This window comes from Phocoena phocoena, chromosome 11, assembly GCF_963924675.1.
Source record: "Phocoena phocoena chromosome 11, mPhoPho1.1, whole genome shotgun sequence".
In the NCBI taxonomy this organism is placed as follows: Eukaryota; Metazoa; Chordata; class Mammalia; order Artiodactyla; family Phocoenidae; genus Phocoena; species Phocoena phocoena.
Window position 1 is genome coordinate 12,326,815 of NC_089229.1, and position 143,252 is coordinate 12,470,066.

At 48.4% G+C, this 143,252-nt stretch overlaps 2 protein-coding genes and 1 pseudogene across 3 annotated transcripts; all 3 read right to left on the reverse strand.

The window, feature by feature from the left end:
* Positions 1-8,075: 8,075 nt before the first annotated feature.
* Positions 8,076-8,991, reverse strand: LOC136131123 (heterogeneous nuclear ribonucleoprotein A1-like; annotated as a pseudogene).
* A 10,185-nt stretch (positions 8,992-19,176) lies between these two features.
* TOM1 (target of myb1 membrane trafficking protein) lies at positions 19,177-65,598 on the reverse strand. Of its 2 annotated transcripts, XM_065888330.1 has the most exons (15): positions 65,482-65,598; positions 42,431-42,515; positions 39,275-39,353; positions 38,154-38,303; positions 37,727-37,861; positions 37,472-37,621; positions 34,802-34,918; positions 31,913-32,046; positions 30,220-30,253; positions 29,723-29,816; positions 28,864-28,984; positions 24,899-24,974; positions 21,091-21,150; positions 20,167-20,206; positions 19,177-20,087 (listed from the first exon to the last, which is right to left on the reverse strand). In XM_065888330.1, exons 1-15 carry the CDS (start codon positions 65,531-65,533, stop codon positions 19,933-19,935), a joined length of 1,482 nt encoding a protein of 493 aa, XP_065744402.1. In that variant the 5' UTR covers positions 65,534-65,598; the 3' UTR covers positions 19,177-19,932. The 2 variants fall into 2 exon arrangements, with proteins under 2 accessions (XP_065744402.1, XP_065744403.1); XM_065888331.1 differs by lacking the exons at positions 37,727-37,861; positions 65,482-65,598 and having other exon boundaries at positions 19,933-20,087; positions 42,431-42,507.
* A 5,494-nt stretch (positions 65,599-71,092) lies between these two features.
* On the reverse strand, positions 71,093-100,589 carry HMGXB4 (HMG-box containing 4). The gene is made up of 11 exons (XM_065887338.1): positions 100,524-100,589; positions 95,658-95,756; positions 94,861-95,009; positions 94,540-94,618; positions 92,799-93,754; positions 79,076-79,157; positions 78,061-78,125; positions 76,947-77,052; positions 76,004-76,173; positions 71,641-71,763; positions 71,093-71,137 (listed from the first exon to the last, which is right to left on the reverse strand). Exons 2-11 carry the CDS (start codon positions 95,686-95,688, stop codon positions 71,093-71,095), a joined length of 1,806 nt encoding a protein of 601 aa, XP_065743410.1. The 5' UTR covers positions 95,689-95,756; positions 100,524-100,589.
* Positions 100,590-143,252: the final 42,663 nt, after the last annotated feature.

The following is a 143,252-nucleotide window of genomic DNA, read 5'->3' on the forward strand; positions in this document are numbered from 1 at the left end:
ACAGAGCCCCGGGGCACATGCCCAGAGGAAGGGTCATCTGCGAGCCACGGAGAGAGGCCTCAGAAGAAACCAGCCCTGCTGACTGTTGCACCTCCAGCCTTCGGAACTGGGAGAATGAATGTGTGTTGCCACCCGGTCTGTGACATTTGGTCCTGGTATCCCTAGCAAACTAACATGGGGTCCCCGACTCCAAAACCTGGAGGGACCCTGAGAGACCAGACTTACCAACTCTGCCTTCCTCTCCTCTTCTCCCTTTCTCCCTTTTTATTGTGAAAGCATTTCAGACCTTCCAAAAAGCTGAATGGAACAGCATGGTGGGCACCAGCACACCCGTCCCTGAGGTCACACACTGATGACACTTTGCTGCTTTTGTTTCTCTCCCTCCTTTTCTTTTTTATAGGCAGACCTTGGAGATATTTGCAGGTTCGGATCCAGATCACCTCCATAAAGCCAAGATTGCAATAAAGAGAGTCACACAAATTTTTTGATTTTCCCAGTGCATATCAAAGTTGTACTATACTGTAATCTAAGTGTGTAATAGCATTATATCTAAAAAAGCAATGTATATACCTTAATTTAAAAATACTTTCCTTATCATACTAAGTGAAGTAAGTCAGATAGAGAAAGACAAATACCATACGATGTCACTTATATGTGGAATCTAAAATATGACACAAATGAACTTATCTATGAAACAGAAACAGACTCACAGATATAGAGAACAGACAGGTGGTTGCCAAGGGGGAGGGGGTCGGTGGAGGAATGGAGTGGGAAGTTGGGGTTAGCAGATGTAAGCTTTTATATATAGGATGGATACACAACAAAGTCCTACTGTATTCAATGTCCTATGACAAACCATAATGGAAAGAGTATTTTAAAAAAGAATATATATCTATAGATCTATATATATCTGAATCCCTTTGCCGTAAGCAGAAATTAATGCAACATTGTAAATCAACGATACTTCAACTTAAAAAGTTAAAAAATAGTTTCTGCTACAAAATGCTATCATCTGACAACACAGGGTTGTCACAAACCTTCAATTTGTAAAAAAAATGCTGTATCTGCAATCACAGTAAAAAGAGGTTTGCCTGCATTCTTTTTTGCAGCACTGTTATAACCCTTCACCTGTGAGAGAAAAGGCTCATGCTATCATCATCACACTAAAGAAGGTGACTGCTGACTCCATGACGTCCTTCACCTCTGTCCACATTCCATTTCCCCAGGGATCCCCAAAACAGCTCTTTAAAAGACACCTTCCTCCCCCATAACCCAGTCAAGTTTCACACCTTCCTTTTGCTTGTCATGTCTTTCTAGGATCTTTTAACAGTATCTTTTTTTTTTTTTTTTTTTTTTTTTTTTTTTTTGCGGTACGTGGGCCTCTCACTGTTGTGGGCTCTCCCGTTGCAGAGCACAGGCTCCGGACGCGCAGGCTCAGCGCCATGGCTCACGGGCCTAGCCGCTCCACGGTATGTGGGATCTTCCCGGACCGGGGCACGAACCCGTGTCCCCTGCATTGGAAGGCAGACTCTCAACCACTGCACCACCGGGGAAGCCCTTAACAGTATCTTTTGACATTAACTTGTGAAGAATTGTTTTGAAAAATTAGGTCAGTTGCCTTGAAAATGTCCCATGTTCAGGACTTTCCTGGTGGTCCAGTGGCTGACTCCTTGCTCCCATCGCAGGGGGCCCAGGTTTGAACCCTGGTCAGGGAACTAGATCCCACATGCTGCAACGAAGATCCCGTGAGCCACAATTAAGACCTGGCGTAGCCAAATAAATAAATAAATATTAAAAAAGGAAAACAATACTCCCATTTACCATTGCAACAAAAAGAATAAAATACCTATGAATAAACCTGCTTAAGGAGGTGAAAGACCTGTATTCAGAAAACTATAAAACATTGATGAAAGAAATCAAAGATGACATAAACAGATGGAGAAATATACCATGTTCTTGGATTGGAAGAATCAATATTGTGAAAATGACTCTACTACCCAAAGCAATCTACAGATTCAATGCAATCCCTATCAAACTACCCATGGCATTCTTCACAGAATTAGAACAAAAAGTCTTACAATTCGTATGGAAACACAAAAGACCCCGAATAGCCAAAGCATCTTGAGAAAGAAAAACGGAGTTGGAGGAATCAGGCTCCCTGACTTCAAACTATACCACAAAGCTACAGTAATCAAGACAGTATGGTACTGGCACAAAAACAGAAATATAGATCAATGGTACAGGATAGAATACCCAGAGATAAACCCATGCACATATGGGTACCTAATTTACAACAAAGGAGGCAAGAACATACAATGGAGAAAAGACTGCCTCTTCACTAAGTGGTGCCAGGAAAACTGGACAGCTACATGTAAAAGAATGAAATTAGAACACTCCCTAACACCATACACAAAAATAAACTCCAAATGGATTAAAGACTTAAATGTAAGACCAGACACTATAAAACTTTTAGAGGAAAACATAGGAAAAACACTCTTTGACATAAACCACAGAAAGATCTTTTTTGACCCACCTCCTAGAGTAACAGAAATAAAAACAAAAATAAACAAATGGGACTTAACTAAACTTAAAAGCTTTTGCACAGGGAAGGAAACCATAAACAAGACAAAAAGACAACCCTCAGGATGGGAGAAAATATATGTGAGTGAAACAACAGACAAAGGATTAATCTCCAAAACATACGAACAGCTCATGGAGCTCAATATCAAAAAAAACAAACAATCCAGTTAAAAAATGGGTGGAAGACCTAAATAGACATTTCACCAAGGAAGACATACAGATGGCCAAGAAGCACATGCAAAGATGCTCAACATCACTAATTATTAGAGAAATGCAAATCAAAACTACAATGAGGTAACACCTCACGCTGGTCAGAATGGCCATTATCAAAAAAGCTAGAAACAATAAATGCTGGAAAGGGTGTGGTGAAAAGGGAACCCTCCTACACTGTTGGTGGGAATGTAAATTGATACAGCCACTATGGAAAACCGTATGGAGGTTCCTTAAAAAACTAAAAATAGAACTACCATATGACCCAGCAATCCCACTACTGGGCATATACCCTGAGAAAACCATAATTCAAAAAGACACATGCACCACAATGTTCATTGCAGCTCTATTTACAATAGCCAGGACACGGAACCAACCTAAATGTCCATTGCCAGATGAATGGATAAAGAAGATGTGGCACATATATACAATGGAATATTACTCAGCCATAAAAAGAAATGAAATTGAGTTATTTGTAGTGAGGTGGATGGACCTAGAGTCTGTCATCTTGAGTGAAGTAAGTCAGAAAGAGAAAAACAAATACCTCCTGATTAGATTCTGGCGAAACATTTTTGGCAAGAATACTATGTGGTTATGTTAAACCTCCTCATAAGGTAAATAAGGAAACTGAGATCCAGTTAGCTGGTGGCAGAGTTTAGATGCTTTTTATTACCAGATTTTTAATTTGCCTTTATTAGGCCTATGACTGATTATGTAGGACTTTTAGGAAAAGTGCCTTTGTGTCAAGTGGGAGATGCTCACTAAACAAAGGGAAACAGACTTATAAACGATGCTATTCCTTCTTTATAAAGCCTGGTGGTTAAACACATCTAGACCTGGCTTTGAATCCCATTAGTAATAAGCCGTGTGACCTGGCCAAGTCTATTACTGTCTCTGTGCCTGGGTTTTCTTATCCGTAAAATGGGGATAATTATAGTATCTACCTCCTAGCTTGTGTGAAATCAAATTATCCATGTCAAATATTTAGCATTGTGCCTGGCTTGTTATAATTGTGCGATAAAAAGTAATTATTTCCGTGGATATGTTGTTTTAAAATTTGTAACTGATATTTTCTTTTTAATAAAAAGTGACATATAAAAAACAGTTTTTAAAAGAAGCTTTTCCATGTGATTTGTCAACTATTTTTTTCTCAATCACTTCATTCCTGTAAGCTATTCTTTTTTTTTCTGTTTTAATATTTAAAAAATTGAAGTACAGTTGATTTACGATGTGTTAATTTCTGCTGTACAGCAAAGTGATTCAGTTATACATACATATATACATCCTTTTTAAAAATATTCTTTTCCATTATGGTTTATCATATGATTTAAAAAATATATTTATTTATTTTTGGCTGTGTCGGGTCTTAGTTGTGGCATGCGGGCTCTTTGTCGCATTGTGCGGGTTTCTCTCTAGTTGTGGTGTGCAGGCTCAGTAGGTGCAGCACGCAGGCTCATTTGCCCTGTGGCCTGTGGGATCTTAGTTCCCCGATGAGAGGTTGAACCCGTGTCCCCCACATTGGAAGGCGGATTCTTAACCACTGGACCACCAGGGAAGTCCCTATCATAGGATATTGAATATAGTTCCCTGTGCTATACAGTAGGACCTTGCTGTGTATCCATCCTATATATAAAAGCTTACATCTGCTAACCCCAGCCTTCCACTCCAGCCCTCCCCCAACCCCCTCCCCCTTGGCAACCGCCAGTCTGTTCTCTGTGTTGGTGATTCTGTTTCTGTTTCATAGGTAGGTTCATTTGTGTCATATTTTAGATTCCACATATAAGTGGTATCGTATGGTATTTGTCTTTCTCTTTCTGACTTACTTCGCTTAGTATGACACTCTCTAGTTGCATGTGGATATGTTTTTATAATTATGATGATTGAGAAATGAGTGCCCTGGTCCTGCCCCCTGCTGCCTTCTCCTCTCCCTGAAGTGAGTGAGCAGGAGGGAGGTAGAGGTGGGGAAGAGCTGGAACTTGAGCGAACCCCGCACAGGAGGAAAGGCATGGCCTGAATCTGGAATGTCACAGGATTCTCTGCAAGGCACAGGACTCAGGGCTTGGGGACACTGGGGCGCAGTCCACGCTGTGGACCATGTGAAAGACATCTGAGGAGGTTGCTGCTCTAAGCCTGGAGCCATGATCTTCCCCCAGAGGCCCTGGGAGGGTGGGCATTCATTGTACACCTGAAACTAATACAAACTTCTATGTCAATTATATGTCAATAAAACTGGGGAAAAAATGAGTAAAAGAGTGGAGTGGCTGAGAGGAGGGATTGTTTCTTACCTCAGCATCACCCAGCGCATCCTGACTGGCGCCCCCGTAACCATCGCTGCTCTTTCCCAGGTCCCTCTTCTTGTGGCGGCTGCCTCATCTCTCCTTCCTCTCCGTCCTCGTCAGCCCACTTCCTTCCCACGCTCCTCCCCAAGTGACTTTCAACTTGCACACCTGCTGTTTCCTACACACGCGGGGGAGGGGACCTCAATTCTGCCTGCCGCGATGAGGACCCCCACTTTACAGATGAAGAACCAGGGCTCCCAGAGCTGGTGAGGCAACAGGGAGTCAAGGTTAGACCAGGGGACACAGGAATTGTGGCGAGGGGTGAGGACCGCGCCTCGTTCGTCTGTGTCCCCTTGGAGTGGGGCACGTCTGCAGCTGGACGGGGTGCCTGACTGGCCGTCTCCTCAGGTTTCCCAATGAGCCATCTGCTCGCCTCACCACACAGGCAAGTCCACTTGGCTGCCCATCAGCAGAGCCACTCCGGAGGTTCTTTGGAGGATTGCGGTGGATGCTGGGTGGGCCCCCTGAGATTCTAGATCTTTCTGGTCCCAGATGAGTTACTTACTGGGAAAGTCACTCTCCCTCTGGGCTTCATCAGACTCCTCTGTGACATAGAGATGTTGGATTAGATCAGAAATCCTGACCTCAGAGGCCTCCAGGGGGCCCGGCAGGCAATGTGAGTAAGGGAAGTTAAGGGGTAGGGACTGTTGGGGCCCATGGGTCCCGTCCAAAGGGAGCAGTTGGAACTCAGCTCCAGCCAGCTCTTGCCATGAAAGACACCCTCTTTTATTTATTTATTTTAAAAAGAGAAACGAGAAATTTCACAGGTTATTATTTTTTTTTTTTGGACATTGACAATAAACTCAATCGAAAAAAAAAATCCCCTTACAAGACTTGACATGGCCCTCGAGCTGCCAGTGTGAGCCCTGTGGGTTATCTGGGTCTTCCACTCCCTCCTGTTCTCCATCCGGTTCTCTGATTGTTTGGTGGGTCTGTGATTCCTGGGCGGGTCAGGTGGGGTTGATCTGGGATGAGATTTCAGAGATGGCAATTCCTGCCTCCTGTCCTTCCACACATCCCCACGCTGTCATGTGTCACCCGACATTCCCAGGAGGCCACACATTGCACCAAACAAACATTCCGTGTGCTGAGTGCTCAGGGACCAGTGTCATCCCGTGCCACTGTCACCATTCTACCCAGGTGAGGTCTTCAAGGATGAATCATTGTGGGCCAGCCCTGCAGGTTTCACGGAGACTGGAGCCCTGTAGGTTTTCACTAACAAAAAGAAAAGAAAACTTCTGATTGTTCCGTGTGTGTCAGGGAGGACGAGGGCTCTGACTTATTCCTTGACGCATCCTCAGAGCCTCAGAGCCTAGTACATAGTAGGCTCATAGCAGGGGAGGGTCACGGTGACTATAACCCCTGCGGGGGCAGAGGCAGGACTTGAAGGTGGAAATACTGAGCCCAGATTTCCGAGGCCTGAATGAAAGCAAATCAGGATCAAACAGCACGGGGCGCACTAAGAGTTTGCCTTAACTATTTTTTTGTTTGTTTTTAAAAAAATTATTTATTTGGCTGCATTGGGTCTTAGTCACGGCACGTGGGATCTTCGTCTCGGCGCACGGGCTTCCCTCTCGTTGTGGCACGTGGGCTTAGTTGCCCCGCGGCATGTGGGATCTTAGTTCCCTGACCAGGGATCGAACCTGTGTCCCCTGCGCTGGAAGGTGGATTCTTAACCACTGGACCACCAGGGAAGTCCCTGAACTCTTAATTATATATGTTTTTAGAGTAACCTTTAAATGGTTACTTTTAAAGTACTCAAAAAATGGTATAGATGATCTTATTTGCAAAGCAGAAATAGAGACACAGATGTAGAGAACAAACATATGGATACCAAGGGGGAAGGGGTGGGTGGGTGGGACGAACTGGGAGATTGGGATTGACATCTATACACTATCGATACTGAGTATAAAACAGATAACTAATGAGAACCTACTGTTTAGCACAGGGAACTTCACTCAGTGCTCTGTGGTGACCTAAATGGGAAGGAAATCCAAAAAAGAGGGGATATATGTATACGTATAGCTGATTCACCTTGCTGTACAGTAGGAACTAACACAACATTGTAAAACACTTATACTCCAAAAAAATTAATAAAAATAAATAAAAAATAAATAAAAGTACTCAAAGCCACACAAGCTTGTAAGTTTTGAAGCCCAGAGCACTTTTTTAAAAAAATTATGGTAAAACTACATAACATAAAATTTACCATTTTAACCTTTTTTTTTTTCAAGAGGGTATTAAATTGTTTATCTATTACACATGATAATGGATGACACACAAGCTTCATTCCCATCTATATCTGGTACCATAATCCACTTTAGACATATTGCATAGGATATGCCAACAATCATACATTAATAATCAAAAAACTCCGTGACCTGGCTTGGGTGACCCTTTTCACGGTGACCTCCAGGTCACAACGCAGTAACTGTCAGTTCAACTACACCAAGGTTTCGGAAGACAGTAGCTTCTCCACCAAAGCAGGTTGTAAATACATTTTGAATGGAACTGGGCATCACCCTGAAGGAATACTAACTTCACACTGTTGGGGTAGTTTACCAAAATGGCTTCAGGGTAGACTGACTTTACACAGCACATTTTAAAAAAAGACACGTTTATTCAGCGTCACGATCAGACTATTACGTTTAGCAATCAACAGCATGGGTGCAAAAAAAAAAATTCTACATTAAAACCCTTTGTTGGAATGCTTCACGCTTTTCACAGAACAGAAACTAAAATAAACTGTTACACAATTAGTCACAAATACAGTCCTCGAGTTTTTTTGCCCATATACATGAGTGTTGTGTAAAACATGTCTTCTTTGTAGCAGCTAGGCCCTGCCACCACTGTGCTTGGCTGAGTTCACAAATCTGTTGTAACCTGTAGCTTCCCTGTCACTTCTCTGGCTCTCCTCTCCTGCTAAGCTTTGTTTCCTGGCAGTCATCAAAACCTTCTGCCACTGCCGTAGCTCCTGCTGCTGCTGGAACCACCGTAGCCACCTTGGTTTTGGGGTTTGGCCTCCACCACCGTAGGGGCCAGAACTTCTGCCTCCAAAGTCTCCTCCTTTCATGGGTCCAAAATTTGAAGATTGATTGTTGTAACTGCCAAAATCATTGTAGCTTCCACCACCTCCAAAATGGCTTCCATCGTTACCAAATCCATTATAGCCATTTCCACTGCCACCATATCCCCCGCCACCACAGCTGCCACCAAAGGCACCTCGACCACTGAAGTTTCCTTCACGACCACCACCAAAGTTTTCAGAACCACTTCGACCTCTTTGGCTGGATGAGGCACTAGCCATCTCTTGCTTAGATGGGGCTTTCCTTACTTCACAGTTGTGGCCGTACACAGTGTGGTATTTCTGACCGACAGTCTTGTCTACAGAGTCATGGTCATCAAAGGTTACGAAGGCAAAGCCTCTCTTTTTGCCACTGCCTCGATCAGTCACGATTTCAGTCAGTTCAATTTTCCCACACTGTTCAAAATAATCTCTTAGGTGACGCTCTTCAGCACCTTCTTTAATGCCACCAATAAAAATCTTTTTCACAGTTGAGTGGGCACCAGGTCTCTGAGAATCTTCTCTTGAGACGGCCCTCTCCGGTTCCACAACTCTTCCATCCGCCTTGTGTGGCCTTGCATTCATGGCCGCATCCAACTCCTCCACAGTGGCATATGTGACAACCCTGAAGCCTCTGGAGCGCCTGGTGTCTGGATCCCTCATCACCACACGGTCTGTGAGCACTCCCCACTGCTCACAATGGCTCCTCAGACTGTCATCGGTTGTTTCAAAGCTCAGACCTCCGACGAAGAGATTCCTCAGCTGTTTGGGCTCTTTGGGTGACTCTGACTTAGACATGACGGTAGTGGAGGCGGGGGGGAGACGTCAACGATGCTTACTCGGCGGCGTCCACGGGCAGAAAGGCCATTTTAACCATTTTTAAGTGTACCTTTCAGTGGCACTAAGTACATTCACATTCTTGGGCAACCGTCACCACCATCCATCTCCAGAACTCTTTCATCACCCCAAACTGAAACTCTGTTCCCATTAAACAATATGCCAATTAGATCTTACGGGTTAATGATGGGTCGGTGGTGGGGGTCTGGTCAGGTGAAATGGGCTTCTATGGGAGTTGGTGGGTATCCCATCGCTAGAGGTGAGCAAGCAGACTGGTGTCAGATACAGGGATTAGCTGAATGGCACTAGTCTATGACTCTGTACTGGTCTTTACCAGGATTCTGTCGGAGGATGGGACAAAAAGCCTCACTTGTTGCTGAGGTGGGAGGTTTTGCTGTGTGGGTTTTTTGTGTGTCCCAGGGGACATGATTTGACCTGCAGTTTACCTGTATTAAAAAAAAAGCTGTCCAATAATGAGGCTCCATCATGCCTCACACAGCGCACAATCTCATCAGGCCAGTCTGAGTCCAGACCTGAGACATGGTGAGTTCATTCATGCTTCTGCCCATTCCATTCCACTTTCCAGAATACATGATAGCCCCCCTCCACCCCCGCAAGAGGGTGCAGACACTGTTGGCTGTCTACTTAACAGCCACCGCCCCGCCCCCTCGATGACAGACCTTCACTTTGCTCTGGATTCAGATGTACTCAGGGACCGTGCACCCAGTGCCAGGGCATGAATCATGATTGTTCTAAGGTGTGGACTCTGAGCCACGTTGTGGTTATTCCATTCCTCTTTGCCACTGTAATCATGGCGGTAAATTCCAAGATGGATGGATGACTTGGTCAGGAGTTCAGGAGTGGCTTGTCTGAGCTGAGCCCTGAAGGGTGAGTGAGTTAACTGGGGGTTGGGGTGGGGGTGGGGCAGTTCCAGAGAGAACAGCATGTACAAAGGTCCTGTGGTCAGTAGGGTATGAAACGTCTGAGGTGAGAAAGCCAGCCTGTATGCCTAGAGAGTGTGGCAGGGCCCAGACCCCAGAGGCCTTGTGGGACGGGCCAGGAAGTGGGCCTTTAACTCAAGAACAAGTGAAGGGTTTTAAGGGTGTGTGTTGGGGCTTGGGGGTGCAGGTGTTATAAAACCTGGTCAGATTCGCCTTTTGAGATTTATTCTGATTGTGTGTGAGGAAATCACTGGGGGGAAGGCAGAGTTGATGCTTTAATCTTCTAACTTTATGTCCAGTAAAAGTCCAAAATCCTCCACAGTTTCAGAGATCCCTGGACACGTATGCTTTCACCACTTCCCCTGCCATTCTTGCTTCTTCCTGAGCGATTTCTGCCCAGTACTGTGCTGACTCAGACATGAAACTTCACCCCTTCTCCATTTCCATAAAACCCTCCTCTTGACAAATACTGGTGAGTGGAACATAGATCTTGGGGTCATAGAGAGGGGTGATATCAGGTCTCACACAGAGGACACTTTACAGGGCATCTTAGATAAGTCTATTCTTCCAGACCTTTTGGGGATACTCTGTTCCCTCCCCTCCCCCAGTCCAGTAGTTCATCTCCAGATCTTTCCCCAACCCTTGGCCTGGTCACCCCGGCTCCTCTCTCCTCCTCCCCTTTGCTTGTCTCTCAGCTCCACTCCCCTCTCCCAGGGGGCATTGGAACTGTAGGATTCATCTCCCGCTGACACACAGGGCAATTCCGCTCTCCCCAGCTCCCTCTCCAAGCTTGCAGATCCCAAGTCACAGTTCACAAACCTGACCATGACTTCTGTTCATTTTCTCCTACGCCTGCCTTTGATGGAGCCCAGCCTCCTGTTTGCAGCCTTTTTGCAGCCTTTTTGACACCTCTGGCAGTTCTGTTAACTTTCTTACTTTCAAGCATGAAAAAGTCCAAAGTTAAATCTCACATCTGATTGAACACCCACCTCCTCAGTTCCCAGGGCCTTACTGGAGAGACTTGGAGGGGGTGGGGTGGGCTGCTCCTTTACCCCCCTTCCCCCTGTCCTTTGGGTCCCTTTCTTCTCTGGTGGGCTATGGTGGGGACAAGAAACACAGAAAGGGCCTCATCTCTTATCAGGTGGTGCTGCCGTGGTCCTTTCTGTGTGATGTCCCTGCTTCTGTGGCCCTCATTGGTGGCTCTGGTTGTCCCCTGTGTGGCAGGTGTCTATGCGGTCTGGATAGACGGGCGATGGAAGGAAGGAGGCTGTACTGGCATTTGTGTTGGATGAATGAGTGGCGGGATGGTGGATGGATTGGTGGTGCATAGATGAGGAGAAGGGACACCGAGAGATGGAGGAGGGAATGGAAGGCATTGGGCGTTCGCACCTGGAGGTCTCTGACTGCCCCTGTCTGGCCCTCAAGCTCCATGGCAACATCTGAGAAGTCTCAGCAGTATCCGTTCTTGATCCTCAGTGGGTGGGCAATGGGTAGAGAACATGGTGGGAGAGTAACCGGGGAGGGGTGAGGGAGAGAGGGGATGGGTCTTCTCACCGCAACTTGGGGTCTAAAAGCTAAGATTCCAAGTGCCAGGGAGGGTGGGGCAAATGGGACTCAAACAATTTGAGAGTCTGGGTTTGCAGGTGTCAGAGGGAAGAACAAATCTGACTCCATATTGGATATGTTTCCTTTAACCTGTGTATTCTTTTGCTTTTGCTACAAGTTAATCACTAAAAGAATGTTGTCTATAACCTGAAATATACGGGATAACCTATTCTCAAGGCTCTGACCTTTACAGGTATAACACTTTTCCATTCATATAGAGCTAAAAAGTTGCAGAACGGAGAATAACATTTGTCTTGTTGGAGGTTTATAGGAACATCAACCAGATCTATAAGCTGCAAGAATAACGGTTTCCGGCACCAAGAAGTTTACAACAACCAGCCACGCCCCCTCCCCTTTTAGTATAAAAGAAGCCTGAATTCGAACCCCGGTAAGACGGTTCTTTGGGACACTAGTCAGCATCTTCTCGTTCTGCTGGCTTTCAGAATAAAGTCACTATTCTTTGCCCCAACAACTCATCTCTCGAGTTACCGGCCTGTTGTGTGGTGAGCAGTATGAGCTTGGACTCAGTAACACAGAGTTGAGGTGGGAAGTGGGAGCAGACTGTGTCCACAAGGGAGAGACCAGTGCAGAAGCCAGGGGTCAAGAATGGCCATGTGCGCAGTGGTTGAGAATCCGCCTGCCAGTGCAGGGGACACGGGTTCGAGCCCTGGTCTGGGAAGATCCCACATGCCACGGAGCAACTAAGCCCGTGGGCCACAACTACTGACCCTGCGTTCTAGAGCCCGTGAGCCACAACTACTGAGCCCACATGCCACAACTACTGAAGCCCGCGCGCCTAGAGCCCATGCTCCACAGCAAGAGAAGTCATCGCAAGGAGAAGCTCGTGCACTGCAACGAAGAGTAGCCCCCGCTCGCCACAACTAGAGAAAGCCCACATGCAGCAACGAAGACCCAACACAGGCAAAAAAAAAAAAAGAATGGCCACGTGTGGTGAAGATGAAGTCCGAGGACTGTGGGAGCCTGGCGGGTGCCCTGGCCGATGGTGAGCTCAGCTGTCCTCATCCCCTGACCCTTTAGGTGGTGGGACTACCCCAAACAGTGGGCAGGCCCAGTGGGGCTGGACAAACAGGCTGTACAGTTAGTTCCCAAGAACGAGCTGCTGGGGCACATCTGGCTGGAATGAGAAACTGCCTCGGTAGGCGATGCAGTCCAATTACGATGCACAAAAGGTAAAGTATACTAACTCCCCATTGCATTGCAAAGTGCTCTGTAGGCAAAAAACCAAGACCAACAAAAAACGTGCAAATTCAGGTCCTGGGGAAACCGTGATAAAGGAGGTCCTTGGTGGGAGAAGGTTTATAACCTGCAGACCAGTTGGGGAGCATTAACATTCTGGGGGATCCAGGGGTGCGTACAAGGGGCCAGGAGGTGTTTCCACAGAGGGACTCTCAGCTACCGTCCTTTCCCCGCTCCCTGCTGGTCAGATTCTGTGGGGGACCTGGATTCTAGTCCTGATTCTGCCACAGATTTGCTGTGTGGCTTTGACCAAGTCTCTGCATCACTCTAGGCCTGAGAAGGGACCCTGCCCTGCTTCACCCTGGCAGACCCCTTCCTGCAGGTGGTCGGAAGCTCCTGCAGACTAAAGGGCACGTCTAGCCCAAGCTCCCCAGGGGGCAACTGGTGCGCTAGCAAGGAGGTGGCCCAGGGCCTTCCATGTCTGCTGACCTGGCCAGCAGGCATTTTCCCACTCCTGTGGCTCCTGCAGCGGGAGAAGAACCCTGGGACCCCATGTTGCCACTTCTGTTACGAGGATTTGTAGCCTCCCATTTTTTTTCCCAGAGGGAGGATTGTGGAATTTGGGGGTTGAGGGAGCAGAAGAGCAGAATGGGAGGAAGCCTCAGGGTCATTTAATCAATCTCCTTGGTTCATAGTTGGGGAAACTGAGGCCCAGGCAGGAAAGGGCTTGTCTCAAGTCAAACTGTAAATCAGTGGTGGTGTGGGCCAGAAGCTGTGTCTGCTGATCCCCCGCCAGGGCTTGGGGCCACACAGCCTCTGCTGGACAAATAAGGCCTCCGCCCTGGCCTCGCTGAGCTCTCGGGGTGGGCTGAGGGCTGCCTCTTCCCGGGCAGGGAGGCCCCTCCCCTCCCTGGGCCACTGTTTCCCTGTCTGTGATACCACAGTGGCCCAGCCTGGACTGTGGGGGAAGAGGGGTGCAGGCTGCCCTAGGGCAGGGGCAGGGAGAGGCCACAAGATTCCTGAGCCAGAGGCAAAGGGAGAAGATGGGGCCACGTGAGGCTGCTTCCCTAGCCTGGTCCTGCTGCCCAGGGCGGGCAGGAGAGAGCCCTGCCAGCTTGCTGCCTTGGATCTGCTCTGAAACATAGTAGGTGGCAGTGGGGACCAGGACAGCCCCTAGCCCCGGCTCTGGGTGCCCGTGGCCTCCTCGCCTCCACCTCCTTCCTGTTCTGCTCTGCTCCTGGCCCCAGTGGCTGGCCCTTCCTGGGCTCCCAAGGCCAGGTTGGCCCAAGGATGGATCAAACCACCCTCAAATCCCTAACAGGGGTGTGGAGGTGGGTGTTACATGTGGTCACTCCTCTGCAGAGCCAGTGTAGGTCAGAGGTGATGCTGTTCTAGGATGGGGTCCAGAGCAGAGTGGTCATGCCCTGGGAGGATGGCCAGAGGGGCCAGGACTTTGTATATCTGACCAACCGTGGACTGAACTGTGTCTCCCTCAACTTCAGCTGTTGAAGTCCTAACCCCTAAGACCTCGGCACGTGACTGTATTTGGAGATAGGGTCTTTAAAGAGGTAATTAAGGTAACGTGAGGTCACTAGGACGGGCCCTAATCCAGTATGACTGTGTAAGAAGAGGAGATGACGACACAGATACACACGGAGGGAAGACCACGTGAAGACACAGGAAGAAAACGGCCATCTGCAAAACAAGGAGAGAGGCCTCACGACAAACAGCCTGCTGGCACCTTAACCTCCTGCCCCAGAATTACGAGCTAATATACTTCTGTCGTTTAAGCCCTCAGCCTGTGGAACTCTGCTATGGCAGCCCTAGCACACTAATACACTGGCCAAGGACTTTTGTGGTGTTTTCTGATGCAAGAGGTAGGCAGGGGTAGTTTGGAGGTGTCAGTACTAGGTTTGCACAAACATTTGGATGGTTTGAGGAGACAGCGGGACTCAGACGTCACTTTGGAGTCTGATCATTCTTCTTAATGGGAAATCTTGTCTTCCTCTTCCACTTCTGTCCTGAATAATTGGTTTAAAGCCATCAGATGGGACCAGGCAAGGCAGGCAGCTGCCTTGAGGCGGCGCTGGGCTGCAGTGGCCCCTAGTGGGGTGTTGGAGACTGCACTGGGTGAGGAAAAGTCTGAGCCGGGGCTCCGGTGGTCCATCCAGGGATGTCGGGACCCAAACAAGGTGAGGACACCTACAGGGCCGGGGCAGCAGGGGCAGTGGGAGACTGGCTACTGATGGGACTGAGCAAGTAAGTCTGTACACAAAGGGCAGCGGGAAGCAGGCTTCTCAATGTTATCGAAGGGGGTCATAGGGAACGGGGAAAACGAGAAGGAATCTCTGATATTGGGTTGTGATTGGAGTTGTTGGTGTAAACTTGTGCTTTTCTGCCTAGACAGGTAGAACTAGACATACACAGGGGTCTGAACTCGGCGTCCGCTGAGCAGGCCCACAGGAACGAGTGCCCCCCGGGCTTTGCAGGAGGCACTCAGAGCTCCCTTTGGCCGGCCCTCCCGGCTTGTCAACTCGGTGGTGCTGGCCCCACTGGCCCTGCTACATGCAGCGCTGCTGCCATCTCGTGGTCGCTGTGGGACACTGTCCTGAGCCAGGGTCACCCCTGGAGAAGGGGTTGGGGGCGCTTCCCAAAGCTCCCCACTGTGCGTAAAGCAGAGCCCGATCCAGGACCAGCGGGCAGATCCTGCCTCTCTCATTGCCGGCATCAAGACACTCCAGTCCCACTCAGGGGCAGCAGCTCAGACCCAAGAGAGGGGCACAAGGGCCCTGTTGTTGGAACTGCTGTCTGGGAGGCAGCGAGCACCCTTGAGAGCTGGGAGAGCAATACCAGAGGCTGAGCTGGGGTCTCTGAAATTACCCAGGAGTTGGCGGGGCAGTGCCCCTGGCTGGGTGTCAGATGCAGAGGCCGTTCTGGATGGAGGGGGTACCATCCATGACAACATGTTTGGAACATTTCCTTGACAGACGTTGTGGTACTCGTCCTCGCAGTTAACCCTCATGACAACCCTATGAAGCAGCAACTGCTATTAGCCTATTTACAAGTGAGAAAGTTGAGGCACAGAGAGGTTAAGTAATTTGCCTAAGGTCACACAGCTCAGAAGGGTAGCATCATGATTTGCTGTTGTATGACAACTGGAGAGGCTGGATGTTGACACTGGGATTGGGGGGTGGGGTCAGCGTCCAGGCCCAGGCTTGGGTCTGGGCGGGGTGGTGGTGGTGGTGGTGGTGGTCAGGGAAGCCGGGAGGGTGCAAAGAGGGTGGAGGCCCTGCTAAGGGGCTTCTAGGTAGCTCTGGTCAGAGCTTCCTCCAGGCTCCAGGGACTGCCTCCCAGGTGGCCCCTCCCTACCCACCTGCCTGCCTCCACTCAACCTCGCTACACCCCTGGCCAGATGCCATTTCCGAGGCAGAGGGCCCTGCAGGAGCCACTCGTGCCTGGTTAATCCTGACGCGGGGGCCGCAGCCCAAGGCTCCCGCCTGCAGCTGGTCCTCTTCTACGTGGGGCCGCATGACTTCCCGCTGCTGTGACTGGCCCAGGACCTGTGGCCTCAGACACTGCCTGGTGCCAGGAAACCCAGCCTGGCCAGCACCGGTGGCTCCTGCCGGGGCTCCCTCGCCCAGCCCAGCCCAGCCCAGCCCCAGATGCCTTCTCTCTGGAGGGGTCCTCAAGGTGGGGCCGTCCAGAGCTGCGCCCTCCGGGGAAGCCTGGACACCTTCACGGCAGGGCTCTTTGGGCAGGCCTCACCTCACTAGCTTTGGGTCCTGGTCAGGGGCCCTCCCCGGCCTCCTAGCCCCTGTCACTTGGCATTAGTCTCCCTTTCCTTCATTTCAGAGAAGGTGGCACGTTTGCAACTTGCACCTGTCTATATTGCCCCCTTCCCTCCACGTGGCCCATTCACCAGGCCCATTCACCTCTGTATTCTCAGCACCTAGAACCATGCCTGGTGCGCAGCCGGCGCTCCTACCCACACGCAGCGAAGAACAGGTCACTCGGCAACTTTAGCCATTCACAGGCCACGAGCCCCTGGAGCCACCGACTGAGGGTTCCCTGGCTCGCCGTCGCTCACCTGGAGGAGGGGCAGGCAGAGGGGAGAGGCAACAGTGCCAAGAGGAACAGGTCCCGCTTTTCCCTTACTTAGGGTGTGACTGGTCCTGGCGTGCCCCGGCCTCAGTTTCCCACTTGTAAGCAGTGGTCAAAACCATCAACCCCGCAGGACCGTTGTGAGGCATGGAAAGGCGCAGGCCAGGTAGGGCCCACAGCAGGCATGTGGTGGAGATGGAGGGGAGGACCTGGGGGAGCTGGGGAGAGGCCCCCAGTCTCCCAGGGGTTCAGGTCAGGTCCCAGGACAGATGGCTGGAATGGCCGTGCGAGCAGGCGGCCCGGCGCGCCCCACCGCGCATGTGTGAGCGTGAGTGGTGGCCGTCCAGCCTAGCCAGCGGTGGGGGTGGGCAACACGCCGAGTATCCCCACAGTCCTCTCGTCTGACCCAGGTGCTGCCAGCCTCACGATACAGGTGCACATTGGGAAAAAGATGGTCGCCAAAGCCAGGTGCTTTAGGGACCTTCACAGGCTATGTAGAGTCAAGCACAGACTTCGGCTCTGGCTCCAGACGCTGGTGGTCTGATGTGTGGTGGCTGGCCGTCGGCCAGAAGCGGCCAGAAGCGGCCGGGGAAGGGGCCTCTGGAAGCGACCTGCTGTCATGAGTGCTGACGGGAGGAGGCGGCCGGGCCAGCTAGATAAAGCAGACTGGGGAGTCGGGCCGCGGTCCCCAGCACTCAGCCGCCTCTGCGTGACCTAAAGCAGAAGGCGGCGGGGGTGCTGGTGGCCGTGTGACAGCACGGTACACCAAGTTGGGCTTCTTCCCAATTTTGAGTCCCAGCAGCCTGGGCAGGGCTGGCAAGGCTCCACCACCTCGGCACAGGCGTCACTGCTGAGTAACTAGGCAAAGCTGGACCATGTCCAGGAGATGCTTAATACCTCGTTAAGACCACTGCCTTCCCCTTACCTGGGCGGACACAGCTAACTTACGCAGGATGTAGGCGGTAACCTTGAGTTTGGACCAGCTGAGCTTGTTATGACTGACGGGTGAGGGCCCAGGGCGCCTCCATCTCCTGAAAAGCTGTCCGACCAGGCCGATGGCTGGCTACCCAGGGGACAGTGATATGGCTGCTCCCCTTGGGCAGGGGTGGCGGGGAGAGGAAAAAAAGGTGGTTTAGGTTGGGGAAATGGGTCAGATGTCACGTTCAGCAGCCTTTCCTCCAGGCTGGCTCCTCTGCAAAGCTCTGAATCTCGGCCTAGACGATAAGGCCCCTCCTCCCTGCTTAGGGGACGGACAAGCCTCCCGTCCCATCCCGTTGTACCCGCCTCCCAGCTGCCTCCCTTGCCCCAGCTCCACCTGGAGGGCTGGCTGAGCCTGGTCTCCTGTGTGAACGGCTCTAGGCCACGCCTCAGAACGCACGTACAGCCCACCCGCTGCTGATGGGAGCTGGGGGCTGCTCAGAGACCCAGGTGAGCCCCACTCCAGCTTCCCAGGTCCCCTGGACCCAGGCATTCAGATTTCTGCTGTCCTTCATGGGCTGACCTTTCAGGCAGATCAACTGTTCCAGCCCCCTTCCCTCCCACCACCGAGTGCTGGGCCAGGGGGCACCAATGTGCCTCAAGCAGTGACTCCTGGGGAGCCTGGTGTGAAGATCCCAGACCAGAAAAGCTGGCACCCCGAGACCTGGGGTGGCTGAACTGCCATGGAGATAAGAACTGACACCGCGCCTGACCCGTGTGCCCAGGCATCCACACTGAGCCTCAGTGTTGTCATCTGAGAAATGGGGACGACGCACTGATGCGTGAGGGAGTGCCCAGCACCTGATAAACAGCTGCACCTGGGGTGGCTCACATGACCCACCGAGTCACAGACTCAGGCTCTGTAAAACAAGATGCAACTCTGCTCCGCCCAGGGTTGTCGAGACGATTCCACGAGCCCACGTGTAGCCTGGTACGGCGCCTGGCACCTAGGCCTCAGACGGGACGGCCGTATCCTCCCTGCAGGCCCACTGCCCCCCCATCCCCACACCTGCTCCGTCTCTGTGACCACAGTGCTGCTGCTGCTGGGCAGGAGCTGGCCTGAGCGCGGACAGCAGCGTGAGGTGCTGAGGCTGCAGACGCGTCACTCGTGGAGAGCAACGGGGCCGCCTGGCAGGCAACGCGTGGCTGGAGCCTGTGCCGGTGTGAGCCGCGGCTGGGTGCCCAGGCCTGCTGCTGCACCTGCCCCGCCTGCAGATGCCCATCTCACGGGCGGCCCCCAGCCCAGCCCAGCCCAGCCCAGCGGAATCCCTGCCTCCGGTGAGGCCAAGAAGTCACCTCCTCCTGGAGACTGAACACTGCTAGCAGGATGCTTTTCTACCTTTAATTGGGGATACAAAAGGCACCTCTCCCAGGACAAGAGGATCAACCAACAGGTGCGGAGGCCCAGTGCCTGGTGGAGCCCTGCGTGGGAGGAACAGAGGAAGGCCGGAGGGCAAGGAAGTGGAGTTCGTGGGGGCCACAGGTGCCCCAGGCATCCCTGGAAGCCTCCCCTGGCGGCCTGGGCCTGGTGAGGGCTCCCCCCACCACGTGCAGCTTCGTATCTGGACAGCGTGCGCTCAGCAGAAGCCACACGCCCTGTCCTCGACAGCTGGCCAAAGCCTTCGGGCTCCAAGGCAGGGCCTGCGGAATGGACCTGAGGCTGCGACAGAAACTGCTGCTGTCTCCAGCTCACGGCCAGGCCTCGACTGTCAGTGTGGGCTCGGAAGAGGGCTCCTCTGGGCGTGGGTCCAGGGAGGGGTAAGGGGGACTCACGCTGGGGCAACCAAGCAGCCGGCCTTGTCTGTCCCGGGGCCTCCGGGTTCTCAGCAAAGTCACAGTGGTCAGTTGGGGTGGGAGGGGAGGCAGGGTGTCCAGGGTCCCGAAGCGCGACTGACCTGTTCCCCCAATTCATCCGGCTGCCCCCCACACCCCCAGGCAGCGCGGCCCCAACCTCAAGGGGGAGAGAAGGGCATACGTAACAAGCCCCCCCAAAGCAGCCGTAACGCTGAAGGAGAGACAGGTCCCCGCGCGGGGTGTGGGAGCAGCGGGGGCTCGGGCTGCAGGGTGCCAGACCCCACACTCATAAGGCAAACAGCACGTCGTCATCCTTCTCCTGGGTCTTCTTTCGAGGGGCACTGCCAGGCGGGGGACCCGGGGGCCCCTCGGCGGAGGGGCTGGAGACGTTGGGCAAACGGTCGGCCACTTTGGCTCGTTCTTCCAGGAACTTGTCAAATTCTGGAGGAACGAGAGGGAGGCTGCGGGTGGGCTCGGAGGCTGGAGCGGGGCAGGGGTGGGCAGGGCCAAGGTCTACTACCTTCACTGGTGACGCCCTTGGGCTCCTCCGCATGGTTCCCCTGAGAAAGCAGAAGGTGAGGTTAGCTGCGGGCACTGTGGAGCGGGCTGGGGCGCAGCCTGACCCCGAGGGGTCCAGACCTCGGCCCCACCCCTTCCTGAGCCCCAGGCCTTGGCCCGAGCCACTGGACTTCTCTGAGTCTCACTTTTCTCCTTGGTGGCACTCACAGGGTTGTCGGGAAGCTATAACAGAGGAGTACTTGCAGAGGGCCAGGCGCAGGGTAGGGTGCCCGGTGGGCCCCTGACAATCGCTAGTCCCTTCCTTCCAGTGTCTAGAGGGGTGGGCAGACTCGCCCCATGGTGGAAAGGCTGACACCCAAGCCTGAGGCTACACGTGCTCACGCTGGGGGCTGGGGAGCGGATAAGCCTTCACCCACCAGATGAAACGGATGGACCTTCTCCTGACCTCGGGCAGAAACATGTTCTTGGCCACTTGCAGAAGGCGGCCTCTGGGCCTGGAAGTGCCCAGGCACTCGATCCTTGGTGCCAAGAATTGGGGTGGGGGCTCTGGAGACTGCCGCCCCCCACCGTGGGCGTGGCACCCCTCGCAGCTGTCTATCAGCCTCCCGACCCGCACGAGGGGGCTGCCGAGCTCAGTGCTCCCATGGTCCCGGCTGCCCTCGGCCCACCTGTCCTGCCCACAGTGGGACCTCGATCGGCAGCAGGCTCGGGGGAGGGAAGGCCCCAGAGGCTGCGAGGGGTGCGGGGCCGGGCCCTCCTCTAAAGGGAAGAGCCGGGGGAGCGGCAGGGGAGGGGACACCAGTCCCGCTAACGCCCTCTCCTCACCGGTCACTCATCCTGACCGCCCCCCCCCCCCCGCCCCGTCACCTCCTCATGAGAAAACGGGAGCCCCGGGTCAGGTGGGCGAGGAGGGGGCTGGACTTACGACGTCCGTGGACAGCCACTGCTCGATGTCTTCCATAAGGCAGGCCTGGGTGACGGGGATCTGGAGGGAAGGGCAGCGGGTGAGGGCAGTGCGCCTCGCCGGTCTGGGGCCCACCGGCCGCAGCCTGGGGCAGTTGCCCACCCCTGGGACTCCTCCCTCATGCGATGGGGCCAGTCGGACCTGCCCTGCGTCCCCGTCCCCGGCAGTCCCTCCAGGATGGCTCCTGCCCAGCTGCCTGGGACCCCAAGTTCTGCCCGCTGTGCCAGGCTGTGGGCAAGGGGGAGGCGGGGCCCGCAGGCTGAGCAGGGGATGGGGAAGGGCTCCTGACAGCTGGAGCAGGGCCACGAGGAGAGAACGGACCCCCGGCTCCTACGGGCCAAGGGTGCGGGCTTGGTGCGCAGGCCCAGGGCCGGGACCAAGCACAGGTGCTCAGGGGCATCTGACACAAGAATATTCACAGCCCAGGGAGCGGCCAGCCAGCAAGGCTGAGGCAGGGGGCACGACTGCAGGCCGTCCCCCTACACCTCCGCAGACTCAGCGTTCGTGGTGGAAGGGGGCAGAGGTGGGCCGGGACAGAGGGAGGGGTCGAGACCACCAGACGAGGCCAGGCCGGTGCATCCCGAGGGGCTGCGGCTATGCACGGGGACATGGCACTGTGGCTCCACCACACAGGCTCCTGCACAGAGGCGGGGGGCTGAGGGCTGGACTGGGGCAGGGCTGGGGCCCGGGGGCTTCCCACGCGAAATGCGTCTACAGCGGGAGAATCCAGCTGGAGGTTAGGGGCACAGACTCTGGGATCAGAGAGACCAGACGCTGGCCGGACCCCTGCGACTCGGCGCAGGTTACTCAGCTTCTCTGCCCCTCACTTCGCTCATCGTTAGAGAGGGTGACAGTACCTACCGTCCAGGCCCAGATCGCTGTGAGGAGTAAACGAGACGAGGGAGCTAAAGAGCTCAGCACAGCGCCTGGCACAGCGTAGGCGCTCGGGGAAACGCGCTTACCACTGAGCGACTTTGGGAAACAGAGGGAGAGCGAGTCTTTCTCCAACCAAAGCCAGGTCAGTCCCCAAGCCCCGTCCTCAGCACCGAGGGCCCCAGGGGGCAGCAGGAGCACCCAGAGAAGAGGCAGGAGCTGACTTCCCAGCAGCGGCAGCAGTGACTTCTCCGGGCTGCCCGCCTCAGCCCCCTCTGCAGGCACTCGGCTCAAGCCCAGGAGAGCCCCGGTCGCCTCCTGGCTGCCACAGGGGCTGCCCGGGCCTTGCTTCCAAGGCAGCACCGAGGGGCCATGGAAGCGAGAGCAGAGGGAGCCGGACCGTGCTGGGTGGGCACCGGCAGGCCCTTGGCTGCCCACCCTGCTCTCCACTGGTTCTGGGGGGCCCCCCGCCTGCAAGTGCCTGGTCTCACCATCCAGTCACTGAGGCTCTTCTCACTGCCGCCTCCCATCTGGGTGAGAGAGGGTCATGCTGAGGGTGGCGGGAAGGCCAGGGCCAGGGCCACCGGTGTGCTGGGGGCCTCCTCCAGCAGGGGCCTGCTACCGCCTCAGGAGCCTCTGTGCGCGCATGTGCGTGCACGCGTGCCCATGCTTGTGCTGGGCTGGTGGGCGGTAAAAGGGGACAGCAAGCAGCAGAGGGCGTCTCCCTGTGGGGACTCCGGAGTCCTGGACGGGCAGGGCAAAGCTTCTCCCCTACTCTTCACCCCAAGGGTCCCTGTGGGTGGGGAGCTGAGCAATCCTGGGATGGTGGAGTAGGCAGCCATTAGCCCCTCACTTGTTCTCAGGGGATTCTGATGGGCACCCAGGGTTAGGAGCACTGCTCTACCCGGTCCCCTCATGTTTACTGACGGGCAAAGAGGAGATCCCTAGGGCCCCAGAGCAGACCGACGGTGGAGGAAGCCTCGGGTCCTGGCTCCCAGCCCATCACCCTGTGACTGCCTTCCCCGCCTGGACAAACCCAGCCCGGGGCCTGTCACATGCCATCCAGCATCCCCACCTCCCAGGCCTCACTAACCCCGGGGGGCAGCCACTGGCTGCCCACAGAGTCGGCACTTGATTCCATTCTGTACATTGCTGCCTGGGATCATGTTCTGACAACCGAGAGGGAGAAAGCCTTACCCCCCAGCCAGACGTAAGCACCTCGGAGCAGATGTTCATGACCTGGTTTTAAGGAAGTCACACCCTGATTTGGGTGGAAGTCACTTAAATCTCCCAAGTTGTCAGAGATGAACGAGCAGAACTTAGCCAGCGCCTGCTTTTCTGCAGGCAGTGGTGTGTGCGTGTTTCTGCCCCGTGGCCGCCTGCCGGGTGGGGCAGCAGTCAGGAGACCTGCATCTAGTGCTCCTCATGCCCTTGTTGCCGTGTGCCCCTGGGCAAGCGATACCCGTCCTGGGCTGCAACGGTCAGCACAGCCGGGCTACTCGGTCAGCCTCCGCCCATGGGAGGTCAGGTGGCGTGGGAGGGAAGGGCTTCCTGAGTGTCCTGATTCATATGGAGTCCTGGAGCCAGAATGATGGCCCCTGGGAAAGGAAGGCTGAGCAGCAGGGGAGCACCTCTGCTCTTCAGAGCTCCACAGGCCGTCTGGGGTTCTCGTTACCAGCACTGGCTTCCAAGCTGGACAGACCAACAGCTGTGAGATCATGGGCAAATGACCTCAACTCTAAGCCGTGGTGTCTCCTCTGAGTGGGAAAAACCACACTGCAGTGATGGAAAGGTTAAAAGCTTCACTGCGTGCCGGGCACTGGGCGAAGGATGTGCCATCTGTGGTCTCCCTCAACCCCCTCTGTAATGAACCCGTCGTCTGTAAAAGGGGAACCTTAAGGGTTTGCGTGGCGCTCATTCAGTAAGCTGGGGCCGCAGAGTGCTTAGCCAGGGCACGGGCTCAACAAATGACCGCTTACGAAGAAAAACGGTGGGGGCTCTGAGACCGGGGCGTGAACGCGCTCTGCGAGGCAGCAGGTCCACAACGCACAGGAGGCATCTGAGTCCTTGCTGGTCCCACCTCCACAGTGTTCCAGGTCTTGCCCTGTCTGACTTGGGAATGACTCCCGGGATGCTGGGGACGTCTCTGGGGAGTCGCTGGGGATCCCTCCTGCACCCCCTGCCCCGCACCCCACTCCAGAAGACTGGGCAGCTTCCACGGCCTCCTGACCGCTCTCCCAGCTTCCAGGCTGGGTCCTTCAAAAACGGAAGCCAGATAAACGTTCCCCTCTGCTCAAGACTGCTCAGGGCTCCCACCTCACGTGGCATAAACCCAGTCCTCCCAGTTGCCCCTCGGGCTCCGAGCACCCAGTCCCACCTCGGCCTCTGAAGCCCTACGCTGTCACCAACCCTCTCCTCTGCCACGCTGTTCACTGCCCCTGCATCTCCAGCTCCCAGGTCCTGCACTTTCTAACAACCTCCCAAGGAGCTACTCGGCCCACTTACTGGGACAGAGATTCTCTCTTCCCTACAGGCACCCAGAAACAAATTCAAAGGTGCGAGAACTGTACTTGGAGCCCTTGCGAGGGGGAGGGGTCGCCCACAGCGCCTGCTCGGGCATGTGGCTGCCACTCCACACAGCCCAGAAGTTAAATGCAACAAAAATGGCACCCTTGGGTGCCGCCCTGTGGTCTTAGGGTCTGTTCTCCCGTCCGCCTCTGTCCACACTCCTGCAGATAACAGGTCTCTGGAGGGGCAGCGAGGCCGAATACTGACTCAGCTCCCATCTGCCCTCTCAGGCTGCCTATTATAAACCACCGTGGGCATCGCTGGGCAAGCATCCCCTGGCCCTCCTTCTGGACAGGCCCCAGGGTGGCGGCAGGGCCCCTCTGCTTACCGCTCCGGTGCTCTGTTGCCGGGCATCCAGGGCTCCAGCCAGGCCATCTGTTGCTTGAGGGGCTTCGTATTTTACCCTGAAACACAGAGGCCACCGTGGCCATTACGTGCCGCCCTTGCCTTACCAGGCATGCCAGCTGACGTGAGGACAGAGGCGGCTGAGTGGGGATGAGCTGGATTCACAACCTGTGTGGACTTGGGACGTGCCTGGGCACGGGCGGCTCAGACCTCAGGAAGTGTGCCAACTCTGCAGGCCTGCCTGAGGATGGTAGGAGGGGTCTCATTTCCTGCCTTTGGGAACCGGGATCAGACGTGTGACCTGCATGACAGGCAGAGCAAGGCTGGAGAGGGGAGGGAAGGTGTTGGGGGCCAAAGACCAAGACCACCAACCTCCTGTGACCAGATCTGGATGAGAAATAGCGTCACTGACCCCACAGCCATAGAGAATTTGCATCTAGACCCTTTTCCGAGCTGCTCCCATTGCATAATTTCAGAAATCACGGTTCTGTGCAAGGCTGCATTTGAAGGGGGATCCCATTCTGCAGCTGAAAACAAACGTGCAGACTGCGGGAGAGGATTCTGAATGTCCTCTGGGGGAGGCCGGCCGGCAGGTACTGGGAGGAAATCGGAGCTGATACCACAGCTTCCGGGCAGAGGAGGACGGGGAAGGAGGTGCCTGCGGTGTCTGAGGTGAGGTTGCAGGGGAGCGAGAGAATAAACCAGGAGTGGGAGGAAAACCTGTGCTAACGAGGGGGCTGGGTGTCTCTCTGACTGCTACAGAGGGGACGTCCAGGGGAGGCTTTGGGGACTCAGCCCCGGCACTGGGAAAGAGCAGGTATCCTCGCCCTGAGCTGCTGGCGGAGAGGAGGTGAGACCGGGTCAGTCACTGAGGCACAGATGAGGGCACGGAATTCTAGCCTCAACGGGAAAGCCGGTACGGATAGAGATGAGGGCTCTTCTTCCAGGTGGGGCGGGTTGGTGAGCATCTCACCCTCTGCTGGAGCCAGGGCTGGTCCAGCTCGAGGCTTCAGGAGCCGAGACCATAGCACGTGTGACTCTCGTAACGCCAACCTGCCCTCCTGGGGACTGGGTAGACTGGCACTTAAACAGGCCTCTTGAGTAAAAGCCCCAAATTCTCAGGCAGCCTCTCTGAAGAGCAGCCATCCGCTACTCCCACAGGACCTGGAGGCAGCCGGGAGAGCGCGCTCATCAGCGAGCTCACCGCCCCTCAACCCCCAACGACTGGCGCCCATGCAAGTGGGCTGCGGCCAAGCCGAAGGCCGGGCGGCGGGCGGGGCGCCCAGCCCTTCTGGAGGGCAGCTTAGCACCCCTGGCTAACTGGGGCAACAAGAGCTGGCGAGGAGGAGGAGATGCCGAAGGCTGAGCAGCGCATCCTGACCCGGGGAGGCCCGCTGACGCTGGCGTGGAAGTGGCCGTGCACCTAAGATACAGTGGGTGCGCTGTGGGGAAAGGCAGGGATGAGGCATGTCCAGCCCCAGGAATGTACAGAAAACGACGATGCCCTTCATTCAAAAGAACCATGTGCTCCTTCCTAATTACTCCCCACCACCTCGGCTTTTCCATCTCTCTCCTGCTCTCATACAGCCCCCAAGGCCAAATCCTGGCCATCCCTGGGGGCCGTGCCTGCAGCGGTGGGGCCCACACGATGCACACGGGACTGCCGGCCCTGTGCCCGGCACAGGAGGGAGGAGGGCCACCCCTCAGGTGGTCTCGGTGAGGCTGGGGGGCAGGGGCTGGACCTGGGGCCACTTGGGGTGACACTTGTCAGTGCCTGAAGGAGACACAGCGGCACTGGGGAGCAAGTGAGCGTGGAAGACGTTGAGAAAGAGAGCACCCTTGGGCTCCCCTGGTGGCGCAGCAGTTAAGAATCCGCCTGCCAATCAGGGGACACGGGTTCGAGCCCTGGTCCGGGAAGATCCCACATGCCACAGAGCGACTAAGCCCGCGAGCCACAACTACTGAAGGCCACGCGCCTAGAGCCCGTGCTCCGCAACAAGAGAAACCACCGCAATGAGAAGCCTGGGCACCGCAACGAACCCCGCTCGCCACTTAGCCTGCATGCAGCAACAAAGACCCAACGCAGCCAAAAATAAAAATAAATAAATTTATTAAAAAAAAAGAGAGCACCCTTGCTTCTGGCCAAACCTGGCTAAGGCGACCCTAACTCTGCTCACCCAGATGTCCCCATGGCTCTACTTGGCATCCTGAGTGGAAGAGCCTGGTCAGCTGGTGAGGCCGTGATTGTGCCAGCTGTGGTCGGCACAGGCCAGAGGGAGGCATAGGGCAGACACTCGGTGGGCAGAAGAGGTCTTGGAGGGTTCAAGAGCCCCAGGGTACAGGGCAAGGTGGGCAGTCCAAAGGCCAGCCAGGTGACCAGGACAAGAAGACCCAGCTGATGCATCAGAGAGGGACGGCCAGGGAGGCTGGCAAAGCGAAGAGGAGGCTCGGGCACACTCCCATCCCGCAGGGCGCTTTCTGCTGGGGTGGAAACCCCTCCCCAGGGAGGGCCTGCAGGAGGACCCATGACCTGAGACGGTACGTGCTGCCCTCGCAGTACGTCTTCCCTGGCCCTGGCGTCTCACATTCTCCCCTGTCTCTGACCCTTTGCACGTACTGTTCCATGGCCTGAAGTGGCCGCCTTGACCTCCCCACTGCGTGGTCCAGTCCTGAGTGCCCTCTGCAGGGCTGCACGCACCTCCTCCGAGTCCACAGTGCTGGGTACGCCCCTCCAGGACGGCACGCGGCACTGCACAGCAGCGGTCCGCATGCAGGTCACTCCCCCCGTGAGACTGCGGGCCCCAGGGGGCAAGCTCGGGGTGTGCTCTTCTCTGTTCTTCAGGACCCCGCTCCCCAGAGGAGTGACGGTGCAGCAGCAAACCTCAGCCGGTTGGGGCTCTCAGGTGGGCTGCCCTCCAGGCTGCAAGTCCCACCAGACTCACTAGCCTGCAGCAACACAGCAGCCTCAGTGTGCCCCTAACTCCAAGGTGACCGTGAGCCACTGGTCCTGGAGCACCTGGGCTTGGGAGTACAGGCTCTGCCCCAGCCTAGAGGTGCGGCTCACAGCGCAGGGCTGGTTAGGCTAGTGGGCAGGGCTGCGAGCAGGCTGTCAGGTTCCACCTGGATTGGCCAGGGTGGAGAGGGGATCCCTGGGCCCTCTGGAGGCCCATCAACAGTCCCCCAAGACACCAGAATGACCACTAGGGAGCTCGGGAGTCCGCTGGGAAGGTCCCTTAATCCAGAGCTTTCCTTGGCTGTACATCCTGGTTGCCCTGGGGCTATAAGCAAAGGGCTGACAACAACCTCAAGCAAACTACTTCCAGCCTGTACGGAGCCGGTCCCGGGAAGCTGGCCCTGGTGGACGCTCGGCCGCCTGCCTCGGCTGCTGAAAGCATCTCCCTGATGGACATGGACAGTCCCAGAGAAGGACAGAAGCCCAGCTCCAGTGCAGAGCAGGCAGACTTGGGTGGGGTAGCAGGACTTCTCTGGCTGGCTACGGAACAGCAGAAATGACTGGACCAGCCCCCGAGGGCTTGGTACACAGCCTACAGTGCAGTGGAGAGCAGGGCTGGGCTGGAGGCACTGTGCTTTGGAACCAGACGGCCCTGGGTTCCCAACCTAGTGCCTCCAAACGTTAGCTGCCTGACCTGGGGCAAATGACCCCAGCGTCTCGGTTTCCTCATCTGAGCGGATCATGTAGGATCCTGGCACCTAGCTGGTCATCAACCTACAGGCATCCCTCCCCCCATCCATCGCTGCCTGTAGGGCACAGGGTTCCCCGGGCCTCGCAGGATTGGCTCGGGGGAAAGAACTCTGCTATCCTGAGGGGGTGCAGGCAGGGGCTGGTGTGCCCACCAACAAACTGGGCTCAGGGACCTGGAGAGAGGCCCTCCCCTGATAGGGGGCGACCCAAACTGCAGGGGCCCAGGGCGGGGCCCGGCCACTCACTCTTTGCGTTGGTCAGCCAGCGAGCTGCCCCGTGTCAGCGCAAACATGTCAAACTCATCTTCCAGGCGGCCAGAGGTCTCCAGAGACTGCAGGCCAGCCCTCACGCTGCTGGAGCCCAGGTCTGTGGGGACAAAGAGGCCACGTGAAGGGTCTGCCTGGCTGTCCTTGGACACTGAGCCGTGGCTGAGCTGCTCCCTGCCAGGCCCAGGTCGGTTCTAGAGAAGCAGCGTGGCCTGGAGTGGTGGTGGGGTCGGGGTGCGTACGGATGGAGCAGGCCACCTGCTGGCTGAGGGGCCAGGGGCAAGTCACTTCCTCTCTCTCAATTACTTCCAAGGGCTTGGCGTGAAGCAGGCAGCCAATAACGCTAATCATGGTGACGACGGTGGCAATGGCTAACGCTTACCAGGAGTGCACTCTGGGCCTGGCCCTGGTCTAAGCCCGCTCTGTGCAGAAGCTTATCCAGGCCTCACGATGACCTGTGAGCAGGGCCCATTCCTGCCCCTGTTACAGAGGAGGAAAAGGGCCCAGGATGTCCAAGTGACGTGCCCAGGTTCACCAGATGATTCAGGCCAGGGGGAATCCACGGTGTTGATGGGAAATCACACAACAGTGGGATTTCTGAGATCTGAGGGGGCTCAGGAGTTGTGAGACTGCAAGGGAGGGTCCCCTGTGTTTTGTCCTGGCTGCTCAGCCTTGCAGGAAGATTCAGCACTGGACCCTGGCGAGGAGGGGTCTGGGCCGAGATTCTGCTCTTGGCACTCCAGCTGCAACTGTGCAATGGGACGGCACCGCCAGAGCTGCAGGGCTGTCCGCAGTATGTAAGGTACCCTCAGCCCAGAAACCCGCACGCTGCACTTACTCATTCCCGCCAGCTGGGACGAGAGGCTGCTGGTGGCTGCAGGGTCAGGGCCCATGTCGATCAGGTCAGCGGCCACCTGGGCCTCGCTTGGGGCCTGGGGGCAGGGGAGAGGCCACCGTCACCCTCCCAACCTGACCTGCAGCCTCATTCCCTTCTGTGAAGCACTGGCGCCTTCATTCTTTGCCTGAGGATCTGCCACCAGCAATACCCCCCCACCCACACACACCCCGTCCCTGCAGCAGTGATTGGGAGTCAGGGAGTCTTTCTCCCTCCCCTTGGCCTGTCTAGCTCAGCTGGAGGCCTGGGAGGCTCAGAAGACCCTGGGGCATCAGCTGGGGGCAGAACATTATCTACCCTAATGGCACAATGACATAAAAACTGAAAAGGGGCCCTGTTGGAGATTCTGGCTGAGAAGGCACATCCCAACCAGGATACCTGGGGAGGGAAGTGGGCCCAGCCCTCCTTCTTCCCATTATCACGGAGAAGCAGCCTCTTACCTTGGCGGTCTGGCCTGTTCGGAAGCGTTCAAACCTACGAGACAGAAAAGACCTGAGTCAAAGAGAAGGACTGGGTGGCCCCTTAGCACAGCCAGGCCAGAGCTTTTCCCACTGCAGGTCTCAAAACCAACAGAGTGGGTCACAGACAGGGTGATGACACGGCCTGGTTTACCCGGACAGATCCAGTTTATGCCTGCTGCCCCAGGGAAGTATTAGCAGGGCCTGTTTTTCACTTGCAAGTGTCCCGATTAGATTATCAATTATCTGGTCACCTTAGTCACCATTAGCATTAAATAAACAACAGGAATAGACTAAAGCAGAAAAGGAAACGGGGGTGCATGCACACAGCAAAGGTAAGTACTGTTTTTTGGAACTTGTTCGGTAACATACATTTGCATTTGCGTGTGTGCGTGTGTGTCTCTAAAGCGGTGTAAGGAAGACACACCTCTTACACTGCTTTATGGAGCCACTTAAAACCGCCCTAGACAGGTCAAGGGGCTGGTGGGCAGACTGAGGACTTCGGTCTGAGATCTGTTCCTGACCTGACCCTGTCCCTCACTGTCCCTCACTGTGTGACCTTGGGTAAATCACCTCACTTCTGAACTTCAGTCTCCTGTCTATTAATAAGCGGGTGACAGTGGAACCTGCCTCCCAGATGTGAGGATCAAGCGAACCACCCAACAAACGTAAGGTCTGATGAATAGGTGTCAGAGGGGTCCCAGTCACCCCCTAGATCGGGGCCCTTGGGCCACCTCACGGCCCGCACTGCAAATGGCAGGGGCTCCTAGTCCCACCAGGTCAGCGAGCAGGAGAGGCCTGGCAGCCGTGGCCTGCCACGGCCCCGCCCCCCTCACCTGATTCAGAATCACTCAGCAAGTGTTTGCTGATGGATTAAAAACACGAAATGAACCAGGGGCTGGAGGCAGCTGGCATAAGTGGTACCCTGTGCCAGACAGCCTGACCCCCGAGTGCTTTACAGGCATAACCGCACGGGCCCTCAGTTATCTACAAGGAACCATGAGCTCCGCTTTACAGATTCAGAGGAAGCGTGGGGGACATCAGTTCTGCAGGCCCAGCACCTCTCCCTGCCTTTGTAACTGCAGCTAGGTGCTCCTCGGGAGCTGCTCCCCCCCTTTCCTGTGATCCCGGCGGGACTGTGGTCAAGGGGGCCTGTTCCCTCCCACACCTGCATCCCACAAGGACGCTGAGCTAATCAGTTTCTCGTGGGGAGCTGACTCTTGGACAGAATGGTACAAGGTGGGCAAGCGTTTGGAACCCATGTATTCATGATGACACCCTGGGGTCATGGTCCAGGAGTTTCTGCCCCGGAGCCCCTGAACTGCCCTGGCATCTGTCCTTCCTGCCCCACTGGGAGGCCTGACTTTTATTCTTCTTTGGATTCTGAAAGCTATCCATTCAATAAAGGCTGTTCTCCTAATGACTTCTTTTTCTGCTTAAGTTAGAAAGCTTAAGCTGTGATCCTGGATGCAGGGACGCAGGCGGCAGGAAAGGAGGTGTGGGGTGAAGGGCGGGCGCTCCTGCCTACGCTGGACGAAGACAGCTGAGGGCATGTGTGCTGGGCGGCTGACCTGGTGTTTGAGAGGGACATGAGAAGTCAGAGGGTGTGAACAGGGGAGAAGGGAAGGAAGAAGGTGGGGCGGCTGGCCCGAGGCGGGGCACACAGCGGGGCTACCGTTCGTGGCGCAGGAAGACGTTGTTGAGGTTGTCGTTGACGATGAGTAGCTCCTCCGTCAGCTGCTCATTGGCGACACGGGGGATGAGCTCCAGGACCCGCTGCTGCATGGCTCGGCATGTCCGGTTGAGCTCCTGCCAGGGGAGGAAGTGAGACAACCACGGCTGCTGGACCCGGAGCGAGGCCGTCTCTACCGGACACCCGGCCCTGGGCGCACCTTGGAGGCGGAGAGGTTTCCAGACTGGACTTCAGGTTGCACAGAACAGCTTTTGGGGTTCTACGGACAAGCACTGGCGTCTCATTTCTAAGTGTTTAGCACACAGGAGACGACCAACATGGGGGCTGTGCTGTGGGTTTAACCTGGCTGTGCGGCCCTCAGGGTGAAGCTCCTGCCCTCACCTCTGCATCGCGGAAAAATCAAGACTGTGAGGTGGCTGGTGGAACACCTGCCACTTCTCTGGGTGCACTGAGGTTTTTTGTGACCAAAGCATAAAAAATAAACTGGATGATCCAACTATTATCCCAACTCTGAATGTCTGCCTCATTACTCTTTTTTTTTTTTTTTTTTTTTTTTTGCGGTACGTGGGCCTCTCCTGCTGCAGAGCACAGCCTCCGGATGCGCAGGCTCACGGGCATGGCCCACGGGCCCAGCCGCTCTGCGGCATGTGGGATCTTCCCGGACCGGGGCACGAACCCGTGTCCCCTGCATCGGCAGGCGGACTCTCAACCACTGAGCCACCAGGGAAGCCCTCTAATTTCTTTTTTAATGCTTTTTATTTTGGAATAATTTTAAATTTACAGAAAAGTTGCCAAGATAAGACAGCCCAGGGGTTCTTCACCCAGCCTCTCCTTAGTTTGGCATTTGTCAAAACTATGACATTAATGTGGGTACAATGCTGTTAACTAACTACAGACTTTATTCAGGTTTTACCAGTTTTTCCACTAACGTCCTTTTTTTCTGTTCCCACATTGCATTTAGTCACCACGTCGCCAACTGACTTTTAATCAGTTAGTGTTATGTATTTAAACTTGTTTGGGAAAAAGAAAAAAAAATAGAAGCCGAAGCATTTACAGGCTTTTCATTTGTAGGACTGAGTGCTTCCGTCCTCAGGTGCCTGCCATCAGGTGGACAGGGGCCCGGGTCACGGTCCTGAGGTCCCAACAGATGGTCGGGCACTGCTGACTGTGGCCATGCGCCAGCACTTTTCTCCTGGCACCATGAAGACCACTGATTTTGGTTCTTTTCAGACCCTGCTGCCCTCGCCTCCCCCCAGGCCAGACCCTCTCCCGGGATTTCCTCTCTTGCCTGAGCTGGGGCAGGGCAGGCCCAGGGGACTTCCAACATCCTGCGGGCCTCCCCTCTCCTCCCCCCATGACCAAGCACACCGCAGCTTTGTCCCTACTTCCTTTCCTGCCCCTCTTAAGAGCAGAAGAGCAGCTGGTGGAGCCAGGGTCCTGGGTTCATACCCCAGCTCTGCTGCTGACCAGCCCTGTGACCCTGGGGGCATCCCATGACCTCCCTTTGCCTCAGTTTGCTGACCTGGGATGTGAGGATAACAAGAGTACCTACCTCATGGGGGGGAGGGGGAGAATTAAGTGAGTGAATGTATATCACGTGTCCACATCAGAGCCTGGCACACAGGACATGCTCAGTGTGCATCAGCTGTCCCCGTGTCACCCCTGCCTGCCAGCCAGCCTTCTGAGTCCCCACAATCGCTCCTACCTGCAAGGCCTTGGCTTGGGACACCCAAAATTAACTGCGCTACAGCAATCCTGCCGCTTCCCAACTCACTCAAGCTTCTGTCATTTATTCTTTTTTAAAAAAAAAAAAAAATTTTATTTTTGGCTGTGTTGGGTCTTCGTTGCTGCACGAGGGCTTTCTCTAGTTGCGGCGAGCGGGGCCTTCTCTTGTTGCGGAGCACAGGCTCTAAAGCACGCGGGCTTCAGTAGTTGTGGCACTTGGGCTCTAGAGCACAGGCTCAGTAGTTGTGGCGCACAGGCCTAGCTGCTCCGCGGCATGTGGGATCTTCCTGGACCAGGGATTGAACCCGTGTCCCCTTCATTGGCAGGCAGACTCCTATCCACTGCGCCACCAGGGAAGCCCTGTCATTTATTCTTCACATTCGTGTGTTCACTCAACTGTGAGACTCTGACTTCACTCCCCTCAACCCTGCCCCCTGCTCCCACCATAAGGTGAGGACACCGGAGCAAGAACACTGTGTCAGCTTGGTCGGGCCCAGGGACAGAGAGATGAGCACAACCCAGCCTCGCCCTCCAGGAATGTGAGGCCCAGCAGGAATGACACAAAATGAGGTGATCATGCCAAGCCCTCTGTCCCCTCACAGGTTCAGGTTGACTCCTGGGTCTCGGGGGTCCCTAGCTTTCTTGGCGTGTCTAGGACTGACCTCTGTGGGGAGGGTGCCTTTCCCCACACACAACCCCCTCACTCAAGTGGGGCCCCAGCTGGGGGTGGCACCCTGGGGATATCACGTGACATACGGGAGCCCCAGCCTGCAGATCCCAGCTCAGGCCTGCCTGCTAAGTTTCATATTCTGAAAGGTGGACACCTCACCTTCCAGCTTTTCCTCAAGACCACTGATGGGGAGCTATTTGGAACCAGGCACAGGGAGGGTGTTTTACATGCAAAGCCTTATTTAATACTCAGGTCAAACTTGTACCACAAAAGCAAACTTACCGATGAGGAAACTGAGACAAGAGGGGCTATTCTGTTCAAACCACCAAGTGGTAGAGCCCCGAGTTCCTATCTGATGGAGCCCAAAGTCCCTGGCTTTATCATCTCCCATTGTGACCAAGGGGCTCAGAGTCCGCCATGGAAAGCACCGTGGCGGTGGCGGGGCCGGGAGGCTGAACCGGGCGACTGCTGCTCACCTGTAGCAGCTCCAGGTCTGCCGGCTCCGCCTGGGTGGGCACAAGCTCCGTCAGCATCTCCGACATCACCCTCACGTTCCCACTCACCATCTCCAGCTCACTGCGCAGCTTCCCGATCTGGAACACACGGTTGGCTCCGCTGAGAGAGGCCGGGGTCTGGAGCCTCTGCCACTCCTGGGACACAGCCTGACACTACCAGCCTGACCTGCTGGCACCCTCTCTAGGCTCCCGGGCCACAGCCCTGCGCCAAGAGGCCCATGGTAGGCTTGCCCTCACCCCCGCTGACCCCCTTACAGAGACGTTAGCAACTGTTACAAGGCGCCCAGTGCAGGGAGAGGCCAGGAGGAAAGAAGCTGAGGGCGGAGGCGGCCCTGAGTGTGGCTGGAGGGCTCTGGCATCTCCTGGGTGCTTGGCGCCTAACAAGGCCCTGGAGGGTGGGTTCCCCTGAGGGGAGAGGAGGGAGGCCTCCCTCCTAGGAGGACCCGGTTCTGTCTTGCTCCTGGTCTGCTTTGGTGCCCCAGACTCTTCCAAGGATGAGACCCAGTGCCGCCCCCCACCCTGAGTATGAAGCTGAGACTGAGCACTCGTTAAAGGGACGTGAGCAGGTTTTCGACGATCAGAGGGGTCCCAGTCTTGGCTTGGGGAACAGCTGTAAATCGAGTCGCACAGTCTCTGCACTCAGGTGCGGCGTCTCATGCGGCGGGCTCTGCGGGGCGTTTCCTGTCCTCATGGACAACGTGGACACTGTGAATGTCCAGGAAGGGACCAGTGTGGACGTTCCCAAACCTGATCTGGTTGATGAACCCTTTGATCGTGGGCTACCTCACGGGTCTAGGATTGAGCAGCCTACATTTTGGGAAATGCTGGTGCATTCTCAGTTGGCTGAACCAGCTGATTTCAGAATCAGTGTCACCATATAAATTCACGGCGCCTGCCTGTGAGGGCAGCTACCATTTTGATCACCTCTAAGGCCCAAGCACTTAATGTGTATTGCCACTTAACCTTGACCATAGTCTCATGAGGAAGGTATCACTGTCCAACCCTTACAGATGAAGAAGTGGGAGTGCAGACACAGGCCCACTACGGTTTGCCAGCAGCTTCCAGACCCGTAAAACGTTTGGTACATTTGGCCTGTTTAACAAACGCTCCTGGCAGAAGCAAGGGAAAAACAACTGATCACAAACCCAGCGTGTCCAGGTCAGATGGGACCTAATTACAAGGAGTCTGGGAGTTACATCAGTGCTCCTGAAAGCCTTAACGTGTCCCAGGAGACAGAAGGGGACTCTGAAATTAAACAGACTGCTTGGTCTTGTTTAGCGAGAACCTTCTTCCACTGGACATCATCAGAGTCTTAATCCACACAGGTGTCAGACTTCAGGCAAATTGGTTAAAATTATAACCAGGTTAGATCAGTTTTGGATCACGGGGTGACTTTACCACTTTTATGCACTTTTAATTATTGGGCCTGTTAGGAAAACTTTTCTAGTAATGTTATTTGTAACTCTGGGGGTTGATTTCTTAACTTGCTATAAGTACAGAGGTTTCTCTTTGAATAGGTTTGGGTATGAAAGGCTGTTGGTAAGTTTATTTGTTTGTTAAGACCAAACGATACCGTAGAAGTTTGTAAAACACCTCAAAAATAGGCACCCCCAGTGTGCAGGCCTCGAGCAACCCCGTCATCCACGACTAAAATGACCGCGCACCCAGGAAAGCCGGTCATGGCTGTGGACGTCCCTTGTAGGGCGGCAGCTAAGGCCGCCACAAACTGCTCGGCGCCAATGTGCAGGGCGCTGGCCTCACTGGCAGGAGGGAGGGGCTGAGGGACAGGCGGCCGGGTCTGAGGAAGGCAGTCTTGCAAAGCTACTCATGGGGCCCCAGAAAACGAGGCCTAGGCCCAGCCTCCAGGATCTTACACTACGCCTCAAACCTTCTTCTTGGGGCTTGGTGGGAAGCATCATGGTGCAAGGCAAGGGTTTAAATTTTTTTCTATACAGATGTTTTAGAAGTGTTTTTATTTTTTATTTTATTATTTTTTATTTTTTTAATTTTTTTGCGGTACGCGGGCCTCTCACTGTTGTGGCCTCTCCCGCTGCAGAGCACAGGCTGCGGACGCGCAGGCTCAGCGGCCATGGCTCACGGGCCTAGCCGCTCCACGGCACGTGGGATCTTCCAGGACCGGGGCACGAACCCGTGTCCCCTGCATCAGCAGGCAGACTCTCAACCACTGCGCCACCAGGGAAGCCCTAGAAGCGTTTTTAGCAAGAACCTCTGTCCAAATGAAATCTTACGTGAGACCCTGAGCAAACCCCAGCAAGGAAGTGGAGCTGCTGCGGCCGAAGGGCTGCTTGCTGGGTGCTTCCTCTCCCTGGAGCTGCCCGCAGGGCTCCACAGAGGGCACAGTTTGGAGAAGGGCCCAGGTGCAGGACAGAGCCTGCCTGGAGTCAGATTTGCGCTTGAATCCCAGCTCCGTCTCTGCTGAACTATGGGCTCTGGGCAAGTGAACTGATCTCTCTGAGCCTCATCTCCCAACAGGAAGGATGACACATGCCCTGTGGGGCTGCCCTGAGGACTAGGCAGAGTAATTTCCACACTGACAGGGGCCTGCCCTGACTTGTGGGGAGGGGGAGGCCCACGTCCTGACCTGTGTGGCTACGGCCCAGGCTTGTTTACCTGCTCAGCGGTTGGCGTTATGGGTGTGTCGCTGGGGAGTAGGGCCAAGGTGGGCAGCGGGGTGGTGTGCTGGCCGGAGTCCCCTTGATGACTGGTATCAGTGCCCACAGAAGAATTCTGTCCTGACGGTGTCTCTGAGTTGAACACGGTCTAGAAGGCAACAAGCTGAATCCGTGAGGCTGGCAGGTCGGGGCCACCAGGAAGCAGCACCTGCTCTGGGGGTGACTCCCGCCACCCCTGCCCGCCGCTCCTCACCCTCTGGGGCGTGTGGATGGGGGACAGCATGTCCAGGTCGGTCATGGGGAACTCCAGGCCCTTTCTCCGCAGGTCCTCGTAGACAGCGACCACACCTGTCAAGTCGGGGGAGCTGCGGAACGCGTCAGCCCAGGACTGAGAGGGGACAAGGGGACACGGCCGGTAACCATTGCTCGCCGGCTCCCCTGCGAGCCTGCCTGCCAGCCCCCAGGGAGCAGAAATTCCCTCCTGGACTCGCTGGTCCTTTGGTGTCATCACCTGGACAGCCCGCTCCACAGCAAGGCCCTCAGCCAACAAGGCTACCCCCGACCCCCCGGCTTAGAGGTCCCGTCAGCAGAGGAGCAAGACGGACCCAAGAGAACAGACGAGAGAGTAGCAGTGGCGGGGGCACCTTCCTCCCGGCCCGCCCCCGGCCGCCCGCGCTCACCTGGATGAGGGTGAGCACCTTGTCGTGCACGATGGTGGGCGGGTTGTTCTTGGGCAGGATGGTCCTCACCAGCACGCCCTCCACGAAGTCCTGGCTGGCCACCAGCACGTGGAAGCGGTGCCCGCAGTTCTTGACGCAGGTTTCCAAGACCTGGAGGCCGTGCGGTGCCCGTGAGCACCCAGCAGAGGAGCGGGAGCGCCCGGGTCCCCACCCTCACACCCCACCCATGTCCCACTGGGGAGGCCCAGCAGAGGATGCAGCTCCCTGAAGTGAGACCCAGAACACAGAGGAGCGGGGATCACACCAGATTTGGCAGCTGGTTGGCTGGGGTGGGGAGGGGGACTTGGGCGGGCAGAGGGCTGCGCGCTGGCTGGAGGCCCCTGGCTGAGTGGCTCTGGTGCCCACAGAACCCTGTCCCGAGGCCGTCTCTGAGATGAACACAGTCTAGAGGGGAGGTGGCTCTCCAGGTGTAAACCAGAGGACTTTCAATCAAATGGTGACTTCGCGGCCTGCGACAAAGGCGCCCAACTCCCCTCCCCGCTCCTGTCCCCGCTCCTGTCTCTCTATTCCCGGGCAGGAGCTGCCTCTGATCTTCAGTTGAGCAGACGGATCCAGATGTAAGCGCTGCCACGGGGGAGGCGGAGACAGAGTGCTCGCGCCCCCACCCCCCAGCCAAGCCCACCCTGACTGCCAGGCTGCCAACTCCTGCCTGCCCCGCCCTGCTGTGAGCAAGGACTGTCCTCAGCCTCTGGCCTTTGCTTTATGTTCATTTTTCAGGGCCAATTAGGCAAAGTGCCAACTGGAACTCAACTTGGGTACCGCCCCCCAGAGGCCTGGGTGCACTGAGCTTCTGTGTCACCGGCAGGTCCTCTGCCCACGCGTCCCATGACGGGCCCTTGAGGGATGTGGGCCTCAGTGTGTCTGCTCCCTGCATCGGTAGGTTAGAGGGAACTTTTCCAAATAGCCTCTCTTGCCACTCCTCGTTGGCCAGCCGTGTAGACAGGACAGTGCCTTGAAGGCTGACCACAGCCCTTGAAAGAGTAGCCCCAGGGTGGCTGGGAGCCCTGCTGGGCCCCCAGGGGACTGTGGTCCCGCCGTGGATGGAGGGACGGGGCACTCACCGTGAGAGCCAACATCACCTCGTGGAAGTTCTTATTCCCCACGATTCTCTTCTTCACTGCTCGGAAGGCATCTTTGGGGCTGGGAAGAAGGACAAGAGGAAGGACGGGCTGAAGCACGGAACCTCCTTATCCCACAGAGGAGGCTGCGCGCCTAAGATCGGGAGGCACTGGAAGACGGGAACGGCTCTTATTTACCCGTCTCCCTTGGTCCCACCCTGTTTTGTGTGCCCAGGTTCTAATCATATCAGAATCTTCCTGTCCCACCAAAATCCTCAGTAGATGACGACTGCTTGGCAGGGATTCTCAGTGTGCAGTCAGTCTCTGGACACCCTGCACCAGAATCCCTTAGTGGGGAGGTGTGAGTGCTTGTTAAACATGCGGAACCCCAGACCTGACCCTAGACCCCCTGAAGCAAGCTCTCAGGGAATCCGCATGCCCACCGTGCCCCTGGGGCTTTATTGCAGTAGTGAAGGTTAAGCACCCATAAGCTGCAGGCACAGAGTCCTTGTGCCCCATCCTGGCCAGCTCCTCTACTCACCCCTGTTTCCACCCAGGCCTTATCAGGCACCAGATGTGCCTACACCAGGCTGGGTGCTGGGACGCACTGGTGAATAAGACCCCTCGGCCTTGCTTCAGGGATCACATGTTCCAGGGAGACCCACATAAGGGAGGGAAGCAAGCAGGTCCCGAGGTAAGAGCGAGTGTGAGTGTGTGAGTGTGGGCGGGTGGGCGGGTGGGTGGGTGCCGGAGGTCAGGGAAGTCTTCTCCCAGGAGGTGGCACCACAGCTGAGCGTGAAGGATGGGATGCAGCCAGCTGCGGGGCGCAGGGCACGCGGTTCGTGGAGGCCGGAGCCTGGACCAGGGCCTGGGCAGGCGGGCAGGGAGGAGATGAAAGGAGGCCGCCGAGCGTTGGGGGAAGGTGGAGGGAGGGTCTGGGGAGGCCGCGTGGTCACGCGGGGAAGCCGGCGGCAGCCTGTTCTCCCCGCCCCATCGGTAACTCCACTGACGCCCCAGGCCTGCCGCCTGCACCCTTGCCGCTCAGCCCTGTACAGGGGAAACCCACGTTGCCCGGACTGTCCTAGCCTAGGAGTCTTCGTGGCCCCGCCAACTTCCACATCTACCGGGTAGAAGCCCAGCTAAAATCCGCTTCGCCCATGGCGCTTTCCCAGTCCTCCATCTCCTGGGTGCACTGACCCCGGGACTGCCTGGCTAGAGGATGCTCCCTAGAGGCCAGGAGTGGCGTCCTCCTCTGACACTTTGCCTCCCCAGAGCCCAGCACGCTATAGGAGCTCAAGCAACACTTCTTAGGCCGGGGAGGGCCTGTCCTGCTGTCTGCTGGGCATCTGTCAGACTGTCAGTGCCAAATCCATCAAGGGCAAGTCGACAGACTCGGGAACCCTGACATGACATGGGCCCCCCGACAGGAATGAAGGCGGCAGGCAAGGCTTTCTGGAAGAGACCTGCGTGGGGGTGGCTGTGATGGAGATGACACGAGGGGTGAAGGGCCACGGCCCCTGACGGGGTGGGACCCTGCCCCTGAAGTGTGAGGGTGCTTTTCAACCCAATGCCCTGGGGCAGCCCCTCACCCTCCGGGCTCCATCTCAGGGGAAGGTAGCTTCTGTTCCTGGCTTGGCCACTCCCCTGTGGTCACGTCAGCTCTCTAAAGGGACTTGTTTCCACTCCTTACAGAGTGACCCAGAAGTTCTGGCCTGTGTGCCACTACTGTGGGCCTACCGTGTGTCTAGTACTCTGCCAGGAGCACAGCACAAAGTGGGTGGCACGGAGGCCACACACAACCCAAGGTGGGAGTGGACAAGAGACTAAAGCTTAGATGACAAGCTCCGTGAGGTCAAGGGTCACATCTGCCTTGCTCACTGCTGGGTCCCCTGGGCCTCGTGCAGAGCCTGGAACCCAGGAGGTGCTCAACAATAGCACCTGAACAAGTCTGACTCCAGTTCTGCCGACGTTTACAAGGGAGATGGAGACTTGCTTCTCCAAGGACACAGCAGTGACTTTCAGCTCCGACATTCAAGAAGAGGCTCCGTGAGGTTTTCTGCCTCAGTCTTCTCTCTTGGTGGCCCTGCTGCCCGCCCACCACTCTCACCCCCGACACTTATGAGTCCAGATGCAGGGGGGTATGTCCCCTCCCAGCGCCTCGGCAAGCCCATGGCACACGGCTGGGGAGCTGGAAGGTTCTGGCAGCCCCCGTGCAGTCCTAATTGGCCTTGACCATGTGCTGCAGACTCCCACAGCCTCCTCAGGCTCTGAGCTGGGTGCTCCCCGTCTGCTCCCTCCACACACAAAGCACCACGTGGTGAGAGGAACCCTCGCAGGGCAAATGGACCATCCCAGTGAAAGATGGGGAGAGAACTGAGACCTGCTCCAACTGCTGAGCCTGTTTTTCTGGAACAGAGGCCTCATCTGGCGCTTCTTGCTGGCTGTGGTCATCACACCCCTCCCAACCCTTCCCTGGTTTCTCCTGAGAAGGACAGTGATCCTGCATCCATCCCCTCTCTGCTCCCCTGAGGGACTTGGGTGGATTGCTGGAAGGATCGAAGAGCTCTGTCTCTGAGACAAAGACCCAGAGAGGTAAAGTGATTTGCCCAAGGTCACACCGCTGGTCAGTGATGTCGGTCAGAGCCCAGGAGCCAGGACCACGGTGCTTGCCCCACACCACGTCTCTGGCGGGGCTGCCTGACCCCAAGCAGGATGCCGGGACCCGAGCACCAGAAATGCTCGGCCAAGGCTAACCTTGACCTGTCTCTCGGTTCCACTGCACGTTTGCTCCCCTCCCTGTGAGCACAACCCTCCCTGCTGGCCTCAGAGCTTAAGGAAACGAAAGTCCGTTCTTGCTCACTGGGGAAGCTAGGGGTCCCTGCTACACAGTCTAGCCTGCGGCATGCAGATGGGGCTTGGGGCTTCCTCCTAATTCTACGAGCTGCCAGCTCGCCTTGTCCTAGGAAGATGCCGTCCAGGTGACGTCCTAGGAAGGGCCAGTCGACTGCACTGCTGCTGCTGGGTGGGCCGCACACCCCATATCTCTGGGCTTCTCATCCGTTTGATGAGACAGTCAGACTAGATCGTGGTTCCGAAACGTTTAAGGCCCGCTGTTGTGGCCGCCCCGCCGGCGTCCCGCCTCTCCCCGGGGATCCTCACCCTTCCTCGGTCTCATTGATGATGTCGCAGATCTCCATGTTGAGTGCCCAGTTCTCGCTCTGCAGGGAGCCATCTGTAGCTTTCTCTGAGGACAAGAAACCACAGGTCACACCGGTGTGTGGGGCTCCCAGATGGACAAATTCAGCGGGAGCGGGGAGGACAATGGATGCTTTCTGGGCACCCGAGATGGGCCAGGCACCATATAAACAGTGTCACCTTCATCGCCCCATTTCGTCACTTAATTGTTAGAGTAGCCATGCGAGGCCGGGGAGGGAGCCATGGCTGAGTCCACCAGATGGGTGAGCGGGACGGGGACTCAGGGGGCCTGGCCTCAGAGTGCTTGTTTTTGACACGACAATATAGATACAGGGTTTTGTTTTAGATTTTTGTAAATAAATATTCCCTCTTGACCCTTTTATTATCTTTTGACTTGGAAACCATTCACATGGTTCAAAATGGTTAAAAAGCTCCAAAGAGGCATCGAATGGAGAGTAAATCTACCGGCCTCCCCTGCCCCCAGCTCCCTCTTCCTGGAGGCCCCCAGTTTCCTCTCAAATCTCCCAGAGATATTCTTTACCTCCAAAGCCAAGGACACAGGGTTTTAAATCCCGACTCTGTTACCAACAGGAGGCCTGGCCGTGGTCTTCCTCTACAAGCTAGCTTGTCTGTAGATGGGTAGAAGCGCCCCGGGGTGTCTGATGATGCAAACCAGGCATATGCATGGTACTTGGTGCAAAACAGGTACTCAGTGGGTGGTGGGTCTTTTTTATTTTTTTTCAATTGAGGTGAAAGTCACACAACGTAAAATTAACCGTTTTAAAGTGAACAGTTCAGTGGCATTTAGTCCATTCACAATGCTGTGCAACCATCCTGTCTCTGGTTCTTGGGGTCAGGTCTCCAGGCCAGGAGCCACTACGAGACTCTGCAGGCCTGTCGAGGCCACAGTCGGTGGCCCTTTGCTGTAAAATCTGCTCAGTGTTGGGACCCGGCTGCCTTTCGTGTGCTCTAGTGTGAGAGGAGGTGGGCGAACAGTGAACACGGGAACAGAACATACTATAGGACGTTCAAAAACGTTCTTTAAAATCAAAGTGCTGGGGCTTCCCTGGTGGTGCAGTGGTTAAGAATCCGTCTGCCAATGCAGGGGACACAGGTTCGAGCCCTGGCCCGGGAAGATCCCACATGCCGCGGAGCAACTAAGCCTGTGCGCCACAACTATTGAGCCTGTGCTCCACAACTATTGAGCCTGTGCTCCACAGCCCGCAAGCCACAACTCCTGAAGCCTGGGCGCCTTGTTGCTCTGCAACAAGAGAAGCCACTGCAATGAGAAGCCCGTGCACTGCAACGAAGAGCAGTCCCCGCTCACTGCAACTAGAGAAAGCCTGGCCACAGCAACAAGGACCCAACGCAGCCAAAAAAAAAATCTAAAAAACAAAAATCGAAGTGCTGTCCTTGTGTTCACATCACCCACTTTCCCTGCCCTCTCCATCTTGTAGATTCCATCCTCATGCAGACCTGACTTCAAAATGAGTTCCATTGGACACAAGATGGCGTACTAGGAGGACACAGAATCTGTGTCTTCTTCCAACTAGGGCACTTACCAGGCACTGGTGGGGGACCACAGACACCTAAGGGGACGGGAGGAACCCCCAGTGACCGGCTTGCGGGATCTTGGTTCCCAGGCCGGAGGTTGGGCCCGAGCTCCTGTGGTGGGAGCTCCAAGTCCAAACCGCTGGACTAACAGAGAACCTCAGACCCCAGGGAATATCAATCGGAGTGAGGCGTCCCAGAGGTCCTCATCTCAGCACCAAGACCCGGCTGTATCTAACTGCCTGCAAACTCCAGTGCTGGACGTCTCAGGCCAAACAACCAGTAAGACAGGAATACAGCACCACCCATCAAAAACAAAAAAAATGAAACGACAAAAAAATTTTTACAGATGAAGGAGCAAGGTAAAAACCTACAAGACCAAATAAATGAAGATGAAGTATGCAACCTACCTGAAAAAGAATTCACAATAATGATAGTCATAAGATGATCCAAAATCTCAGAAACAGAATGGAGAAAATACAAGAAACGTTTAACAAGGATCTAGAAGAACTAAAGAGCAAACAAACAGTGATGGACACCACAATTACTGAAATTAAAAATACTCTAGAAGGAATCAATGACAGAATAACTGAGACAGAAGAACGGATAAGTGAGCTGGAAGGTAAAATGGTGGAAATAACTGCCAGGGAGCAGAATAAAGAAAAAAGAATGAAAAGAACTGAGGACAGTCTCAGAGACCTCGGGGACAACATTAAACACACCAACATTCAAATTATAGGGGTCCCAGAAGAAGAAGAGAAAAAGAAAGGGTCTGAGAAAGTATTTGAAGAGATTATAGTTGAAAACTTCCCTAACATGGGAAAGGAAATGGTCAATCAAACCCAGGAAGCGCAGAGAGCCCCATACAGGATAAATCCATGGAGAAACACAAGACCCATATTAATCAAACTATCAAAAATTAAAAACAAAGAAAAAAATATTAAAAGCATCAAGGGAAAAACAACAAATAACATACAAGGGAATCCCCATAAGGTTAACAGCTGATCTTTCAGCAGAAACTCTGCAAGCCAGAAGGGAGTGGCAGGACACGCTTAAAGTGATGAAAGGGAAAACCTACAACCAAGATTACTCTACCCAGCAAGGATCTCATTCAGATTCGACAGAGAAATTAAAACCTTTACAGACAAGTGAAAGCTAAGAGAATTCAGCACCACCAAACCAGCTCTACAACAAATGCTAAAGGAACTTCTCCAGGCAGGAAACACAGAGAAGGAAAAGACCTATAAAGACAAACCCAAAACAATTAAGAAAATGGTAATAGGAACATACCTATCGACAATTACCTCAAACGTAAATGGATTAAATGCTCCAATCAAAACACACAGACTGGCTGAATGGATACAAAACAAGACCCATATATATGCTGTCTACAAGAGACCCACTTCAGACCTAGAGACACATACAGACTGAGAGTGAGGGGATGGAAAAAGATATTCCATGCAAATGTAAATCAAAAGAAAGCCGGAGTAGCAATTCTCATATCAGACAAAATAGACTTTAAAATAAAGACTATTACAAGAGACAAAGAAGGACACTACATAATGATCAAGGGATCAATCGAAGAAGAAGATATAACAATTGTAAATATTTATGCACCTGACATAGGAGCACCTCAATATATAAGGCAAATACTAACAGCCATAAAAGGGGAAATCAACAGGAACACAATAATAGTAGGGGACTTTAACACCCCACTTTCACCAATGGACAGCTCATCCAAAATGAAAATAAATAAGGAAACACAAGCTTTAAATGATACATTAAACAAGACGGACTTAACTGATATTTATAGGACTTTCCATGCAAAACAACAGAATACACTTTCTTCTCAAGTGCTCATGGAACATTCTCCAGGATAGAGCATACCTTGGGTCACAAATCAAGCCTTGGTAAATTTAAAAAACTGAAATCGTATCAAGTACCTTTTCTGACCACAATGCTATGAGACTAGATATCAATTACAGGAAGAAAACTGTAAAAAATACGAACACATGGAGGCTAAATAATATGCTACTAAACAGCCAATAGATCACTGAAGAAATCAAAGAGGAAATAAAAAAATACTTAGAAACAAATGGCAATGAAAACATGACGACCTAAAACCTATGGGATGCAGCAAAATCAGTTCTAAGAGAGACATTTACAGCACTACAGTTCTACCTCAAGAAACAACTCAAATAAACAACCTAACCTTACACCTAGAGCAATTAGAGAAAGAAGAACAAAAAAACCCCAAAGTTAGCAGAAGGAAAGAAATCATAAAGATCAGAGCAGAAATAAATGAAAAAGAAATGAAGGAAACAATAGCAAAGATCAATAAAACTAAAAGCTGGTTCTTTGAGAATATACACAAAATTGATAAACCATTGGCCAGACTCACCAAGAAAAAAAAGTAAGACTCAAATCAATAGAATTAGAAATGAAAAAGGAGAAGTAACAACTGACACTGAAGAAATACAAAGGATCATGAGAGATTACTACAAGCAACCATATGCCAATAAAATGGACAACCTGCAAGAAATGAACACATTCTTAGAAAAGCACAACCTTCCGAGACTGAACCAGGAAGAAATAGAAAATATAAACAGACCAAGCACAAGCACTGAAATTGAAACTGTGATTAAAAATCTTCCGACAAACAAAAGCCCAGGACCAGATGGCTTCACAGGGGAATTGTATCAAACATTTATTAAAGAGCTAACATTTGAGAAGAGCTTCGTTCTCAAACTCTTCCAAAATATAGCAGAGAAGGAACACTCCCAAACTCGTTCTACGAGGCCACCATCACCCTGAGACAAAAACCAGACAAAGATGTCACAAAAAAAGAAAACTACAGGCCAATATCACTGATGAACATAGATGCAAAAATCCTCAACAAAATACTAGCAAACAGAATCCAACAGCACATTAAAAGGATCATACACCATGATCAAGTGGGGTTTATCCCAGGAATGCAAGGATTCTTCAATATATGCAAATCAATCAATGTGATACACCACATTAACAAATTGAAGAAGAAAAACCATATGATAATCTCAATAGATGCAGAAAAAGCTTTTGACAAAATTCAACACCCATTTATGATAAAAACCCTCCAGAAAGTAGGCATAGAGGGAAACTATCTCAACATAATAAAGGCCATATATGACAAACCCACAGCCAATGTTGTTCTCAATGGTGAAAAACTGAAACCACTTCCTCTAAGATTAGGAACAAGACTAGGTTGTCCACTCTCACCACTATTATTCAACATAGTTTTGGAAGTTTTAGCCACAGCAATCAGGGAAGAAAAAGGAATAAAAGGAATAAATTGGAAAAGAAGAAGTAAAACTGTCACTGTTTGTAGATGACATAATACTATACATAGAGAATCCTAAAGATGCTACCAGAAAGCTACTAGAGCTAATCGATGAATTTGGTAACGTAGCAGAATACAAAATTAATGCACAGAAATCTCCTGCATTCCTATACACTAATGATGAAAAATCTGAAAGAGAAATTAAGGAAACACTCCCATTTACCATTGCAACAAAAAGAATAAAGTACCTAGGCATAAACCTACCTAAGGAGACAAAAGACCTGTATGCAGAAAACTATAAGACACTGATGAAAGAAACTAAAGATGATACAAACAGATGGAGAGATATACTATGTTCTTGGATTGGAAGAATCAACATTGTGAAAATGACTATACTGCCCAAAGCAACCTACAGATTCAATGTAATCCCTATCAAACTACCAATGGCATTTTTCACAGAACCAGAACAAAAAATTGCACAATTTGTATGGAAACACAAAAGACCCCGAATAGCCAAAACAATCTTGAGAAAGAAAAATGGAGCTGGAGGAATCAGGCTCCCTGACTTCAGACTATACTACAAAGCTACAGTAATCAAGACAATATGGTACTGGCACAAAAACAGAAATATAGATCAATGGAACAGGATAGAAAGCCCAGAGATAAACCCACGCACATATGGTCACCTTATCTTTGATAAAGGAGGCAAGAGTATACAATGGAGAAGAGACAGCCTCTTCAATAAGTGGAGCTGGGAAAACTGGACAGCTACAAGTAAAAGAATGAAATTAGAACACTTCCTAATACCACACACAAAAATAAACTCAAAATGGATTAAAGACCTAAGTGGAAGGCCAGACACTATAAAAAGGAAAACATAGGCAGAACACTCTATGACATAAAACACAGCAAGTTCCTTTTAGACCCACCTCCTAGAGGAATGGAAATAAAAACAAAAATAAACAAATGGGACCTAATGAAACGTAAAAGCTTTTGCACAGCAAAGGAAACCATAAACAAGATGAAAAGACAACCCTCTGAATGGGAGAAAATATTTGCAAATGAAGCAACTGACAAAGGATTCATCTCCAAAATATACAAGCAGCTCATGCAGCTCAATATCAAAAAAACAAACAACCCAATCCAAAAATGGGCAGAAGACCTAAATAGACATTTCTCCAAAGAAGATATACAGATTGCCAACAAACACATGAAGAGATGCTCAACATCACTAATCATTAGAGAAATGCAAATCAAAACTACAATGAGGTATCACCTCACACCAGTCAGAATGGCCATCATCAAAATATCTACAAACAATAAACGCTGGAGACGGTGCGGAGAAAAGGGAACCCTCTTGCACTGTTGGTGGGAATGTAAATTCATACAGCCACTATGGAGAACAGTATGGAGGTTCCTTAAAAAACTAAAAATAGAACTACCATATGACCCAGCAATCCCACTACTGGGCATATACCCTGAGAAAACCATAATTCAAAAAGAGTCACGTACCACAGTGTTCACTGCAGCACTGTTTACAATAGCCAGGACATGGAAGCAACCTAAGTGTCCATCGACAGATGAATGGGTAAAGAAGATGTGGCACATACATACAATGGAATATTACTCAGCCATATAAAGAAAGGTAATTGAATTACTTGTAGTGAGGTGGATGGACCTAGAGTCTGTCATACAGAGTGAGGTAAGTCAGAAAGAGAAAAACAAATACCTTATGCTAACACATATATATGGAATCTAAAAAAAAAAAAAAAATTGGTTCTGATGAACCTAGGGGCAGGACTGGAATAAAGACACAGACGTAGAGAATGGACTTGAGGACACGGAGAGGGGGGAAGGGTAAGCTGGGATGAAGTGAGAGAGTGGCATGGACACATAGCCACTACCAAATGTAAAATAAATGGCTAGTGGGAAGCAGCCGCATAGCACAGGGAGATCAGCTCGGTGCTTTGTAGACCACCTAGAGGGGTGGGATAGGGAGGGCGGGAGGGAGACGCAAGAGGGAGGGGATATGGGGATATACGTATGCATATAGCTGATTCACTTTGTTATACAGCAGAAACTAACACAACACTGTAAAGCAAGTATACTCCAATAAAGACGTTAAAAAAAAAAAAAAAAGAAAAAGACCAAGTTCCAGCAGACTGTGCAGAGACAACTCCATACTCTGCTTGTGTCAGGCAAGATTCCACCCCGCACGTTACTCCTGCGGGTCTGTCAGGCCCACGCACGAGTTTTTAACCATCGGTTGGATCAGCGTTTAGGGCAGTAGCCAAGTTCCCCCATCACGGCTGTGTCTTCGGCTTCAGAGCCCGGCTCCAGGCTCAGAGCCCTAACACCTGCGGCCTGAGTGCACCCGCGGGCATAGCTCTGTGGGCGTCTCCCAGGAGCCCCGATGGACCGGGCACACGGAGCTCTTATTCCACGCGATGGTGCAAGGGAGGCTCTCTCACCACCCTGCTCTCGGGTGAGGCCCCTCACGCGTCCGTCGCACAGCTACTGATGTGGCAGGCCTGCTCTAGGCACTGGGGATGCAGTGTGGACAGATGGACACGGTCCCTGCCCTGTGGTGCCCAGAGAAGCCACACTCCGAGCCAGGTCCGTCAGGATAGACGGGGCAGACTCCGTGTGACTGGGCAGGGCCCTCTTCCAGCTGGGCAGGCAGCCCCATCCTGTGGGCAGAGCCTGGGCTGGGCTGGCACAGTCAGCTCCCTACAACGGTGGCTTCCATGATCCTGGTTTTGAAACTGGCCTGACTTCAGTTCCACCCTGGGCCCCCTTGGGTCCTGTGGGCTGGATGGATGCCAGGGTGGCCCAGGACACATGCCAGGCAGCTGAGGCATCCACGTATGGACCCAGCAGCAGGGTGGGTTGCTTTGCTCCTGGGTTAGGGCTGCGAGAGGGGATGAGAAAGGCTGCCCTTTAAATGGGTGAAAGATGGACTCGCTCATCCCACAACTATGTCCTGGATGTGGCTTCTTTGGGCCACACTCCCACCCCTGGGACTCACACACATACTGAACCACATACGAAGAACCAAAGAGAGCTGGACAAGTGCCTCCTGAGCGGGGGGCTGGGCCCTACTTTGGAGGGTCTGGGGGATGGTGGCTGGTCAACCACGCAGAACTGCTCCTCCTTCAGAAGCCACGTCTCAGTGACTTCCTGGCCTGGGGGATTCGCCAACCTGACTCCTGACCGCCTCTAAGGGGCCCCTGAGTCCTGCCAGTTCCAGCCCCTGAGGCTCTCTCCATCCCAGCCTTCCCTTCCCGCCCTGCCCTCGGCCAGGGCCCCAGCTGGGCCACCACCCCGCCCTCGTCAGCCACGCCCCGGCTCCTCCTGCCTCCCTGCCCCCATGCGTCCTCCATGCTGACCTAGAGTGAACCTTCTGGAGCTTGAAAGTGACTGTGTCCCTCCCATGCCCCTTCAAAGGCTCCCTTGCCCCCAGCTGGGCCCTTCCACAACGGGAATATTTTAACTTCCCAAGTTAGATGCTAGGTAACACCAAGCATTTGTTAGCTGTTAGCTGTTTATGTAAAGAAGGTGATTCAACCCTCACACCTATAAGGCGTACACTATTGCCCTTGTCTAATGAGGAACCTGAGGCCTGGAGAGGTCACACATAGTGGAAAGGGGGGATGGCCGTGGATGCCACTGCCCCCGCCTCCCATCAGGAGTCAGGGAGCTCTGCTTTTCCAGAATGATCCGCCTGGACCCCTCAGGCCATCTGCCCCCTCCTCCACTAGCAGCCCTCTCAGTGGTTCCACCATTGGATCCCCTATGACCTCTCCCAGTGACCACTGAAAACGATGGGCACCTCCCTTCTCCTGCGGGAGAGAAGGGTAGGGCTTCAGAAGGGATTATGATCATTTTGGAACAGCAAGCGGGCTGCTTAAGGGGGCAGCTGGGACATTTGTGAGTAAGAGGCAAGCCGTCCCAAGGAACCAAGGTGGATGCATCAGGACCCCTGGAGCGCGAGTCTGATGCTAACCTGAGTACAGGTGCCAAGTTCTTAGTCCTGAGTGCCAGTCGTGGGCAGAGCCATTAAGAGGATGGAGCTTTTTGGAGGGAGTCGGGGGAAAGGGGGGAGCTTCAGTCAGTCTAAATAGGTGTGGGGGGGTGGAGAGGAAGAGGAGGAAGAGGCAGAAGAGAGACAAGAGCCATCTGATCAATTCCAGAAGAGAGGTGTACCCACCCCTCCCCTCAGATCTGGGAGAAGCCTAAGACTTCCTTAATAAACATGTCCAAGGGGCAGGCATGCTCCGTTAAGGGCAGAAATTTAAACCCACAGGAATCTGGGGATGTGTGTTCTATTTTTGGTTTTAACCACAAAAGTAACTCAGTTGGCTATTTTAAGAGGGGGGATAAAAACACTGACAATGGTTACCAGTTCTAAAAGACAGCCCGCTGACTTGTCCAGCTCTGGGCTGTTGGCAGTACCTTCGGAGGCCCTGCCCTTGTCCCCAGCTCCTAAGGAAGCTGGGCCCTGCAAACCACCTGCTGTGGTCGGGGGCTGGCGGGCGGTAGATGGGGTCCACCGGGTGTCTTTCTGTCTGCTCTGTCCTCTCCACGTGGGGCTGGTGCCCGGACAGCTGGGCTGGGCGGTGGCACAGCTTTGGAGTGGGATGAGCTTGGCCCCACCTCTGAACTCGGAGACCACGCGCAAGGATCCGCGCCTCGGAGTCTCGGTTTCCTCATCTGTGAAACCGGCAGAAGACTGACTGCCTCCCTCACAGGTGTTGGGACTCTTCAGCCAGACAATGTACGTATGATGTCAGCTAAAGGGCAGCGACGGGTCACTGCTAAGTCCCATGACTGTGACTTGGACCGAGAGCAGCAAAGAGTGGCCACCAGACACTCTCCAGCTCCAGGGCCCTGGTGTCAGCCTGCGCATCCTCGGGGGCACCCTGGGTATCTGGCGAGCCTGCCCTCTTGGCCACTGGGGAAGCCCTGCTTTGCAGGAAGCCATTTCTGCGGCGATCAGGGGACCCGTGGTCAGCACTGTGGATGTGAGTCACACTGACCACCTCCTGCCAGGTCAGCCCGAGGGCAACAGCCTAGAGCCTTCTCCCCACCACCCTGCATGTTCACTCACCAGGGTTCCAGCTGAGGGTTCCAGCTGCTCAACGCCTCCATCATCACGGCCATGGCCCTGGCTCAGGCACTGTCTCCCACCCAGACCTGGACCGTCACCTCCACACTCTCCTCTTCCAACATAAATCCAACCAGTGTTTTTCTCTGTCTAAATGTCATCCATGACCCCCCCACTGCCTGAGGGTCAAAAACCGGACCTTTTCAGGGGCTGAGAGGGACAGCTGGGGCTGAGCTCAGCCCCGACCCACGGTGTCGTTCTCTCTCCCTTTGCGGACCTTGTTCTTTCAGGCGTTGGGGCTTCTGCCTGGGATGCGTGGCTCCCCTTCAGGCCGGCACTGGTTCACAGGTGATGACGAGACCACCCCCCACCGGCCCACCACACTGACACGCTGGGCTGTCACCACACACCAAACACGGGGCTCTGCACTTCACAGCAGCTCTGCCGGCCCTCACCACAGCCCCTAAGGCAGAGGATGGGTACGCTGAGGGGCACAGAGAGGCCAGTGGCTTGCCCATGGTCACACAGCTTGTACGTTGCAGAGCAGAGGTTTGAACCCAAAGAGGTCTGGTTCCCAAATCCGTACCCTTAACCACTAGATTACGTGCCTCTCGAACATACTCGGCATGTGTCACGCAGGCCCTGGGAGACGTCAGAGAGCAAAACCAACCAGGTCCTGCCCTTGGGAAGTCTACAGTCTGGTGGGCGGCCACAAGTGACATTACAGACAGCAAAAATGCCCCGATGGAAAAGAGCAGGCACTGAGACAGTAGAGGGGCTGAGATTCAGACGAGCCAATGGGGACGGCTTTTAAGGCCCTACCCCAGTGTCGGCCCCGCAGTGTCACCTCTAACTGGGCAAACCGTGCCAGGCCTCATCTCGCACTGCGGCATTAACACTGTGGAAAACAGCGACCAGATGACCGGCCTTCGCTGCATGTCAGCCTGTGCAGGACGCGGCGTGGACCTCTTGTTACTGCCCTACAGCCCCCACCACGTGTGGGCACAGCTGATGCCCACACCTGGCAGTGGAGTACGGGGACGCAGAGCCGGGCCCTGGGGCCTCTGGACCCGTGTGCTCTCCCTCTGCTCTGCCCCCGCCTGCCTTGGCTGGACCCTGAGTTCCGGGAACATCTCTGTCTCACCGGGGCCTACCCTCTGGTGGGAAGGAGGGTAGAGGTTTGGCCAACGTCTGCGGAAGGAGCGGCCGAGCCTCCAGACCCCCTTGCCACCCCAGTTCAGCGTTGAGCACCCGTCCCCACCCCGTCCTGGGAAACATTCTCATGTTTCACTGACCCTAAGCTCCCTTGTCCACTCTTCTTTTTTTTTTGGCCACGCCACACGGCTCACGTGATCTTAGTCGCCTGACCAGGGATCGAACCTGGACCCCGGCAGTGAAAGTGCGGAGTCCTAACCACTGGACCGCCAGGGAATTCCCCCCTTGTCCACTCTTGAGTCTCTCTGATATTGGGATGTTTCTTACAAATGATGACCTGTCAGAGCTCAGTTGGTAGATTTTTCTTTCTAGATTCAATGAAATATGGTTTGTAAATAGTAAGGAACTGTCTTAAAGGTCGAGGCCGATAGCAGCCCTAGTCCCACCTTGACTATGACCAGGTCTAGGGCAGGGCTCACCCACCGGGGGGGTAGGGATAGAATGGGAGTTAGCTGACCGTGATCAAGAAAGCAGTGACACGGTGTGTCAGCTCTACCCAGAGCTCCCATGGGGGCCCTCTTTCGAGATCCTTCTCCCATGACTGGCACCCCTGCAAAGGTGCCCACAGCTGTTTTGTTTTTAGTCAACATTCATGGAACGTCATCTTTCCAGTGTAACGGCCACCTACTAATGTCACTCAAAGGAACCATGGTGAACCTCTGAGATTTCCTTCTAGTCTTTACTGTTTTCAGGCTTTAAAAAACACATCTGGGGCTTCCCTGGTGGCGCAGTGGTTGAGAGTCCGCCTGCCGATGCAGGGGACACGGGTTCGTGCCCCGGTCCGGGAAGATCCCACATGCCGCGGAGCGGCTGGGCCCGTGAGCCATGGCCGCTGAGCCTGTGCGTTCGGAGACTGTGCTCCACAACGGAAAAGGCCACAACAGTGAGAGGCCCGCGTACCGCAAAAACAAAACAAACAAACAAACAAAAAAAACCAAAAAACACATCTGTATAATTTTTTTTAAAGTGTGTAATGATATTGTGATTATGGCTTGTTTGTTGGTTTCTACATGGGAATCCTATTCCATGCCCTTAAAAGACACGCTGAAATATTTATGAACGAAATGATATGCTGTTTGGAATCTGCTGTAAGTAGTACCCACCCCTTTGCTCGACTCCGCTCCCCCCACCCACCAGCTGCCTCCATCCCTTGCCCAGTGCCCCTTTATCCCATCTGCCCCCCAGCTGCCTTCTAGATGCCCTCTTCCCGCCCATCTATTCTCCGTCCTACGACACGCTCTGAGCAGCTACAGTGCCAGGTGCTAGAGAGGCAAAGAGGGAGAAGAGAATCCCTGCCCTCAGGGAGGCCCTACAGCGGTCAGTGAGAACAGCTGGACAGGCGTGTTCAGTGCAAAACGACAGGTGACGTGACTGAGGTCAGGCTGGGCGCTGGGGGACCCGGGAGCGGGGGCAGCACCTCAGGGGAACCGGGAAGGCTCTGGAGAGGAGGTGCCGAGTGAGCTGAGCACACAGCGCAAGCTGCCAGGCGGGGGAGGCGAGGCGGGACGAGCCCGCTAGAGGAAGAGCACGTGCTGAATGAATGAGTCCGTGAGGAAACCTCGGGGATGACGGGAAGAAGAGCAGAGACGAGGGGCCTGAGGGTCAGTCTGAAGGACCTGAGGGAGGGAGAAAAGGCCGTGCTGAGACCGGGGAAGATCCAGGAGCCCAAGGGAGGCTGAGGGTCAGGAGGGAGCAAGGCAGCCGGAGGAGAAAGGCAATGATGCCAATGGCTTGGCAGACCAGTCTTCAAAGCCAGACAGAGGGAATCAGGCACAGACACCCCCTAGCCTGCCCCCCAGCCGCTCCTTCCTCTTCCCCACCCAAAGCGGCAACCCCTCTCCCCTTTGCCAGAGCCCAGTCCAGGCGTGGGTGAGCTACTCAGTCCGGATCCCTGGGGAGTACAGGGTGTCGGCGGGGCCTTGTCGGGGAGGGGAGAGCCTTGTCCACCCCCCCCACCCCCCGGTCTCCTTCTGTCCTCTCTTCTGGGAGCCAGCATGGGAGCACGGCGCCTGGAGCTCGGGCCGAGGTGACACGCTCAGGACACAAAGCCAACATATTCAGGACAGAGAAAGAAAAAGCCTGGGTGTTGCAATACATCGTGGATCTGTGAGACCAATCCTGGAACTGCCGACCTTCCGACTTCTTGCCAAGTAAGCCCAGCGCGTGGGGCCGGCTCGCCTGTCTCTCGGTCACTTGCAGCCGAGGTACCCCGAAGCCTGGTGGCAGCCTGCGGCGTGCAGACCGGCCTTCTCCCCGCTTCCTCCTCCCATCGCCTGGGCCTTCTGCTCCCTGCTCCCTGCGGGGCCTGCCCTGACCCCCAGAGGGCCTTCCCCTCCATGCTGGGCCAACGGCACTCTGCGCACACCACAACCACAAGCTCTGCTTAGTGTTACAATAACCCTGTAGCATTTACTTCTTTGTTTCTATGTCTCTCTCATTAGGCTGTGAGCTCAAGTGTGGAGGTTACAGCTTGTGAGTCCTTGAATTCTCTACACCACACAGGATGACCGGGCCTGTGAAAAACCTGCAGGATGTGTTTGATGAATGACTGAATGAAGGATGAGGCCATATTCACCACGACCATAAGCCCTTAGAGCACTTTAATTTAAATGAAGTACTCCCACCCTTTGGCCTCATTGATCCCTTAATAGCGGTTGTGCAGAAATCCTAATCTTTCTTCAGCTCAGCAGTCCTGCGAATGTTTTTAAAAAGCACCGTGTGCCTCCTTCATCTGACCTCCACGTTACCATCCTCAGTTCCTGTGACCACTCCATTCTGGAAGTGACTTCTAGAGCCTTCACCGTTCCCACTGATCCGCCTGGGACACCGCCCAGCTGTGCTGTCCTCCTGGAAACAGTGTGGGAACCCACTCACCTGCCCACGTGGGATATGGTATTTGTGTTAACTCACCCTGTGACTACATTGGATGTTTATCGACTCTACTGCATGGAACTGACTCCTGCAGAGCTTGTTGCTGTGAAAGACACTCTCCACTGGCCCACATTGTTTAGCTTTTCTAGCCTCCCTTGCAGCCAGAAGAGGCCCTGTGTTCTGGCCACTGAGGTGTGGGTGGAATTTTCTTCCCAGTGGCTCCTGGGGAAGTTTTTCCTCTCTGATAACAGAGGCAGCACCAGAGGGTGCCTTCACCTGTGCTCTCTGTTACGTGGGGGCTAGCAAGAGGAGGAAACCAATATGCTGGAGGTTGGGGTGGTGGGTGGAGAAATACAGAAAGAACCATTAGGAACAAACTCATCCTAGATGGACCCTGAACCCAGACATTTTCACTCTATAGGAAACCCGCCAGGTCCCTTTCAATTCTAAGGGGAAGCAATGAGGTGGGAAAGTTAGGAGAGTGGGATCTGGACACAGACAAATCCCAGTGCAAGTCCTGACTGGAGCACTCACTAGCTGTGTGTCCCTGAGTGAATTCCTTAACCTCTCTGTGCCCTCGTTCCTCCCCTGCAAAATAGGGATAACTAAAGCACTCACCTTCCAGCGTTATGTGAGGAAGAAATGAGAGAATGCACTTCATGTGCTTTGTATCCCACCTAGCACAACAGCTAACACCAAAACAAACGTTACCAACTACAAAAATATCAACCTAAAAATCACTGTGTGAAAATTTCAAGCATTCCCATAAAATAGTTTAAATCACATACATGCAGAAGCCATTCATTTTTCCCCAGCCAGCACTGTCCTGAAGCCTATTTTCCAAACGAATAGCTCTTTCCAGACCCGGCATGGAAAGTTCCAGCAGTCTCCTAAGTTGCTGAGCCATCCTTCCTCAAAGCCCTGGCTGCCTCTCCCCTGCCATTTTGTAACCACAGGCCACAGGAGGAACTCTAAAATACTTTACAGAGGCATAACTGTGGCAACCCACAATTTTAAAGTTGATATAACTAACTATAGTACCTAACTGAAGAAAATTTCAGTTAGATGAAGGACGGCTTTTAAAAAACTATCTAGGTAAGAAGGAGCAAGGCCATGAAAGTAGAGAGGCGTGAAGGGGCTGGCCAAGGTGTATATGACATTGCTTTTTTGTTCCCCCAACTCACGAATGTAAAAGATGTTACTGACAAATGTAGGTATGTGGGTACGTACGTACCTATCAAGAGATTTAAGGAATTGCTTGTGCTATTATGGAGGCTTGGCAAGTTCAAAATCTGCCGGGTAGACCAGCAGGCTGAAGACCCAGAGGACAGATGCAGCTTAAGTCCAAAGGTCGTCTGCTGGCGGAATTCCCTCTTCTTGGGAGGCCAGTCTTTCTTCTATTCAACAGATTGGATGAGACACACACACACTACGGACAGTCATCTGCTTTTCTCAAAGTCTGACTTAAATGTTCATTTCATCTAAAAAATACCTTCATATAAACATCTAGATTAACGTTTGGCTAAATATCTGGGTACCATGGCCTGGCCAAGTTGATACATGAAGTTAACCACCCCAAGGGTTTATCCTGCATCAATACAAACAAGTTCCACTGGAACAGGGGACACCTCTGCCTGTCCTTCAGTTCTCCTGGTCTCAGCCTGTGTGGCCTCGCTGGCTCCTCCCCACTCCTCCCCGGCTCCCTCCTTCCTTTCTCTACCTCCCCTGCAGGAGCAAAGCCCAGGTCCTCCCCATGGGTCTTGCACAGCTGCTTGGCTCTCTGTGGCACTTTTTGGTGCTTTCTCAGTTGTCAAGCTTCCCACCTCCGTGGGGCGGAGGTTCTGTCACTTGCCTGTGGGATGCGGCTGGGGAGGGGAGGGGCTGGCACTTGAACCCACATCTTCTGATGCAGGGTCTAAGCTCTGACCCTATTCAGACTGCTGACGTTCCAGCGGTCAAAACGTGCCACCTGGGAACATGCTAGGTGGGCTTGTGGGCAAACGTAAAGACATTTTTAGAGTTACCTATTTACCTGAATGTCGAGTAGAAGGGAAAAAACACAAACTAGCTTATCAAAGTCATGATTTCAGCATATAATTACACAGGATAAGGTCAAATTTAAAAAGTGAGTGAACAAAAGGAAAACACTCTGAAAATAAAACTAAAGGTGGTACACGAAGGGCAGACACATATCATAAAGGTGGTATACGAAGGGCAGAAGTCTGGAGAGTGCTAGCCTAGACCGAGGCCTCCTTGGTAAGAAGGTAAAGAGTTAACTTGTCCTGAATCCTCTTGCTTCTCACGGGGTGATGGTCCCAAGCTAATTAGAAGACACTGAGGGTTTTTGTTTTTTTTCTAAAACCAGAAGGACGGAACTCCAGGACTTTACTCTTATTTCTTTGAGCTCAGGGAGGGAACAAAACCTATTCACCAGTTCCACCTGTAGGGTCAGGCAAAGGCTTTAATTCCCAAGTGAGAACCGGCTCCACCCCGCAGCCTGAAACCTGACCTGTCTGTGGCTGTGGCTGCCACCCAGCCTGCAACTGCTCATTCCCAGCGACAGCAAGACCGACAGAGGCTGTGCTGGAGCCAGGGCCCTGGGTGGGCACCTGGGCTCTGCCTCCAACTTAGACTACATCCCAGCAATGATGATAACACCGGGTAAAAAATCACAACAGCTAACAATTATGGACAATTACAGTCTGGAGGGCACCGGGCCAAATGCTTCACAACGTGACAGTACTACAATTTCCCAACACAGCAATGCAGCAATCCCAACTGATACGTGCTATTATTATCCTTATATTTTAGACAGGAAATTGGAGAACAGAGAGGTTAAGTAACTTGCTCCAGGTAACAAAGCAGGTGAAGGATAAACCAGGACTCAGACCACGTGGCCTGACTCAGGAGCACATCCTGGATGCCTTACTGTGTACCATGCGGCTAGCTGACACAAAGCCCTTTCTAGACATTAGTCCCTGTTATCCTTAAGACAGAAATTCTGGGTTCTAACCTGGCGCCAGCACTTATGGATCAAGGAGTTGGAGCTTCAAGATGCAAGGGCTCCCCACGGCACAGAGTGGGAAGCGGTAGAGATTCTGACTCAGGGGGTCCAGGGCTGGAGCATCCTCAAACATCTCTGACAGGGGTGCTCTGCGACCCCAGTGTGAAGAACAAAGAACTTAATCATTCTGCCTCTGGCTAAGAGGTCAGCAAACTATGAACCCACGTGCCAAATGCAGTCTGCTTTTGCATGGCCCACAAGCTAAGGATGGTCTTTACATTTTTAAATGGTTAAAAAAATCCAAAGAACAAATTTCATGACCCGTGAAAATTATACGAAACTCACATTTCAGCGTCCGTAAATAAAGTTTGATTGGAACACAGTCATGCCCTTTCATTGACTTATTGTCTGTCTGCCGTCGTGCTCTGAGGCAGAGTTGAGCCATTTGCAGCAGAGGCCATATGGACCATAAAATCCAAAATATTTACTATCTGGCCCTCTAAAGTCTGCAAATCCTGCTCTAGTCTACCCTGCCAGCCATGCAGCATCCTCCTTACAGCCTCCCTCCCCTCCAACCTCTGCCTTCATACCTCCAGGGTTAGGGAGCTCACCAGCAAACAAGGCAGCCAGGCCCACTGTGAAAGGCGCTGGCACTGAGCTCCTCTGGTAACCGGCCACTCTGCCCTCTAAGCCTGTGCAGTCGGTTCTATTGCCCCTCTGCAATGCCCAGCCATGTGCTTCTTTCCTCCAGCATCAATCCTTCCTGTCCTCATTGTCCCCTCAGTTGTTCAATTCTCTGGGAAACAGAGGGAGGACGGTGGCACCTCTGTGTGACAGGTAGGGGAGGCGGTGGAGAAGGAGTGTGACATAGTCAGCAGTGGAACTGAAGCTGGACCCAGGTCTCCTGCCGCCCAGCCTGGTGTCCCCTTGACAACCTTGCTTGAGTGTCCAGTTTGGTTTCCACTCATCACTCCCAAAATGGCAGCCCCGAGGGCCCGAGGTGTTCTCTTCCTGCTAATGCCTATGGTCTCTTACCTATGATGCCTTCCGGTGGCCGCCCTGGCTTGGCCTTTGTGGAACTAAGCGTGGCTCTCCCCGACCTTTCACCTCTCCCGTCCAGCCCAGGGCTCAGTCTTAGGCTCTGGGCTCTCCGCCCGGTCCATCTTGCTCTCCGCACCCGTTGCCCGGGGCTGGTCCCCAGGCACTGCCCATGTTTATAGTCTGTGCTGTTTGCAGCTTGCTCTCCTGAGTCACCTGCATCTCTAGTTCAAAGTGCCAGGGGTGAGCCGACAGCCTGAAGTGGAATATGGGGTTCTTGGGTTGCCTTCTGACGTCTCTCTATAAGACACAGCCAGTAAGGGCTGTCCTCAGAGAATACCTGGGAAGGGTTTTTAAATCCTTGGAAGAAGAGGGCTGTGTCAACACCAGCTCGTACTCAGCTATCTGGGATCCTTTCAGCCCCAGGCTGCTGCCCACGGGAAACGGGAAGCTCTCCTGATAGATAAGGATGTGCGGACAAAAAAACGTCACCCGCCATTTCAGTAAACAAAGGCAGCTGTGGCCATCAAGCCGCTGGCCACTGTAGCGCCCTCCCCTCACCACAGGTGCACCTGAGTGGGATTCAGGATGGAGAAGAACAGGATATTGGTGCTAGATACTGAAGACGCATGTCAAAGGACTGATTTCAATAAGCCCAGACTCTTGCATCTTCCCACACAGAGGAAAGCGCTAAAATCATTAACTTGAGATGTCTGTTTTTTGTGATTAGCAGTAATCTTTTTATGTTTGACTACCTTTTTTTTTCCCCCCAGCAAAAACTCCTGTATATCCTGGCTCCTCCCTCACCTCTTTGGAACAGTCCCTCAGAGCTACCTGAGAGGCTGCCTCGCAGGCTGTAATCGTCAGTAAGGTCTCCAGATAAAACATAATTCTCAACTTTTAGGTTGTGCAAATTTTTCTTTAGTGGACAGGTGAGTGACCTGGAAATGTGCACAGGTCCAGGAGTGCATTGCAATCAGAAAAGCTAGTCTGTGGGTCAAACAATAACTGTATGTTGGAGGGCTGGGATGCTGCATATTCCAAACAGGTGTTGATCAGCCAGAGGCAGTGTGGTGAGGGTACGAGAGAGGACCTCGGCTTTGCAGCCAGAGACTCTACTGAGCTGTGAAACCTTGGGAAGTGACACCTGCCTTCAGACTTACCTTTAGTGACATGGGAAAAAATAGCAAAACCCTGCAGGGTTGAAACTGAGTCTCCCTAAAACCGACGTCCTCTGCCGAATTCCTGATTAAGCTCTCCATCCAAAACTATTCCCTTTCTCGTCCCACACCTGTTCCCCTCAAGACTTACGAATATCAAAGAAGAGGGGGCTTTGAAACTGAGCGGGACCCTGTGGGGTCCTTCCGGGCACAAAAGCTCTTCCGTGTCCCCCTTCCCTCCCTTCCTTATTTCTTGTTTGTGGGAAAAAGGCTTCAGCCTCCTAAATCTCCCCGAGTGTCAAAGTGCAGATTCAAACAGTTACTAATTAGGGAAGGGAGGGAAGGCAGAAACAAAGGAAAGGCAGTCAAGAAAAACTGGTGCAGCGACAAAGCATAGTCCCAGCTCCTCCTCGAGGGATTTACTTAACAATCTGATACAAATCTCTGAGTTCTTCTGCTGGACCTGGGGGTCCCACCCAGGGGGAGGATGGTGACTTCAGGTCTGCACAAGCAGACCCCAGAGTGGAGGGAACCAGAAGGTTGATGTCTGAGATTCCTGGAGCACCATCGTGTCACCTCCCCACCAACCAATCAGAGGAAAGTCACAGAAAACCATCAGGGAGTTTGGGTCTTTTGAGCACAATTGCTCAGCCCCTGCAATAAACCTTTCACTGCTCCCAACGGTTTGGTTGGTTTAGCCTCACTGTGCATTGGGCACACGAACTTGGGGTCGACAACAGGGTCATGATACCAGCGTGGCACCTGGCATTTGCTCACAAACTGTTACTTTCCTTTTCTCCTTTCTTTCCTCCTCCTATGTGCCAGGCACCATGCTAAGAGCCAAGGGTCTGGATCAGTAAGGTACAGCACCTGCCCTCAGGAAGCCCAGGCTAGCCGGGGAGACACATGCACAACTACTAACAGAATGGGACAGTGCTTTATTAGTGTGATGACGGTGAAAATAATAAAAATGACAATGATGTTTCCCCAGCACTGACAATGTGCCACAGGCCCTGTCCACGGAGCAGCTCACTTCACTCTCACAACCATCCTGAGAGGTGGATGCTGGTATAACCCCCATTCCACCCAGGAAGGAGCAGAGGCTCAGAGCCCAAAGGCAGACAGTGAGGGAGCCTGCAGAGCTAGGGTGATGGGAGGGCACAAAAGCAACGGCTGGATCTGAAGGGGTCAGGGAAAGCCTCAGGGAGGAGGTGACGATGCCCGGGGCTTTGAAGGATGCACCGGGAGCAGGCAGAGGGAGCAGCAAACACAAAGGGGTGTAGGTGGGTGGCTGGGGACTTTGTGAGTTGAGAGACACTCACCCCTGATTAACACCGTCAGGACCCACTGCGCTCAGGGCTGCCAACTGGACAGGACTCTACCCTCAACAGAGAGATGGAGTTGGCAGGCTTGAGAAGAGATTATTTCACCCCTGCAGTTTACAGAAATGCAAGCAACTAATACTAGGTCATTAGTAATAGTAATCACAGCCAATCAGGGCTGTTGCCGTCTCTTTATCAAAGAAAGAAAAGAAAAGAAAAAAGGAATACTGAGGGTATTAACTCAAATGGCAGACATTCTTCATTTAATCCTACTTTTAGAGCCTCTTCAGCTTTGGTTCAGATATCAGGGGCTCAGGGCAGTTCATCTCAGCTTTCCTATCACTTCACTGGGGTCCTTGGGTGAGTCCTAGTCTCCACCTCCCCTCTCTGGGCCTCAGTCTCCTGTATAAAATGAAGGGGATGGGCTAGAACAGAGGGTTTTAATGTGTGGTTTCCAATCCAGTGGCCATCTCAGACCTATAGGGTCACAAACTCTGGGGATGGGGTCCAGCCTTCGATGCTTTAACAACTCTTCCAGGGGATTCTGATGAGAGCCCTGGGTCACAAGAGCCCCAGGGTAAGGACTGTTCCTGCAGTAATACTTGCTCTGTGCTCTAAGGTATTAAGGGTTAGTAACTCTTTGGACTGAGTTATCTCTTGCCCAAGACAGGCAACCTTTCAGGGTAAGAAAAGAAACTGTTTTCTTTGACCATCTAAAGCCCAGAGTCCAGATGAGCTTTTCTAGAGAGGCTCAGGCACATGTGGCTGACTGTGAAAGCCAGAATTTTTCTGGGCGGGGAGGGGTAGGAAGTCTCAGACTTGGCATGTGATGAAAGCAGTGGTATCTGCAGCTGGAGAAATACAGATGAGAGACAAGCTGCCTTCTCTTCTCAGCTCCGAAACAATGACTCACCTGTGCATGTGTGTGTGTGTGTGTGTGTGTGTGTGTGTCTGCAGTAGGTGGGGCAGGGAGGTGGCCCTGAGAGGTGCAGCTTCCCCTCTCTCATCCAGGAGCTTCCTGGTGTGTAAATTCTCTACTGACAGCCTCCTCTTGAAGACATTTCATTACAAAACCTCAGAAGAGCCACAGACGGCCACGGGGGCGATTGCAACAGAGCTGGGTCAACAGACTTCAGCGAGGTTTGGCTTCCAAGATAGTAAGAATGGAAAGAATATCTTGTCTAAAAGATCCAATCTTCCCAGTTTGAACTTAAGGCTAAAAACCGTCAAAAAGTTGGAGAGAGTTTCACAGTACTGCCCTGGGCTTCTTCATGCAAGGAGGCACACCCAGACTGCCCTGGAGAAGTGTTAGCGGTTTGGGCCATGGCCTGTGGGTCCTCTCAGCTTTGGTGGGCAGAAATGAGTGCCTATGAGACCAACTGTCCAGCCATTTTCAGGAATTCCAGACCCCCACTTGGCAGTGTCTCAGTAACAATAATAAATATTACCACTTTCTTTTATATAGCATCGGCCACGTGCCAGGCGCTAAGTCCTTTACATTTATTAACGAGTTTAACCTACACAACAACCTCACGGAGGTAGGGATCATTATTATCCCCTAATCACAGGTGAGGAATCCTCCCTACAGAGGCAACGTCACAGAACTAATAAGTCTCCCGTCAATAGGGGGCGAGAGATTCAGGAGATCTGGGCTCTGAGTGAGCCTGTGTCTCTGCCACAGGGCTTGGCCATGCCCTCTACTGAGAAATGAGGGAGACCGAATCAGGTGGTTTCTAAGATCACTTCCAGCTCAGAGTCTGCGACTCCATGCGGTCCATCTGATGCCGGTTGGTGAGGGCGGCCAAGGCCGGCACGTCCTGAAGCTTTGGCCTGGCCTCCTCATGGAGCGGGTTCCTCAGCGTCTAGCCCCAGCCCGGGGGAGGCAGGGCTCCCTGTCCCCCTCCCAGCAAGACGCCCACCCAGCCGCCAAGCCCTTGTGTCCTGGTCCTGGAGAATGGACTTCCAGCCCTTCTCAGGTATCCGTGTCCGCAGCGCCGAGTGAGCCAGGAATGAGACGGCAAGGGCCCAGGCGGCGCGACGTGCGCCGGGGAGGCGACGAGAGAAACATTCGAGGGGCCCATGGACTGCAAAACCACGCAGTCCCTTTAACCCCCCAAACTTTCTCCCTTGATTAGCGACCCCAGCAGTCGCACATTGGCTGAGTCGCGGCCGCCAGGACCCGCCTTCTCTCTTTACCTATTGGTTGCTGTCGGTATCCATCACAAGCCGAGGCTTCTTAGTGGATCTCGGCTTTTGTCAATCAAAGCAGGCGGGCGGCTGGGCGGGGCCAGGTCCCGCAGAGACACTCCAGCCTCGTTCCTCTCCCTGCTTCCCTCAGGTGTGTAACTGGGAACCTGGAGGCGCGCCTGGGGGCCGGTGCCGGGCGCGGAACCCTGCGCTGGGGCTGGGCCGGGCCCCGGGGACTTACCGATGCGCTGTCCCACCGGAGAGCTGAACGGGTTCCCCAGGAGAAAGTCCATCGCCACGGCTGCCGCTGCCGCTGCCACTGCCACCAAGCCGGGGAATCAGCTGACAGCAACCGCCAGCGCCGGACCCGTCACGTGACGCGCCGGACGGTCCTCGAGGAGGCGCGGCTGGGGCGGGGCGGAGGGAGTCTGGAGCCGGCCGCAGGCCCCGCCCCTGACGTGGAGGGTCGGCGCCTCGAGGCTGAGGGCGATGACCTCACTGCGGTTTACTCGGCGTCGGTGGACGTCACGCACGACGTCGGACGGCTGCGGGCCTGGGGCGCTTGGGTCTAAGCCACATCCTTCACGTCTTTGTAAGGATTAGGGGCGTTGTCTTTGATCTCTACACACCCAGAAAACCCAGTCTCAGACCAGGGAAATGACTTGGGTAAGGTTACCCAGCAAGCTGAGACTCCAGCTCTCGCTCTTAGTTTTAGCCTCTAGGACCTCACCATGCCTACACACCCACTGCTGGGTTTGACAGCCTCTCTGGCCTGTTGTCTCCCTGCCCAGAGAAGACTCTTCCTATTTGAGATCAAGGTCTCCCAGCTGCAAAATGTATCCTCTTTGCAGCCCAGATTCCGTTACCTCAAAATAGGACGGAAGAGCCAAGGGTTTTGCGACACCTTGACACTGAGAGCCAACTCAGTGAATTGCAGCTAGGGACGGGCTAGAGCCCAGGGTGGCAGAAAGCACACAGATGTCACGAGTGGGTCCTGGGACCCATCTCAGCCATTCATTTACTGTGTGATTCAAACAGCGGGCTTCCATTTTCTCTGGATTCTGGAATTAGGTCAAGGACGTTTCTTTTTTAGGTCACTGGCTCCATTGAGAAAGTGTAGAAAGCAGCGGAGCCTTTCTGAAGAAAAAAGGCAGAGATACAATTTGACCTCAGGGAGTTTCTGGGGTCCCTGAGGTGCAGCAGTGGACCCCAAGCTAAGAATTAAGAATCTCAAAGGCTCTTCGCAGCTTTGTAATTCTAATATCTTCAACCTTCTCGTGTGCTGTGTTTCAGCTATGTCATCTACTCATTAGATACCAATATTAGATCTATTGGTTATTTTTTTTTGCTTCTAATGACATGCACTCCAAAAGATACAATAACCACTGCTTTGGTAGTTTGGGTTACTGCAGGATGCTTCAGTATTTTTTGGGCATATCTGTGAATTTTAAATTTGAAAGGCTAGTAAATTGCAGAAATTTAGGACGATAGAAAACCTGAATTAGAACTTAATCACTTCCGTTAATCTGAGCAGTCATAGGGGCTGACATCTTTACCGTACAACAATAAAAGCTTTACGGACGTCATGTACTTCTGTGCTTTGAAGTGTTTTAATAATGCTCATGAGACCTGTTAATACGTGCCCATACCCCCGGTAGTCTAGATGCTCTTTGAGGGCTGGGATGCTATGTCCGCTCCTCTCACTGTTGCGCAGCACAGTGACTAACGCATGAAAATCGAAATCAATCTACCTTTCTGTAATGGATTTGGATTATAAGGGGAGATGTACACTTAAGATGATCTTCATGTCAGGTACCTTCCATGTTTTTCTTCATTTAAACATATTGCTTGGTTGTATGGAATATGTTTAGCATGATTTTCCATTGGATTCTTCCATTAACAACCTTTAACATCCTCATGTTGGGTGGTGATTTAACCAGAAGTTCTTGCCTTCTTGCACCACTCTGGTTTAAAGTGATTATGGGCAGGGCTTTCCTGGTGGCGCAGCCGATGCAGGGGACACGGGGGTCCGGGAGGATCCCACATGCCGCGGAGCGGCTGGGCCCGTGAGCCATGGCTGCTGAGCCTGCGCGTCCGGAGCCTGTGCTCCGCAACCGGAGAGGCCACAGCAGTGAGAGGCCCGCGTACCGCAAAAAGGCAGATTAAAGTGATTATGGGCAGATCTTGGCTTTCTGCCAAGAATAAAAAAGCCATGTTTTATCCTTCGTGGTAAGAAACCATATACCCCCAAACAGGGAATGAAATCATAGCTCTATGTAAACAGAAAGCTATTTAGCTATTATATTAGAAATGGAAGTGTGTGGATTTTGTCAATACAATAGATAGGAATGTAAATTGCAAACATTAAATGTAGTACAGCACTAATTAAAACTATGTGTTCAAAGTGTTTCCTAACAGGAACAAACTCATTTAGTAAAAAGTCTGTTTTAATTTAATTTTTCCTTTTAAGTGTTTTAGCAATATCAATATCAAAATGCCAGACGCAAGAGGGAGGAGATATGGGGATATATGTATATGTATAGCTGATTCCCTTTGTTATAAAGCAGAAACTAACGCACCATTGTAAAGCAATTATACTCCAATAAAGATGTTAAAAATAAAAAAATCTAATGCCTTCCTAAGGATAAAAATGTTTAAGTCCTTTAAAATGGACATATTGCATAAATGTAACATAATTATATCCTTTAAGTACTTTTAGACAAAAAAATCAAGATACTTTGCCTCCAAAGCTTAAAGACAACAGGATGACAAGAAAAGTGAGGTCTGTATAGTAAAATCCAGCTAGGACAAAAGGACATTTGAACAATGAAAAGGTCTGACAGTTTTCCTACAATCACATTTGCTCAGGACTGCATATAATGGGGAAGGATTCTGATGAATTACATACACAATTTAACTTTGAAAGTGGCCTGGGGTTGAAGAGAGCCTCAGCTTTGGGGTCAACTGTACCAGTGTGTTTATTCTGGCTTTGCCATTTACGTAGCTGTATAAACTCAGGAAAAGTACTTTCCTGCATCTGTCTCCTCATTTGTAAAGGGGGATAATATTCATAAGGCCTTGGGGAGGATTAAGTGTGATAAAATATGCCAATCACTCTAGTCGTTCAGTAATATAGCTGTCTCTTTTTTGCTGCCTCTCCATAAGAAGTGAGCCTTTCAACCAATCATAGTATTTTGCTATTTATGACTGTTAACAACCTTGTGTTTGAATTGAAATTTTTACTTTGAAGGGTCTGATCTCATATATTGAATGTTCACAATACTACTAAACTTCATGTCAGGCTGGCTGGCTTCAAGGCTTGTAGACAGGGAAGTGACATTAACACTATTTTACAGATCAGGCTGCAGATGCCCATAAAGATTAAGTGACCTATCCAGTCCAACGTCACTCAGTAAGGACAGTACTGAAACACATGGTTTAGCACAAGATTTGGATGTGATTCTTATACAAGACTCATAGGTATTTCTTGAGTTAGGCCAACAATGTAGTGTACAGACAATTTCATTTGCCAATGAATAGAGCTACGCTTATCAGAGCCACTGGCTTTGCAGTTTGCAAGAGAGAAGATGAGAGTCCGCAACGTAAAAGTTACTAGAAACAGAGCAAGATGTTTGTTAGGAAGATGGCTATGATCAGAAACTTGACCTCTATTCCAAACGGATTTTTTTTTAAAGAAAATTATGGTAGGATATAGTGTGAAAGACAGGTTTAAAATTTCATAGCAACTTTCGTTAGCAACAGGGAAAAGATAGCTGACACTGGACTACAAATATTAAAAATGTGATTTTTAATAATATAAGTACAAAATTTTATTTCTTTATACAACTGTAATGGGATTTGGATCAAACAGCTAGAATTTATTTAAAAAACAAAATAAAACAATGATATAAAAATTTCAAGAAGGTCTGAATCCAAAGTTTTTCCTCTAATAGTACCAAATACCACAAGGAACAGATTATTATACAAATGTGTACAAATTTTAAATACAAATACAATAGGTTTGGATTTTAAAGGAAAACGAACAAACAAAAAGCAGGTCCTCGTCAGGACTTCATTAATGTGTACAAATGACAATGGTAGGACTGACTTCTTTCCGTACTAATCCACGTCTCCGAGGCCCTTCCTTGATACCCTGTGTCAAACAGAAAACTGACATGGGTACAGAGGAGGCGTGGGATAGGTGCTAACACACAAAATTAAACCAGGATTTCTGCTCTTCGTGATTTTGGTTCCCAAGAATTCCTGTTTCCCAGTTAAATTTCAAAACTGCTCTGAGGTGAGAAAGGCATTAAGCAGCCAGAATACCTTTAAGAAACACAGCCCTGTGACCACACTGGTGGCAAAAAAGGAAAGAATTAAATAGGATGCAGCAGAATTAAATAGGCTGGCGGCACTGTCCTCAAAGATCTACTTTGATGCTGCAGTGCTCTGTCCAGGCCAAGGGAAGAAAGCAGTCACCTCAGAGCTTGGTTTTGACATGGACTCTCAAACCGAATTTAAAAACAACGCTGAAGTGCTCAACTGTTTTCTCTGGAACTGGGAAGCAAAAGCCTGGTTCTCTGGAAATAAGGGCAGCTGGGAATGGTAACATTCCTTTTTATTTACTTTCTTGACATTATTCATTTTTAAAGAACTAGAATCCCAACATAATGATTCCTTTTTGAGGCACGATACCTTAAAGTGTAGATGATTTGGAGTTTGCAGAGGAGACCAGAGGAAGGAAGGGAGGCAGAAATGACAAATCTGTATCTTCCACATGCTGTTGCTGGTGGAGGCTCTTGTTTTTAAATTATATATACAGAAATTTACAGGATAAATTAAAATCTAAGAGAGTTTTAAGAGTTAAATACACATAATTAAACACACATTCACACACGCACATAAATAACCCTACATGAGAACAGAGTACTTTTTTCGCAATTTGCTTATGTGTGGAATGCAGAACGCTGTGTATCTGCCCAGCAGGGGAGCCAATGAGATGAACCCAGGAATCAGCCTGGGCAAAGCTCACCTTCCACACCCACCAAGCAGCTAAGCAGCGATCTGTGAGCTAAGCTGACGAGGCCAATGTAGATACCAGCTCTTAGTTCTGCAGACCAAATGCTCTGGGTCAGCTCACAATACAGGCCATTCAACTGGTGGCACTGACAGCTTTACCCTCTCCAGGGCTCACAAATCTCCTTGGCTCCGGCTGAGGCTGCCAATGGTACCGATGACTACAATAAGTTTTGCGACACGGACACTGGTAGAGCAGGAATTGGAATGAACCCCCTACTAAGTTCACTTAAGCCATCGCAATAACTTTCAGATGGGAACGATGTTATCACTTCCCACCTAGGTCACTTCAAGTTGAAAAGCTTTGTACTTTCAGTTAACTGACATCTTCCCATAATCTTTCCCATTACATTTCAGACTGTAAGACAGGTAAGGCAAATGGTCAGTGATGGGTCTGGAGGTACAACTGAGTTTGGAAAAAAATCACATTTTAGCTGACCTTAAAGCGATGCACTTGGCATCCAGAACAAGCCCCCAGCCCCCAAGTTACACTGATTTTTAAGGCAGATTTATCCACCACAGTAGAAGAATCCCAAGCCCATATTCACGCCAAGGTTTCCTCTTGGCTAAACCTTTGCCATTTCATAAAATTATTAAAAGCAAAGTAGTTACAGTCCTATGTATATATTATACATTATATATATATATATATATATATGCATATATATAAAAATTTAAAACCTACACCCAGATGCCAGTGAAGGGATCTGGAACAGTCACATATACACAAGCCAGCAACAGGCAGGATAAGGTTTCTGTCCCAGGAGTCTTTGCTGTCACAGTCCAGGCATGATGTAAGCAATGTTGTCTAGTGTGTTTGACTGCAAAACAAAGGAAAAAGGTTCAGCTGAAGAGTATTTTACCTTAGTTCCCTGAGACATATTTTTTGTTCAAGGGAGAGAGATGAGAAAGAAAATCTAGAGTTAGAGAAAACAGGGAGAGAGAAGATGTCAAGCCGTTGTCTGCTATGCTGGGAGCTTTTCTGCTGACTTCTCCCATTAACCCTAGTAAAATAGAGGCAGGAGACTCCTGTACTTTCTTTGTCTCTGGAAGAGAAAATAGGCAACACAGGAGGTGCAGTACCTTAAGGGCTACAACGCTTCTCTCCAAAGGAGAGAAATCTTAGGAAACGGCGTGTTCGCTGTTTCACTGAAAGCCTGGCAGGCATTCAACACTCAGTGTCATGTTCATGGGGCGACAGCCTATGGCAACGCTGTATCCAGGAAGCCTTATGGGCTTGTGCTTGACAGGGCTCATTAAGGCAGGGCCTCTCTGGCTCCCAAGGGGTCTGGCCCCCAAAATCCCAGGAAACAAGGAAACTCACCAAGACCTGTTTGGGACAGCCATTCAACTCAGGTAGTTGTGTGGTCAGACATGCCAAGGGGCCAAGCGCACAGATGATGGAATCCAGAAGCACTGACAAACTGCCGGACACAGCAACCATGCCCTGAAAAGGAGAGCGTGACAGGAGAGGACTGAAGCTTGACTCACACTCCTGAGGCTCCCTCCAGGCTCTGGGTGAGTTCCTTGCATGGTTCTTTAAGTCCTGGGTGGTTCTATGAAATTGTGGCAGAAATGGAAGGTCTCTGCTTTGATAAGAATACATTCCCAGGTTTCCTTTCTATATTCCTAATCCACTGTACCCTCTGTGAGACCTTAGGTTAGTCACTTAGGAACAGTAGGAAAAAACCCCAAAATACCTATACCGAAAAATCGTAAAAAATGCCTCATCTATTCTGGAGACCTGCTGGGAGGATTTGTGGAGATCATGTATGCAAAAGTATTTTTCTTATGAACTCCGCAAATATAGCTCAAATGTGATAACCATGAGAATTCTACACATTAACATTTAACACAAACACACACACACACACACACACACACACACACACACACACTTCTCCACATATGTGGCTTTTTTGATAGTGGATGATACCACTTTTCTGTTCTTTTTAAAATTTAACTTATAAAATGCATATTGTTTATATCTCTGTGATTCAAAGACATAGCAAATAAGATTGCTTGCTACAAATAATGCTGCCCAGCTCTTGTATAATCTGCTTCAACCAGAAGTACCGTGAGGGTATGTCACCTAGGAAGGCAGCACAGAAGCGTCCTTCAGAGAATGAGCTCTGGGCTTGAGATGCGGGGTTGAGAAACTGGCTATATCCCACTCACCGAGAGGGGCAAGCGGCTTTCTATGCTGTGCCTGAAAAACAGTACTGACAGCATCTGTAGCACGGAGTGGCTTAAGTGAGACAACAGACATCAAGTACCTGGGGTGGTGCCTGGCACCTGGGAAGTGCTCAGAAAGTATCAATAATGATTACTGCTATTACCAACATCTTCATCTCCAAAACTGCCTTTCTGGCTGCCTGCTAGGGCTTTCATTTTGGATATTTCTCAATCTCAACATACGGTAAAGAGAAATAACCTACCCTTCCTCCTAGCATCCCTTCCTCTGCTAAAATCACCACCATTCACACATCTGCCCAGTCTCAAGGCCCTGCCACCATTGACTTTTCTTTCCCTTCATTCTCCTTGTCCAATGTCTCCCCCAACTTCCGAGGCAGGCAGCAAAGGGTTAAAGGCATGGATCCTGAGGTCATGCCACCAAACTCAAGGCTCTGTTTCAGCACTTATGGGCTAAACTCTAGAGAAAGTTCCTTAACCTAAGTCTGTTTTTCCTTTTCTAAAATAAGGGAACACAAATTTTGTTTCACAAAGTTGCAGTGTGAATTAAAGGAAAGGATCCATGTACAGCACTCTGAACCAAAGCTGCCTGAGTGAGCATTCAGCGGAAGACAGCAATTAGGAATATTATTCCATACTTTTGCCCTACAATTAATGACAGCTAATATTTTATGTTTGACTCTCCCAATAAGCAACCTGAGAGTAGGAACCAAGTCATACTCATTTTTATATCCTTCCAATAAATACTGGGGTTCTACACAGAGTAAGCTCTCAATAAATATTTGTTAAATTCAAATCTCTGTCATGTCTAGTCTAGATTATTGTTATAACTTTTCCCTAATTCTGGTCACTTTTCACTCCCAATCTAAAATAGAAGATATTCTCAGTGAAAACCAAATGAGAGCTCTGATCATTCCTCCCTACTCAAAAAATTCCAGTAGTTCCTGAGCAGTCATTTCCCTCTGTAGTTTGGACTATGCCCTTAATATTCAGCCTTCCTCTACCCTATGCATTGGATCTTCTAGTTTTTCATCATTTTAGCAATAAACCCCTTTGGAAATAAAATGTTAAGTGGAACCCCAATATATAAAACAGCTAAAAGATCTGGTTGAAGTGGGAATGGGGGGTCTAGAGTCCCACTGGGTCTCTTTTGGCCCATCTCTGCAGAAAACTCCAGGGCCGAGAAGCAGATGTTCTCTTGGTTTACGATGTCTCTCTCCAACAGCTCCGTGATACCAAGTCCTGCTTATCCTTCCAGGTCCCGCTGGAACCCCACATCCCCTTCACGGAGCCTCTCCTGACCCCCTAACTCTCTGCTCTTGAGCGCTACTGTAACTGCTTCAGGTGGCACAAAGCCGCAGAATGAGAGCAGGCTGAGAAGTGGGGCAAGCTGTGCTCGGTCACAGCGAGTTGTGTAAACTTGTCATAATGGTCACTTAATTTCATTAGGTTTCAGGTATTCAGTCTTTAAATGAGCAAACTGTATAAATTAGTGTTCTTTAAAGTGTAGTACGTTTACTAATTTCAAGTGGCGTAGAGGTGAACATTAATTATTTGATATAAATCCATTTTGAGATATATTAGAAAAAAGATTAGAGTATCTCACTTGTGATATCGAGGACATCATTGTGAAATCATGGATAAATTTATTTAAATAAAAATATAAATAAATCAGGAGCTTGGGATGAACATACACACACTACTATATATGACAGATAACCAACAAGGACCTACTGTATAGCACAGGGAGCTCTACTTAATATTCTGGGATAACCTATATGAGAAAAGAATCTAAAAAAGAATGAATATACATTTATGTGTAACTGAATCACTTTGCTGTGCACCTGAAACTAACACAACATTGTAAATCAACTATACCCCAATAAAATTAAAAAAATACAAAGTAAATAACAGTATAAAGTGGTATGTGGAAATGGCAAAATTGTGAAGATATACACAAATGATTAAAGTCTGGGAAAAAGTGGAGTATAGGGGGAATGGGGAATTACTGCTGATGTATATGGGGTCTCTTTCGGGGGTAATGAAAATGATCTGGAATAGACAGTAGTAATGGAGCCACAAATCTGTGAATATACTAAAAGCCACTAAATTCTACATTTTAAAAGGGTAAACTTTATGGTATGTGAATTATATCATAATAAGACTGTTCCTTATGTTAAAATAAAAGAGGACTAGAGATTCTGCAACATTCTTTCCCTTTTCTGGTCAATATGTATATGTAACTCTCCCACAGCAACCGCTCACAGAAGCTGGCTTGTTTTATTTGCTAATTATTTATCTATTCTATCTTTCCAATTAGATTGTAAGTTTCCTGAGAATACGAAATCATCATAATTTCTACTCCTCCCAGTTTTTGGAATAATGCCTAAGTACTCAACAAGTATTTGTTAAACTCAATGGAAACGTCAGGGGAAATCTGGAATATGGAAGGTGAAAAACACAAATCATTTAAAATTTTAACTTTTTAGGAAATGTAAGAATGTCTAAATATGAAAAAATAAATAAGGATCCCAGAATATTTTATTCTGGAAATATCTATATCCATTCAAATATCTGGGCCTACAAGAAAGCAGCTGTTTTGACACCTACTAAATTTTGAGAAACTAGCCAAAGAACTTAGACAAAGCTTCATCTCTTGTGGCCTTTTATTTGTTGAATAATAATTCAACTTCCACATAAAAGCAAGTGAGTAGCTTTATATCCCTACACTGATTTCTCAGCTTAAAGATGGCTTTAGTAATTCAGACTGATTTCTTTGCTGAAATGTCCTATTAGGACCCAGTGGAAAACTGAAATACTACACTACTTACTGAGTTAGCCAGGGAGAAATATGATTAGAAATTGAATATGGTAATAGAAATGGAACATGACAGCTTTGCAGGTTAAGTGATTTTGAAATTGAAGCTTAAAAGGACACAGATCTCCTTAGGGTACATAGGACTGTATGATTCAAGTGCAGAGAAATGAAGAGCTTGAGAACCTCAATCTCCCAGTTGCTACCTACTTTCAAAGCAGTAGAGGAACACTTAATCCCCTGTACAGTCTAATCTGTCTATTGAAAACCTTGCTGGAAATGCATAGAAAAATCCAAACTCTCTTAGAAATAAAAACGATCAAAGCTTCCATGGGATTTGTACTCATTTTTCCCATTGCATTTTTAAAAAATAAAAATGAATTACAGGATTATATGTCAATTGTATCTCTGTAAAACTGGGGAAAAAAAAGTTACAGGGTAGTCTAATTTCCTTTTGTGCCATTGTTTCAATAGGACGGTATTAGTGTAAACTTTGAGAGCCAGTAGGTAGATTCCAAATCTCTAGATGTTTCTATTACCATCTCTCTTCTCTATCACCGTATCCTGAGCACCTGGCATAACCCAGCATACAGTAGTTGCTCAATGAATGTATGTGGAATGAGTAAGTGGATTCAAATTATAAAAGCAACTGGAGTCATGCTGCTGGCAGTGCCCTCACCTCGGTTTCCTGCAGGCGGTGTCCAATGAGGCTCAGGGACTCTCCCAACAGCTGGAGATGAGCAGCCACGTCGATGGGCTCTGTCTCAGGGGCTTTGGCTGGCGAGGCGGGTAACAGCATGGTGGTGGGTGGGGATTTCTTTTGGGGTGACAGTACTCCTGCAGAGGAAGCTGAGAACAGAGACAAAATAGAGAAAGCTTGCCAATATTCTTCCAGATTTTTCCTTTTTATGAGCTCTACCAGGCATTAACAAAATTATGGACTGTGGGCCAAATCTGGCTCATGACTTGTTTTTATATTGGCCTGTGAGCTAAGAATTATTTTAGATTTTTAAATGGTTGTTGTAGAAAAAACAAAGAGGAATACGTGACAGAGAATGCATATGGCCCTCAGACTTAAAATATTTACTCTCAGGGACTTCCCTGGTGGCACAGCAGTTAAGACTCCAAGCTCATGCAGGGGGCTCAGGTTTGATCCCTGGTCAGGGAACTAGATCCCACATGCATGCCACAACTAAGAGTTCGCATGCCGCAACTAATGAGCCCAAGAGCTGCAACTAAGACCCAGTGCAACCGAATAAAAAAAAAAAAAAAATTAAATAATAATAAAAAAATAAAATATTTACTCTCTGGCCCTTTACAGGAGAGCTTGCTGACTTCTGACTTAACATTTCTAGGGCTTCCCTGGTGGCGCAGTGGTTGAGAGCGCGCCCGGAGCCTGTGCTCCGCAGCAGGAGAGGCCACAACAGTGAGAGGCCCACGTACCGCAAAAAACCCCACAACATTTTCTAAATTTTTTTGGCAACCCTTAATATTTAGTAATAATATCTGGATATCAAGATCTGCTTCTAATATAGGCTCTTCTCCCCATTTCTTAGTGAGGAAGCAAAATTCACAGTGCTCTAGGGAAAAGAATGAAAAGAGGAGAGGGATGTGGTCACTACCTTTCACTTTCATGGAACCCTCTGAGCTGGATGCTTTTCTTTTCACAGTTGTAGCTTCTGCTTTGTTCTGTTTGTGTTGCAGATACTGAGCTTTTTGTTTCCAAATCTGCAATCAGATCAGGGCAAACAAATTTAAAAGGGCAAAAAAGTAAAAGGGAAAGCAGTCATGGAAGAGGAGAATGAAGAAAAGAAAGGGAACAGTGGAGGGGAGCAGACAGAGGGTTACTGTTAACTTTTAAGCTGGAGGGTCAGTGAACAGGCTTCAGATAGCGGTGACAGTAGCATCTTAGGAGAGGACCACGAATACCCCCCAGTGCTAATGGTCACATTGCAGCATTGATTCTGCGATCACTCTAAGGTTGAAATGTAAAATCATAGAGGAAACATCTGGCTCATCCTCATGTCCACGTGGTTTAAATATTTCTTCTAACCTCCCGGTTGGAAACCCTAATACTAGGATAACAATGACACGGAAAACAGAAACTAAAGATAATTGACCTGGGTGAAAAATATATGTTGTTTTCACCCAGACAAGCTGTACTTTAAAAAAGCAAGATGGTAATTCTAATGCCTAGACTACCTTCGTATCATCTAATTGGAAAGTGACTGTGATTCAAATATGACTATTTATCGTTGTCTTATTAGCTTTTTGACAGGAAGGTTTATTATTTGGTAATGGTTGATGAGGATGATGACCTGGAACCTACTTACCTAGTAAACATTGCCCCACGTTTTTATTATTTGCTGTGACTATCAGGTGGACCACTTTCCTCAGTTCTCAGACCACAGCTGACTAGTAGGTGTTTGTGGTCAAGGCCTCTGACTTTAGATTCTCTTTTAACACGACTCATTGCCCAAGTTACGTCATCTTTTGGCTCAAATGTCAGGTTGTTGGGAAAAAATTAGATGAGGTTAGAAGACAGCCTCCCTGCAGCTAAATCCTCATGTAGAGTGAACTGGCACCAACTACTTTACTGCCCTCTGCTAAACCATTTTCCACCGATTTGTAATTTTTTTTCTATGTTCAGTGTTGTTTGGGACGGTGTGTCGGAGGATCACACATTTTGGAAGGCATAAAGCAATGAAAAATGTGTCCGTAGTAAACTGTACTCACCAGTTTGTCCTTCTCTGGCAACTGCTTCCACACCTCAGCCAGTTTTTTGCTCAGTTCCCCAAAATCTAGCATAAAAGAGTAAAAAAAAAAAAAAACAGGAACAACCCAAAACAGTAAAGGTTTAACCATAAACAAAACAGACGACTGATAGAAGCAAAAACTAGGAAAAGGGTCTTGAAGATCAGATTTAAATAGCACAAGAGTCTTTCAGAAAACCAAACCAAACCCCATCACTTTCCTTGATTCTTTTCTGGAAGGAAGGGGCTGTTTTGGTGGCCGTGAGACAGGCTCAAATTCTCACATGTCTACTCTCTAAGGACTTATTCCTTAAGCATCTTTCTGGTGTCTTTTAATTTGATTCCACGGAACAGGGCTTATCTACTTAAGTTAGAGAAAATATGTTATGGAGAATTTGACTGATTAAGAGATGTTAGAGTTTTACCGAATTTCTGAGAGCTCAGAGACAAAGAAGAACTTCCTTAGAGCAGCTCGGAAGCGATCTTCCAGACGTGTAATGCTGTGCTTCCACACGTAGAGCGAGGTCGTGCTTTATAAAGCACATCTGTGTCTTTCACGGTGCTTCAGTGTGCCTCGCAACAACCCTGGTGAGCAGGTTGGGAAGCTAGTTCACACACCGGACAAATGAGATGCGCAGAGAGTGCGCGACTTGTCTCAGGCCTGAGGTGTAGTGTGCTTCTCACCTCACTCACTTCCATATAGAGACAAATATGAACAATGTAATACGTCATCTCACTCCGACTCTATACTGAGGGCAGTTTAAGGAAAAGGTCAACTGTAGAACCTTGGAAAGAAACAACTGCGTATTTATGTACTGTGCTTTATGGACGGGGTGAACTAAGACAAAATCTACAGTGACTTGCACAACTGAGGAAAGAAATGAGATTTGTGTTCTTTTCATACTATGGGAATAAGTTTGCCGGCTGACTGGATTAACTGCACTGCTTCAGGGACACAGATGGAAAGTAAAAGCACTAAAGATGAGAAATGTTCTTACCTATGCCTGGATGGTCGGCCACAATGGTTACACGATACTCCTTACAGAACACCTGGTAGGCCGACATGTTCTTCTTTTTTGGCTGGTACCACATAAAAATAGAACAGGGTAAGACTTAATTAGAACACACGTTGAGCAACCTTGCATCTATGGGAACAAAACAAAAAAGATACCTGCACTTTTTCATCAAGAGTGCTAAATTACTAACCAGCTTTCCTAAACACGATAATTAATTTTTAATCCATGTTACTTATGACTCAGAGATGAGTATCAGTTTTACTTTAGAAGGTAAAAACCACATGCTAATTTTAGATTTTTCAGGTTGTTGCAGCTACTTGATAATTATTTGTAACGCTCTTCATCCTTTCTACAAATATTACATATTTCGGTTAGAATTAAGTGCTAAGAACATCTTTACCTCTCCTTGTGTGTCTAGTTTTCATCTTCTTTGAAAATAAGAACCACATAATTTCCCTTTGCTTTGGGGCCAGAAAATCAAGAGCTAAATTTTGTTCATATTGTTCCTCTGGTTTTGATTTCTAATCTTAAAATTTTCCTGATCCTGCTTTGACTGTCACTTGTAGTTTATCGTTATTTTATTATTCACATTCTTGTGGTCCAAGGTGAGAAGCAAATAACTGAAGACAATTCTTTGGTACTTAACGTAAGATGAACCTCTTTCACCTCAACAAACTGCTTTGTACTACCTGAAATATGTTTATTCTTCACTTACGACAATTCCAAAGGCAATGCATGATTTTTGAGAAACAAAAACAAAATGAGCTTTTAAAACCAGTTCAATGAGGGATATATAAAACAAAAGATACTATATATTACTATGCATCCCATTTTACAATTATCCATAGACTCAGGAGAAAAGAGTTTTCCTACCTGAAAAGGTGCATTAGATAGCACCTGTTCAAATCTCTCATTTTGAGGATGAGAAAGGAAACTTAGAAAAATAGTGACTTCCCTGGGTCCTGCAGCTATGCCAGTTATAACACGAGAATGGCTATAGCCTAGCCTGACCTCCAGGGCTATGCATTATGGGCCAAAGAAAAAAAATATGTTGTAACAGAAAAAATTACTTTTCAAAAGAAAAGATTATCCCTTTGTAACCATTATCTAATAAACTGAGATGTCTTCAGTCTGGCTCTCCTTACAACCTCATCTGTAAGTATCAAAACATAATAATCAGTCCTCCATCGCCTCCCAAGATAGTCCTTTCTGGTCCTGCACTTATAATGACATAAACGGTTGGTTGGTGCTTTAAAAGCTACCGGAAACTTCTGTTTGCCTCAAGAATCTGATTTTACAACCAAAACAAACCAACAAACAACACAGTCCTGTCTCGTGACTTCAGAGTTGCACCTTGTTTTTAAATGAAGCCTGATCACACACTTTATTCACCTTAGTTCTTTTTTTAAAAAAATTTATTTATTTATTTTTGGCTGCATTGGGTCTTCGTTGCTGCACGCGGGCTTTCTCTAGTTGCAGCGAGCGGGGGCTACTCTTCATTGCGGTGCACGGGCTTCTCACTGCGGTGGCTCCTCTTGCTGCAGAGCACGGGCTCAAGGTGTGCAGGCTTCAGTAGCTGTGGCACGTGGGCTCAGTAGTTGTGGCTCGTGGGCTCTAGCGCGCAGGCTCAGTAGTTGTGGCGCACGGGCTTAGCTGCTCCACGGCATGTGGGATCTTCTTGGAACAGGGCTTGAACCCGTGTCCCCTGAACTGGCAGGCGGATTCTTAACCACTGCATCACCAGGGAAGCCCTCACCTTAGTTCTTAATGTTGTTTTCATAAAACAACTATCCTCAAAGGCCAAAGACTAGCCAAAACTTATGACAGTAAAAAAGCTGTGTGATGTCTCAGACTTTAATTCCGAAAGGAATGCTGAAACCATTTTTGAAGAATGGAAACCCTGAAACGTCTTCCAAAGTAAACTGCTTTGAATGAGATAGCGCTTCTTTGGCTACGAAAATTATGCCATGTTTGTTATAAATTTAGCTTCAAAAATTTTAGACTAATCTTTTAAAAACAGCTTATTCATAGGCCTGACATTTGGCCATAAAATAAAACTTGCAAGGAGTTTTAACAATGTTTTCTCAAACATGATATAAGACTATGAAAAGTCAATGCTCTCTATTCCACAAGGCTATCTACAGCTATAACATAAAATTGAAACTACCTTTACAAATTTAATCACAACTCTTACCCAATATGTTAGATCCAAATCCACATAGTGAAGAAAGGGGCTCCTCTCATAACTCTTATAAAGGACTTTATTCAATTATGTAGAAAATATACCGGCATTTATTGAGTATCTGTACTGGGTACAGTGAGTAGTTAAGAGGATGAGCTTTTGGAGCCCAGATCTTATTCTAAGGTAGTCAAGCAGCATAAAATAGTGGAAAACATGAAATGTAAAGTTTAAAGGCCCACCATTTTTTCTCACCATTTTAGCTTCACCTTATACTAATTATCTGATCCTGAATAAAACACATGAGAAGTGGATTGCTCTCTGACATGTGATATTTTTTTTAAAAAATTTGTTATTTATTTATTTACTTATTTGGCTGTGTTGGGTCTTAGTTGCAGCACGCGGGATCTTCACTGCCATGTGCGGGATCTTCGTTGCAGCATGCGGGATCTTTTAGTGGTGGCATGCAGGCTCTTTAGCTGCAGCATGTGGGGATCTAGATCCCTGACCAGGGATCAAACCCGGACCCCCTGCATTGGGAATGCGGAGTCTTAGCCACTGGACCACCAGGGAAGTCCCCTGACATGTGATATTAAAAGTATTTCAATGGCAAAGAAAGAGAAACAGAGACTAAAAAGGAGACTGCAAAGGAAAGAGAAAAGAAGTAACCCACCAAAGTAGTCTGCCACTCATTTCTTAATAAATATTTACTGAGCATCCACTATGTGTCAGACATTGGGAATACAGCCAAGAACCAGACACATAACCTAACAGAAAAGACAAATAAATATGTCATAATAAAATGCGACAATATTATAGGGAAACTACTGGGTGTTACAGGAACATGTATTAGGAGCACCTCACAAATTAGGCAATCGAAGAAAGCCTCTGGAGGAAGTGACGTTAAACGTACATTGGAAAGCTGGGTGGAATTAGCCAGGTGAAGAGTGGTTCTAGGCTCTTAGAATGGTAACACTCATCAGAGAGAGAAGTAGATGATCTCAGAGAAGCAGGGAGTGCTTAGAGACGGATGCCTTGTAACCTGTATTAAAGAGTATGGACTCCATTGGAAAGAAGTGATGCAAGTATTTTAAGCAGGAAGTCACATGGTCAGGTTGCACGTTAGGACCATGGAGAATGGACTGGAGCAGAGCAACAGCGGAGGCAAGAAGCCCGATGGGGGTCGGGGGGGCTGCTGCAGGAGTGCCTGAGAGGGATGATGAAGGCCTACAGCCAAGACAGTGGGGTTGGAGAAAGGCAGATAAACTGAAAGGGAGGGAGAAGTGACAGGATTTATCAGAGATAATGTGAAAAAATGGAAAGAGCCTGGGCTTTGGAGGCTGACAGAGCTAGGTTAGAATCCTGACCATACTATTTACTAGTTACACAAACGGCTTCATTTCCCTGAGCTTAGTTTCCCTGTCAGTAAAACTTGGTTAATACCATACCCAGAGGTGGGAATTAATCAGCGTTTGGCACTTCAGTAGGTACTCAGTCATGTTATTTCTGCGGTAGGCAGAATTCCAAGATGGCGCCCAGGATTTCGGCCTCCTGGTGGACACACCCCGTAAAATGCCCTCCCCTTGACTGTGGGCAGGACTGGTGAATATGATGGGGCATCACTCCCGTGATCATGTTATGTTATATGGCAGAAGGGAATCTGCAGATGTAATTAAGGTCCCTAAGTGAGCTGAATCTGAGTGAAACCAAAGGGAGGCTATCCTGAGTGGGCCTGACCGTATCCAGTGAGCCCTTAAAAGAGGTGACACCCAGCAGGAGATACTCTCCTGTTGTTGGCCTCGAACTTGAAGACAACAAGTTGCCTTGAGTTTTACAATTGCAAGGGCCTGAATGCTGTCAACAACCTGGAAGAGGACCTCTAGCCTCAGCTAAGAACCCAGTTCTAGCCAACACCTGGATTCAGTCCTGTGAGAGATGGAGCAGAGAACCCAGTGGAGCCCTGTCTGGACTTCTGATCTACAGAATTGTGGGCTAATAGATGGATAGTTTTGAACTGCTAGATTTGTGGTAATTTGTTATGCCACAATAGGAAAGTTCCTTTCTATTCCCTGTGTATTTTTCAAAATAGAAGTTGTAGCATCCAAAAAGCTAATACAAGATTTTTTAAAAATAGAAATTCTGGTGAGGGAGGATAGAGTGAAATCTTCTGACCTAAATCAGACAAAGAAAATAGCAGCAAGGCCTTTACTTTAAACTTTCGTTTCAGTAGTAAAGGTCCTATTTTTAGCACTCTTCTGGTAAAGTTAGTCATGTTCAGATGCCACACAAGTGAGCTCTGGGTGCTGCATCGCCTTCATTCATTTAGTGCTCTAAATGCTCTAAGTGATCTAATCCTTTCAAATCCCCCTTTACTGGGCCCAAGATAAAATGAGGTTGCATTACAAAGAAAGGCATGAGTTCATATAAGTTCTGTTTGGCTATGAGAGAGAGACAGAGAGAGGGAGATATGGATTGATTAGTCTGTGTGATTCTGCTCTAAGAACCCATTCCTTGGAGTGTGTGTGACAGCATGAGATCTGCTTTCCCCAGGCAGTTCCTGGATGTCTCCCTCAGTGTGTGTAACTTGCTACCCAAGTGTAATTCTGATGTTTGGAGCTGACATAGTTTAAAAAATTATGAAAAAATAAATAAATAAAATTATGGCTCTTTAACATATACCAATGACTTCCCCTGGTGAAGAGAGTAAAATCCAGGTGCACTGGGCTGACATTCTGTTGGACTGAGCAACTGCTGGCCTTCATCGTGGAGCCTTCCTAAGGGATTTTCAAGGGAAACTGACAATTTTCACCTTATGTGCTGACCTTAGAACCTAACCATTGTGCTCTAAGATGCAACTTAGGCCTGTGGATCCAAAGTTTGGAATTCGAACTTAAGGGTTACATTTTTTCCAGGGAACAGACATTTTTCTACATTAATAGTTAGAAATAACACAAATAATGGATGATCTCGAGACATCAAAATATTTCCAAGTGACTCTAAATGCAAGGCTAGTAACTGCACCCTCGACTTTCTAGTGCAAGAAAACAGTGTGGCAAGTGAATCACAGTAGTTACATCTGGAATAACATGGGCTCTCCTTTAACAAAATGTTAATATTTTAAAAACTTGGATACTTTATTACTAGCAGCAAATGACTAGCAACAAATCCACTTAAGTGTGACTCACAAAGTTGTAATTTTTACAGCCAGAACTTCTTTTTAAATGTTTGAGGATACGTGTCAAAATATCAAGACCTTCTAAGAGCAACTTCTTTTTTTTTTTTTTTGCAGTACGCGGGCCTCTCACTGTTGTGGCCTCTCCCGTTGCGGAGCACAGGCTCCGGACGCGCAGGCTCAGTGGCCATGGCTCACGGGTCCAACCGCTCCGCGGCATGTGGGATCCTCCCGGACCGGGGCACAAACCCGTGTCCCCTGCATCGGCAGGCGGACTCTCAACCACTGCGCCACCAGGGAAGCCCTAAGAGCAACTTCTTAATGCCCTGTTTAAAGCAGTCACGCTGAATTCTTCGAGATCATAGAACTCTTTGAGAAACTGATAGAAATCCCTCTTCAAGCCCATCTATGAACCTATAGCTTAGATTTAAGAACCTATTTTAGTTTAAAAACCTATTTTAAAGGATAAAACATCTGGGAATTAAGGCAAAACATCATTTGTGAATCTTCAAAATAAAACTTGGCTTTCTTCTGCTGATGACAGGAACCCAGTCTCTTCACTGATGTTAATACTATGCAGGAGACACTGTTACCAAGGCTTTACCTATAGAAACTCATTTAACCGACCCAGCAACCCCGCCAGGTAAGTTCCATCATTCCTGCCATTTTAAAGGTGAGAAACACAGCCAGAGTCCTTTACCCAGGGAGTGGCAGGGCCACCATCTGATGCTCTTCTGAACTAACTTGACTCAGATCCCTAAATGCGATCTGGCTCAAGGAAAGGGTGACAGAGCAGTAAAGTTTTCTCACCAAAGCTTTTATTTTAACCATTCTGAATGGGAATCTATTTCTGCTCTCCCTCATAATACACCACTGAATATAATGTAAACATTCTTTCTGGGTCCTGTAATCAGAAAAATCTGGGTTCAAATTCCCATGCTGCCACTAAACAGGTGTGCATCCTGGGGCAGGTTATTTCACTTTGAGCTTATTTCTGTGAAATGGACAGGATGATACCTACATCTCATTGGGTTCCTGTGAAAATTCACCAATACACCATAGATAAAAAACGTAGTGCAGTGCTTAGAACATATGAACAACTCAGTAAGTATATAGCTCTTATTATTATTGTAATTTACTAAAGCCCGCTTCCTGCCTTCCACATGGTCACTTTTAACCTGCTGGTTGGACCTCCTGTGGTTCTCTGAACACCCTATGCCCTCTTGGGCCTTCACATGCATTTCCACTCCCTGACTGGAATACCTATTTGGCCTTAAGTTTCAGTTCAGGGCTGCCTCCCCCTGAAAGCTTCTTGGACACCCACAGGCTTTCCCTGGCACTCTGCACCCACCTCTGCCGAGGTTCAACACTCTGAATGCTTTCCAACCCCTTACTACACACGGAGCTCTTTGAGAGCTAACACTGTACCTGATTCAGTGCCTGGCACAATGTAAGTGCAGAATAAGTATGTACTGAGTACATAACAAAGTCTCAGAATTGTGTGTGAAAAGGCTAGTACGCACGTTCATTTGTGTTACCTCGTCTGCTTTTCACAACACCCTCGTAGGTGAAGTTCTACGAAGAAAACAACGGGGTCAGAGTGGTCCCCTGACTCCCCTCCAGCTGATGTTCCTTTCCCCAGTGCCCACGACGTGCTCCAAGGAGCTGTAGGAAACTTGCTCTATAACATCTGCTTTTGGTCCTTAGAGACCCTGTTTTCTTTCTGGTTCTTAACTGCTTTCCAAATAGGTGACAGCTACAGAGCTTGCTTCCTAAAAGGTGGATGTTAATATTAAAAAGCAAAAGAAAACATAAACAAGAGCCCTTTTGCTTAGTCGAATATGTGAAATGAGTGGTTGAAAAAAAACTTTTAAAAAGATGTTTTCAAGTATATTTTATATTTCCGAAGAACGTGGGATGAAAGCAACAGTCGTTGTTAACAGCAGCTACTGACTGAGCCCTGCCCTGTGTGTGCCAAGCGTGCTACATGTACACCTAATTTAATCTAAATAACCCCATTTCACAAGTGAGCAGAGAAGCGAGGAAGCAATCTCAAGAGAACAAGGCTAGTAAGTAGCAACAAGAACAAGAACCAAGTCTGCTGAACTCGAGTCCAAGCTTTCCGCCCCTTCATTTCGACATCTGTATGCTTCCATAGGACAAATCTCAGACAACAGTGCACCATGTCAGTCTCCCTTACCCTAGAACCTACTTTTAGCTTTGTCAAAGACTGGTTGTGGCACCGGGTAACCGTCTCTTAAGTTTTAGAAAGGCATGTGCTACAGTGGAAAGAGTACAGCCTTGGGGTTAAAGAACCTCCATTAAAATTCTGGCTCCATGTCTTATCTTCTCAGCTTCCTCCTCTGTGAAAGGGGGCTAACAATACCTGTCAGTCAAGACCCCTATGTGTGCAAAAATGCCTCAGAGAGCCTGGCACATAGCAGGCTCTCAGAGATGGTACCTCCTGATTTGTACCACTTATTGCTACTGTTATTCAGCGTCAGTCTTAACAGAGGGAGAATTTATGTAACACCATGACAAGTCTAGTTATCTCTCAGAATTTAACTTTTTTTTTTTTTAATTTATTTATTTTGGCTGCGTTGGGTCTTTGTTTCTGTGCGAGGGCTTTCTCTAGTTGCAGCGAGCGGGGGCCACTCTTCATGGCGGTGCGCGGGCCTCTCACTATCGCGGCCTCTCTTGTTGATGAGCACAGGCTCCAGATGCGCAGGCTCAACAGTTGTGGCTCACGGGGCCAGCTGCTCCGCGGCACATGGGATCTTCCCAGACCAGGGCTTGAACCCGTGTCCCCTGCATTAGCAGGCAGACTCTCAACCACTGCGCCACCAGGGAAGCCTTATCTCTCAGAATTTAGTTTATTAGTAGATCAACAGCAATGTCTGAGTGTGCCAGGCACTAGGCCACTGGGCCAGGCTTCATTTGCTTAGAGGAAATGAGAACATTCTGGAAACATACAGGTAAGTGAAGGCATTCCTCTGAAGTGGCAACGTCACAGATTTTAGTTTGAGTGGGAGTGAATGGGCTTTTACTGATTTAGTAAAACCAAAAGTAAGGTATTTCTGAAATGTTACCATATCCTGCTCCTCCAACATAAATCAAAAGATCCCCACTCCAACGGGATGGTCTTAAAGCGGAAACGATCATCAAGGTATCACCATATGATTTCTCTCTCCTCCTGGAAAGCAGGATTCAACAACAAAGAAACAAACAGGCAAACAGAAAAGCTAAAAAAGCACTCCCTAAATGAAACTCCACACTGAAAGTGTCACCATTCACAGGGGAGATAGTCCAATCTCCCTTCTTTGTATCAGTTAAAATTCTCCAGGAAGAGTCCCCCACTGCTGCCTTCATTTCTCACTCTCGTGTGAACTCTGCCAGCCTGGCTTCCATTCTCCCCACTACACCTGAACTCCTGTCTTCTCAAGCATGAGACCAATCTGTTCTTGAAACTGTCTTCCTCCCTCTGCGATGCTAAGCCCTCTCAGTGTCTCCTCCAGCACCACGGCCCCTCTTCCAACCCTGGTTTCAGGTGGTCCACTGAACTCTAGGTCTTGCATTTCCACTGCTCCCTGGAAAGTCTACTGAGATGATGACTGTAACAACTAACGTGTATTGAATGTTGTTTAGCTAATGTGCCGAACACTGTGCAAAGCCAAGGTTCCCAAACTTTGTTGGTTCATGGTTCCTGTGTGGGTCTTCACGTGGTACGTGCTTTTTATCACAGCAATCACTGAAAGGAATGGAACATAAAAAGACGTTGAAACTGTGAATTACTTTGCGCTAGTAGTTCATGAGGTACCTGACAGATGGCAAGTATGACTGTTTTTTCTGAAATTCTAATGTTGAAAAAATCTAGTGGTGCCACTGTGAGTCTGCTGTGGCACCCCAGAGGGCCTTGGCACACTGAGGCCCTGAACACCTTTCCATGTATTACCTCACTGAACCCTTAACAACCCTACCAGGTAGGTCCTATCATCATCCCCACTTGTAGATGGAGAAGTCATGCAACTTGTCCAACATCGCATAGCTTCGAAGTGGCAGAGCCAGGAATGCAGCCCAAGGGGTCTGGCTCCATAGCTACGCTCTTAACCACTTAGCTATGCTGAATCTCTAGATGCTTATATCTTGGAATCTAAACCTAACTTTTCTTCTTCTCCCAAACCCGCCATTCTCTTGCTTCTCTATTTTCACTGCAGTCTTGGTCACAGATTCTAGGGTAGAAAGGGCACACAGAGGCCTCCTGCATTTCCACCAGTGGGCTCTCTGTGTGTGCTCACTGCAGGCCGAGGGAATGCTATTCCTGAAACCTTCCTTTCTATCTCTAGGTGGACTTTCAGATATTATTTTTTTTTTTTTTGGCCGCACTGCTCAGATTGCAGGATCTTAGTTCCCCAGCCAGGGATTGAACCCGTGCCCGTTGCAGTGGAAGCGCAGAGTCCTAACCACTGGACTGCCAGGGAATTCCCTCAGATAGTTCTTTTTTTATACTGAAACAAAACCCAGGATTTAAAATTTTTCTTTATTTCTTTGGAAAGGATTTTTTTTAAAGCTCCATGGAAATTTTCATGCACAGGTCAGGTTTAAAAAACATGGTGTAGGGCTTCCCTGGTGGCGCAGTGGTTGAGAGTCCGCCTGCCGATGCAGGGGACATGGGTTCGTGCCCCGGTCCGGGAAGATCCCACATGCCACGGAGCGGCTGGGCCCCTGAGCCATGGCTGCTGAGCCTGCGCGTCCGGAGCCTGTGCTCCACAACAGGAGAGGCCCCAACAGTGAGAGGCCCGCGTACCGCCAAAAAACAAAAACAAAACCAAAAATAAAACCATGGTGTATGTCCCATAAATAATCTGTTGACTAAATAAATGATTACATTCAAAGTATCAGGTTTCAGGTTTGGACAGTCACAGTCAAATACTGATTCATAGTAAGATTTTTTGCTATAAACTGAAATTCACTTTTCACTAGCAACTGCTAGCTGCATGGGGGAATTATATATAAGTCCCTACCCTTGAGGAGATTATAATTTTATCTTGCAAGCCACCCAGGTTCAAAACCTTAAGGGACATTTATATACTCATTTATGTTTCTGGCTCCCCAGAGCCAAGCCCAGCTGCCAGATCTTGTCAGTTTTTTCTTCAGAGTCTTTCTTGAATCTGTCTCTTCAGTTTTATTTCTACCAGGCTTTCATTACTGACCTCCGACTATAATAACCTCCTGGGTGATCTGCCACAAGTCTCTCCTCAGTCTAAGTCACCAGGTAAAGCTTCATCATTTTATTCTTAAATTATCATTTACAGCATATTTAAACTCTGCTCATAACCCCAAAGTGCCCATGGCCATATCCCTTACTTTGGCATTCAAGATTCTTTACCATTTGCTTACAACCTACCTTTTCGATGCTATGTTTTCGTCCACATATTCATTCATTTGACATGTGTCACAAAATGCTTACCAAGGACCCCGAGGAGTTGAAGGTAATAACATCAAGGTGGCTGAGAGTCCCTAAGGAACTAAAACGCCCTCAAGGAGTCTTCAGTAGGGGAAATCGAATATATACAAAGATGAATCCAATATAAGGAAGACAACAAGTGCAGTAACTTCCCATAGCAAGGGTGTTATGGGAATTCAGAAGTTAATTATAACTGGAGAGTCAGGATGTCTTAGAGGAGGTGGCATTTGATCGCATTTTGAAGGGAAGGCAGGCCTTCAATATGTGAAGGAGAAAAAACAAGGGGAAGAAGGTCACTGCAAAATACCATCCAAGGAGTGGAGCTAAGACGGTAAGGAACAAGTATGGTCCCCACACAGTACAGGCAAAGCAGACTAACAGGAGGTAAGGCTGAAGAGGGAAGTTTTGGGCTAAATCACAATTATGAATGCTTGGTCAAGGGTTTGGACTTTGATATTCATTCAAGAAGTATTTACTGACTTTCTACGATGGGCCAGACTGTGGGTTATGTACCAGGGACAGAGTAGACAGCAAGACAGACATGATCCCGGTCCTCCTGGAGCTTATGGGTCTAACATAAAGGCAGTAAGGATGCTCTGAGGATGTTGAACAGACAACTGTCATCATCAAAGTGGTCCTTAAGTTCATTCTGGCATCAGAGTAAGATGAATTTTGCATGGGGGAAGAAATGGAAAGGGGGCCATTTATTACTACATTAAGTAGTAATGTACTTAATGAGAGGGATGAGGGAGGGATGAGGCAGTGGTGATAGAGGGCATAAGGGTGTGGAAGTTATTAAAGAGGAAGAGTGTCAGGCCTAACAGCTGAGCGGAAATAGTGGCGGGTGTGGGCAGGGAAGAGGGAAATGTAAAAGTGAACCATAAGGTTGGAAAAAAATCAGAACAGTGGTTGGTTTTAGGGGTGGGGATTGACTGAGAAAGGGTATGAGAAACATTACTGGGTATCTGTGATGAAGGTAATAGCTGTATCTTGATAGAGGTTTGGTCACACAGGTGTGTGAACTTATCAAAACTCATCAGGTGGTATACTTAACATCTGTGCATTTTACCATATGTGAATTTTACGTAAAAAAAGCCCAGAAAACAAGTATTGAGCTGAAGTTAATGATATGCAAGCTGAAGTGTTTAGGGGTGTGTATGTGATACCTACAGCTTACTTTAAGATACATTAACAAAGATAAGATGGATTGATGGATGGATGGATGATAAAGCAAACAGCAAAATGTTAACTGAAGAATCTCAATGGGTGGCATATGTACAATTCTTTCAATACTTTCTGCTTGAAAAATTTCATAATGAAGTACTGAGAAAAATAATCAGCATATAGTTTTTAGTTTGGATTGACTGGTAGGACATGCGGACTACAGAAGGAGATGGAGGAGGAGATGCATGTTTAAGGGTCTGGATGATGAGCTCCATTAGTGACACATGGCTCTGACGTAGCCAAGGCATCCAGGAAGAAATATTTATCAGACAGTTGGAAACATAGGGCTAGAGTTCAGCTGTTTTGTTACGTTGCTTCCTAAACATCTCTCTGCCTCCATGTGCTCCCTTCTGCTGACAACCCTTTTCTTCTTTAGAGCGTTCTCTGACCACCCTGCCCTCCTCACACTTAGCACTGTAAGATTAGTTTACGGCATTATCATGTATCACTAGAATGGAAATTCTTGGAATAAACAGACTCTTACACAGGATATGTACTATTTCATAAAACAATTTTGGAATAAACAATGAATAAAACCCACCCTAGTATTGGACCGTTCAGTTCTTGATGCTCACACTGATTCTTAGCTCAGAAGGTACAGTTAAAAAAAAAACAAGATACAGCTTTTTCTTTCTGATCTGTATACTTGCTTAAAAGGCACTCCTACTAGTGGAGAAAATCACCTGTGACTCAATTATAGACTGAAATGAAATCGCCAATCCCATATTCTTAATGTATTTGCTTTTCTCTTTCTTAGCTGCCTTTCTTTCAGATTTTACCTGACATTTAACTTTGCAGAGCAAAGGAAGAAAATGGTTGTCCTTAGGTGGCAAAACTATGATTTTTTTTCTTTCTACTATTCTGAATTTCTAAATTTCTAGAAAAATAATATATTACTTTGGTAATCTGGGGAAAAAGTTTATCTTTTAAAGGAAACCTGTAATGACACAGTCATCAGCCCCTGTACTGTAGTACAACTGCTAGAAAATTTCTTGAGTTGTGAGAAAGAAATCAAACCAAGGCGGCTGATCTCTCATTCCCGTCTCCTCAACAACAGTGAGCTCACTGAGGTCAAGAGCTGTGTCCTCCTGCCCCTCTTTCCACCTCTTAACTCCTATGGCAGCACTGGGCTTGGCACACAGGAAGCACTCAAATGGTGAGAGCACACACGCTGGACACTAAAAAGAATACCAGAAAGTAGCCAACACCAGCTCGTGGGAAGCCGTTAGCTTATTTTGTTCATCGGTCATCATTCTAATTTTTTTTTCCATCATTCTAATTTTGAAAATCTATTTTTCACAACGAACTCACAGAATGAATACGTTTTTATATCTCTCAACTGCCTCAGCCAGACAGCGCTGCTGAGTGAAAGAAATTGGGCTTGGCTCCTTCTGTGAATTTTAAGGGCCAGTCAGAATAAGCCTCTGTATTTCTAAACCTATGCTTGGCACGGTGGGAGAACAACTCTATCAAGGAAACCCATGAATAATTAAGGTCGCTCCTATTTTTGTACCATTGGTAATATTTTCTACTTTATATCATTCCAGCAGGTTTACCTTGCTACATTCCCAGCGGTCCATCTGCTTAATTCCAAGTCCACTTACTACTGTCAAGGAAAAACCTGCTTCACCTCCTACCCTGCATCATACTTTAAAAAATGCCTTACCTTTTCTCCTCTGTCCCTCTCTTTGTCCTTCTCCTCTCTCTTCTTTTTTTTCTCACTGTGCCCATCTGTGTGGAGGCCAGGAAGTGGTGGGGGAGGGGCGGCTGCTCCAGTGTACGGGATGCTGGGCGGAGGGCCGGGCGGCACTGGGACCTCTCCCACTGCTGCAGCGGGAAGTCCCGAACTTCTCTTGGACTTGGAGTGTCGCCTCTCTTTATGCTTCTCCTTGTCCTTCTTCTTCTTGCTCTTCTTTGACTTCTTTTTCTTCTTGATTTCCCGGTAAGAATCATCGATCACTAACTCCCCTGCCTCTAGCTCCCCGCCAGAGGAGGAGTCTGATTCTACTAGAATAGGTTCAAGCCCTGAAAGATCAAGGTTAGCACTGTGGGATTCTGGGAACTGGGAGGCATCAGACCCACAGCCTTCAGGGCCAGGAGACGAACGTGAGTCTGAGGATGACTTGTGCTTCTTCCGGGCTGTTTTCAGAAAGCTCTGTAACTCATGTCCTAGGAGTAAAGCACCTTGCTCATCCCGAGCTGACTTCTTAGAGGATTTTTTCACAGTCGCTTGTTGAGAGGGGTACTGAAAAGACTCCTCGTCAACTGAGCTGCTTCCCTTCTCCTTTGGTGAGAGAATAAGTTTCATCTTTAACCCATCAGGCTCACGAAGGGTCAGCGTCTCTGTGTTCACATACAGTGGTTTCATTTTTTTGGATTTGTGGGAACCACCATCCTCCAGGGACAGCTCCCCACTGCTTCCGCTGACTTTCTTCCTGTGGTGTTCCTTTTTACTCTCTGAATGGCTTGAAGAACTGGAGGACTTTTCTCCTGTCTTTTTGGAAGGCTTGGTGCCTGTTGCCAGAGGGGAAGTGATCGCTTTCAACAGGTCCATAGCTGTATCAGTAGATTGCGGGCTAGATTTTTTCTTTTTCTTCTGTGACGACTCCAAAGACGAAATATCTAGGAATAATCAAGAGAAGTAATTGTCCATTTGACAAAGCAACTTCCAGCAAGTTTCCTCTCTCACCAAAAACACCCAACTAAGATGAGGAAGAGGCCAACAGGAATGATTGGAGGGGAAGCCCTTCAACTGATTCCAAACATTCAGAGATGACGCTCATGTGCTTCTTGGCTTGGTAGATTCTGCCTCTGACCCTGGAGACAGTTCTTGCCACTCAAGTTGTTTTTCTTCACTGAGTCTTCACAAGCAACCAAAGAGAGCATACCCAGAAGAATGGACCATAGCTGCAGGATTACGAGTAGTTACAATTTAGATGACACTGAAGACAAAGCATCATTTGTTCCTGTGTTCAGGACAAATCCATTCTAGGAAAGAGTTAGTCTTGTCAGCTATGTGCACAATATAGCTAAGAAAAACTGGTCTTGTGAGTGGATACGCGCTGGATTGAGAAGTAACCCACAGGTGCAGGCCAGAGGGCCCAGGACTACATATGGCAAAAGGGATGCTAGACAGCAATGGGCACAAGATAAGTGGATGATTGAGGGGAGAAGGAACCTGGTACCTGGTGTATCACAAATGAAGACTGTTCTTCTATGCTGAATCCTCCAAAATACCAGCCCTCCACCTCTCTCCTCCTTCACACTGGTTTATCGGCACTCAGAACAAGAACCACTGTCCTGTTAAATAGGCCACTGAGTCAGCAACATCTGGATCCCTTTCCCCTACCCCGACTCCAAGAACCAGTGATGTGTTTCTCCCGCCTGTTGCCCCTTCCCATCCTTACCTCCATAGTAGTAATCATCAGAGGAGTGCTTCCTCTTTTTCTTGTGCGTGTCCGTCCCCAAGAAGTAAAGTTCACTATCCTAGAATTGAAGAGGAAGAAGAACTGAGCAATGGATAAGATGATGAGGCAAAGGCAGGTTGGAACCAATGTTGTTTTCTGACTTTGGAAAATAAAGTAAAACACAGGAAATAGTGAAAATAGATGTGAATGATGTTTATTTTTCTTTTTAAATGTTTTTCAAAGAAACCTCTTTCTTCAAATACTAGGAAACATGATATGAAATAGTTTAAAACTTTCCTAATTCAAATGTTTAGAATTTACCTTCAACTTCTTCTTGGAAGAATTCCTGACCTGAGCAGCGATTTCTTCCTCTTCCCTTAAAAAATCTTTGTAAGAACGTTTCTTTTCTCGTTGGCTTCGGCCAGCAGCTAGCCCTATGTCCTCAAAGCTGTGATCACCATCAAAGCAATCTGAGAAGCACAGGTTCATTTGGGAAAGGAAATGAGAAAGTCAAGTAAGTCACAACCAAATCGCCACATGTGAAATGCAATAGTCCCTTCACTTCCAAATTAGAATCATGTTATTTGGTAAGTCCACTGGAACACAGGGCTAGATCCAAGGGGACAAGAATATGTCTTGATGACTTGGCTGCAAATACAGGAATCAAACATGAAGAAACAATGCTTCCACGCTATGCAAAGGCCCAAGGTGCATCCTTAGACACGGTTTCTTAGTTGTGATTTGGCAGGTGGACACAGACTTGCAGAGGTAAGGCTGAAAAGAATAAGGATTCATGTGCTGTGCTGCTCTGTGGGTGTCCACTGTGTGATTCCTATCCTCAGACTCCTGCACACTGGAGCTGGCAAGGACCACGAGTGCTGCAGGGGATCACCCCAATAGACTACAGAGACTTATGGTTCGGACTCTTGTGTTGGAACCCTGTCCTGGTTTTCGTTTCCATGGGCCCAGTCTGGGGATGACGTGGAGTTTTACTAGTGCTCTGGATCATCACTTGGGAGTCCAGGCTGTGATGGCCAGTCCTGGTCTCTATGTCCATGGGCTGCAAGGATTGAAGAGGACACCCCCTTTGGAATGCTTCTCAGGTTAAGGGGTCATACCTTCTTTCTTCACGGAGTCATCATAAGCCATGGCGGTCCTGCCGGGCCTTTGAGAATGGGTCCCTGTGTCCAGGCTCCTTCCCGTCTACAGGACCAGGTCTGAGAAACAAAGAAGGAAAACCCTCCTGTAATGCGAAATCACTGTGGAGAAGCAACCTTCCAGATGGAAATGCGTAGTGATCCAAGGGCAGACTGGAAGGGCAGCAAGGAATAAAGGAGTGTCTTGTCACCTCCTCTTTCTGTTTGTAAATATACTAGGGATGAAGCTGTAGGAAGTGCATTAGGCTTAATTTGATTTGATTCATGAATTAAAGCTGTTGTTTGGGGAAGTATATAAAACACCTCCTATATAAAAAAATACTTCAAGATTAATGAGAGCTTCTGACATGCCAACAGGTCTGACAACACTGAGACAGGGTGAAAACCGACATTAAGTCAGAGGGATAGGTTCAATCACAGTTACAAAATGCACAGATAAAGCAGGATGCAGAGGAAGACAGGTTATACCATGCATTCGAGACCACAAAATCCTACCATTTGAATCGGTGAAAGGCTAAAATCTATTGTATTGCAATTTAAACAGAACTGATGATAACATGATAGTGATATTAAAGATCTTGAGAGCATAATTTTTTGGTATGCATTTTGTTGGGCTCTCTGAATTTGCTCAAAATCAGAGAAGTGTAAAAGTAGGCACACTTCTTATATTAGTTGCCCACAGACAGCTTTCAACTCTATCAAGCCTTTCTTAAAGGCTATAGGTGAAAATAAGGAGGAGTTGTCATCTGTCCACTGGTGATGAAATTTTTATCATTATTAAGATTTTCACTGATTTGAAGAACTACTAAAATTTAAATGCTGTAAATATTGTCTTAAATTTGTTAAATTTTTTTTTTTTTTTTTTTTGCGGTACGCGGGCCTCTCACTGTTGTGGCCTCTCCTGCTGTGGTGTCGTGGAGCACAGGCTCCGGACGCGCAGGCTCAGCGGCCATGGCTCACGGGCCCAGCCGCTCCGCGGCATATGGAATCTTCCCGGACCGGGTCACGAACCCGTGTCCCCTGCATCGGCAGGCGGACTCAACCACTGCGCCACCAGGGAGGCCCTAAAATTACTTGTTTGGCATTCAAGTTTATACGTCCATTTTGACTTTGAAGATGACAAGCCATGAACTGCACTCAAAGGTAAAGTTCTTCAAATAATTTTAGGACAGGCAATGTCACAATTCCCGCAGGAAAAGTTTTTTCAGGAAATTTAAAAATTATATACTAAATATATTGAAAATGTCCTCATTCAGTTAGTGAAATGCTTAAAAGTTGATCTGACTGGTTATTTACTTAAATTTTATTTTACCTTCACCACTATAGTGGGGTTTAGAAATGCTGAAGGACACTTCAATGAGACATTGCCAGTCCCTTCAGGAAGGTATGGGTAATAGTGAAGTATGTAACTTATGGGAAAGAAAAGATGAATTAACAAGGGAAAATTTCATAAGAGTTACATTTAAAATAAACCAAAAGAAAAAAGGCCTATTTGCACAAGTCAGATAAGATACAAGGCACAGATAATGCCTAAGTTGAAAACAGAAAGAGAAGTATTACCAAGAATGATTTACAAGTCAGATTCAGAAACATAAAAAAGCATTTCTCCACTTCCCTAAGAAGTGGAATGAATGAACTTGGTCAAGGTAAGAGTGAAGAAATGAACTGGGTTATTTTACAGGTAATTGGAGAACTATTTACTCAAAGGGCTTTTCACAGGAAATGAAGGTGATATGAGGTCAGGTCTCATGTAGAAACTACGAGGAGGCAAGATACTTAATATAGCCAGTTTTTCATGTTCCAGCATTAGGCATTAAACTTTCTCAAATAGAAATTACTGTCATCCCCTGTCCACCCAAGTGGTGTAACTCCACAAGGGGTTAGGGGAGGGGGATCATCATAGGGAATTATATCCATTCACTTAAAAATAGTACATCCACTCACTAGCACTAAAGTAGTGAGCTTATGAGAAGAGTATATGGATCCCATTAATCTTCATAGGCCGATAATGCCAAGAAATACCACATCTTGAGACCTCAGCTTAAATGTTTTTCATGATAAATGGAGTTTGGCAAAGAACGTTTGAGAAATAATGGGCAAAAAATCTTAAATATTCAACATCATCAGTGTGTCCACCAATCTGTTGTCAACAACAAAATGCTCTTCTGTATGATGCAAAGGCAGGTCCTGAGACTTATAACCAGGCCTTCCCTTTGGTAACATCAAAACTAACATAAAACAGAGCTGAACAACGAACAGTCAGAATAGGAGTTAAGTACCTCTGAAGACAGTATGAGAAAGAAAACAATGATGTCACTGGACTGTGAAAAAGTGCTCATGGTCTCATAACTGACTGCTTTGAAAAACAGCCAGTGGGTGAAAAAACTGTAAAAGGGAACAGAAAATTAGGAGCTGATCCTCAGAGGCACAGGGCAGCACAGAAAACATGTGCTGGCTGTCAGCATTATGTATTAGAATCAGGCCCGCTACTATTCAATTTTTACAAAGACATGGAAGAGCACTTTATAAATTACAAGATTAAATAACCGATAGTAAAAAATGAACAGGGCCTGAAGGCAAGTCTAATTCAATAAAGAACTGGGACAGCCAAGAGCTTAAAAAACTAAGTTTAGACACAATGGACTATCTCACTCACAGCCTGGGCAGACTGATAGACCCTGAACTTCTGGGTTCTTTAAAATCAGGATATTATTGCAGCCCTGAGGTTAGTTTTGGTTGCTGACTCATAGAAGAAAGATGAAACCAGATAAAGAAGTCTCAAGCAACAGTGTGGAAGAAAGGCAGAGTTAGGGTAACATTTATGTAAGATCAGACGACTCCTGTGATTCTTTCCAGGTCTTGAATATTATCCACGATAAATTCAGAGTCCAGGGTTAGGTAGCACATTGTCAGGATTAATGAAAACGAAAAATATTAGGTTTGACATTCACATTAGAAAACAGAAGCCATAATTACATTAAGTGTTGGCAAGTGTAAAACAGGTGTTAAAGCTCAGTCTCCCGAATTCCACAAATTTTGGAGTTTACAGAATCCGGTGTTGTCAACTTCAAGAGGCAGGGATAGTTTTACAATTATGTTCCTCTCAGTGGGCTAACAAATGACAACAGAAGTAAAAGTTCATTACTTAAAGCTGTTTATGGAAGTAAGAAATATGCCATCATAAAAAATGTGTACTCTTGAAAGGTGCAAATTATAAAATGGCTCTTGTGGGACTTTTCTTCAGGAGATGAAAAAGGAGGCAGAGCTGCTCTTCCACTTGTAGGTAAGTACATGCATGATGTTCAGGCTTTGTTTTTAGTATTATCAAAGGAATCAGGGAAAAACTGAAAATCACCAGACACAGTACTTTGTTATTTTGAAGGTCCAAATTACAAATACTGAAAAAAAAAAAAAAAAGTTTCAGAAGGTGATTTTTTGAGGTCATCTGAGCCCCAGCAATCACTAACAAGCCTCTTCATCCCAAAATGTAAGTGTGTATTGAAAAAGACAAAGTAAACCTCGGAAACGGGGCAGTAAGCAAAATCCCAGGTCCAGTCCAGGAGGACAGCCTTGCTCAAGATTCTGTGTTCTCTTCCTCCAGCACTTCTTTCAGGAACTCAAATTGCCAGTGCCGGAAAAGGAAGATGCACATCCAGCTGTCGCCAGTTTCTGAATTGCTGTCGTTGTTGTTACTTCTAGGATAGGAGCAGGGGATGTCTTCTCATTTTCGTCGAGATCTCCTCCAATCTCAGAACCCAGCGACTCCGAATTCTTGCCACTCCCTTCTCCTTCTCCACGAACCTACCTATGCAGCACTCACAGCCCCTGCCAGCTCTGGGAACTGCAGAGATCCCGACAGCCTGGGATGGGGACTGAATCCTCTCACTGTAGTGCAACTGAGCGGAACCACGACGACCTCACAGAGCGGCTGACAACACACATTCCCAAAAATCCAGCGGTACAAATTTTGACAAGCCTTGTCCAATCAACGGGCTCTACTTTGGATTCAGTTTTTTATTTATTCTGCTATGGGGGAATATAGTCAGCCATCAGGAGGCAGGGAGATAAATGGCTCTCTTCTGCCCGACAGAAAATAAAGTGAAATCTACAAGTACCAGCTTTGGGGGGAAATGGGCCTGGATGGAGAAAAACCCACTCGGAAGGTATGTTCAAACTGGGTCGCACGCAAAGAGTACACACCACACCGGGTTACTGCTACAAAGAGCCCCAAGGACCACCGTCTTTGTGGTCCTCACGGCAAACCAACAGGATTCTCCCGGCAGTTCTGCAGCAACAGCTAGTTCAATAAAGCTGTGCGAAGGTGCGAAGAGGAAAAGAAGAAAGCTCCTTGCATCCTCTCCTGCCAGCCGCGGCCCCGGCCCTCCCGTCACCCGGCCCCCTCGCCCCTTGACAGCCCAAGGACCCTGCGTCCCGGGTCCTGAGCCAGGCGGCCCCACTCAGGTTCCCGCGTCCCGGCGGCTCCCGGCGCCCCCGAGGGCGGAGACTGCCGGGCAGGGGGAGGGGCGGCCTCGGCCCGCGGGCCCCCGGGGCGGCCGCACGCCCCCTCCCGGCCCGCACTTTCCCGCCTTCCCCATTTGAACAGCTCCCGCCCGCCTTCCTCCTTCGACCCGCTCCAGCCCCTTCCCGGGGGCGGACTGCGGCCGCTACTCCAGTCCCCGGCTCGGCCCCTGGGCTAGGCCGCGACGGGCCCCGGGCGCCCTCAGGGCGGTGTCGCGGCCCGAGGCGGCGGGTGGTGGCGGGGCGGGGCCACTGCCGCCTGGGGGTGGGGGCCCAGCTCGGCCTCGTGGGGGCTCCGCTCGCCGCTACCTTCACTAGGCTCGCTCGGATCCCGCCTCAGCGCCGCCGACCGCCGCCATCTTGGAGAAGGAGAGAAAAGCGCGAGCGGCCAGGGAGCCTCAGTCGAGCCCAGAGCGCAGACTCCGCTTGGGAAGGGGAATCCCGTTGGTGCAAGAGTGCCGAGCGCATCGAATGAGACGCTGGGCTTGCAGAGCTCCGGAGCTGTCCTGTAGTGAGAATTTGCTCTGTGCCGGGCTTGGGCTAGAAGTTTTACCAACACGATAGCATTTGATTCTCACTGCATCCCTGTGAGGTAGGTTTTGTCACATTTTACAGGTGAGAAACAGGCCCAGAGGGAGGGGTTAAATGATTTGCCCAAGGATACACAGCTAGTTGGAATGGGAGATAGATACTACTCCCAAGTCTTCTGATTCTCAGTGAAGTGCTCTTTCCAAAAGACTTTGCTATTTCCTTCGGGATATTTTTATACAGTAATTCCTGTCTTTGCAAAACCTAGACCATGCAGATTAATAGCAGTGGTGCCTGTCTGGAATTTAGCGTCTACATTTGGGTATTTGGCATATTGAGAGTGAGGTGGCAGAATATATCTTTATAACAATGCACTGTAAAATAATTTGCATGGCACATCATCTGCATTTCTCCCCGTAAATTATTTGCATTTAAAAGTTCGAAACGGTCTTCAGAGAAATGAATAGATGCTACACACAGGAGAGAAATTTTTTTTTCTGTTTTGCTCTGGAAAATTTAGACCAATGGGTAGAAGTTACAGTGTGCAGATCTTGGTTCAATATGAAGACGAATTAATTTTTCCAGAGCAGTTCAATTACGTTGGGCTACTTTTTAAGGTAGTGATCTCCCTGTCACCAGAGGAGTCCAAGCAGAAGCTAGTGTCCTAGTTTCTGTAGAGCAGAGAGGTTACAGATATAGAATGGCTTCTAGAGTTGTGAAACCCATGAGACTCTATGCAAAATTATGTGTTTGTGCACATGTGTACTTTTCTGGGGTTTTGACCCCATCGAAGATTAAGAACGTCTTAACTAGTGGGCTTTCCATTCCAGAAATGACTCTTGGTTCAGTGATGTTTTCACCATATTATGCTCTCTTGAGACAGAGTTGTTGAATAAATTCCCGAAAGGTAAACACAACTAATAAAAAACTAGCATCATGACCTTCTCCTCAGCCCCTATCCTGCTCACCAAAAAGACTGGCAATGAGTTTCACCAAAAGGTATGGGATGGCCCTTCTGGAACACCTTGCCTGACATGAGGCTTCTCAGCTAGGTATTTAAGAGCCTCAAGAATGTATTTCCCTCTTGTTCTTTAGTATTGGTCAGGATGTTCTTAGTTGTACGTGACAGAAACCCAATTCAAAATAGTTTACCAGAAAAGGAGAATTTATTGGCTGGCATTATTGAAATGCCCAGTACCTTCAGGTGTGGTTGGATCCAGGGAGGGACTCAAGTTTGTCTCTTGACATCTCTCTTTGGTGCTTTCTTCTGAGTTGGCTTTATTCTTAGGCTCCAGGTGGTGACTGCGACAGCTCCAGGCTTTATCGTCTTTATTGCTAGCAATGTCCTTGGAGAGGAAGTTTCTTTTTCCCATTTGTTTTGGTAGATATCATGGGATTGACTCTTCTTTCCTGAATTGGATCATGTGTCCAAACAGAAAGCAATTGGTATGAGCAAAGGTGTGGGGTATGCTGATTGGCTAAATTAGGTCACATCCTCACCCCAAAAGTAGGTCAGACAGAACCTCAAGGAAAGTCAGACGTTATTGTCAGAAGGGTGAATGGGTGCTAGGTAGGCAAAAACCATAGCTGTTCGCCTAACTGTGCTACTAGCTTGGACCTGAATGCCTCATGGTCCCATTTGTCCCATTCCTTCTTTTATCCCACCTGAGGATGGGCATATCAAGTTATTGCTCATCGTCACGTCCTGTAGACTGGAAGTTGGATTGCTCCTCTGTCTGTTCTCTCTGTTAACTTGGTCTTAGTCTTACATCACTGCACGTGCATTCATTGATTCATTCAACAAGTATTTATTGAAAACACAGCATGCGTCAGGCGCTGTCCTAGATGTTGGGCATAGAACAGGGAACAAAACTGAGAGTCTTTGACTCCTTAGAGTTTATATTCTAGTTGGCTTGGAGGGCAGAACATAAAAAAATAGGTACCATGTTAGATGATGCTTAAAGGTAGAGAAAAGTACCTGGAAGGGATACCAGGATGGGGTGGAGGTGGTAAGGATTGTTATTTAAAACAGTGATCAGGAGAAGCTTCTCTGATGAGTTGTACACTGGAGGCCATCTCAACCAGAAGTAGGTCAGTGTGGGAGCCCGGAGGTCATAGATGCTGGAATGGATGCTGATGGAAAAAGATTCCCTATTGAATATCCTATCATGGTTCTTTTGTTTCTGAAACTTGGAGAGAGAGAAAGGAGGACCTGCTTGGTAGCCCGAGTTGGAGAGGGACTTGGTCATGGTGGGCTTTGTGAGTGATAATGCCTTGTCCCATGATGAGTGGAGGATGGCATTTAAGATATGTGAAGATTGGGCACTCCCTGGGGCTGGTGCTGTTCTCTGGTCCACCTGACCCAAGTAAAACTGTCCAGTGCATGGCAGTAGCAGGTGGTGGCCCAACAAGTTGTGCTTCATTTGGACATTTTCTTCTTCAGATCATTTTTCTGTGCTTTGCCCTTTTCAGCTGGGTTTTAATCGGCTTCTTTGTGCTAGGCCTGACGGTCGATGCAGTGATGGGTTGTACATTAGTCAGGGCCCTTTTGGGAGTGACTTCTGGGAGTGACGGGACCTAATTAAAACTACCTAACGAGGCAACAGTTTTTTGGATATGACACCAAAAGCACAAACAACAAAAGGAAGAATTGGTAAGTGGGACTACATCAAGTGAAAAAGTCTCTGCACAGAAAAAGAAATAATCAACAAAATGAAAAGGCAATCAATGGAATGGGTGAAAATATTTGCAAATCATATATCTGATAAGGGGTTAATATCCAAAATATATAAAGAGCCCATGCAACTCAATAGCAAAAACCCAAACAATCCAATTAAAAACTAGGCAGAGGGCTTCCCTGGTGGCGCAGTTGTTGAGAGTCCGCTTGCCGATGCAGGGGACGCGGGTTCGTGCCCCGGTCCGGGAAGATCCCACATGCCGCGGAGCGGCTGGCTCCGTGAGCCATGGCCGCTGAGCCTGCGCATCCGGAGCCTGTTGCTCCGCAACGGGAGAGGCCACAACAGTGAGAGGCCCGCGTACCGCAAAAAAAAAAAAACAAAAAAAAACAAAAAAACTAGGCAGAGGAACTGCATAGACATTTTCCTAAAGAAGACATACAGATGGCCAAAGGGTACCCGAAAAGGTGCTCAACATCAGTACTTATTATGGAAATGGAAATCAAAACCACAATGAGAAACCGTATTCTGTTAGAATGGCATCATCAAAATGACAAGAAATAACAAGTGTTGGTGAGGATGTAGAGAAAAGGGAACCCTTGTGCACTGTTGGTGGAAATGTAAATTCGTACAGTCATGGTGGAAAACAGTATGAAGTTTCTTAAAAAAATTAAAAATAGAGCTACCATACATGATCCAGGAATCTCTCTTCTGGGTATTTATCCAAAAAAGTGAAAAAGGATATCGAAGAGATAGTTGTACTGCCATGCTCATTGCAACATTATTCATAATAGCCAAGACATAGAGACAACCTAAGTGTCCATCAGTGGGTGAGTGGATAAAGAAGTTGTGGTACATGTATACAATGGAATATTATTCAGCCATGAGAAGGAAGGAAATTCTGTCATTTGTGACAGCATGGATGGACCTTAAGGATATTATACTAAATGAAATGTCAGACAGAGAAAGACAAATACTGTATGATATCACTTATATGTGGAATCTGAAAAAGCCAAACTTACAGAAAAAGAGAGTAAAGTGGTGTTTACCAGAGGCTGTGGGGTATGGGAAAAGGGAAGGTTCTGATCAAAGGGTATAAACTTTCAGTTGTAAGATGAATAAATTCTGGAGACCTAGTGTACAGAATGGTGACTATAGTTAATAATAATGTACTGTGTACTTGAAATTTGCTAACAGAGTAGATTTCATGTATACTCACTGCACATACATACAAATGATAACTATGGGAGGTGATGGATATATTAATTAGTTTGATCATTTCACAATGTATACATATACCAAAACATGTTGTACACCTTAAATTATAAAATTTTTTATTTGTCAAAAACAAAAGAGTCACGAACCTACAACTGTATATAGAGTTGTTCGTAGTATTTCCTTATTATTGTTTTGGTGTCTGCAGGGTCTGTAGTGATATCTCCTGTTTCAGTCCTGATAATGGTAATCTCTGTTCTCTTTCTCTCCCTCTCTACCCCCTTGTGCTCTCTCTCTGTAAATTTATTGATTTTTGTCTCATTGATTTTCTCTGTTATTTTCCTGTTTTCAATTTTGTTGGTGTCTGCCCTTAACTTTATTATTTCCTTCTTTCTGTTGCTTTGGGCTTAATTTTTTCTTCCTTTCTAGGATCATTGGGTGGAAGCTTCAATTATCAGTTTGAGATATTCCTCTTTTTTTTTTTTTTAGTTTTAAAAAATTTATTTAAATTGAAGTAATGTTGATTTATAACATTATATAAGTTTGATGTGTACAGCATTCGTATTTCTACTTCTGTATACCCTACAACATGCTCACCACCAAAAATTTATTTTCCATTCATCACAATACCGTTGATCCACTTTATGCATTTCACCCTCCCCCCACCCCTTCCTCTTTGGTAACCACTACTCTTTTCCCTGTATCTATGTGTTTGTTTTTGTTTGGCTTGGTTTGCTCATTTATTTTGTTTTTGTTTGTTTATTAGTTTTTTATATTCCACTATGAGTGAAATCATGGTATTTGTCTTTCTCTGTCTGGCTTATTTCACTTAGTGTAATACCCTCAAGGTTCATGCGTGTGTTGTCCCAAATGACAAGATTTCATATTTTTTATGGCTGCATATTATTCTGTTGTGTATATATATGCCACATCTTCTTTATCCATTCATCTGTTGATGGGCACTTTGGTTGTTTCCATATCTTGGCTATTGTAAATAATGCCATGATGAACATGGGGGTGTAGATATCTTTTTGGATTAGTGTTTTTGTATTCTTTGCATAAATACCCAGAAGTGGGATTGCTGGATCATATGGTAGTTCTATTCCTAATTTTTTAAGGAACCTCCATACTGTTCTCCATAGTGGCTGTACCAATTTATATCCCACCAACAGTGTAAGAGGGTTCCCTTTTCTCCACATCCTTGCCAACACTTGTTATTTCTTGCCTTTTTGATAACAGCCATCCTAACAGGTGTGAGGTGATATCTCTCTGTGGTTTTGACTTTCATCTCTCTGATGATTAGTGATGTTGAACATCTTTTAATGTACATGTTGGCAGTCTGTATGTCTTCTTTGGAAAGATGCCTATTCAGCTTCTTTGCCCACTTTTAAACTGGGTTGTATGGTTTTGTTTTTTGCTGTTGAGTTGTATGAGTTCTTTCTATATTTGAGATATTAACCTCTTATTGGATATATCATTTGCAAATATCTTCTCCCATTTGGTTGGTTGTCTTTTCATTTTATTGGTGGTTTCCTTTGCTGTACAGAAACTTTTTAGTTTGATGTAATCTCAGTTGTTTATTTTTGCTTTTGTTTTCCTTGCCTGAGGAGACATATCTAGAAGATACTGCTGAGACCAATGTCAAAGAGCATACTGCCTATGTTTTCTTCTCAGAGATTTATGGTTTCAGGTCTTATATTCAAGTCTTTAACCCATTTTGAGATAATTTGTGTATAGTGTGAGATACTGGTCTATTTTCATTTTTTTGCACGTGGACGTCCAGTTTTCCCAGCACCATTTATTTGTTTATGTAAATTTATTTATTTATTTATTTTTGGCTGCATTGGGTCTTTGTTGCTGCTTGCGGGCTTTCTCTAGTTGTGGTGAGCGGGAGCTACTCTTTGTTGTGGTGCGTGGGCTGCTCATTGCGGTGGCTTCTCTTGTTGCAGAGCATGGGCTCTAGACATGTGGGCTTCAGTAGTTGTGGCACACAGGCTCATTAGTTGTGGCGCACGGGCTTAGTTGCTCCACGGCATGTGGGATCTTCCTGGACCAGGAATCAAACGTGTGTCCCCTGCATTGGCAGGTGGATTCTTAACCACTGCACCACCAGGGAAGTCCCCCAGCACCATTTATTGATGAGACTATCCTTTCTGCATTGTATGTTGTTTGCTCCTTTGCTGTAAATTAATTGTCCATATATGTGTGGGTTTATTTCTGGGCTCTCAGTTCTTTTCCATTGATCTGTACATCTATTTGTCTTGCAATACCATGCAGTTTTAATTACTATGTCTTTGTAATATAGTCTGCAATCGGGGAGTGTGATACCTCCAGTTTTGTTCTTTTTTTCCTCAAGAATAATTTAGCTATTTGGGGTCTTTTGTGGTTCCATATAAACTATATATCTTTTGTTCTTTTTCTGTGAAAAATGTCCTTGGGATTTTGATAGGGATTGCATTGAATTTGTAGATTGCTTTAGATAATAAGGACATTTTGACAACATTAATTCTTCCATTCCATGAGCACAGAATATCTTTCCATTTATTTGTGTCTTCAGTTTCTTTCAACAATGTCTTATACAGTAAGTTTCCTACATACAAACCTTCAAGTTTCGAACTTTCAAAGATATGAATGTGTGTCACATGTCCAGTCATGTAAGTTAGTTCACACGTCTGTCATACATTGTCATGTGCATGCATCCTCTACAAGTGGTTGTGCTTTTGTGTACTTTACAGTACTGTGTAGAGTACAGTAGTACAGTATCTTTATCTCAAGCCCAGCACGTCTGGAAGCAAGCGTAAAAGCAGCAGCGATGTAGCTGGTACTGCTGTACTTTTCAAGTTTGTTTTTTAATGTATTATTTGTGTGAAAAGTATTATAAACCTATTACAGTGCAGTACTATATAGCCAACTGTGTTAGTTGGGTACCTAGGCTAACTTTGAACAAATTGGACTTACAAACGTACTCTCAGAACGGAACTCGTTTGTATGTAGGGGACTTACTGTAGTTTCCAATGTACAAGTCTTTCATCTCCTTGGTTAAATTTATTCCTAGGTGTTTTATTCTTCTTTATTGCAATTGTAAATGAGATTATTTTCTTAATTTCTATTTCTGCTAGCTCATTGTTAGTGTATAGAAATGCAACAGATTTTTGTATATTGATTTTGTATCCTGCAACTTCACTGTATTCATTTATTTCTAATAGTATTTTGATGGAATCTGTATGGTTTTCTATATATAAAAATCATGTCATCTGCAAATAATGACAGTTTTACTTTTTCCTTTCCAATTTGGATGCACTTTATTTCTTTTTCTTGCCTAATTGCTCTTGCTAGGACTTCTAATACTATGTTGAAGAAGAGTGGTGAGAGTGGGCATCCTTGTCTTGTTACTGATTTTAGAGGGATAGCTTTCAATTTTCACTGTTGAGTATGATGTTAGCTGTGGGTTTGTCTTATATGGCTTTTATTATATTGAGGTATGTCCCTTCTGTTCCTTTAGGTGTACGTTTAGATTATTTATTTGATATTTTTGTTTCTTGAGGTAGGCCTGTATTACTATAAACTTCCCTCTTAGTACCACTTTTGCTGTATCCCATAGATTTTGGTATGTTGTATTTTCATTTTCATTTGTCTTCAGGTACTTTTTGATTTCTCCGTTGACCCAATAGTTGTTCAGTAGCATGTTGTTAAGTCTCCACATCTTTTTGATTTTTGCAGTTTTCTTCTAGTTTCATTCAATTGTGATTGGAGAATATGCTTGATACAATTTCAGCCTTCTTAAATTTCAGTCTTTACTTTCAATCTTCTTAGCTTTACTGAGACTTGTTTTGTGTCCCAACATATGGTCTATTCTTGAGAAAGTTCCATTTGCACTTGAGAAGAATATGTATGTTGCATTTGGATGGAATATTCTGTACAAATCTATCAAATCCATCTGGTCTAATGTTTCATTTAAGGCCGCTATTTCCTTGTTGATTTTCTGTCTGGATGATCTATCCACTGATGTAAGCAGGGTGTTAAAGTCTCCTACTATTATTGTGTTGCTGTCAATTTCCCCTTCAAGTCTGTTAATAATTGTTTTATATATTTTGGTGCTCCTATGTTTGGTGTATAGGTATTAATCACTATTACGTCTTCTTGATGAATTGTCCCCTTTGTTATTATATACTGTCCATTTTTATCTCTTGTTACCTTTTTGGCTTGAGGTCTATTGTGTCTGATATGAGGATGGCCACACCTGCTTTCTTTTGGCTTGAAGTATTGGCTTGAAGTATTATCTTCCATCCCGTCACTTTTAACCTATGTGCGTCTTTAGAGCTGAGGTATGTTTCCTGGAGGCAGCTTATAGTTGGGTCTTGTTTTTTTTTTTTTTTTTTTGCGGTACGCGGGCCTCTCACTGGTGTGGCCTCTCCTGTTGCGGAGCACAGGCTCCGGACGCGGGGGTTCAGCAGCCATGGCTCACGGGCCTAGCCGCTCCGTGGCATGTGGGATATTCCCAGACTGGGGCACGAACCCGTGTCCCCTGCATCGGCAGGCAGACTCCCAACCACTGCGCCACCAGGGAAGCCCTGGGTCTTGTTTTTTAATCCCTCCAGTCACTCTGTGTCTTTTTAATATTTTATTTATTTATTTTGGCTGCGTTGGGGTGTTCACTGCTGCGCACGGGCTTTCTCTAGTTGTGGCAAGCAGGGGCTTCTCATTGTGATGGCTTCTCTTGTTGTGGAGCATGGGCTATAGGCTCATGGGCTTCAGTAGTTGCGACACACAGGCTCAGTAGTTGCAGTATGCAGGACCTAGCGCACGTGGGCTTCAGTAGTTGTGGTGCATGAGCTCAGTAGTTGTTGCGTGAGGGCTTACTAGTCGTGGCTTGCGGGCTCTAGAGCGCAGGCTTAGTAGTTGTGGTGCATGGGCTTAGTTGCTCCGTGGCATGTGGGATCTTCCTGGACCAGGGGTTGAACCCATGTCCCCAGCATTGGCAAATGGATTCTTAACCACTGGGCCACCAGGAAAGTCACACTCTGTGTCTTTTGATTGATGAATTCAATCCATTTACATTTAAGGCGATTATGGATATATTAGGATTTGGTACTGCATTTTAAAAAGTTAATTAATTAATTAAATTTTTATTTTTGGCTGCGTTGGGTCTTTGTTGTGGTGTGCAGGCTTCTCATTGCGGTGGCTTCTTTTGTTGTGGAGCACGGGCTCTAGGAGCACAGGCTTCAGTAGTTGTGGCTCATGGGCTCTAGAGCACAGACTCAGTAATTGTGGTGCACGGGCTTAGTTGCTCCATGGCATGTGGGATCTTCCCGGACCAGGAATTGAACCTGTGTCCCTGGCATTGGCAGGCAGATTCTTAACCACTGCGCCACCAGGGAAGTCCCAATACTGCCATTTTATTTTTTGTTTTCTGATTGCTCTATATGTCTGTTGTTTCTTTTCCTTGTATTTCTGGCTGCCAGTTTGGTTTGGTGGTTTTCTATATTTTTCTGAATTTCGTTTTTAAAAAAATATGGTGTTTCTATGCTCCATGTTTATGTTTTGTGGTTACCCGGAGGCTTGTATAAAATGCCTCAAAGATAAAGTAGTCCTTTTTCTGTTGCTTGCATCTTATCTTCATTTAGTTTTATGTATTCTATCCTTTACCTCTTACCCTTTTATGTTTCTTTTGTCTTAAATGATCCCGTTTTATGTTGTGAGTTTGTTACCAAACTGAGATAGCTGTAGTTATTTTTCTGCCTTCTTCTTTTCTCCCTTTAACCTTTATGCTGTAATAGAGCATCATGTAAAAACCTATACAATCTGATAGAGAGTTGCAGTTTTCTGGTTCTGTCTGCTTATGACCTCGTTCAAAGTTTTGTGTATTTTGACTGCTTTTTTTCTGGTAGAAAGCTCCTTTCAACATCTCTTATAAGGCAGGTCTAGTGTTGATGAACTCCCTCAGCTTTCGTTTGTCTGGGAAGGTCTTTATTTCTTGTTCATATATGAATGATTACTTTGCTGTATAGAATTTTTTTTTTTTTTTTTTGCGGTACGCGGGCCTCTCACTGTTGTGGCCTCTCCCGTTGCGGAGCACAGGCTCCGGACGCGCAGGCTTAGCGGCCATGGCTCACGGGCCCAGCCGCTCCGCGGCATGTGGAATCTTCCTGGACCGGGGCACGAACCCGCGTCCCCTGCATCGGCAGGCGGACTCTCAACCACTGCGCCACCAGGGAAGCCCCGCTGTATAGAATTAAAAAAAAAATTTTGGCCACACTGCACAGCTTGTGGGATCTCAGTTCTCTGATCAGGGATTGAACCCAGGCCACGACAGTGAAAGTGCTGAATCCTAACCACTAGACCACCAGGCAACTCCCCTAGAATATTCTTGGGTGACAATTTTTAATCTTTCAGTATTTTGAGAATGTCATTTTATTCCCTCTAGGCCTGTAGAGTTTCTGTTAAGAAATCTGCTGATAGCTTAATTGGAGTTCCTTTGTCGATTACCATCCTTTTCCCCCAGCTGCCTTTAAAATTCTTTCTTTGTTACTGACTTTTGGCAATTTTAATACTATGTGTCTTGGAGAAGGTCTTTTTGCATTAAGGTAATTAGGTGTTCTCTTAGCTTCATGGACTTATATATCCAGTTCCTTCCCCAGGTTTGGGAAGTCCTCAGCTATTATTTCTTTAATCTGTCTGCTCCCTTTTCCTTCTGGGATACTCATTATTCTAATGCTGCCCTTCCTAAAAGAATTGAATAGCTCTTGTAGGATTTCCTCATTTTAAAAATGTCTTGTTTACCTTTTCTCTTGTATCATTTTTAGATTTCTGCCTTTGAGCTCACTAATTCTTTTTTTCGATATAGTCTGCTGTATTTCCAATGCTTTTTAATGCATTCTTTATCTCAGTTTATTGTGTCCATCAGCTACAGAATTTCTGTTTGGTTCTTTTTTAGAATTTCAATCTCTTTGGTAAAATATCCTTTCTGTTCATTAATTTTATTCGTGAGCTCATTAAACTGCCTTCCTGTGTTTTCTTCCATCTTGTTGAGTTTCTCCATGACAGCTGTTTTGAATTCTCTATCCATTAGACTGCAATATTTTGTGACTGTAAGTTTGGCTTCTGGAGAATTGTCACTTTCTTTTTGTGTAGTGTTACTGTAGCTCTTCATGTTGTTTGATGAATTATTCCTCTGCTGATATTAAAAGACAGGTTAGGTGTTTGATTCCTTTCTTTTGTTTTCTGGTAGGTGGCACTGTCATACACATTTTTGATTTCTCTTGCCTGAGCTGCCCCTGGTAAAATTTGAGCGTGGCACTTTCTAGCCTCCACTGACTCTGTAAGAGGTGTGGCTCTGTGCCTTTGTTGTTGCTTCTTGTGCCACCTGGGTGTTTGCTGCCTTGCTTCTGCCAGAGCCTCTGTCATCACCGGGATGGTGGGCTGTTCCCTTGCATCTGGGACCCCCTGAGTCACAGGCTCTGCTGCTGTGGAGGGAGGGGGTCGATGCAGGGGGAGAAGCCAGGGTCGTGCAGGTGCCTCTACCTTGTCCATTGTTGTTGGGTCCATGAATTCTGCCACTGTGAATGGAGGGAGGTGGGGGCTGGGATCACGGGTGCCTCAGCAGCTGGAGGGATGGGGTCCCAGGCCTCACTGCTGCTGCTGCCCGGTTAGCAGTGGCTGTGGGCACTGGTGTGGTTGGGTGCCTGGAGTCATGTGTGCTGCCTTCCTTGCTGTCACTGGGTTCTCTGAAGCTGTGGGCTCTGCTGCCTGGTCAGAGGGCTAGGATTGCAGGAACCATGGCTGCTGTTCCCTCCTCTGTGTGTTACAGCCCACCCACCTTTAGACGTGCAAATGTGTGAAATTCTTCGGCGACCTGTTATGTTGGGCAGAGGCACCTTTGTTGAATTGTGGATGTATTTTTACTGGCTGTAGATTGACGGGGAGAGACAAGGGTAGATTTTTCACTCTGCCATGTTTCTGATGTCACCCACATTCCTCTTTTCTAATGTGTGCATTTAATGCTATACATTTCCCTCTTGTTCCTGCTTTAGCTGGTGTCCCATGATTTTTATATGTTTTATATTCATTCAGTGTTATTTGTCTATTTCTTTGAAACTTCCTCTTTAACTTAAGGATTATTAAAAGTGTGTTGCTTAGTTTTCAAGCACGCGGAAATTTTTCTGTATCTTTGTTTCTAGTTTGATTCCACTGTGGTCCATGGATGCGCTCTATATTATTTTATTACCTTGATTGTGGCGATTGTCTCATTGGTGTTTATATACGTCACAACTTCATCTAATGTCATACTTTAAATATGTGCGGTTTAATACATGTCAATTATATTTCAATAAAGATGTCAAAAATATCAGAAAATAAGAGACTTAGATAAAATTTCTAGAGATGAAAGCTACAATGTCTGAGATGGAAAATATACTAAATTGGATTTATGGTCAATTAGACACTGAAGAAGAAAAGTTTAATGAACTTTAAGATATAGCTAGAGATGCTATGCAAAATGAAACAGAGAGAAGAGACCCCCCCCACCACCAAAATGAAGAGTATCAGTGAGCTGTAGGAAAAGATTAAGTTTAATGTAAGTGTAATTTGAGTCCCTGAAAGAGGAGAGAGAGGAGAGAGAGAGGATACAAAAAAACTATTTGAAGAAATATTGGTATCAAATTTTCCAAATTTTCCAAAATCACAAACATAAAGAAAATGACACCAAGGCACATCATTAACTAATTGCTTAAAACCAGTGATAGAGAGAAAATCTTAAAGGCATAAATAGAAAACATTTTGTGCAGAAAAGACTTAACATTGCAGGCCTAAGACTACTATCCTTAGAAAATTTGGCCCTTGGCTGGTGTCTGTGAAGTTGGATTTTGGGGTGGGGGGTTTCCACCCTTTCCTAACTGGTAGGAGTGGCGCACTGTGCCTGCCATTTGTGCAAACAATGTGATTTATGATGAACACCTGCTTTCTCTTTGGAAGTCTGGAATTTTAGTACATGCTAGGCAGAGTTGGCATGACCAATCCCCCAGTATAAGCTTTGAGTATCCAATGGGCTTCTCTGGGTAGGAATATCACACATGTTCCTTCATTTTTACTGCAGGGGAAGAGTGCACTGTCTGACGACTTATGGGAGAGAGAGCATAAGGAAGTCTGTACATGGGTTCCTGTGTCTTTTCCCCTTATGTATACTCACTATGTACCCCTACTGTGTATCCTTACTGTATTGTATCCTTACTGTGTATCCTTATATGTTGCTATAATTAATCTTAGCCATGAGTACAGCTATATGGTGAATCCTATGAGTCCTTCTAACAGATTTCTGAATATGTGGGTGACCTTTGGGACCCCACATATATGACACAAAAAAGAGCACAGATAAGGATGACATCAGACTTCTTGTTCGAAACAGTGTAAACCAGAAGACAGTGGAGCACCATCTGTAATGTCCTGAAAAAGAAGTCAACCTAGGATTCTATACCCAGCAAAAGTATCTTTCAAATGAAGCTATAACTGATATAAAAATGGAAAAATGAAATAATTTCAGAAGCTAAAAATTTCATTACCAGCAGACCTTCACAAGAATGTTAAAGGAATTCCTTTAGGTGGAAGGAATATGATCCCAGATGGAAATCTGGATCTGCATAAAGGAATAAACAGCACTGGGAGTGGTAACTATGTGTGTAAATGTGAAAACTTGTTTTCTTTGAAATCTCTTTAAGTGAAAATTGGCTTTTAAAAGCAAAAGTAGTCACAACGAATTGTGGGTTTTTAAAAACATATGTAAAATAAGATGAATGACAACAACATCACAAAGGTCAAGAGTGGTAAAAAGAAGTAAAGTGTTGAAAGATCCTTGTAATATATATGAAGTGGTAAATATCACTTGAAGACAGACTGAGATAAGTTAAAGATGTATAGTGTAAATCTTGAAGCAATCACAGAAACACTCAAAAGAGTTATAGCTTATAAGCCAAAGAAAGAGATAGAAGGAAATCATAAAAATACTTAATTAGTCCAAAAGAAGGCAGAAAAAGAGAGAAAAGGGAACAAAGTAAAGATGGGAGAAACAGAAAACAAGTAGCAAGATGGTAGGTTGAAACCAACCATATCAATAATTGCATTAAATGGAAATGGCCTAAGCAATACAAAAATAAAAGAAATTGACAGGTTGGGGAAAAAAACCTCCCAACTATATGCTGCTTATAAGAAACCCACCTTAAATACAAAGCACAAGTAAATTAAAAGTAAGATATGGAAAAAAATATGGTGCTATAGGCTGAAGTCCCCCCCGCCCCCTCAAATTCATATGTTGAAACCTAATCCCCAATGTGATGGTGTTTGGAGGTAGGACCTTTGTGAGTTAATAGGGTCATGAGGATGTAGCCTTCACAAATAGGATTCGTGCCCTTGTAAAAAGAGATGTAGGAGAGCTTTCTTCCTCTCTCTTGTTCTGCTCTCTGCCACGTGAGGATACAATGAGGAAAAGACCATCTGCAAACTAGAAAGTGGGTTCTCACCAGACACTGGATCTGCCAGCAGCTTGATCTTGGACTTCCAGCCTCCACAACTATGGGAAATAAATGTTTGTTGTTTCAGCCACCCAGTCTGTGGTATTTTGTTACACCAGCCTAAGACATTCTAAAGAAAGCTGGAGTAACTTTTTATATTAGATAAAGTAGATTTCAGAGTAAAGAATATTACCAGAGAGAAAGGGGGGGTTTATTCACAATGATAAGTAGATCAATTTATTAAGAGGATATAACAATCTTAAATGTTTATGGTCCAATAACAGAGCTTCAAAACACATGAAGCAAAAGCTGATAGAACTGTAAGGAGAAATAGACAAATACACAATTGTATCAGAGATTTCGACAACTGTCTCTCAATAACTGATAGAATAAGTAAACAGAAAATCAGGAATGCCACTAAAGACTTGAGCAGCATGTTAATTGGCCTAGTTGACATTAACAGAACATTCCACCCAACAGCAATACATGCTTTGTAAGGGCACATGGAACATTTACCAAGATCGATAGACTGTACAGTGAGCCCTAAAGAAAGTCTTAATAAATTTAAAAAGGATTCAAGTCATATAAAATATGTTCTCTAACAACAATGGAATTAAATTAGAAATTAATAACATAAAGATACTTGGAAAATTCTCAAATATCTGGAGATGAAATAATATACTTCTAAATCATGCATAGGTCCAAAACTAAAAGGGAAGTTAGAAAGTATTTTGAACTGAATTAGAATGAAAATAAAACATATCCAAATTTGTGACATGCAGCTAAAGTAGTGCTTAGGGGAAATTTTATAGCACTAAATACATCTATCAGCAAAAGACAGGTCTCAGGGCTTCCCTGGTGGCGCAGTGGTTGAGAATCTGCCTGCTAATGCAGGGGACACGGGTTCAAGCCCTGGTCTGGGAGGATCCCACATGCCGCGGAGCAACTAGACCCGTGAGCCACAACTACTGAGCCTGCGCCTCTGGAGCCTGTGCTACTCAACAAGAGAGGCCGTGATAGTGAGAGGCCCGCGCACCACGATGAAGAGTGGCCCCCGCTTGCCACAACTGGAGATAGCCCTCGCACAGAAACGAAGACCCAACACGGCAAAAATAAATAAATTAATTAATAAACTCCTACCCCCAGCATCTTAAAAAAAAAAAAAAAAAGACAGGTCTCAAAGTTTTAAATCAAGGACATCAGCTTTCACCTTAAGAAATGAGGGGGAAAAAAAGAGCAAATTAAACTCAAAATAAGTGGAAGAGAGGAAGTAATAAAGGGAAGGGCAGAAATCAGTAAAGTGGAAAGCAGAGGAAAAATAGAGAAAAGAAATGAGACTGAAAAATGGATTCTAGGCTGGGGAAGAGAAAATCCAAATGAGCCTGGAGCAGTCCATAGTACCAGAAAGTAAGGAGAGTTCTTGACAAAGAGAGAAGGGGGTGAGGGTATGTCAAAGGGACAGATGAATCAGCCGGAAAGGACTCCCAATGGTCAAAGCTGGAGCAATTCAAGCAACAAACTAAATGATATATTGGATCGTAACACAGATTATAAAATAAATATACATGAGTCTGTAATGATATAAATGAATGAATGAATGAATGAATAAATAAATAAAGGAGAAGAGACAAATATGCGTTGCAGAAGAATCCCGAATAGTATATGCAGACACCTCTGGCCCCCACCAGGAGGCTGAGCTTAATTCCCACCTCTCCATTTGAGAGTTGGCTAGACTTAGTGACTCAATTCTGAAGAGTAAATTATGGAAAGAGAAGACAGTAAGTGTTGATGTAGAATCCTAACAAATGCTACCTTAACCAAATGATACTAGTCATCTCTGATATGCCAGATGAGAAGGACACTTCACCTTGAGGTATTCTTCCCCTACATCCATTACTCCGACCAAATCACAAGAAAATACATCAGACACATCCAAATTGAGGGACCTTCTCCAAAATACCTGACCAGTACTCCTCAAGGCTGTCAAGGTAGTGAAAAACCAGGGAAGGCTGAAAAATTGTCACAGACCAGAAGACACGAACACAACAAAATGCAAAGTGGTTTCCAGAATGGATCCTGGAACAGAAAAAGGACATTAATAGAAAACCTGGAAAATCCAGAGTCTAGAGTTTTGTTAATAGTAATGTATCAGTGTTGGTTTCTTAGATTTGACAAATATACAACAGTAATGTGAGATAGTAATATAAAGGGAACCTGAAACTGGGTGGGTGGGGGGGTATATGAGAACTTTCTGGACTATCTTTGCAAGTTTTCTGTAAGTCTAAAGTTACTCCAATTATTTTATTTTCAAAAGGTCATCCTTTGAGAAGATCAATAAAATGGATAAATCTCTAGCTGGACTGATCAGGGAGGAAAAAGAAGAGAAGGCATCAGAAACCAAGCTACAGAATACACAAACACAAAATTTTGTCTTTGCTGTCCGTCTGTGTTGACACGTACACAACCAGGTAATTTATTTTCACAGCTGTATAGTATTCTATGGTGGCAACGTACCAAGTTTTATTTATTCATTTTCATCACTAGGGACATTTATTTATTAATTTATTTTTGGCTGCATTGTGTGGCTTGCGGGATCTTCGTTCCCCAACCAGGGATCGAACCTGGGCCACCTGGCAGTGTGGAGGCACAGGGAAGGCCGTGGGCCACCAGGGAAGTCCCACTAGGGCCATTTATTTATTATTTATTTATTTATTTATTTTTGGTTGATTGGGTCTTCGTTGCTGCGCGCGGGCTCCCTTTTGTTGTGGCGAGTGGGGGCTACTCTTTTTTTTTTTTTTTTTTTTTTGCAGTATGCGGGCCTCTCACTGTTGTGGCCTCTCCCGTTGCGGAGCACAGGCTCTGGACGCGCAGGCTCAGCGGCCATGGCTCACGGGCCCAGCCGCTTCGCGGCATGTGGGATCTTCCCAGACCGGGGCACGAACCCGTGTCCCCTGCATCAGCAGGCAGACTCTCAACCACTGCGCCACCAGGGAAGCCCGGGGCTACTCTTTGTTGTGGTGCGCGGGCTTCTCACTGCGGTGGCTTCTCTTGTTGCGGAGCACGGGCTTCAGGCGCGCGGGCTTCAGTAGTTGTGGCACGCGGGCTCAGTAGTGGCTCGCAGGCTCTAGAGTGCAGGCTCAGCAGTTGTGGCGCACGGGGCTTAGTTGCTCTGTGGCATGTGGAATCTTCCCGGACCAGGGCTCAAACCCGTGTCCCCTGCATTGGCAGGTGGATTCTTAACCACCGCGCCACCAGGGAAGTCCCCACACCGACTTTTTAAAAGACTTTTTTGGAAGGGAAATGCTGGGGGTGCTCCGGAGATGAATAAACTCCCACCTGACTCTCCTGGGGGCTGCAGAGTCGTGCATGAGGTAGACACACACCCCCTTTCCATCCTGCACAGCGTAACTGGGGCCCTGCATGGTCCTTCTTGGGGGCATAGTAAAGGTGATTTCTTCAGAAGAGTTGATTGAGAAGCAGAAACATAGGTCAATGTCAATACATTTTCCTTAAAAAATAACGTACACATCAAACTGCCCTTTGTATAAAGCACTTACCTGTGAGTCATCTTATTTAATCCTTAGAACCACCCTGCAAAGTAGACAGTTAATTTAATCGTATACAGATACATCTTATTTATGGGAAAGGAAACTGAAGTTCAGAAGGGTAGTTACTTGCCTCAGATCCACCTACAGGTAACTGTACATGCTGATCTCTGAACCTCTAATGATAATGACACAACTCTGGGGTTGGAAGGTGGGACTGATGAGAAACTTCTGGGAAGCCGATGGCCAAATTGGCCTGCCTGGCTTTGTGCTGTGCGGGGCAGCTGTGTCCGAGCTTTGGGGCTCTCTGAGGCTTTCCTCTGCGTTTCCACTAGAGGGCACTGCTGGCCCAGTTTAGAAGTACTTACTTTCCCTACAACTTAAGTGTGGTCAGAGCAGGAATTGCTATAAAAGCCAAAAAAGCTTAAGCTTCAGGGTCTCTCACTTGCACAGACCCCTTCTACTTTTGTACCCAATTTTGCATTTATAATTTTGAATTATTTTTCCACAAGAGGCATCTCCGAATAAGCTTCAGACCCCCCCAAATCTGTATTGACCCCGGCTCATGCAAATACTTTGAGAACTAAGGGCTGGGAGCTTTGAGACACTGACTCTCGTGAGCAGCACAGAGAGTAACTTTCCACGGGACGTGGCTGTCCCCTCTTTTGGACTGTGGACCCCCAGAGAGCCGGACTCTGCCCTTTTTGACCTTGATTCCTGGCCTGTAGCACACAGTAAGCTGTCTACACATGTCTGTTGAGTGAATAAACGAGGCGCAAACATCGGCCAGTGTCACTGCTTTTATCTTTTCCTCTTTCTCCTCTTTTGTCTCAGCTGCTCAATTTCCGAGGTGGGGGGAGGCGGTCTAGAATTCATCTGAGGCCCCTCCCGGCCAGAGATTTTCTCTAGATTCTCTCTCTATTCTCTCTCCTGCCTCTCATCTGACTTTTAATTTCTCTGTTTCTGCTACCTCCCATCCCTGCACCCAGCCTGTGCCTTAACATGGCCAGAGCCCCCTTGGTTCTGCTAACACCCTTGGGGGAGGTCTGGAGTCCTCAGCAGGGTGTGGTTTTCTGGGTTTCTGTGTCTGAGGAACCAAGGATGATGCTGGGTGGGTAGCATGGGTGGGGGGATGGGGAGAGGGTCAGCTACCCTTTTCTCAGCACCCGCTCAAGCACGAGGAAAAGCTTTGCTCCCTTCCTGCCTTGTCCCCCTCTGCTGCCCCCATTAGCTTCACTTTTCCTCCCACTCTGCCATCCTGGTTTCCAGAGCCACATTAGCCAAGGAAGAACCAAGGGCTTACATAACAGCCCTCTCTGGTTACTTCTTGGACACCATTTCTGATTTTCCTTCCATTGCTCTGATGGTTCTTTTGCAGTCTCCTTCCTGAGCTTTGCCCCTTTAATTTTGGGGTTTTGCAGGGTTGCATGCTCCTTTTTCTGCCTTTCTTGCTCTGCACATTCTCCCTCGGTAAGCTCAGCCACTCCCCAGGTGTCTATTGTGGGATACCCCGATGACTCACAAACTCTGCAGCCAAGCACGTCCTCTGAACTCCAGACCCATCTCTGCCATGATATTTCCATTGGCACTTCCAACTCAGGCGTCCAAGGTTTTTATCAGCTTTATTGGGGTATAATTTGTATATAATGTGATTGACCATTTCAAGCGGCTATCTCACTTTTGGCAAAGGCACACAAGAGCATAAGCTCTACCATGCTCACGATATAGAACATTTCTGGCACTCCCCCCCCCAATTTCCTCATGGCCCCCTTGCCTCCCCCATCTCTGGCCCCTGGCGACTACGGATCTGCTTCCTGTCCCTGTATTTTGCCTTTTCTGGAATTTCACAGAAATGGCGTCCCACAGAATGTGGTCTTTAGTGCCTGGCTCCTTTCATGTATGGTAATGTCTTTGAGATTCACCCATGTTCTGTCTTGCAGCAGTAGTTTGTTCCTTTTTATGACCGAGTAGTATTCTATTGTATGGATATACCATGATTTGTTTATCCACCTACCAGTCAGTGAACGAGGCATCTAAAATTGACCTAAAAGTCAGGCAGAGCTGCCTGGGTTTGAATTTGACTCCGCTACACATCAGCGGTACGATTCTCAGCAAACTGTGTGGCTTTTATGAGCTTCACGTTTCTCAGCTGTACAATCAGGACGGTAATGCCTTGCTCGTAATGTTGCTGAGCGGATTAACCGAGCTCGCCGATGCCAAGCACGGGGGCTGTGTGTCTGGTACTCAGTAGCATCGCCATATGGATGTATTGGACCTTCTTGACCACGTGGGGGCGCAATACACACTACTGTCTCCCTCTCATACTGCTGCAGGCGGATCCCACAGCTCTCTGGTTATTTGCAGCTGAGAACTTCAATTCCACATTCTAGTTCGTGCCCTCTTCCCTCCCTGCAGCGCACACTTGACCCAGGGCAGCAGGGACCCGCACGGGGCGGGGGATGAGAAGGTTGAGAGCCAAGGGGCCCCCGTGTGGGTTTCTCCGAGGGCCCTGTGGAGACCTCTCCACGGTCCTGCCCCCTGGCCATCCTCACCACCCGCCCCCGTGCCGTTGCTGACGGTGGAGCTCACAGCTTCCTCCTCCATCCTCTCTCTCCAATTCTTTTCTTCCCCGTTGAGTTAGAGGGAAAGTTGGAAAGCCTGCGACATTAACACAGACTCAGCCTCCTTCCTTTCAGGCCACCTGGAGCAGGTGCTGGGGTGCCCCGCCCCCCCCCAAAGTGCTCACTTGCTGACTTCTGGGGCAGCCCCTGCATCTCTTTACCCCAGAGCTTTCTACAGGGGCCTTGGCAGGAGTGGCAGACAGAAGTGCAGGGAATCAACAGCCCAGCAGCGGCCCCCAGCTGATGGCTAATGAGTGTTGGTGAATTAACCCCCATTGTCCCCTCGTCCCTCGATGGGGGATAGCTCTGGGGCTCGTGCTTCTCCCTGACCCCAGCGCTCCCCAGCGGGATTCAGCTCCGTTGTTCAAGGGGTCCCTTGCTCAATAACCAAACCCTTTTCACTGCCCTCATTTCCCCTCCTCTTTCTCACTGCCCTCTTGGTGTTTCCTGGGATCATCTCTCAAGTGAACCACTTGTCCTTCAACCCTTGTGTCAAGGTCTCCTTCTGGGGGAACCCAAAGGGAGACTGAGCCCTAACCTTTGTAAGTGGTTTTCTTGAGGTTGGCTGGGGGAGGGGAGGGGTATGTGGCAGGAAAGGAAAAGTGGCAGCCCTCTCCCCCTAGATCAAGGCTCTCTTCTCTAATGCATCCCCTTAAATTTAGATATTAGCTCTTCTGCTAATAGAGGCTGGAGGAGCTCTGGGAGGGGGGGTGATGGGGGGGCAGAGGTGCTTCTGTCTGCCCTTAGATCCTCCTCCGTGGCTGTGTCACAGCTCTGTTCAGACGTGAGAGTATTTGGTGTCCATTGTCCTAAGTTTGGGGGTTTATGTACAACTTTGAGACAATAGGAGAAAAAACTCTTTCATTAGCACAACACACAGTACTTAGGTTCAGTACTTAGGTATTGGTTTGCTCGGGCTGCCACACAAAATACCTTAGACTGGCTGGCTTAAGGAACAGAGATTTATTTCGCAGTATTCTGGAGGCTGGAAGTCCAAGGTCAAGGTGCTGGCCAAATGGGTTCCTGGTGAGAACCCTCTCTCTGTCTGGCAGCCTTCTCGTTGTGTCCTCATGTGGTAGGGGGACAGCTCTGGTGTCCCTTCCTCTTCTTATAAACTCACTAGTCCCATCACGAGGGCGCTACCCTCATGACCTCATGTAAACTTAGTTACCTCCTAAAGGCCCCAGCTCCAAACGCCATCACATTAGGGTTCAACATATGAATTTTAGGGGGACACGGTTCAGTTCTTAGCAACTTGTTAAAATGGTGAGGATTTACCTCTGTCCACTAAAATCTGTTTCTACTCCTCTATTCCTTATCTAGGGCAAGACACTCTCTCTTCATCCTTGATTCCCTTCTCCTCTCATGTCCAATCAGGTGTCAAGTCTTATCAATTATATCTCCGAAGCATCACCCGCATTCCCCCTTCTGTCCCTCTACAGCTTCTCTAGGTCAAGCCCTCATCATTCAGATCAGCTAGGACTGAGTATCAAGAAACTCTGCTGTAGTGGCTTAAAAAAGTAAAGGGTGAATTGATCATATGCAAAAAGAAGTTTGGGACAGGCACTTCAGGATCGGAATGGAAGCCCAAGGATGTCGTCAGAGACCCTGGCTCCTACTATTTTTTTTTTTTTTTTTCTTTGCGGTACGCGGGCCTCTCACTGTTGTGGCCTCTCTCGTTGTGGAGCACAGGCTCCGGGCGCGCAGGCTCAGCGGCCATGTCTCACGGGCCCAGCCGTTCCGCGGCATGTGGGATCTTCCCGGACCGAGGCATGAACCCGTGTCCCCTGCATCGGCAGGCGGACTCTCAACCACTGCGCCACCAGGGAAGCCCTCCTCCTACCTTTTCTCTTCCACCATCCTCAGCGTTGACATTGGTTCTCACGGTCACAAGATAGCTGCTGCTTCTCTGAGCATCACTTCCACATTCTAGGCCATCACTCCTTTTAATTGAGAGCCTTTGTCTTTTTATTTGGGAAGGAGACCCTTCTCTAGAGTCTTCCATCTATGTCTCAAGAACCGTGTCACATGACTCCCACGGGTCTCAGGGGCATCTGGGGAGGTGAGTATTTCACTTTCCAGGCTGTATAGGAGAGGGAGGCAGGGGAAAGGGGAATGCAGATGGCTTTAGGTAGCCAGTCCTGGCATTTGCTACGTCATCCCTCATCCCAGCAGCCTCCTAACTGACCTTTCTGTCTCTATTCTCACCAGAGTGTTCCCATTGACAACGTGTCTGTCTTAGGGTCATAAGAAACCATTATATGCAGCAAATCAATTACAGTACAGATGGTAATAATAACACCCATGACAAATGTCTCTTATATGTGTCCTGGTGTGTCGAACTTTCAGGACTTGTGAGGTGTAATTCTAAAAGTCACTTTATTATTGTCTCTTCTGTCTCTCTAACCCTGGCTTTAGAAGAGTTGTCCCTTCCCTGGTGCCGGAGGAAAATTCTGGTGTCCTCATGGCTCTGTGGGTCAGCTGAGGCAAGAGAAACCCCTGTGGTCACTTTAAGATACAAAAGAGAACCTTTGTTCGGAAATTGGAATGTACAGTCCAATCTATTAGTCAGCTTCAGTGTGTTTCCAAGGTAAGATGCCTCCCTCCCCCATCCAGCTGGGCCGACTGCAGGTAGGGCTCTGGCTTTGGGAAGGAGATGGTCCGTCCTTCTCTTTTTCCCACTGAGAGTTCCTATTTCTGGCTCCTCTGGGGTTGTGGAGCATTGGGTAGGAGCGTGTGGAGGGTAGGAGGAAAAGGGGTCAGGAAAGTTCTTATTTGCCTGGTGGCGTCATCACATGCCTTCCAGATCTTTGGAGTGGTCGGTGGAGCTGACCTGCTCTTTCAGGCGCCAGATGGATTTTCTGGGGATCCCACTGCTGCCCTCAACTCCCATTCAATTCCCCCGGACACTTCTGCCTCGTCAGCTCCTGGATTTCCCACAATCCACTCCCACAGACCCTTGCCGTTGTTAGAATCCCCCTGACTTGCAAACCCTGGGTCCTTTCCCAGAGGCAGATCCTGAGACCAACCTTTGTGTCCACGTGGTTTATTAAGGAGATGCTCCCCGGAGAAACCTGTAAGCAAGTTGGGAAAGGAGGACAGGGAAGGGGAAGAAGCCTAGCAGCCGCGCGACCTTAGGCGAAGCCCCAGCATCAGTCTGGTTCCATGGGAAGCTCTGGAGTGGATATTAAACCTCAGAACACTTCCCCACTCGGAGCTTTGGGCTCTGGGCTTTCGTACTGTCACACCAGACAGTCACTGGCTGAGAGCTGTCGTGGGGCTGGGGGTACGGGGTTGGAGATTGGGGGTGGGAGGTAGACTGCAGAGTTGCAAAGTCACTCCAGTAGCCCAAAGGGCAGGCTTCCAAAGAGAGTGTACAGGTGTAGCCTTGAGAATCAAAGCACCTAGAAGCTGGGTGATGGGTACACAGGACAGGTAAGAGCCATCAAAGGGGATATGAGCAGGGCACCAGCAATGTCCCCAATACCATCCCTACTAGGCTGGTTTTATTTTATTTCCCAAGCTGGTTTTTCTAGCCATCAACCCCCTTGTTTATCCTCGTAGCTGAAATCTTCTTGGCATTTCACCTCCCAAACTCCCTTCCTAGAGGCTGAACCCGTTGCAGGAGGAATAGCATGTTGTGAGCATCTCTCTGCCTGAGGCCACCCCCCACCCCTTCCCTTCTCCCGACATCCCTCACAACTCATCACCATCTGTGTAAACTTGGACATACACTTTGTGTATTTCTGTAATGTTGTCAGCTGCCCATAGAGCATCTAGAATATTTTCGCCCATTTTGGAGTGCTGGTGACTCAACTTAGAGCAATTTATTCCACAAAAGCAGACAATAACTCAACTGGCGAGAGGGGGAAAAATAACCCTACCAACCCACCACAGTCTCTCCGCGCTGGAACTCAAAATGGTAATGCATGGAATAGATTACTGCAAGTAATAGGCTTGGTTGGCAGACGTGCGAGCTGAGTTAAATGCCTTTTAAGTAAATCTCAGTGTGAGTTATCTGTTCACTCAGACATGTGTGCATGGAGACAGAGGGAGGCCGTGTGGACAGACGGCACACGCTGTAACTTTCATAATCCCACACTGAGGTTATTTGTTAATAACCACAGTCAAAGGCACTGCAGATTTTCTGATCTCTGTGACAGGTGGCTACCAGTGTGAGGTTGAGGCATTCATTCATTCATTTGTTCATTCATTCCCCAAGCCATTGTGAGGCCCAGGATGCACCAGGCGTTGTGCTGGGCATTGGAGGCATAGAGGTGCAGAGATGGGTCGACAAGGTCCCAGCCCCTGCTGAGCTCACAGTCTGGTGGGAGGAGACAAAGTGATAAACAGGGCAGGTGATCAGGTGTTCACGTGCTATGAGATTGGGCAAGGTCTGGAGCTTGCTCTGGAGAGTCACAAGCTCTGGAGTCAGACTGCCAGCGTTCGAATCTGGGCCCTGCCACTTACTTGGGCAAGGTGCTTACCCTCAGTTTCCTCATCTGTAAAGTGGATAGAAATAGTGCCTATTTGATAAAGTGGATAGAAATAGTGGATGGGAGGAGTAAATGACACATGCATGGCAGAGTGCCTGGTTACACTTAGTGCTTAATAAATGTTTTTTGTTGCTGTCGTGATTACTGACATCTGTACAGGGCCAGTGTAAGGAGGGTCGGGAACGTTTTGTTGGAGAGGGTGATGTTTGTTCAGAGATTTGAGTGGTGCTGGCGCATCTAAGCCAGGAAAGGGACCTAAGTGCAGGGAAGTAGGATGAGCAAAGTTCAGAGGGAGGGGCAGGTGACAGGGGCACATTAAGAAGGTGCTGGTGTCTGTCTTAGTCTGCTCGGGCTGCCAGAGCAGTGGACCATAGACTGGTGACTTGAACAACGATTATTTTCACACGGGTCTGGAAGCTAGAAGTCAATGATCAAGGTTCTGACTGATTTGGTTTCTTCATGAGGGCTCTCTTGCTGGCTTGCAGATGGCTGCATTCTTACTATATCCTCACATGGGCTTTTCTCTGTGCAGGTGGGGGGAGGGGAGAGAGAGAGACATAGAGAGAGAGATGGAGAGGAAGGGAGGGAGGGAGAGAAAGAGAGAGAGAAAGAGAGAGAGGGAGAGATCCTTGGTGTCTCTTCCTCTTCTTATAAAGGACACTACTCCTATAGGATTAAGGCCCCACCCTTATGACCTAATTTAACCTTAATCACCCCCCTAAAGGCCCCATCTCCAAATACGGTCACACTAGAGGTTAGGGCTTCAACATGTGAATTTTGGAGAACACAAACATTCAGTCCATAACAGAGTCGTTGGAAAACTGGATCTGAGAATCATGTTTCTCTATTTATTAGCGGTGTGACCCTGGGATCTATAAAATTAGGCCAATTATAGCTAACTCTTGGGACTTTTGCATGAATTAATTCAGGTAATATTTTGTATTGAAGTGGAAGAAAATGTTGAAGGCTGTGGTTCCTTAGTGGAATGATGGAGCAGCATCTAGCTCCCAGACAACACAAGGGCAAGAGTATTTTCCATGCCCACCAGTGGAGAGGTCATCCAATCCAGTGGCCCACTGACCCGCTGGGAAGTCAGAGGGAATCTAACTTCTGTTGCACATCCATCCGAGAGTTCCTCTCCTGCTGCTTTGGACAACCCATGCTGCATGAGCTACCGGGGCCTTTTGTATCACAAGGTGCTGGACCTGTCACTGCCTATTAAAACCACACACAACAAATCTTCTCATTGGTCCTTTCTCCACTCCTGCCTTCTTCCTTAGCTAGGGCATGAAAAAAACACAAAAAGGAAATTTGGACCATCTAACAAGACCAGACAGCCAGTTGACTGTAGATCAGTGAACCTCAGGAATGACTTTTAAGTTTGCTGTACGTCGAGCTAATGCTGTGGCGTTCTCATTTTGCATAAGACTGGCATCTCAAAGATATCATTGCCGATTGACTAATGCTGTGGTCTCCTATCATGTTAAAAACATCGTCACTCATAGAACTTGTAGGCCACTTTTTATCTGTTTTCAACAGGAATCTCATGCAAAGGACGATCAGTCCAGAACCCAAAAGTAGCTGAACAGGCAATTTAAGTTTTTACTGCAATCCTCTTGAGAAAATGACAAAGAGAATTGGCATGAAAAGGCAAACAAAACTTCTTTTTTTAAAAAAATAATTAATTAATTTTTGGCTGTGTTGGGTCTTCGTTGCCGTGCCATGAGTTGCGGCGAGCGGGGCCACTCTTCATCGCGGTGCGCGGGCCTCTCACTGTCGCGGCCTCTCCCGTTGCGGAGCACAGGCTCCAGACGCGCAGGCTCAGTCGTTGTGGCTCACGGGCTTAGTTGCTCCACGGCATGGGGGATCTTCCCAGACCAGGGCTCGAACCCGTGTCCCCTGCATTGGCAGGCAGATTCTCAACCGCTGCGCCACCAGGGAAGCCCACAAAACTTCTTAATACTCATTTCTCCTTATTTCTTGTACTCTTCACATCTCTCACATACATAAAGCTCCCCTCACCCCAATCATCCCAACCATAATGGCCCTCTTGCTTTTGTTCCCTCCCACCCACTTCCATTACTATATATTTATTCAATTTTGTGTTCTCTCTTATGTGCCAAGTTCTGAATATAATGGCAAACCAGAGGCACGTGGTTCTTGCTTTCTCACGTTTACATTTTCCCCTCAGCTTTTCCCAGGTCTGTGTCCACCACTGTTATTGTCATCTCTCACCTACATGACACCAGTGGCCTTAATTTCTGCCCCTCTTCCACCCTTGCCCTGTGGATCTGCTGCTCAGACTGCCTGTCTGGGTTCTTGTCCCTGAGGTTCTTGCTTCTTTCCCTCCCTCCCTTCATTACCCCTCCCTCCCTCCCTCTATCTCCCTTTGTTGAGATATGATTCAGTTTACATTCTTTGATAGAAGATATTTAGTATCTTCTCCAGTCTCCCTAGAAGATGCCTAGAAGCCACTATGTGAAATTTATAACTGGGAAAGGAGCATTAGGACAAGAAAAACAGCTCTGATATTTGGAAGGAACTGTAGAGATTATCTGGTCCAATGTCTGGGGGTCCAGGTTGAAAGGACCCCCTCTGCAATATTCTTGGAATCACCCAGACTTTGCCTTGGCTTATCCAGCATGTCATTTCCAAGAGTAGTTACCTTTCTATGCTGTTCCTGGGAGTAACCCAACACCTGGAACCATAGGTGCTTGGTAAGTAACTGTTCACTTTTGGGTAAATGGGGAACTTCTTCAGAAAATGGGGAACTTGCCTCAAGAAAGTTCTCGATATTGAGCCCAAATCTGCCTTCCTATCCCTTGGCCCTGTTGTTCTCAGCACTACCCGCACAGAATGGTAGCTGCCAACGAAGCTATCCTTTCCAAGATCAATTTGAAGACAATTTCTGCAGCTCCTCTTTAAAAATTGTTTTTGGTGTCTGTTTCTGAGCCATATAAAGGAATTGTGCTTGGTGCTTTGTCTTAATATCAGCGTCCTGGAGTCTCTTCTGTATTGGGATTTGCAACGATGCCATATTTAGACCAAGGGAGACTCAGATGGTGAGGGAGGCACAGCTGGTTTGCAGAAATCACTTAGTGAGCTGATGCTCTTCCAGGACTCATCTCTACCCGATCAATAGATTGCAATTGGATGTATAGATTTTTTCATTCATTTATTTACTCATTCGATCTCTCATTTATCTGTTCAACAAACATTTGTTTAGCACTTACCGTGTGCCAAGCCCTGTGTTAATCACTGGATACAGAGATGAATGAGAAATCTTATATTCTCAAGAAGCTGTTAGCCTGGTGGGGAAATCGGATATGAAGACAGATTATTCCAATACATCGTGATACATACTATAATAATCATTATAGTGCACAAGGCACAGTGGGAGCTCCAGAGAGGGAGGGTCCATTCTACATAGCAGATGGGGTCAGGAAAGTTCTCACTGAAGATCTGACACTGGAGCTGAATTTTGGAGGTCGACCAGATAGGTAGATGGCATTGAGGAAGGTGTTGGAAGAAACCACCAGGGAAAGGTGCAGAATATGCAAAAGCTTGTAGGGGGCATGAAGGATCATGGTCTGTTTGGGGAAATAGGTTGTTTTCGGTTGGCAGGGTGAGAGCATATGTGTAGGAAAGCAGCAGGATGGAGAGGGAGCCAGGGACAGACCTTGGAGGACATCAGCTCAGAGCCACCTGTGTATTCTCAGCACAAGTTTGCTCAATCTTCTATGTTTAATGTGGAGTTCTTAGCTTTATGGAGGTCATAAAAGAACAGCCAGATTTAAAATAATAATTATAGAAAACTTGAACATACTCAAAAATGGAGATATAGTACAATGACTTCTCATATATTCATGAATAATTACTGTGTTTTTGTTACATTTGCTCTATCCATTTTCTTTTCCTTTTTCCCTGCTGAAATACTTGAAAGTAAACTTCAGACACTATGGCATTTCATCCCAACATACTTTGTTATGTACTTCTAAAAAATGGTCATTTTCAGGAATTCCCTGGTGGTCCAGAGGTTAGGACTCTGAGCTTTCACTGCTGGGGCAGGGTTCAGTCCCTGGTTGGCGAACTAAGATCCTGCAAGCCGCACACCATGGTGATAAAAGGAAAAAAAACAAGGTCATTTTCTTATATAGAATCACAGTGCTATTAGCACACCTAATAAAATTAACACTATTTTCTTCATATCATCTAATGTATAGTTTATATTCAGAATTTCCCAAGTGCCTTAGAAGTATTTTATAGGAGTTGGGTTGTTTCACTCAGGATCCAGGTGAGGTGGGAGGGGAAGATTTTAATCTGAATTTGATCAATAGATGTATCAATAAGGATGCTGGGCAGGCTGAAGGATGGCTCCAGTAATGCCCACCCCCTGGCAGTCCTGCCATGTCTAAATCCTTCTGTGTGAGTGGGCAGGACCTGTGACTTTCTTCTACCCAGTGGAATATGGCAAAGGTGCAGACTTCTGTGACTGGATTATGGAAGATGCTGACTTCTGTTATATTTGTGGAGTCTCTCTCCTGATGGCTTTGATGAAGCCAGCGGCTACGGCTACGTTGTGAGCTGCCCTCTGGGGAAGAGCAGATGGCAGGGAACTGAGGGTGACTTCCAGGCAACAGCCAGTAGGGAACCAAATCCTTTCACAACCAGAGTCCTTTCAGATGAGACCCCAGGCCCAGCAGACACCCTGCCTGCAGCCTCTTTAAGGGGTCCTGAGCATAAGACCCAACTCTGCTGTGCCCAGTTTCCTGGCCTCCAGAAACTGAGATCATACACATGTGTTGTTTTCAATGGCTAAGTGTGTGGTGATTTTATGCAGCAATAGATAACTAATATAGATGTGTTTGGTTGCTAGTAATAGAAAACCCAGCTACCAGTGGCTTAAAGCACAAGGAGATTAATTGTTTGCCTAACAGGAAATTACGTAGTTACAGGGCTGTTTCAGCAACTGAATGGTGTCCTTGGGACCCAGATCTTCCTATCTTTCTGCTCTGTCAAGTATTCTTGTGTGTTGGGTAATGTCTTTTATCATGAGGGCAGTATGGTTGCCTCAGCTTTGAGGATCATGCCCTCACTGCAGTGACCAAACAGTAAGGGAGAGGATGTCTCCCTCTTACTAGATAGAAATAGCTTTCCCAGAAGCACCTGGTTGTCTCCTCTGAGTATCTTTTTTTCCAGAACTGGATCGAATGCCCATTCTCAGACCTAATACCTGGCAAAGGGAAATAAGATTGTACAACTAGTTTGGACCAATCAGTCATGGTTTATCTCCTGAGCTAGGCACTTTGTCACCTGAATGAAACAGACGTTTTATTAGCAAGGGAGAAGGGAGAAATGATGCCTAGGCAGGCGATGGTCAGTATCTGCCAAAGCGACACTGCACGCCAACAGAGGGATGCGTATGAGAACCTGCACATCGAGCCTCTTCCCTCAGCCTGGCAGGAGCTAGAAGGAACTTTCTCTCGCTCTGGCTGACAGCTGCAGCCAGCACTGTATTTGTCTTGTCATGGATCCGAGGATAACAGGCATCCAGTGATCAGGGCTGGCACCTTTTGGAACGTGTTTTTTCTAACTCAAATGAAAAAAAGAACACACACGCGTTATAAGACTGTGCGTCTGGTTCTGTCGTTATCTGCGATGTAAAATTGGGAAATAACCTCGTGACCTTCAGTTGCTTTATCTGCAGTGCCCATTTGATTTTTTTTCTTTCAACATTTCTCCTTCTAAAGCTGGGGTTTACTAAAGGGCTATATGCAAATTTTTTTTAACATCTTTATTGGAGTATAATTGCTTTACAGTGGTGTGTTAGTTTCTGCTTTATAACAGAGTGAATCAGTTATACATATGCATATATCCCCATATCTCTTCCCTCTTGCGTCTCCCTCCCTCCCACCCTGCCTATCCCACCCCTCTAGGTGGTCACAAAGCACCGAGCTGATCTCCCTGTGCGATATGCAAATATTTTAACCAGGGGACTCCTAGGGACTTTAATTGGAGCCCATTGCCGAGGGCTTGTACACACTACATTTGGAAAGGGAGGCCTGAAAACTCCCCTCCTGTTACCAGTAATTCTCTCTTTTCCTTATTTCCGGGAAGGACAATTCTCATGTGTTGAGGAGCACATCTGGTGTGTGGCCTCATGCCATGGCTCAATCCAGACAATGGTGACTGTCTCAGTAGGATGGGGTCAGGATGGACTTTTTTTTTTTTGCAGATTGAATGAAGTTTAACTGGGAACGGGTGGGAATGTCCATTTATGTATTGCAAATGAGCATGCAAAACCTGACATATTGGAAGGAGCAGAAACTCCTCCAAAATTCTCCCCTGGGGAGGGGCACGGCTCAGGACCCAGCTGGCTGTTGTGTTTAACTAAAGCAGCTGATAAAAGCAGAAGCCTAGTTCTTCTGGAAGCAGATTCCAGCTAAAGTGAAGGATGTAAGTACTGGCACAGCTGCAGGGCTGGGGGTGTGTCCGGGAGGCCTGCGTTTCTCAAATGCATAGTAGAATCATTTGGGAAATTTATAGAAATCTGGAGGCCCAGACTGAACCCCCATGCCAATTACGTTAGAATCTCTGGGAATAGGATCAGTAGCTTTTATAACTCCAAAGCTGATTCCAATGTACAGCCAAGTTTGAGAACCGGTTATCGTTCTAGACCAGGGGTCCGCAAACTTTTCTGGTAAAGGACCAGATAATAAATATTTTTGGCTTTGCTGCCCATGTGTTCTCTATCGCAACCACTCAGCTCTGCCGCTGCTGCAAAAACAGCCATAGCCAATGTGTAAATAAGTGAGTGAGGTGGCGTTCTAATAAAACTTTATTTACAAAAAACAGGCAGTGGGCTGGGTTTGGCCCATGGGCCCTAGTTTTCTGATCCCTATTCTAGACCCTGCAATACAGTTTGGGCTGCAAGCATCACCTGGGATCTTGTTGGAAATACAGACTCCCGGGCCCCATTCCAGACCTACTGGATCTGCATCTACATTTAAACAAGATTCTCCAAGTGATTCCTATGCACATTGAAGTTTAAGAAGCAGTAATCTAGACCATTGGTTCTCAAAGTGTGGTCCCTGGATCAGTGCCATTGGTATCCCCTGGGAACTTGTAGAAATGCAAGACCTGCTCAGTCAGAAACTCTGATGCACCTTAATGGTTGAGAACTACTGGAACCGACAAGTGGTTCTCAAACATTAGCTTATTCTAGGAGATTTAAATAATCTCCAGGCTCAGGCTTCACCTTGGACCAATTAATATCAGAATCTCTGGGATGGAGACCCAGGCATCGGTACTTAAAAAGTAACTCTCCAAAAAAAAAAAAAAAAAGTAATTCTCCAAGAGATTCCAAGGTGTAAGTGAGTTTGAGAAGCAGTGCCGTAGGCAGAATGGGCACATTGAGAGCATGGCCATCCGCTTGGGTGGCGCTTTACTGCAGCAGGCAGTGGAGGGAAGGCCCACCCTGGGAAGCAGGTGGGTAGCAGATACTGTTGATTGATGAGCCAACAGCTTCCCCTACCTTATTTCCCTGCTCGGAGGAATTATGTGCTTCATTAGATGCTGGGCCGTTACTCAGCCCCAGGGAGATCATGAGTGGTCAAACCGACGAATAGTTCAGGCATGGGTGTATGAGCCAGTCTTGGCCCAGGGAACTGAGAGGAGGCCTGTTGTCTGTTGTTCTGAAAAGATTTTAAAAAGTACATGATAGGAAACTTCCTTTTTGCTGGATGTGATGTGGGATGCCTGAAAATACTGTAGCCTTCTTGGGCCCATGAGGCATGATGAAGATTGTAGAGCGGAGAGCAAGTAAGCGCTTGGGTCCTTCAAGGTGCTGAATCACTGAATTTACCAATCCTGGACTTCTTTGGATTTCTTGTTATGTGAGATAATAAATGCCTTATCATCTAAGTCACTTTCAGTTGGGTCTTCTATTACCTGTAGCCCAGAGCATCCTAAAAAATTTAGGGGAGTAATTACAGCTTCACAATGTCAGGACCCCAGAGGTTCGTCTGCGGGTTTAACAAAGCCATCTATGGCGGGGGCAGGGAAACAGAACTAACATTTATTGAGTGCCTATCTTGGACCAATGGCTTTTTCTTCTGTGATCCATGAAATACTCATAAATATCCCGCAGTGGGGGTTTCTGCCTTAATTTCATAGGTAGCACTCAGAGAGTTTGCAGTATACTTCAAGTTAAATAGTGGATCCAGGATTCAAATACAGGTTTTTCTAATTTCAAAGTCTATCCATGATCTATAGACATATGGGAACCTACTTGTACTAAGACTGCGAGATTTTAAACTGGGGCTCTCAGCCTTAGAGAGCGGGGCTGGTAAGCAGGGCCCCTCCCCAAAACATTCATTTACTGGGAACAATGAAGGGACGTAGTTATCATAAGTCGAATGTAGGCAGGGATCTCTTTTGGAAACAAGGCAAAGCTCTCCTTGTAGAAGTGAGGCACAAGGGAAGGGTCAGGCCAAGAGCATGGTGCTGTACCCTAAAAGAAGACTTGAGGCTGCTGTCACCCCTGTGAGTCTCCTGGGCATCTTGTTAAAACGCAGATTTGTATTCAGGCGATCTAGGGTGGGGCCTGGGATTCTGCATTTCTAACAAACTCCCAGGTGATGCTGATGCTGCTGGGCTGGGGACCCCACTTAGACTGTCAAGTGGTTAAGTCCATCCCGTTGAAGCTCAGTCCTTACTGTGGGTCTGAACCCACAGCCAGGGCAGGCTTGCTAAATGGCCTTGGTGGTGGGGAGGGGAGGGCTCTAGGGATGGGGGCCCAGGTGGGACCTGATGTAGGGCTACAGGGTGAATCTAGTGCCGCTGTCAAAATGGTTTCTGGAATTCCTGAGAAGAGAATTCAGAGGAGATATCTTTGGGGAAACTTCCAGAAGCAGCATTTGTCTTGGGGTCAGTGTGATGTGGTGAAACATATATGGGTTTTGAAGTTGTTCATTCATCCCTCTGCCCATCCATCCACCCATGCATTCAAGTTGGCATTCATTTATGCAATAGCCATGTGCCAGAACTGTTCTAGGTCTCCTTCTGGCTCTGTCCTTTGGCAAACCATTCTATTTCTCTGATTCTTTATTTCCTCATTTGTAAAATGGGGATGAGCATAAGAGTCACTTCACAGGCTTGTTGTAAAGATTGGGTGAGACAATTGAAAGGGAAACTGCTTTTTAGATCATGAAAAGGCATCATGAATAAGGAGGAAGGTTGTTTTCTCGTTCACCATGTCTTTCTTCATCAGGTGCTCCTAGAGGCAGTGCTGGTGTGAGAAGCTCTTTGAGCTTCTGACTTGTGACTGGGATCGGGGAGAATGTTACCATGTGATACGGCACATCCTCCTCCCTCCCCAGGCTACCGAGGCGATTCGGTCTGTGTCAGGTTTGTTCCTGGGCCCTTGTGTAGGGCTGAGATAATGGGTCAGGGCAGAAACAGTCACTCAGGCTGGCTGGATTGATTAATGTGGGTGGAAAAGGAAATGCAGAAAGATACAGCTCAAAGCCGGAAGAATACACATGAAAGGTGTGAGAAGACGGAAGAAAGATAAGATGGACTGATTGGGGGAAGAGTTTAGGTAAGTTTGGAGAAAGGGAGAAGAGGATTTTGGAGGGTGATTCATGGGAGCTATTGAGACAGTTGAGGAAAGAGGAGTTGTGAGATGTTTGTTGTGTGTTATAGACTTTCCTTCTTTAGAAGTTATGTGAGGCTCTTCAAGTAAGGATTTACCTTGCTTTTCAAAAGAAGAAAACCAGAGCATAGAGACTGTTGGTTTGGAATACGATACTGGGTCACGTGCAATATTGTGTCTAGGTAGAACCCTAAGACCACTTTTTTTTTTTTGGTAAAATATTTATTTGGTTGCACCAGGTCTTAGTTGCGGCAGACGGGCTCCTTAGTTGCAGCTCACGGGCTCCTTAGTTGCGGCTTGCCAGCTCCTTAGTTGTGGCATTTGAACTCTTAGTTGCGGCATGCACGTGAGATCTAGTTCCCTGACCAGGGATCGAACCCCGGGCCCCCTGCATTGGGAGCGCGGAGTCTAATCCACTGCGCCACCAGGGAAGTCCCGCCACTTGGTTTTTTTATTTTATTTTATTTTTTTTGCGGTACGCGGGCCTCTCTCTGCTGTGGCCTCTCCCGTTGCGGAGCACAGACTCTGGACGCGCAGGCTCAGCGGCCATGGCTCACGGGCCCAGCCGCTCCGCAGCCTGTGGGATCTTCCCGGACCGGGGCACGAACCCGTGTCCCCTGCATCGGCAGGCGGACTCTCAACCGCTGCGCCACCAGGGAAGCCGCTGCCACTTGGTTTTATAGGGATTACATGGAATGAAAGTAATGATGTTACAAATATACTTATACATATACATATATGGAAGAGGGAGAGAGAGAGAGCGAGATTGATTGATTGATTAATTTGAGGTTCTCCCAAGGAAAGGAGCCTTCTATATAATGTAATCTTCCTCAGGAAGACACTCTGATACCATGGAAAGAGCATTCTCGACTTGGGTGTCAGACCCATGTGGTAATCACTTCCGGTTTTGCCACCACTTGGAGATGTTTGTTTCTTTAGTTCTCAGTTTCCTCCTCTGTGAATTGGCAACACTATCTGCCATGCCCACGTTGTGAGGGATAAAGTAGAATAAGAGGCAGTAAAGCATTGGGGAACGGTGAAGTGTTCTGCCCGTGTGAAAAGCATAATGAAGGAAGAGATTGCATTTAAAATTAAGGCATCCATGGCAGATGCCCAGCACAGCCTCCGCCATAGTCGTTTCCTTCCCACCTCCTTTCTTCTTAGAGCATCCAGGCTTTGTTGAGGTAATGAGTGCCCAGATACTCCATGGGCCCCTCCCTAGTTGGGAGGTGGAAACTGAATGCTGATTGGTGTAAGCTGAAGATAGTAATCCCATTCTCCTGGCCAATGGTAGGTCGAGGCATAAACATGTGATGCAGATTGTCCCATGAGGCTGCTGGGGACTTGTGGGAAAATTTCCCTTCATCCTTAAAAAGGGGCAGAGGGTGGACACCTGCTCCTTCCTGACTTTGGACATTGTCACATCAAGATGTGATGCTTTGAGCTGGGACAACTATCTTGCAAGCGTGATGGAAAAGCCAGGAGAACCACAGAGAAACCAGCTGGATCCCTTATGTCACGGAGCTGCTGATTTATACACCCCAGAAGCAATTTGTCTGGGCACTTCTTGAGATATAAAATACATTTCTGCAAGCCGCTTTTAGTTAGGCATCCCTTTCTGCACTCATTCTTCATTATTCATTTGTTTGACAACTATCTGTAGATGTCTGACTGTGTATCAGGACCTTCAAGATACTGGGGCTAAGGTGGTGATATCCCTGCCCTCACGGAACTTACTTTCAGATGTGGGAGGTGGAAAATGGACAAATCAGTAAGTAAAACATAGAGAATTTCAGATGGGGATGAAGGCTGTGGGGAAAAATAAAGTAGGGAAGGGGGTCCCGGAATAGGGTTGGCTTCACCACCTGTAGAACCGAATGAGGATGTGTCCAGAGGCGGAGAGTGCCGGGGGTCCTGGGCTTCTACTGGGGACCGACGCAAATGGACATAAAGGCCATGATGAGAATAGACCCGGGGGGGTCTCCAGACGTTTGGCCGTCGTGAGTATTGGGCCAGGGGAGAGGGAGGCAGGGGGGTCTTACTAGGAGCTCACCTTGTTTGGGGGCCCCCTCTTTTTTAAAATATATATATTTTCTTGTCCGCACCGTGCGGCATGTGGGATCCTAGTTCCACTACTAGGGATGGAACCCGTGCCTCTTGCATTGGCAGCTCGGAGTCTTAACCACTGGACCACCAGGGAAGTCCCTGGGCACCCCCTCTTTACTTGGCTGTAGTAAAGGGGATGTGTGGACTGAAGGAAGTGGGGGTGTTGACATGACATGATCTTCTGAGCTTCCTTTTGACTCCTGAAGGCATCCCGATGATGCTGCATCCTCAAAAGTAGTGCCCCCGCCCCCTTCCACCTTGGAACTGAGTATGGCTGGGACGTGGGTCCGCTGTGGGATTTAAGGGGAGGCTGGCATTACCACCATGTTCGTGGCAGGGGGATCCGCACACTGCACAGCTGTAAATTGTGGTCCGAAGGGTCAGGCTTCCAGAATCCCTCAGACCAGCGTTTTATCTTCCTGGAAGGCACGGCTGTCATGTGATTTGCGTTCTGCTCCTGTAGGGACTGAGGGTCAGAGACAGGGGCTGAGGGGCTCAGTCTCCCCTGCCACACCCCATCACTGGCCACCCTGAGCCCCAGGACAGCCGGCTGAGGTGGAGGTTGAGCCGTGGTGTTTGTCAATCTCCTGTCATGACTCAGCTCTTCCAACACCCCCGGCTGCCACAGAAACCCCCGAAGGAGCAACACATCTAAGGATGCCCCTCCCCGGGCTATTACTCATAATGCAGATTCCAGAATTAGCAGGAATTAGCAAATTCCAGGCCAAGCAGGGTCAGCACTGATTGGCTTTGTGGCAGGGCTTACAAAGGACAGATCCAAAGGCGAGGAGCCTCCCAGGGCCTCTTGCCCCGACACACTCCCATACAGCACGGCGGCACCATGGCAAGGGCACGGCTCAGGCTCAGGGCAAGTGCTGTGTTCCCATTCACCCTCCAGCACTTACCAGCTGGTCACTTTAGGTCAATCATGTAATGTCTTGGAGACTCGCTTTTTTCATCTGTAGAAGACGAGGACAATGCATCCCCCATAGGGTTGCCATGGGAATGAGGATAAGCAGGATAACGGATGGGTAGAGGATAAATGTTAGGTTGTGTTAAGAACCTGGGCTGCTCTCTCCAGCTAATAGAGCAGCATCCCCCTGGGGCACTTGGAGTGGCACAGGCTCTGTAAGTGACATGTGTTTTTTCTTCCAATAAATTGTCAGAAGCACAGGAAAAAAAAAAAAAAAAGAACATGGGCTGTAGGTACGAGTCCCTGGGTCTGAACCCGAAGTCCTCCGCCTCATAGCTGTGTGAAGTTGGGCAAGGGAATGACTTGGGACCTCAGTTTACTCATCTATCGAATAGGTGTGTTAATAACACCTACATTATGGGATTGTTAGGACTTGACGAGATAATGCAGGTGAAGCTCTTAGCATAGCGTCTGGTGCCTAGTAGAGTTTCATTCAATGTTTGACATTCTTAATTTACTGTTATTTCAGGTTACATTACTTTCGATTGGAAGACTCTATACTGAGTGCACTCAAACCCTTGGGCAGTTAGCAGTTTGAACAAGGAAAGGGACCTCAAGTGTCTTGACTCTCCAGTTCCTTTGATTTCCCCATGGCTGTAACTCCTTTCCTCCTAGACTAGGCTCCAGCACTTAGGGCTACAATTTCAGGGTAGAGTAAGGAGCAGGGGATCACAGCCTTTTGACTCTTTCTATGTCAGCCCCAGATGTTTCTGTAGAAGTCATAAACTGACTCAGTGTCAGAGCTATAGATCATCTGGTTCAATACTTCCCATTTTACAGGCAAGGAAACTGAGACCGTAGTCCCAGATGGTAGAAGAGCCTGATCATCTGACTCCTGGGGCAGTGCTCTTTCTACTACCTTACACTGCTAGCTGATTAACCCGGCACTCATTCCCAACATTTTCTCCCTTGATTAGTCAATCTAGAGTACAGCTAGGTGTTTTAATGTGGTCCTACTTTAGAGAATGAGGTGTAAGTGGAAATTTGTTGTGGGTGAAGTGAGACTTCCAAGAAAACTTTTGCTTTACTGGTAAAAGGGATAGGTAGAGTTGTCTTTGCTCTCCTCTGCCTTTCATCCTGCCTGGAATGTGGACGTGATGCCTGGAGCTGTAGCAGCCATTTTATAACCATGAGGGAAAGGCCGAGAGAATTGCAGAGACACTGCCCTGACATCATTGAGCTAATGAGTGGATTCTGGCAGCCCCTTGTTTGTTTGTGTTAGTCAGATGTTCTGTTACTAGCAGCAGAAAGCATCTCTAACTGCCTTTCCCCTTGTTGAGCTCATCTTAGAGGTGAAGCACTGAGATCTTCAGACAGGAGGAAGGGCCTGCATGGAGGGTGGGGGCCAAGGAAATGCTGGCTGCTCTTACAGAGCACTAACCATTGGATCTAGCCATTTTTAGACATAGCTTTTGGTTCTCATTAGCCTGTGGGGTCTCATTCCAGCCTGTGACTTAGGGCTGAGAGCCCAGTTACCAGTTAATAATATGGGCTGCTGCAGGATGATGTTTGCAGGCACTCCCTGCCACACAGCGGCCTATGAATACAGAGTGTTATTATTATTAACCCTCCGCTGGCCTCCAGGAGCCAATGGAAGTGAACCGTCTTACTTATTTGAGAGACAGCGAGAGAAATGTAATTGTGATTTAATTCTTGGCTCCTCTGAAATGTGCCTGTACGCTGCTCAGAGGTGGGAGGGGGAGAGACAGTAAGAAGAGAACACTTCTCATGGGTGGAGGGGAGAAAAATGGCAGCGTGAAGGAGCATCGGTCTCCATTGAAAGGACCGTTTTCTATGTGATGTTTTATAAATTATTTCAAATATAATCTTGAATATAATCAACAGTCACGCTTCTGCCTACCTCCCTGCACTCCACATCTTCCCACACCAATCTTCGAAGGAAAAGATCTCAGGTAAGCCTGCCCTTCTGCTGAATCCCCCAGAATTGAAAAAAGCTGAAATTATGGCTTAAAATGACCTCTTAGCTTAAATGAAGGTAAATCTGTGAAGGTAAATCTCACGGAAAAGAGACAGTAAGTTTGGCTTCTGTGGCTCAGAGTGGCTCCCCTCCTCACAAAGGCGATGAATTACTAATTAATTAATTCATTAAACAGTTGTGTGGTGGGCACTCTGTTTTATGTATCTGGCCCACTCTCTGGGAGCAGAGATTCTGTCTTACTTATTTCCACAAGATACAAGCTGTTTAATTAGTGATGATGGATGCTGGTGCCAGACTTCCTGGCTTCCAACCCTGGCTCTGCCACTTAGCTGTGTGATCTTGGGCACATTACTTTACCTCTCTGTGCCTCAGTTTCTTATCTGTAAACCGGGGATGATAATAATACCTACCTCCTGGGGTGGTTGTGAAACTAAGGGAAAGAGTACGTGTAAAGCTCTTAGCTATAGCTCTAACGTGTTAGCAGTCTCACTGTGCCTGGTACATGGCCAGGTGTGGTTAACATGCTGGAAGAATAACTCCAGTAGAATTGGTGGTAGAAAGAACAGCTAACGATTATTGAACCCTTGTCCTTACCAAGGCACTTTGTTAAGCCTGTTGCATCCATTATCTTATCTAATTCCCAGGCCAGTGCTGTTCATTCACTCACTCACTCACTGACCATGGTTGTTGGGTGCTGCACTGTGCCAGGCATTGTGTATACAATGGAGAACCCAAGAAACAAGGTCCCTGCTCCAAGCCAGTTACATTAATTTACATTCTCGTGGGGAGACAGACAAGAAGCTAACAAAAATGTCACCTACAGTGAAATGTTATAAAGGGACAGGAGAGATGCTCTGAAGAGACGCCACATAACCTGGGAAGTAGGGCATCGTGGGAGGAACTATTTTAGGCAGGGTGGTCGAGGAAGGTCTCTTCACGGAGGTTACCTTTGTGGAGACTCCAATGATGGGAGGGAGCGGGCCATGTTCCTCAATGGATTGGGAGGAGTTAGGCAGGCATCAAGCTCTCATGAGACTTTTGTTTTGGTGGGAGAGTCAGATGTGATGTCTGGACCTACAGGCAAGGGTGACAAGAGCTGCCACAGGAAAAATGCAGGGCACTCTGAGGACACCACCTATTCATGTGTCTCTCCTCTACAAGTGACAGAAGCCCCACTTGACTGGATTAATGAAAAGAGGGCCCTGCTGGTTCAGGTAATTTCCAAGGTGGGTTAGGTTGGCTTCAGGCATGGCTGAATCCAGGTGTTCTAATGGTGGCTTTAGAACGAAGTCGCTGCTTCACTTCTCAGCTTGCCTCCGTGTGGGCTTTGTCCTCCACAGGTTCTCCAAGTGGTGCCCTCAGTCCCTACCCTGATTACCGTGGTCAGGAGGATGGTCAGAGGCCAGGTCGTGTGCCCACCCTGCCCACTCCCTGAGGACTGACAGTAGGCTTCTAGAAGGAAACTCAGGCTGGTTTTACAGGAGAAGGTCTGCCAGGCAGATGGAACTAACAGGCTGCCACCTAGTCTGGGGGCACAGGGCGGAGCTTCTTGTGGAAGTGATGTTCAAACAAGTCCTGCAGCTGAATAGCGGGGAGAGAGCCAGCAGGGTAGGGAAGAGAATCAGACTCTCAGGGTTGAAAGGGGTATAAAGTTAGGGGTCCACTCCAGGACACTTTTGGGGAGTAAAAGAGCGCTGTTAACCATTGCACCGGGACAACCGTGGCAACAGGGACTGCGGTGGGCAAACTGCGACATAGGGCCACCCTACTTAAAGTCATCTTTTTTGAACTTCTTCCGATACTCAGCTCCCCTCCATATCCCTGCTCAGTGCTCCCCAGCCTTGGCTTTCATGCCTTCAGGGCCGGGACTCTCACTACTTCCTGTATAAGCCTGTTTTCTTTTGGTTCAGGTCTGCTTTTCTGTCTTTTGCACCCAAATTTATTTCTCTGAAGCATCCGTCCATTGGTCCAGGTCCCAGATTCAACACTTTGGAGTGCAACACATTTTTTTTAAATCGAAGAGGAGTTGATTTACAACATTGTGTTAGTTTTAGGTGCACAGCAAAGAGATTTGGTTGTGTTGTACATATCTATAATATATGTATATGTCTATATTATTTTTTGATTCTTTTTTCCATTATAGTTTGTTACAAGATATTGAACATAGTTCCCTGTGCTGTACAGTAAATCCTTGTTGTTTATCTATTTTATATATAGTACAGTGTATCTGCTAATCCCATTTTATCCCTCTCCCCACTTCCCCTTGGGTAACCATAAGTTTGATTTCTATGTCTGTGAGTCTGTTTCTGTTTGGTAAATAAGTTCATTTGTGTCATATTTTATTATTTTTGGCTTTTTTTTTAACATCTTTATTGGAGTATAATTGCTTTACAATGGTGTGTTAGTTTCTGCTTTATAACAAAGTGAATCAGCTGTACATATACATATATCCCCATATCCCCTCCCTCTTGCGTCTCCCTCCCACCCTCCCTATCCCACCCCTCTAGGTGGACACAAAGCACCGAGCTGATCTCCCTGTGCTATGCGGCTGCTTCCCACTAGCTATCTATTTTACATTTGGTAGTGTATATATGTCAGTGCCACTCTCTCACGTCATCCTGTGTCATATTTTAGATTTACATATAAGTGATATCATATGATATTTGTATTTCTCTCTCTGACTTACTTCACTTAGTATGATAATCTCTAGGTCCATCCATGTTGCTGCAAATGGCATTATTTTATTCTTTTATATGGCTGAGTAATATTCCATTGTGTGTATGTAC

Coding starts and splice junctions, on each gene's coding strand:
- HMGXB4 (XM_065887338.1), bottom strand. CDS start 95,688: ATGGCTTATGATGACTCCGTGAAGAAAGAAG. Junction 95,010..95,657: donor TGACTCCGTGAAGAAAGAAG/GTATGACCCCTT, acceptor TGTGCTTCTCAG/ATTGCTTTGATGGTGATCAC. Junction 94,619..94,860: donor CTTCCAAGAAGAAGTTGAAG/GTAAATTCTAAA, acceptor CTTCAATTCTAG/GATAGTGAACTTTACTTCTT.
- TOM1 (XM_065888330.1), bottom strand. CDS start 65,533: ATGGACTTTCTCCTGGGGAACCCGTTCAGCTCTCCGGTGGGACAGCGC. Junction 39,354..42,430: donor ATCAATGAGACCGAGGAAGG/GTGAGGATCCCC, acceptor CCTTCTTCCCAG/CCCCAAAGATGCCTTCCGAG. Junction 37,622..37,726: donor CCATCCACACGCCCCAGAGG/GTGAGGAGCGGC, acceptor GTTGCCTTCTAG/ACCGTGTTCAACTCAGAGAC.